This window comes from Amblyomma mixtum, chromosome 1, assembly GCF_055824585.1.
Source record: "Amblyomma mixtum isolate Tamu chromosome 1, ASM5582458v1, whole genome shotgun sequence".
NCBI classification, from domain to species: Eukaryota; Metazoa; Arthropoda; class Arachnida; order Ixodida; family Ixodidae; genus Amblyomma; species Amblyomma mixtum.
In genome coordinates this window covers 38,291,902-38,421,573 of record NC_143012.1, presented here as the reverse complement: position 1 = coordinate 38,421,573, position 129,672 = coordinate 38,291,902, and the positions used below count along the sequence as shown (strand labels likewise).

Here is a 129,672-nt window from a genome sequence, read left to right as displayed (position 1 = left end):
GCACACGCAAGCTGTGGCTTAAGGGTATGGCGTGGTAGCGTTAAAGGGTGAATGTGAATAAATGCGGAATTACTCATTCTCTGCTTTATACTCATAGTTTCCTGGGAGTCCTCATACCACTCCTGGCACAGTGGTGCAGCGGCTGAGCGATATGCAACTGCCCTGCAATGGCAGGTGCTTTCACCTGTGGGACTTCTGCGAGCCAGATTGACCTTCCCGGGCAACCTCTCGCGACAAGTCATTATACTTTAACTGTCACCAGCCACGGTGGTGAGTTTGCTCACAATCTGGTGGACAGGCTGCGATGACGCCTGAAGGTCAGGTGACCATGATAATTGCTAGGTAGTCTTCAGCTCAAGTTATTATTGTTTCAATCAGTGATAAGTTGACTACCTTGTCGTATCAGCTTACTTGCTGTGTTTGGAGAACAGCGGGCATTCATTCTGGTTGGATTGCCTTGTGTTTTCACCTAACCTATGTGATTCAGTTGAATTCAGTTGTGTTCACATTCGATTCAAGATCGCTATAACTGTAATAAAATCAGATACAAATCAAGAACGAAGTCACAAATGCCTCAAGTTTAGATGGTCTTGTCGCCAAAGGGGAAGACCAGCTCTCGCGACGTCGCTGTTTAATCTCCTTGAACCTGCCAGCATAACAGCGCAGAAGCAGGCTGTTGCTAGGTGATTAACGACGGATTGACCGCGGTCATGAGTTGTATCCGACTCTAGAGAAGGTCGGTCGCTGTCACTCTGTTCGGTGTTGAATCTACTTTGACGCCACAGCGTCGTGGCGAAGACTATCACTCAGTCGCTAGTTACCATGCATGTCAGAGAAAAGCGCCAATGAGCGATAGGATCCTGACGTGCAGCCCCGCGATGGCGAGATCATAAGACAGGGGACTCAAGGATCCTCATAAAAAGGCCAAGTTCTTAGGTTTAACTGTGGCTGAACGACTATAATTATAGTTTATCAGCCCTTGGACATCTCGCTAATTGCTCCACATGCTGTGGTGGTTACCCAGCCCTCAAAACAAGCGAGTTTTTGTAATGATAGGCACGCAATTTCAAACAGGCCCGAGGAGCGTTTTTTATCGGGAAGGAGGCTGTTCACTGCGGAAAAACACCACCTCTGGAACAAAGAAAGAGATAGATCATCCCTGACATGGCACGCCGGCGGTATTTCGATTCATCTCTGTCTAGGTTTTCCGATCCGATGTAGATATGATGACAAAAAAAAAATTGGCGGGGGCTTAGTTTTGGTTAAGCCTGGTAGGTTGCGAAAGCAAAAGCGCAGCGCCTCCAGCTGAAGGAACGCAGTGCGCCGCGTCTACAGGTCCCGCATGGCTACCGGCCGCCGCTGCGCGACGACTCAAAGCGTGGTCGCTAATTTTTTTTATATTTTGTTTTTGATGTTCTTGCGACTGAGAGAAAGAAAACACGATCTACAGCTGGTATGACGTCACAGCGGCAGTAGCGCCACAGGTGCGCAGCGCGGCGTAACTGCAGCCGGGCTATCCGAAGGAGCAAGTTGGTCGCCCATATTCACTCCGCTAAAGGTCAAACGTAACTGCGGCCGGGTCAGGCGAAGGCTTGAAAGTGCGAGTAGTATTGCTTTCGCAATAGAACACCCTTTTTGCGAAGTGAACGTCCGTTGTTACAACAGCGTTTGCCTGTGCACTTAACATATGTCGTTCGTCTTTTAGAAACTCTAATAACCAAGCATTCAATTCGGGAACATCAAATCTCTCACCTCTCCATTCCAATGACGCTTTTATGCCGAAGAAGCTGCCCATTTAACTCACATACCATGTTTTTAACCGCTACTAAAGCTCTCCCTGAAACATCAGGGCTCAATGGTTTTGGTATCCTGATGCTGCATACAAAGTCGAGGTTTTGAATCCCAGCCACGGCGGCCGGATTTCGACGGAGACAAAATGTAAATACGCCAGTGCGATGTGCGATGTGAGCGTAGCCCGATAACGAACACCATTTGGCCGAAATACATCCGAGCCCTCCATTACGACTATCCTCATAACTCATGGTTTCACCGCGGAACTTTAAATCCCGCAAACTAAACCAATTATTGCTGAAATACTTGGTACATACCGTGTGTTAAAGCGAACAATTTCAAAGATTTTCAATAATAGGCTTTTTGCTAAGCCTGTGAATCATCTTAGTAGTAAGCTGGTTATAAACTAATGTTTAATAAACAACTTTTAAACTACTAAAGTTAGGAGCCTGACTTCAATTAGAGATTTGTAGCCTGTTGTTAGTAGTAGCCACATCAGTTTTTAGAATTTCGAAAACGTGATTACCCTCGCCGCTGTAGCTCGACAAAATCTGGCTGCAACGTGAGAAAATACATGCACTTTAGAAAGCGTGCAGGCACAGAACCTTTCAAGTGCACGCAACAAGTCGAAAAAGACAAATTTTGACGACCCATAGCGCCAAGGGCGTCTTCGAAATTCTGAAAACTGATATTGGTATCGCTAACGACCGGCTGCCAGTCTACTAGTTAAGAAGTTAACTATTAAAAATGAGTTAACCAGCTTAATACTTAAGAAGATTCACAGGTTTCCTGGTGTCCGCCAACACTGGTAATACTATGCCGCAAAAGCCATATTTTTACCCAAAATGCCTGTTTTTGAAAATTTTTGAGAAAGTTCGCTAAAACATCCGGTATATTCAAGTTACGCATACGTCGCAATGTATGACGGTATAAATGGATACTAAGGTCAAATTCAACTTTGCCTGTATTGACTGATTACCGGAATCTAAGGACAGGACACTATTTTCACTGAATGCACAGCTTTTAAAGGAGAAATAAAAATGGAAGATGGGTGACGGCATCACCGATCAATTTCGGAAGTAAACTGCGGTGCTGCGACAGCTTTTTTTTTTGTGGATCCGAGAGGCTAGGCTCCACCGCTATCCACTTGCAGACGGGGATCACGGAGTACTTTTCAGTGCAGACGTCACGCGTTTGAATGCAATATCGGGGAAATTCTGAATTGTAACTTTCTCAACAATAAATGCCTCTTCCACTGCCGGAAAAACATCGAAGTAGTCGGAAAGGAGCAAAGAATCGAGTTTCACTAAACACGAAAATTTTGTCGAGTTGTCTCCACAGCCACTTTAATATTTCCGTATTTACATTTCTGATAATCATAACAGACCACGCAGGTTTCTGGCACCGCATCCATATATTTGCTAGTCGCTTGTTTTAGCCGATCACGTCGTTTAGAGCAGATGTAAGGATGGAAAAGAATGAAAGGTGTAGTGCATTGAAGAAGGAGCTCATAGATGGCGGTGGGAACTCTCGTCCACTGGTCCTTTGGCTGTTGCTGGTGCCTCCACCCATGCGCCTTCGCTCGCTTGTGTTTTCAGATTTAGGTCCTGCCTGCTTTTAGGTTCGCCACGGTTTCCGGACTGTGTCCATCTGAGTATTTATTTATTTTCAACAAACTGCAAGCGTCACGCCACACAGAAAGATGATGCAGGAAAGGGAGCTAAAATATGCGTACACTCTGGTACTCTGGAGGATATGAAGTAACAATAACAGCAACAAAAACTCTTACAATCATACAAAACATTAAAAGGAACTAAACGCAAGCAAGTCGAAATCGCGGCACTGACTCTCAGTCTAGGTTTGACAAGCCATCTAAAAAGGCCTAACATATTATCACGATGGTATGACATGAAAGTGCTTCCTGCAAAAAAAAAAAAAAAAAAAAAATTGCTCGAACTCTTTGTTCTGCCTCGGTGTGAGCAACTGACAGTCACAGCTTTAGCGAAAGGCTGAAGGTGAACTATACAAATTCCGGCGCCGTATTTGAGTTTTTGCTACCATGGCTTTTGCGCACTATGTTTGCGTCAAAGTCGGCTGCGCGCTGGGAGCGCTATTTGACAGCTATTCTCAGAAGCATCCATTTATCGGGATTTATACAAACCAAACTGTAAACACTGTGGCCAGCGAGCCAAATGCGATCACATCCTGTGGGATTGCAAAATAGAGCCACCTCCGGGTGATCTAGTTACCGCTCCTTCTCTCGAGCGGTGGGAGACCGTGCGGGCTAGTTTTGGCCCCAGGACGCAAATTTTGGCGGTGGAGTGGGCTGACAAAGTCGTCGAGGGCTATGTACTCTCGACCACTTAACACGACCTCTTAAAAAGTTCTTTCCGGCGAATAAAATGTTTTACAATCAAATAGAGTTTCTTCCCATTACCTAGAGGGAAAGACGTGAGCAAGAGCTCTTGCTCATGTCCTTGCTTATATACTCGCAATTTTTTTTTGCTTTTCAATATTACGTTTGGTCAATTGTTTAGGGGAATCCCCGAAGGTGGAGTAGATTTGTAATAAGGGAGTAATTACTCATTGACATACACCCAAGCGCAGCCTTACGGCTACTAAGGAAAGCTAAATAACTTTCTCAGAAACTTCGCAGTAAAAGAATAATTCGTCCTGGTCCGGGGTTCGAACCCGGGACCACCGCTTCACCGGAGCAGTCGCTCTACCAATTGAGCTAACCGGGACGGCAAGCTTATGGTAGGGCGAGAGCGAATTGATCAATAACTCGAAGTGGGAACAGTGTTGGTCAAATGTTTAGGGGAATCCCCCAAGGTGGAGTAGATTTGTATTAATGGAGTAATTACTCATTGACATCCACCCAAGCGCAGCCTTACGGCTGCTAAGGAAAGCTATACAGCTTTCTCATAAACTTCGCAGTTAAAGAAAAATTCGTCCTGGTCCGGGGTTCGAACCCGAGACCACCACTTCACCGGAGCAGTAGCTTTCCTTAGTAGCCGTAAGGCTGCGCTTGGGTGGATGTCAATGAGTAATTACTCCCTTATTACAAATCTACTCCACCTTGAGGAATTCCCCTAAACATTTGACCAATGTGTAAACTTAGAGACACGCACAAATGACGACACCATTGTTTCGAGTTATAGGCAACGACTGGTGTTTATTGCCGTAAGGCTGCTGCTTATCGAGCGAGTATATGTTACATAGGTTGGCAGATTAGAAGTCAGAAAAAGCTAGAATGAACAGTTTCTTTATACTCCCCCCGGAATGAGCTTCAGATCATTCGTGGGTAGTCTCCATGGGGTACAGCAACTGGATCGGTCTTCTTAGGATGGTACCACCAGGTAGGCGCACCATGCAGGCTCTAGTGTACCCATCCCGTCCGACGAGCACATCCACCACTTCTCCGGTTTTCCACAGCTGCCTTGGCAGATGAGGCTGGTGAACTAGCGCAAGAGTACCTTTCTTCAAGGCACTAGATGAGCTTGGCACAGCAAAATGAGCGGAGCGAAGACCTGTGAGGTACTCTTTCTGCCACTTGCGCCAGAAGTGATCAGCTAAACTTTGATGATATCGCCAGCGACGAGTTAGCTGACCCGGTGTTGATGTCGTTGACCCTGTGCTACAGCCCGGGGGCAAGGACGTTAAACGCTTTCCGACGAGAAAATGGGATGGAGTGAGAGGCTCCGGCTCGTGAGCCTCTGCGGATACGTAGGTTAGGGGTCTTGAATTGATCACGGCCTCGATTTCGGTCAAGACTGTAGCGAGCTCCTCGAAAGTGCAGAAGCTGCTGCCTAAAACCTTCTTCAGAGAAGTCTTCACTGAACGAACCATTCGCTCCCAGAATCCGCCCCACCAGGCGGCTCTCTCAACGATAAACTTCCATTTTATCTTGTGGTCTAAGAAATAACTTCGGATCTCTGTGCCACGCAGCGTTGTCCACAGCCGTTTCAGATCTCTCGAAGCGCGCTGAAACGTCTTAGCATTGTCCGAAAATATCACTCGGCAGACTCCTCTTCTGGAAATGAACCTCTTGAATGCCATCAGAAAATTGGGCGTAGACATGGCAGTCACGAGTTCTAGGTGCACTGCGCGGGTAACTGCACATGTGAAGATGACGATGTATGATTTCTTGTTGCCTTGATCCCTTGTGTTCAACGGCCCGGCGAAATCAATGCCTGTCACCTCGAATGGTGGAGCTTGGGTTACCCTTTCACGAGGTAAAGGGGCAACTGGCTCAGTGGCCGGGCGGCTGTTGAAACGGTTGCAAATCAAGCATTTCTTCAAGGTCCTTTTGACCATCTGTCTTCCCCGAACTATCCAAAACTGCTCCCTCAGCTCTGTGAGAGTCTCAAGTGCGCCTGCATGTAGAATGCGGCGATGGTTGGCGACTATTAAAAGTTTGGTGAAATGATGACCGGCAGGCAGGATTATTGGATGCGTAATGTTGTAGGAGAGGCCAGCATTACTCAAACGTCCCCCAACTCTTAGCACTCCGTCCTCATCGCAGTAAGGTTTCAGATCCCGCAACGGAGAGCTGCAGGGCAAGCGTGATGCGCGACGTACGCACCGCAGCTCCTCACCGAAGGCCTCTCGCTGCACCTGACTTATGAGACAAGTCTGTGCTTGGGCGACCTCTTCCGTGGTCAGATATCCACTACGTTTCTGGTGAGGGTTTCTTGAGTTGTGCAAGAATCACTGCATCCATGCAACAACACGAACAAGTTTAGAGAGGGAACTGTGCCGTTCCAGCGGCAAGACAGTTTCCTGTGTTGCTACGTTGTGTACTTGCACCGATCTTCTCTCCTCATCTGCTACGGCCATATCAACGTCAATTTCGTGCCTTGGCCAGGCGATGGGCGTTTCTCTGAGCCAAGTAGGTCCATTCCACCAAACGGTGTTAGGGCTTGTGGACTCACTCCTCGCGTCAGAAAGTCGGCAGGATTGTCTGCTCCGGGACAGTGATTCCAGGTTTCTGGATCCGTTCGCTGCTGAATTTCCAGCACCCGATTGGCCACAAAAGGCTTCCATTGTTGCGCTGACCCGCGAACCCAATGAAGCGCAATTGTAGAATCACTCCAGAGATGCCATTTGGCAACTGGTAGTTTCAGGGATTGCATCAAGTATTCCTTCAGTCCTGCGCCTATCAGCATTCCCATCAATTCCAATCTGGGAAGAGTGAGCTTCCTAATCGGTGCTACCCGCGATTTGGATAAGATCAGAGTCACGGCTGGGGCCTAGGTTCCCGAGGTACGCAAGTATGCAACGGCCCCGTAAGCCTTCGGACTAGCATCGGCGAAAATGTGAATATCGATGCTGCCGGCATTATGAAGTCCGTCATATCTTCTGGGTACGGTTACTTCAGTCAAGTGGTGGAGCTGTGAATGCCACTCCTTCCAAGATGACTGTACTTCTTCAGGTAGGGGTGCGTCCCACTCAACTCCCAACTCCCAGAGCTTTTGAAACATCAACTTGGCTGTAACAGTGACTGGGGAGATGAGCCCAAGGGGATCGTATATTCGAGCCGACGCCTGAAGAATAAAGCGTTTTGTGTTGCTGTTTTGGTTCAGCAGCTCCAATACGGCCTCCAACGAAAATCCCAAACAGTCCTCGTGCTTGTTCCAGACAAGTCCTAACACTCTCGACACACTTGCTGTCGGACATTCCACCTGGTCCCCGGCACCTCCTGTCCCGTCGTCGTCAACAGTTGGAGCAATTTCTTGGAATTCGAGTTCCATGTGCGGAGTGACATGCTCGATAGACTCAAAATTTCCAATGCCTCGTGGGAAAAGTCTTCTGCTTCTTGTTCAGAGTCTGCTCCAGTGATTAGATCATCTACGTAGAGGTTTTCTGCAATTATTGCCGTTGTCTTGGGATGAACACCTGTTGTCGCTAAGTGGTGACGCAAGGTAGCGGCTAGAAGAAACGGACTGCTCGTCGCTCCAAAGGGCACCCATGTCATTCTCCTGGTCTCTACGGGCGGCCTTGGGTCTTCTTCTGTCGGCATCTGTTCATACCATAAGAATCTCATCGCATCGCGGTCCTCACGACGGACTGCTATCTGCAGGAAAGCCTTTTCGATGTCGGCAGTAATGCCGATGCAATGAATTCTAAAATTTAACAAGATTTTCAGCAGATCAGGGTTCAAGTTAGGTCCAGCCTCCAGAACCTGATTTAGAGAGACACCTCCTGGCTCGCTGGATGATGCGTCAAAGACAACCCTGAGCTTGGTGGAAAGGCTGTCAGGCTTAAGAACTGCCCGATGCGGCATGTAATAAATTCTGTTTTCTGAGCTGCTGCCTTCCTCCTCTGGGTGTCGTTCGGCAAAACCTTGATGGAGGTACTGACGTATCGCAGCATCATATTCGTGCATCATTTCCTCGTCCCGCCTTAGCTTCTTTGTCAGGTTGTACAAACGCTTCTCTGCAACTGCCTTGTTATCGCCTAGGTTGAGTTTAACCTGCTTCCACGGTAAGGCGACTTCGTAGCGCCTGTCAAGAAGCTTGACAGATGAGGCAAATTCTTTGATGATGTCGTTGTCTTCGTTTTGCTGGGCAACAGGCTCAACTATGCCCATGCTCTCGAGCTCCCAAAACGACTTAAGGTCAGCTGAAAGGCACTGGGCCTCGTCACTCATGCTGGCCCGCAGCACAGCCACGGATGAACAGCTAGCGTAGGAACTACTGAAAGGAATAGGACCTTGCAATGTCCAGCCGAATTCCGTCTTCAGTGCCATTAATGAATCTTGCAGTTTTCGCACGTGGCCCGACGCGAGAGTCCAGTAATAATCAGAGCCAATAAGGATGCTGATGCCTTTTCTCGTCAGACGACCTGGTGTTACGGTTACATCTGCAAGCTCATTTATCTCTGCTTGAACTCCTTCGATGACCTTCTCGGGAAGAGTCAGCTGGTCAGAGCAGATCTCGGGTATCTCCAAAGCTTCGATAGAGTGTTGCTTTCGGTTGTACTGACTTCTCAGCCAAACGCGGACACGCTTCCGTTTATGCTTAATAAAGTTCGCGGCTACTCCAAAGGGGTAAATGGTGATGTCTTCTTCTCCCACAACCTCTAACTGGAGTTGGTGCGAGAGCTCTTCGGTCACAAAACTCCTCTGGCTACCGCCGTCAAGCAGGAGACGAGTTAAAGTGCTTCGTTGCGGTCCCTCTGCCCATACTTGGGTAGTCTGGAGCAGCACAGTGGGAGCCCTGTCGCTCTTCTTGCTTGTAGCTGAATGCAGTTCGGTTGCTGAGCTGTTAACTGGTTTCCACGCAGGGTCACACATTTGAGTTAAATGCCTTTTGCCACATATCTTGCACTTTACTCCTTTGTTGCGACATTGCTTCGACGTATGCCCTTTGAGAGAACAGCGAAAGCATCGGCCTGCCTGACGCAATGCCCTTTTCTTTTCTTCCAGAGAAAGCGAGGTCTGGCAGTCTTTGGTTACGTGATCTTTGGCGGCACAAAATGCACAGGGCTCATTCTGCTTTAGATCACTGGCGGAAAAGAGCGATGCCGCTGAAATCTTTGAAACTCTGGACTTTTCATTTTCGAATCGTGGTTTTTCCTTAATGTTCTTGCTTTCCCGATGACCAACCTGCACCGCCTTCTCCCTGCTCTTAACTTCCTCTTTTAGAAATTCTTGCAGACTTGCAATGTAAAGGATATCCTCTTGCTTTGCTGCTGAACAACGCTTGTGGTAATTCATTACAAGGTCACTTGTCAGCACTCTTAGCAACGCGGAGCTAAGCATTGCGCCGTAGCTGTCTGTTTTGACGCCAAGCGCCGTGAGAGCGGCTATGTTGCGCCGCATGTGGTCATAGAGTCGATGTAGGTCCCTTACCTCCTGCCCGCTTCGTACCGTCGGGAGGTCCAGCAGTTGGGTGAGGTGCTCCTGGATTAGCACATCTGTGCGTCCGAAGCGCTCCTTCAGAAGCTCGATGGCAGTGTTGTAATTGGCTCCTGTAGCCTGAATCCCGGCCAGCGCTGATGCAGCCCTCCCAGTGAGCGCTGACTGCAAATATAAGAACTTCTCGCCGTTGGAAGTGCATCGTTGCTGTGAATAGCTTGCTGGTACTGCTCCCAGAAGGGCTGCCACTCCGTGGCGGTGCCGCTGAATCGTTGCAGCTCGAGTTTCGGCAACCTGACCTTTGAGCCGGCACCGCTCGGTTACGGTCGCGAGGCGCCCGTGTAGCATCCGGTCCTGGACTGGCGTTCGCTGGCTGAGCTTCGGCATGTTGGCTGAGTTTTGCAGCGTAGGTGAAGATTCTGTCGTTGTACGCGATTGTACGCGTGAAGTTTTCCTCGGCTTCTTCATCAGGCACAAGTGGCTCGATAGCAGCGTCCACCTCGTTGAGCTGCATTTGAAGGGCGCTAAGCCTCGCTGACAGTATGTTCAGAGCCTTTTGGTCAGCATGCGCCTCTAAAGATGAATCCACTTCGGAAATCAGTTTTGTCACCTGGGATCTCAAAGCTCCTCGTTTCTTCTTCAGCCGTTCCATTTCAGCCTCGTTGTAGTGTCGGTCGTGGTCGTAGCGCCAAGCTTGGCTTCAGGTGTGGCGTCTCCAGGCCTCGTTTTAGAGCGTTGGGCGTGGCTTTCCTAGGCCTCGTTCCTGGAACCTTCAGTCCAAGGTGGTTTCACCTCCAAGGATCGTTGCGGTGATGGCCCAGAATTCGTTGTCCCGCCAAGACTTGATGACCTTGCTGTTTACGGATCGTTGCAGCTTCTTTAGTCCCGGGTTTCGGCACCATAAATTTGTGTAAACTTAGAGACGCGCACAAATGACGACACCATTGTTTCGAGTTATAAACAACGACTGGTGTTTATTGCCGTAAGGCTGCTCCTTATCGAGCGAGTATATGTTACATAGGTTGCCAGATTACAAGTCAGAAAAAGCTAGAATGAACAGTTTCTTTAACCAACATTGTTCCCACTTCGATTTATTGATCAATTCGCTCTCGCCCTACCATAAGCTTACCGTCCCGGTTAGCTCAATTGGTAGAGCGACTGCTCGGGTGAAGCGGTGGTCCCGGGTTTGAACACCGGACCAGGACGAATTTTTCTTTAACAGAGAAGTTTCTGAGAAAGCTGTATAGCTTTCCTTAGTAGCCGTAAGGCTGCGCTTGGGTGGATGTCAATGAGTAATTACTCCCTTATTACAACATCACGTTTATTGATGAAAACCATCGGAAGTAGTTGCGAACCGCAATTCAACACTCTTTTGTTTGTTTGTTTTTTTGCGTGCAACTTCCCACACCAACAAAGAATTTTAGGATTCGTCGACGAGCAGCGAATAAATCGACTGACGGCTGGAGTTAGACGGACGTTAACCTAGCTTGTTTACCATATGTACGGTACATAAAACTACGAAATAGCGCGCATTGTGCTTGCATAATATTTTATTTATTGCTTCATATTTGGTTATTTTATGGCAACATATTAAGCCATATTGAACTAAAAGAAGCCATATCACACAAAATACACGAGTGGCTGAAGTCGTTTTGGAGAAATCCATCTCGAAGACTATCATACGAGTGTTTTTGTGTGGTTTTCAAGTCACACTTTCGAATCCCATATTGCAGGCATTCGAAGCGAATGTAGATGGAAAAGCTCTCCTTCCTGCGGCGATTCTGTTCATGTGTCTTGTCTCGTTCTTGGTCTGTATGTGTTTGCGCTGTAGAACCACGATTATGAATTGGAAGCGATTAAGACAAACTTCGTTTTTTTTTGTAAAAAACAAAGGTGCCCTGAGTTTCTTGCATCCAGCCGTATTTAGCAAAAAAATCGCAAGCCGTATTTTTACCGCACTAAAAAAAAAACTGATCAAAAATGTTTTTACGTCCATGTGGAAGAGGTGCTACAACCTGTGCATCGTTACTTTAATAAAAAATGAGCTCGCAATTTAGAGATACGAGCTATTATGCTAAAATAATGATTAATTGCTTCTTTAAAATCTCATTAATTTGCTTTTGTCGCATTGAATGTTTACTGAGGGTGCGACATGGCGCATTAAACTAAAAATGAACCATTTGGTACTATGGAAGTATAGTAAGTTAAATTTCACTTTGTGCAATTAATGTGGTGTTAGCTCTTAAGCATAGATTATAAATTATCCTGCAAAATATGTTGCAAGAAAAGAACAGTAGCGCAACCAAGACGAACACAAGAGAGGACCACACAGGACTAACGCTTTAGAGCTAGTCCTGTGTGGTCCTTTTTTGTGTTCGTCTTGGTTGCGCTACTGTTCTTTTCTTACAACATGCACCATCTCGCCCAACAAAAAGTTCTTCTAAAATATGTTGCGAGTGTCTTGACGTAGACTTTGTTCCACAAAATTCGGTGTTATTTAATCAATTTTGGTTTTTTCCTGTGACGGCCATAATTAGGCTCATCATGGCATCATGAATCTCTTTGCAGGCTCGACGCATCGTGAGGTTATCGTGAAAGAGCTGGACGAAGAATGAGCTTTAATGTAGAGACACACTCCTCTTGCAAAAGGAGTGCAACGATTACTTCCGATATGACTGATCAGTTTCCTGGAGGACAGCTCTGTGAAACACTTTATGGATGCCTTAGCCGTGCCATAGCAGCTTGCCGAGTTGCGTTGCCCAACCTGAAATGTCGGCACACAGAAAACTTGAAAATAGATGATTTTCCCACAGCCTCTGTCACCATGCTCTTAGGAACTACTTCCCTTTAGTCCCCAGAGTGGCTGGTGATAACGCAAGCCATCCTGCGTGCGCGTGAAGAGTGATCCTTGCAACTCGATGCAATAAACAGGTCTTTTTCCAGGAATTCTTTAGCACTCTCAGTTATAAACATTTGCTAGGTAGAGTGGTACATCCACAGTGCCAGTCATTGGCCAATAGGTTATGTTGCATGTGCCAATTTTCGAAAGCAGGATACCAATGCTCGAAAGCTGGATGCCAGGGTTCGAAAGCTGGATGCCAGTGTTCGAAAGGTGGAAAGCCAGTCCGAGGCCTTCACTGGACCATGTCGCGGAACGAACGCCAGGCCTGCGTTGGCTGCTGGGTCGGCCGAACGTTGGTCCTAAACTGGCCGGAAAGTCCGCCCATTGTGTTAGTATGGTAGCACTCACCCTAAATGACAGTGTAGAACCATCGTTCATGCCAGTTTCTGCCAATGATAGCCCGACGTTCGTCCAATGCTGTTGTGCTGCCGGGGTGAGATGTTCCATTCCAGAAACGCAGTTCTCCGTGCGTGCGCGCATACGTGCTGCTTTCAGTGAAGAGCCGTCAAATGGTGCGCGCAGACGACTGTGGAGCGAACGTAGTGTGAAAAAGTCATAGTAGCGAAAATGCAGGAGCACACGACGCCAATAAAAGGGTTCAGTTTGCGGAAATGCCATTGAAAACCTCTCATAGTTTTCAAGCAACATTTTTTTAAAGCGTATTTCTTTCTAAATGTGTACACGAAATAGTTTCTGTAGTGTGCAAAACTTGGCCAATAGGAGAGCAAGCCATCTCTTATTTTGGGCAAACTTTGCATTTACGTTTTTCTGCTCGTTTGTTGCAATTTATACACAGGATATCGAATGTTAGCGCATTCTTGATTATCAAAAAACTTCTACTTTTCATCATTTTTGGTCAAACGTTATGGTCCTGCAGTCCGTAGCTCACCGGTCCATGCTGCTCTGAGCGCCAATGGTGGCTGAAGTGGTCTTGAGGAAGCTCCATGAAAACTCCCCAAAACAGGGCGCTTGCGTTCCCGCTAAGTAATAGTAAGGAACTCTATGCCTCGCGCTTATACCGGCGCGCAAACGACTTTGACACGAACGTAGCGTGCAATTGTATGTAGCGAAAATGTAACAGTCCTGCAACGCCCTCAGTGTGGATCCCAGATTGCGTCAAGGGCACGAAACGTACAGATGAATTAGATTTTATACACCTGCCACACAACACAGCCTCGGGCCTTCCTTTCTGAATAAACTCCTTCATATATGTGCCATTACTTTGTGCACAAGAACGCTGAACAATTCTCACATCTTAAGAAGTTATGTAAATTATCTTTTCTTCAGATTCCGTTCACTTTAAAACGCCTTATGTGATAAGTTGAGAAGAGATTGAAAAGAGGTGCTCGTTATGCATTAATGACGGAAGCCAACAGTCAGAGAAAACTAAGGAGCATAGGGGATGTCTTTTTTGACTTGTGATTTTTCACCAGTGGGAGATTAATAATAGCAGATGGAAAGACAACCGCATGTCGACGGTGGGATCCGAACCCACGACCTATGAATTTCGGACGAATGTGGCGCTGGTGAACACTATCTCAAGATTCGGTTGCACTGCTCATATACACCCCCGAAAGCAGATTATATTGCCGTCGCCGTACCTCAATTTGTGGAGCATCGAACGCGAAATTCAGAGGTCATGGGTTCGGATCTCACCGGCGGCATGAGGGTGTTTTTTTCTGCTTTGATTCTTCTCCCATCGATGGAAAAACACAAATAAAGAAAGACCTCCCCTATGCACCTTGGTTTCGGTGAGTGTTGACTTTCGTCACTTGAAGATAGTTTAAGGAACCTGAATTACTTTGTCTCGCAGAATCTGAAAAGCCTCATGCCACACAGTTTCGGAAATCATAAAACTTTAGAGTATATAGGTAGTTACGCACAGGATAAATGTGAGCGTAAAGCGTGTTTTTGCTTCTCACTAATGCTTTCTTTCGCTTGTCTAAATTGCTGCTACATAAATTTTCGCGGCGATATGTAAACAGCCAGAAATTAAAATAATAAACGCCAAGCAGGAAAATCACGAAGGCATTTATTTTTGCAGAAACAGCTAAAAGTGTTTCTTCTCGCGTGAGTCAGGCTCACCAAAGAGTGCACCGTTTTGTCGCATTCATCTTAGAACGTGCCGAACAGTTGAATATGGTGCTGAAGGCTTGCATGTTAGACATCGGCACATTGACTCTGAAGAAAAAAACACAGATATTAGATTTATTTCAAGGTGTTTATGACGTAATTTTATTGCCTTGTCTTCAGTTTATTAGAGCTGTTTATGTTTACACATTGTCTCTTAGTAAGCACTCATTAATCGACCCCTCATCTGTCTGACCTTGGCTCATTCCGTTTTCCTCACGTCATCGCACTGAATGTTCAACGTTCGTTAATTAATACTTCGTGCTTTAAGTCTCTTTGAAACTGTTTAAAAGTTTCTAACTATCACTATTAAGAAGCTACCACCAACTAAACATTACACCTTTCAGTCCTCGTACTGACTTATTCAAATACAATTTTTTTCCAAGCGCTATGAAATTTGGAACTTCCTTTCTAGGGAAACTCCTGTTCTGGCTTTGACATAATTTGTGGATTCTGAAATTTGGTGCCGACCTGTTCTCACTGTGCTTTCGTAGCACATATTTCGGGAATTGTTAGAACTTATTTGTGCGCGTTTATCTCCCCTCCCCCCGCTCGCTAATATCAGAGATACTATAGCCATGAACAAAAAATGAAATGACGGAAAAAATGGTCAAGAAACAAGCAGAGAAAGAAGGCTCATAGCTTATGGGCTTTAACGTCCCAAAGCGACTGAAGATATCAGGGACGCCGTAGTGGAGGGCTCTGGAAATTTTGACCACATGGGGTTCATCAACGTGCACGGACATCGCTTTGTGGATAGGAGCAAGGAAAGAAGTATAGAACATCTTCGTCAGACCCGGAAGTCATTTGAACAGCATATGAAGCTCTAAAAATTAAAGTTGTACCAAAGAGAAATCTGAACTCGACATTTTGCCTCGGGAACTCGATCTACACGTTCCGGATATTCTTAGAAATTTCGAATTATTCTAATGTGTGGCTGATTTCCCTAATCTAAATCGGATTAAACGTCCCGACTCCCGCCTTCTTTCGAACTCACCGCTGACGGTAGGAGGAGTCAACCAACCTTTCAGAGAGTCCCGTGGCGGCTTGCCGTTGTCATCGGCGGAGTGATACATAGGGATCGTCGAAAGGAAACAGCCCACGCGTATTTTTATTTACGTGCGCCTAATTTGCGGCTATGTACCCAGTTGAAAAATCCACCAGACTGTTCTGGTGTGTTCTGGTGTTAACACCAGGATTTCCTGGTGTGGCTGGTGTGGGCACCAGGCCAGCCTGGTGTGCACACCAGACCAGCCTGGTGGTGTCTGGTGTGCCCACCAGACCAGCCTGGTGGTGCTGGTGTGCACACCAGACCGGTGTGGTGGTGTCTGGTGTGCACACCAGACCGGTGTGGTGTTGTCTGATGTGCACACCAGACCGGTGTGGTGTTGTCTGATGTGCACACCAGACCGGTGTGGTGTTGTCTGATGTGCACACCAGACCGGTGTGGTGTTGTCTGATGTGCACACCAGACTGGTTTCATGTCGTCTGGTGTGCACACTAGACTGGTTTCATGTCGTCTGGTGTGCACGTACACTAGACTGGTTTCGAGTCATCTGGCGTATATGATCCAGCTCAAGCACACCAGACCTGTTGCTGTATTCATGTGCGGGAGCCGAGCGCCACCAAAAAGATCTGTTCGGTTCATTCTAGTTTGCATGATGTACCAGATACAATCTCAGGCACATGCCAGACATGTGGCCAAGGATTATTTCATGCACTGACCAACATGTAGGTTGGTTTGGTACTTACTGAGATTAATGAAAGATTTCTGTCCTGCTTAATTGCATAGTCCATTGTTGCAACTATGGGTGTTCATGTCTTCACACCACAGTCAAACCGTAAAAAAGTCCAAGGTAAATTCTGAGGTGCATTTGCATATCATACAGCATATAATTTAGTATTTATTACTATTACACTAAGGATGAATGGCAGTCTGTTTATTATGTGGACAAAAAAGGCACACTTTTTTAGCTTCCAGGTATAGCTAAATGCTCATATCAACCAGGACAACAAAAAATTTGTATCTGGTGTGACTATGAAAACATAAAGGCATGACAGCAGGTTGAACTAAAGCTTGAAAGAAATTAAAACACATTTATTCTCAAAATTCAGCATAGAACTCCTTCGTTTCAGAGTTGCAGTAGTGCCTTCGCGAAATGGGCATTTGGGAAAGTGCCCCTGAAAGCATCACAAAAGAACACCATCAATTCATTCCCCTGAATTGTAGCAATGTGGGGCCTTTCATACAGCCAGGCAGCTTCCACAGTGCTTACCAGTGCCTTTCACAGTGATCAAGGCAATGAAATTACTGGAATCAGAATGGTGATAAGGAGGTGGGCTTTTGTGCAGACACAATACTTGACGGGCAGGTGGGAAAGTACTGAAGTGCTGCCAGCTGCATTAAGCACAACAGCAAATGCCAGCTCAGTTGATAACAAATTTTGCAAGGGCATTTGAAGACAACTTCACACAGCACTGTGCATTTGCTCATCGACGCAATGCCAGAAACCATAAGGAACAGCAAGACAGGAACAGGCATGGCTGAGTTGGCAACAGTAAAAAGTGCTACACGGCAAAACAGCCGAAAACATCCTAAGCTCCCCTGTGCTATAGATTCTGCCTGTAAGAGCTTAATTTTCTGACTGACATGAGAGCTGTACATTGTTAAGAGATGAAGAGAATGTGAACTATCAAGTTTAAATGGCCAACGATTATTTCGTGCACTGACCAAACACCACCAATTGCATAGCTGCTAAAAGGAGCATTTTGCTACTAGTTTACTTGTTTTAACACCCGCTAGGTGAGATGCCCCAGACAACTTTTTCATCAACAGCCAAACAAAGTCTCAAGGTCAGCACATGTAGGTAAAAAAAACAAGCAAAAGACATTTTACATATCATTATATAAAGGGTCTTGGAAAACAATGCCCTTCCAAAGTTACATGCACTGAAAAAATTCCCCGCTGTACATTACCACTGAAGGCTATGGAAAGGTGCAAAGGAAGTGCAAATACACTGTAGAGAACATCTTCAGCATGAGTTGCTGTTTTTCATGACAATGCCTACTTCGAAGCATGAAGGACAAGAATCAAAAAACTCGTGCTGAGCAGCAGAGCAGTAAATAATGCACAAGACAGTACACCGCAACTTGACATTACTTAATAAGGCACAATATTATATAAAAAAGGGCTCATATCACAGGATACAATGTCAGTCAGGTTATCCAGCTGAAGTAAGCAAAGAATAAAAATAAATGGGTGCAGTTTTCACTGGATATAAACGAATGCATGAGAACTGCTTCAAAGAACTGTTCATGAACTCGGAACAGATTGAAAACACAGATAACAGTCCCTGATAAGTGTGTTCATTTAACAGAAATGAACACTTACAAAAAAGCTGGCTCATTCGGGTTGCTAAGTCATATATATAGGGATACATCTTGTAGAGAAATCATCAGCTAAACTGCATATACTGTGGGGCAAAGGCTTCTCCGAATACTAAGTTCCGAACCTCATGTGAAACACGGCACTGCAGGAGCATTCATGCTTTGGTTGGTCTGTCCAGCGGGCTCAATATTTAGGGCTACGTGTTCCCTTGATGGAGACAGTTGGCAAGTACGTATGTGAATTTTGTACTAAGCTGCCATTGAAGCATGTATGTGTTGACGTGTTGGCAAATGCAAAGAAAAACATGCCTATCGAAACATTTTCTTGCTGAACATGCACAAGACAGTGTACTGGATGCCACTGCCATGTGACAGTGAACATGCACAACAAACAAGACAGTGTGTTAATGATAATGCAACACGCATGCAACCTCAAACAACACTAACTAGATACCTTGCAATGTGCTGCCAAGTTTCATGACATTTTGAATTTTGTAAAACGCAATAGCAAGTTGCCACAATCATAAATGGAGATCAGTGAAAAAGTGGATGAGTGAAACTGCTATGAGTGAGATGTGCAACAGACTGGGCAAAGGGTATTTTGTCTATGTCGAAAAGATCAGCATCATCATTTTTGCATTTTTCACAAAGCTGTATTCGTGTCTCACATGCTGCATACATATCGTAAAACTGTGCTCAGAATGACATCGCTTTGAACCAGTTTTGACCACTGGTTTTGTAGAAAAAGAGAGGAACAGAGCTGTAGCAATCACTTCATAAAAAGACCTCAAATATGGTAAATATCCATACCGCAGTCTTTTGGATGTATAAGACGACTTGCTTGTACACTGAAACTTGCTTCAAGAAGTATTATGTTGCAGTTCACCGATGAAAAAAGCTCAAAAGCTGAAGAAGTTTAAATTTTTGTTTCCCTGCAAAAGTGGGCCGTGTCGAACTGTACGCCCGTGCTTGTAAAAACATAACACCAAGGAGGCCTAAAAGTTAAAAATATGCTGAATGGTTTGTTTCATAGCTCGGTAGTATCCAGCATGCAAAAATATGGTGCACAGGGGCGGCATTTTCCCATTTGACAGCATTTGAAGCAAGTGGGATACAAGTGTCTTACTCAAGAATATTTTCATGCTGTTCCCTCATGGTACTGAAAATGACTAATCACCTTCATGAAGATTAGGCATCTTCACTAAGAATGTGCTCTCTTGTTCCACAAGCACACAAGATGAAACAACGCTTTCTTTGCAAAGCATGCAGAGAGCGATGCCAAATGGAGGGTGCTCGATTCTGAACAAAAGGGCAGCTCAAACACTTCAGTAATCAATTCTTGACACAACAGCAAGATTTTGCTGTCAGCAGCAAACACCTTGAGAATTTTAACAAGTTTGCCGTTACTTGCTTCCAGGTAGCATGAACATGTTCTTTCTGCTTGTTGATAATGGGCGCTGTGTACAGTGAACCCCTTGACACGAGCTCTAAGGTACTCACTTACGCATGCCTCGGAACCAATGTTTTGCCTCAACAGTATTTGGATGGGTTCTTCATAGACACAAGGTGGCAAAGCTGCACCTAAGACACTAGATTTGTGCTGTTTAGAAATTTTACCTGAAATTAGCTCCTGCTGCTTTTTCAAAAATGGAGGAAGAGGTACCAGACGTTTCAAAGAATTTAGAACTCCATTCATAATGAATCTTTCTGATATTTGCCGAGGAACCCCTTTCGCAGCAGACACAAGCTTCAAGATGTCCCCGTTGCCCCCTTCAAATGGGAAGGTTGACGTGGCCCACAGTGGACCTGTCATCCTAACAGATTTCGCCAGATGTAGAAGTTGATGAACATTGAATGTTTGCGCACTTTCATCATAAAATATTTTCACTTCCTCCACAAACTGTTTCAGCAACCTTTCTGCAATAAAAGTGTCACTGCGTTCAACACTTTCTCTCAGCAGCATAAAAATGCCTTCTACCAGCAATGAAAAATGCCTAATATATCTATCTGGCAGAATGTTTTGAAGGCATGGCACACTGTAGTATAGCAACCAAAACTTCCATTCTGTGGCTTTCCAGAATGCCCTCTCTGAAATTGGCCTTGGCAGTCTCGAGAAGCTTATTGGTGGCCGTGCTTTCAATATACGCTGATTTAGCTCGGCAATTCTATTTCCTACATACCAAGGCTTCCCAGTTGCAGACAGCCAAAGCTCTGTCATTTGTGCAGTCACACCCTCCAGGACACAATGCATATAATCGGGAGGGAAGCCCCAGACCAAGTCCAATGTTCCTAGCTTCGTAACTGGAGATGGCCCCTTCACTCCATCGACAGAGCACTTTCTTGTAACTGCAAGGGACATGGCTGACAGCAGTGTCGTGGGACCTTTCAACCATGGCACCGCCTTCAAACGTGTACTTTACTGTGCCTACAACAAAAACACAACAAATCATTAAAATCAAAACTCACTTCATGCCGCACAGATCAAAGCAGTGCGGCATGAAGAACAGAGCAGAGCAGAGCAGAGCAGAGCAGGGCATGAAGAACAAGAACAGAGCAGAGCAGTGCGGCATGAAGAACAGAGCAGAGCTAACTGAACTTCAGCAGTACAGTCGCAGAAATAACCTTGAGTTAAAAGGCATCCCTACTACTGACAGCGAGTCACTGACAGGCATTGTCTCCGCTCTTGCCACGAAAGTTGGAGCAGAAATAACGGTGAACGATATTGACCTCGTGCATCGAGTGCCAACAAAAGACAGGAACAAATCGAATATCATCGTTAAGTTCAGGTCAAGTGATGCCCGTGATAAACTGCTCGAGTCGGCAAAAAAAACTCGCTTAATCACATCGGACCTTGGCATTTCTGGATCAACATCCGTGTTCGTAAACGAACATCTTTGCCCAGAGTATAAAGTGTTGCTTGCTAGGGCTATAGCGGCGAAGAAACTTCACAACTGGAAGTATGCATGGGTATCTCGTGGCCGGATCTTGGCGCGAAAAGCAGACAACTCGGACGTGATCCGAATTTCTACAGAGGCCGACCTCGGCCTTATAGTCTAGTTCACTCAAAATGCTGACTGTACGAACCACTCATAAATTTTTCACGTCAAATGAATCACGCACCATACTGCATTGCAATGTAAGGAGCATAGCTAGAAATTTTGACGGCCTTTGTACGTTTCTAGCAGAGCACAGCTTTCTTTACGATGTTATAGCCATTACGGAAACCTGGCTGATGCCCGGTGAAAGCTATAACATTCCCAATTATGTATTTCTATCCCGTCCCCGCATTTCGAACAATCGAGGAGGAGGGGTAGGTTTGTACATTAAAAAGACCCTTGTACACTGCGAATGTCCGTTTCTTAACGCATCCGTCAGTAGCAGTTCGGAATTTCTATTTGTTGAACTTGAAGGTGTCATGGTTGGTGTTGTTTATAGAGCCCCCCACGCAGATCGCAGTAAGTTTGTGAATGATCTTGAATCTGTTTTTATACACGTAACCGATATGAACAAAAAAGCAATCATCGTCGGCGATACTAATATTGATACTTTAGGTGCCAACCACAGTGAATACACTGACCTGTTATTTTCATATGGATTTACGAATCTTATCTCTACTCCGACCCGAATTGCAGGTTCCAGCTCGACATGCCTCGACCATGTTCTATGCAATTTCGTGCCATCTAATTATTTGGCTGGGGCATATGATACGGCAGTGGCAGATCACTTCGCGATTGCCTTCTTATACCGCGTAGACGATAGAGATAGCCGTAGAACTTCTGACAGCACGTGCGAACATAGGAAGAAAATTGACTATCAAAAATGCGCACTCAGGCTCTCTGAAATGAGCTTTGCAGACCTCGCCGATATGAATGCCAATGAACACTGCTGCAGCCTTGTCGATAGAATTAAAGCTGTGATAAATGATTGTAGTTTTACGCAGAAAAAAACGTACTATACACATCCAGTGTGCCCTTGGATGACAGCAGCTGTGCTAAACATGATAAAAACGCGCGATCACTGGCACACCAAAATGAAACAAAACAGAGGGAACGCATATTATAGTGCTCAGTATAAGATTCATAGAAATAAAGCTGTTGCTACCATGCGTGTACAGAAGAAGCTATATTTTAGTAACCAAATAAACGCATGCGCCGGCAATTCTAAGAAACTCTGGGCTACAGTGAACTCGATAATTCAGCCTACTTCATCAAACCGAATACTTCCTGACCTGGCCCTTTCCGCAGATAAACACCTGCTATCAGATCAGTTTAACGATCATTTCTGCTCAGTGGGTGCTGATTTACGTTTAAGTATGGGTCTCACAGACGAACCTTCTCTGCCTGAGTATCTTGAAAAGACCTTCGGTTTTATAGAAATAAGCAGTGACGAAGTAATGAGTGCACTTAATTCAATGGATGCCACTAAGGCCACGGGTCTCGATGGTATTCCGGTTTCCATAATTAAAAACAACAGTGGCGTCTTAGCTGCCACCTTAGCCTCTTTATTTAATAAAGCGTTTCTGTCCGGCATCTATCCTGATATTTTGAAGCTCGCCAAGGTAGTCCCTATCTACAAAAGTGGGAATCCTAATGAACTCGGAAACTATAGGCCGATCTCAATCCTTAGCTGTATCAACACTCTCTTCGAAAAACTATTGGCTAAAAGAATTACGCAATTCCTGACTAAAAATGCAATTCTGTCAACGTCCCAACATGGTTTTCAGAAATTTAGATCGACCACCACGGCTGTGCTTTCTATAACTGACTCAATCAATGAAGCACTCAATAATAACAATATTTCTGTTGGTGTATTCCTGGATATTAAGAAGGCATTCGACACTGTGGATCTCGATATTTTATGCAAGAAACTAGAACGATATGGGTTCAGAGGTGTATCACTCGATTTCTTTAGAAGCTATTTAACTGGGCGACGGCAGTGTGTTATTATTGACGAACACGCGTCAAGTTCGCGTTCTATTTCCGTAGGTGTTCCGCAGGGCTCAGTACTGGGGCCTATACTTTTTACACTCTACATAAACAACTTACCCGATTGCCTAATAAATACCCGTGCCATTATGTACGCCGACGATACCTCATTGTTGGTGACCGCTAACTCCGTTGAAACAGCCAAGCATATTTTAAACTCAGAACTTCAGAGAGTCAATAAATGGTTTTTAACAAATAGACTCACTTTGAACATAGGCAAGACTAAATATGTTATATTTGCATTCCCTTATAAAAAATACCAGAATACCTGCTCCGCAATATCGATAGGAGATAAAGAAATTGAAGAAGTTAAAACTATTCAGTACTTGGGTGTAACCTTAGACGCTGCATTAAACTGGAAACCGCATATCGAAAAATTGCGCAGCAAACTATCTTATGCATGTTTCGTTCTGGCCAAAGCTCGGCGACATTTCGAAATACACACACTAAAAACAATATACTTTAGCTTTTTCCAGTCCCAATTAACTTACTGTATAGAATCATGGGGGTTCACTTACATCACTTACATTGAGCCTGTTTTACGCCTGCAGAAGCGGGCACTGAGAATAATGACTTGCACAACACCGTATACGCCTTCTCGCCCTTTGTTTTTTAGACTCCAAATAATGCCGGCATTGCAGCTTCGAGATTTTCGCGTTGCACTACTTGTACTAAGAGTCCTCTCCGGCACCTCCCCCTTTCCTTTGAACACATTCCATAGAGCCCCAACTAACAGCCGTTCAGTAGCACAGGGAAGATTTCTGGTTCCTACATCTCGCAATGACTATGGCCAGCGCCGCTTCGAGTATCAAGGGGTAAAAACTTGGAATAAAATCCCCTGTGCAGTCTTTGCAACGTCTAATCCTTATATTTCACTGAAGACCTTTTTTCTGTCACAAATAATTACCTGATTTACAATGCAAATCGCTTTGTGATTGTTTCTTATTATTCTCTGTAGTGTCTATGTTGGGTTTGCCATTTATATGTCATTGAATAATCACTTCTAAGGCAACTGCGTTTATTTTGTATAAAGAATGCTGTTCCTGCCTTCGTGTTTTTTTGCACACTCTTCTATTTTTTTGTAGTGAGCCCTCTTGTATTTCTGTAATTTGAACCCTCTTGCTTGTACGCTTTTCATTTTTCCACCATTCTTATGTGTATTATTTTAGCATGCATGTAGAAAGCATTTGTCCTCACTAATATCTTTGCTTTTATTGCATGGATCCATAACTAGCCTTTGGCTAAGGATCCAGACAGTGATGTTATGTACTGTGCTGAAGAAATGATAATAAAAAGAATTGAATTGAATTGAATTGAGTAGTAAAGAACAAATGAAAATAATTAAAAACATGAATATAACACCGGCAAAGTATAAAACATCCAACTAGCCAAGTAGGCTGTTATTCCTTACTTTTACCGCTGGCAACCAATCTGCCATGTAAAACATATGCTGTATATCTGTGTCCTTCATAAGACTGAATGAAAGCAGGAGTCTCACCGTCAACTAAAGTTCCCTTGTTAAGACACCAAGTGCAGCCGTAGTACCCGTTGTACTGCTTTGCATTGAGCAAAGCAGCTCTGGCCGGTGAGTCGACACAACAGCACACAATTCTGACTGCAGACTCCACAACTTGATCAGCAAAGGTCCACATCAGGCTGCCAACCTCTTGGAACTTGTCCACAAAGGTTTTCATGAAGAGATGTGCAGGTGGATGCTCCTTGCCGAACCACACTGCTCCAACCAAAATATTCTTCCACCGCAGAGGAACGGGAAGCTCATTGAGGGCAACTTGTATTGGCCACACAGAACCTTTGCTTGACTTAAATACCGGTGCACCATCAGTATTCATCGTCAAAGTTAGGTCACTCCACTTCATTTTGTGGTCGCTGCGAACTTTCTTGTAGAGCAGGCCATCTGTGATATCGGTGAAAGCCTCTGGGCATGATGAAGCAAGCTGAAGCAGGTTGCTTCCAACTATTTTGCCCATGCGTTTCAGGAGCTGTTGCAGTTGTCGCTTCAAGTTAAGAGTGATGAAAAAGCTCCCCTTCTTCAAAACCTCTCCTAGGCTTGCAACTTCTGAACAAATTCGGCAACGCCAGTGGCTGGTACCATTGCCATCAATTAAGAACTGGCAAGTCGGGCAGAAGGCATGAATGCTCACCATTTTTGAATGCTGAAGCCTCCACAGTTTTCGAAAACCATATTTGGTTGAAGGAAAAACCTCTTCAGCAAAGAGGGCGTTCAGAAGCTTGAGCAAGCTGTCAACTTGTGTCCAGCTTAGCTGCCACAACAAATGATAATATCAGGAGCATGGCTTGCAGTCGAGTTGTGGACTGGCCAGGAAGAGTCGTCTTTGAGTTGGCTGCGATGAAATCAGAAAGATCATCATCTGGGTCGTCAGCTTCCGCATACACATCAGGGTCTCCCTGCTCAGCATTCTGGTTAAAAGAGGCAGCACTTCCTGCTTGTTCAGAGAGCTGAGGTAGTGGCAGCAGACATTCTTCACTCTCAGTTTGTTCGTCTGTAACCTCAGCGTCCCCTCTTGGTACCTCATTTACTGCAGCTAACTGCAAAGAATAAACAAAAGAGGAATGTATTATCAGACAGTGACGAAAGCCCGAGTGGCATGCTTTGGGAAATCTGGCCGATTAGTGGGTCAGCATCTTATCATGGCATGATGTGAGCCCAATTAATGCTGAATTGCTGCTCCATCCTCACACCACTTGTTCTTTACCCAGATTGAGCATTTGAGACTATTCCAGCTGACGAAATGGGAATGGATGTGAGAGGGCAGCAGTTGTAATTGCGTCCACTGCACACAACTCTGCCATTGGCTGTGATAAGATGCTGACCAAGTGACCGGCTCCAGCTCTCACAGTGCTATAAAGTGAGCTTCACACACTGACATGAGAAGATTTGTCTGAACCGGTGTTCTGCTGGACAAAGAGAGAGACCTGAGAGATCTGCTATGTTGAGGGCTCAGTGTTTTTACTTTTTGTCATTCTTACTGGTATGCACAGGAATTTTCCATAAAAATTACTACGGGCTTTAAAAAGTATCAGTGCAATCCGTGCTGCTCACAGATGATGTCAGAGCAGAATTGCATGCAAACTTCCCGGCATTTGTTGCATACTTAACCAAGTGTTGTCAGTAATCAGAGCTTTATTTCCTCGGATGTCTTTTATGCCATCGCCTAGGATGGTGAGAAATGACAGGTGGTGGCTAATGTACGACACGTAAACTCATGTTTGCCACATCTACATATAGTATGCCGATGTAGTCGACACCTCTCACACATTTATAGTGTTCAGTTGGAGTTCGTGTTTGACTGCATTTATGTTGATGAACTCTTCTATACGCAGCATTTTTCATTGGCGCCTGTGCTCAAGTCCCCAAATGATGGCGGCTACATCCAATTTGGCTGCTATTTGGCTGTATTTCAGCCTGGCTATGTTACAAAAGGCCCTAACAACGCAATATTTCGATCCACATTTCACCTCACCAGTCTCCTTCTGCTTCTGTTTCTTGTTTCTCTTAATTCGATGCTGCGGAGTGCTTTTTTTCCTGATCATTGTACACCCGCACTGCCTTGCTCTTCTGCCACAATCTTTGATGCGACAAACTTTTTTCCCATGGTTTCATTCATCACATTCATCATTTCCGTTTCCTAGCCCTGTTTCTCATTTCTGCATGCTGCGTTCTGCTATCAGCCGTCTGCATCCATCACAGACAATATTTTGGACGTTGATAGTCCATGTAAGCAATGTAAGCTCCGCCTTTTCAGGAACTCTCTTTAGATGCTTACCGCGCAGGTAAGAGCATGACCACTGCCTGCGGTGGGTGTAAGGACGCTAGGTTCTCGCGATTCCGCAAAAGAAAAAAATCTGACTTTAGCTTTCTCCCCCCCCCCCTTTCACAAAGAAAAAAAAGTGTGTGTGGTGGGGGGGGGGGGGGGGGGGCAAGTTGAAATACAGAATAAACGAATAGGTCCAAGTTATTCAAAAGGCAACGCTTCAAAGGAGCGCGGCACAGTCTAGCGAAGCAAATCTCCATTACGGTAATGCACGCACAACGCACAGCAGCAGCCGCGCCGTCATGATCCGTGCCGCCGGTGCTCGGCGTTTCGAGCTGTCCAGCTCCAGCACCCGTTTGCCCTTCTTTGCTGTCCCTACTTCACTCAACTTCTGCAGTGCCTTTTATTTCGCAGCGACCCGTACCTCTTTTCCGCATCCACACCCACAAATATGCACTTGCTCGCCCCGCGTTTTGCTTCAAAAATTCACTGAAAAGCGGGCTTCTCCTCACGGCTCGCAAGCCTAATGGCAAAGGTCGCTTTTGCAACATTGCACAGCTCGGAAAAAAAAAAAAACACTTGCGGATTCTTTATGAGTTCATGGAATGTAAAACTTTTCGCCGCAGAAAGTGAATGGGCCCTAGCATATGACGTAAACAAGTCGGTGAATTACCTGCGGTGCTTGAGACGTTGCAGCGGATTCCTTTTGCAGCCGGCTCCATGTCGTCTGCCGCGGAATTTTCAGTGATAGCGCATTTGGCTCCAAATAGGCGCGGTAGCGTTTTTTGGGAGGCATGTTGGAGCACCTCCTTTGCACGCTTGTAACAGGCTTGTACAAGTAGATGAGGCGTTGGCTTGTATAAGGTGCAAGAACGACACTGAAGACAGATGGAACGTACAACCAAGGAGGCGACTACAGACTGCGCGGGAAATTCCGCGCGCCCGCCTCTCCTTTCCTTTTTTTTTATAGCTTCAATGCGTGCCCGCCTCTCCCAGCAAGGCAAACGCTACAATCTAGCCAAAAAGAAAGTGGCGCTTACAAATAAGTTAACTTCTAGTCATTTGCAACATCTACAGATAACTCAATCTGTTTCAGAGCAACGCGCTAAAGCAGTCTCATCAGCATGCAATTTTTTGTTTGACAAGACTGCAGCGCCACACACACCATTACGTTGTCAAAACATCATGTAGATAGTTTGTTCCAACCGTTCCAACATCCTTTTTGTTCTATACTGCGCGACATTGGTGACTTGCTCCCGAGTGTGCATCAGTGCAATGGTGTTTTACATTTACGTGAAGTTTCTGCTTGACAACGTGAAAAAAGTCACTTCATCGGTTCTTGTGAAAAATTTCCACCCAAAGAGCACGGAAGATTTTGCGGCGGGAAATATCTATCAGGTCTATTGGGAGGGGGACGACAAAACAAAGGGCGGATACTACGACGCGGAAATCCTACAGATGACAGGTAAGAACACTTTTATTACTGTCTGAGTACTTTTGTAATTTCTACTTTGCGGCAGCTGTAGCTACCCGTGTATTTCCAGTGCCTTTAATGTACAGGGCGTTGATTGATATTGAATTAACTTCATTCAGCCTCTATGTATGTACCGCCGTGAGCACGCATAACACAGACGCTCGAGCGATTGTCTTTCACTGACGTTAGTGCCGCTGGGCGTCGGCCGCTGCGTCTGAGACAAAATTAAAGTGGAAGCAGGGCACGAGCTGTCTCCAACGTCCGCAAACATACCGTGCAGTATGGCCTTGGACTCTGCGCCCAGCGCTCAGAGGCTGTAATATCAGTGCAGGACGCGCAAGCGAACGTTCCTCCAAGCAACCACAGATATCCGTCGGACGTACGAGCTAGATCCGAACGTCCTTTGCCGAGATCGGACGTCCATCGGACGTACGCGAGCACAATCCGATTTCGGATATCCGTGTTCATACATCCGCCGGACGTACAGACAGTATCCGCTTTTGTCTATCCGCATTAGAGACAAGGTGTACGTCCGAGGGATGTACGGTGGAGTATACTCTCCGGATATGAGTATAGAGTTTTTTATAATTGTTCACACAGAAAAGTTGCGCCGTTCGAGTATGTATACTGTAGAGTTCGCTTTTTTAACCTAGAAAATTTTATTCGCGAAGGAAATTTTGTCAGTTTTATTGGCTAGTGTGCGAGAAATTGCGTTAATATCTGCATATCTGCTTTGGAGAAATTATTTCCATGAGCTACACGGTTTGACTTGAGGACTTTTGTAAATTCGCGCAATTCCCTAGTCATATACTTGCAGTGCAAGGGCCACTGCTGAACTAAATTTATTTAAGGGTAGGAGCGAGTGCTACACAAATTTACAGTAAATCAATTACTAATTTACATCTAGAAAACATATAAAAATCAGTAGCGGCATCGTGTCCGCCGTGGTAGCCACCCTAGCCGTGGTAAAACGCGATTGAAACCACTTGTAAATTCAAAACTCCCGTTTAACTCCGCTATCAACATCATCATAAATGCAGCTTGTAGTCAGCCCAATCCAATCCATCAGCCACAGAGTGCAGCGGCGTAATGGCGGCGTTGCTGGTTTGGTGCGAAGTGTGGTGCCCCTTTTGAGCTCTGCTACTAGAATGTGTGGCTTTTTTTAGTCTGCGGACGAAAGTGGTGTGTAACTTGAACAATTCGAAGGATGCGGCAAGTGCCTGAAGCCCTCCTGGAACGCTGGAATATCGTACTACACCGACTTCGGATGAAAGAAGGCCTAGTGTGATTGCCTACGGCATGTCCTACGGAGGTAAGTGCAGTACACTGCTTGGGAATTACTTTTATGACAGTGGAGCAGGATCTCTAACATTCTCTCGCGGAAGAGTTGGAGTTATGTTATGGCTATACTGTGGTGTGGGCTACGGATGGGTTGAGACTTGTTGAGAATGGGTTGAGAATACCAATAACAAAGTTGCCAAGCATTTTTGAATTTATCATGGTCTACTGAGATTTGGCGTGGTCTTGATTACTAACCTTTTTCTTTTCATTTTTTGCAGAAAGCTGTTCGCTTTTGCTTCATCATGGAAGTAGGAAGATGGATGTGCGCTCGAAGTTTTACGTCTTATTGAGGAGTTACACACTTCACATTAACTCAGTCCTGTGCTGATGTACAGTCACAATAAAATATTCTCGCTGTACTTTCAGTTGCTTTTTCATTTTATTGCCCCGCGGACACGAAGAAAGTATGCATGTGCCATATATGCAAACATCCGAGAAAGATCCGGGAACGGACGTCCGAAATCGATGTCCGTCTGGAACATCCGAAACGGACGGCCAACGGCCGGCCGATGGATAGCTGTGGTTGCTTTGTTAAGCGTGCTGACGGCGGTACAGCACTCGAATTTGCTTGTCAGGGCTATAGGAATGTGTTCTTGAGCTTTTCTGCCTTTCGTAACGCGCACCGCTGTTGTGCAGTTCTCACGTTCAACTTGCAGGTTTGCGAATTCCGTCCTGTTTGCAGCATGTTGCATGTTGATGGATGTAACGAAATTAATCTGGCAGTGTCCGGTAGATGGTAGAGTCGCCCAGCTGAAATTACCCCGGCACCTCCATCAACTGGGCCTCGTGAATACGTTTTTTTTTCTCACTGGCGCCCCTCCAGGCATTCTTCAGTTGTAGTAATGAACTGTCTTATGTACAAGTGATGAGTGGCTGGTCTTCCCAGGGTGAACCCGTTGCTTTTTTTTTTTGGGAGGGGGGGGGGGGGGGGGTGTATCACTTGGGACTAGTTCGGAAGCATAAAATGTATACTTCACTGCTCTTGGTTATAGCTCAGTTGATGACCATGTCCTAGCTACGTGTATTGAATATTAAACTGTGAAGACCTCTGTAGCCGAGAAAGCTGCCAAATGTGACAGAGGTTCTCACGCCACACTAGGTAGGAAGTGTCAATTCTGCATTGTTTCTTGAAAACTTGACATGAATGCGAAATTCTAGAGGCCCCCGTGTACTGTGCGGTCAGTGCACATTAAAGAACCCTAGGAGGTCGAAATTTCTGAAGCCGTTCACTGCGGTATCCCTCATAGCCTGAGTTCCTTTGGGACGTTGAACCCCCATAAACAAAAAAGCCTGGGGCTGCAGTTTCATATAGCAATGTTTGTTACTGCTGCTGAACAGTGGCGAAAATGATTCATTCTTAAAAAAAGGACAGACTACTCAATTGAGCAGCCAGTCTCTGATGAGTGTTGGGGGAATTCTGGCTGATGGCCAGATAGGCACTGTCAATTAAATAATTTAGAATAGAAGCTGCTGCAAAAGGCTTGGTGCAGGAAACATTATCTTGCATTTTATCATTACAATCAATGTATGGAAAATTGTGCGAACATACTCCTAAAAGAGATTTCTTCCCAGAATCCAAAGAAGAAATGGACCAACATATTTCTGGTCAGCGACATCGTGGCGCAGTCGCGCGCCCCGCAAAACGCCCAAGAGACCTGGCACGTGATAAAGTATGTATGCGCAATTGAAACCCGAACCTTGTAATGAAATGTGATGTTTAATAGGTTTTCAGTAACGTTGTGTCACATGCAAGCATTTCTGCAGTTTGTGTCCAAAGAAATTTAATTTTTTTTGTAATGTTAAAGACAATATGGGTGAATATGTGTTTTGACACTGTGTTAACTACTGCAGGTTCGAAACATCAAAAAGTTGCGGATGCTCGCGCAGCAGGCCGCAACGGACGACCTTAGCACGGAGGCAGCAGCAGAGAAAGAGGTGCAGAAGCTGAGAAAAGAAAATGAGGAGCTGCGCCAGCTGAACATCAAGCTGCAGCACCAGCTCTTGCGCTTCCTCTCAGCTGATGGTACACTCCTTATAAGGAGTTTTTTTTCCTGTATTTCCTGCTGGTCAAGCTTATTGATTAAATGTTTTCAGGTCACATAACCTGGAAAAATTTTTGGGTGGTTTAAGAAGGAAGTGTGTGTGTGTTGGGGTGGGAGGGGGGGAATAGCTTACGGCGCATATTGAAATCTGCGGACTGAAGAGCAACTTGCTCTCACTTTGAAGGATTTAACCTAGCCATGACTGCCGACAAATCTTTTTGTGTTACTCTTTTACTCTCTTCCCTTGCTTTAAAACACCATACCAATAATTGTTGTACCTGCTTCGGTGGCTGAGTGGTCAGGGCACTTGGCTGCTTAGCCAGGACACCTGTGTTCAATCCTGGCCGTGGTGGCGGCGTTTCGAAGGAGGCAGAACACAAAAAGGGTCCGTGTACTCTGCAACGTCTGCCCATTAAAAACCCCATGTGGTCAAAGTTATTCCGAAGCCCTCCACTGCGGTGTCCCTCATAGCCTGTGTGTCGCTTCGGGACATGGATTAATTGTAAATTGTGGCTAAGCCATAAATCACAATTTTTTATTTGTTCACAAAGTCAACACGCTAGTAGTTCACTCAGTCATGTTGGCTTGTTGAATAAGACCAAGCTTTCCATTAATGTCAGATTTAAAATTCATTACTTCAGGTGTTAGAAAAAAAATAATAAATACCTGACAAAGCCATATCTAAACATGCAGTTTCTTGTGGGACACGAACTGATAGATTTTTTGGCACAGCAGTGAGCCATGCCGCAAAAAATCCCAAGCTATGGGAAGGAATAACGGGGGATAAGGTTGTAGTGGAGCTTATTTTGGAGGCACTTTTCGCACAGATGCATCGCTGATTATGTTGGAATCAGTGTAACATCTACCACAAAACTGCGTCTAAACTTGAGTTGGGCATGAATCTGCAGTCGAATTGTCAACCAGCACATGCATGAGCGTGTATGAGGGCTGTTTGTGGAGTGCGAGGCGTTTACCATGGGAACAGGCACACAATATTATAAATATACGGGACATGTGCCTCGCGGCCCGCTCCTAACAAAGACTCAAGACTCGTCCTCTGTGGCTTCAACATTTCTCTTTGAAGCACTGAGGCGACCAACTTGCAATGCATTCTTGCAAAGAGCAGTAAACACAGGAGAGGACGCTGCAGCCAGGCAAGGGTTGTACTGCTCCACTCCGCACCGCTGAGGAGCGTTCTTTCAGTGTTGTAGTTTAGAGGCCTTGCACTGGATAAAGCATGAGTGCTCCACATTGTACTCTTGAGGGTAGCTTAAGTATTGTCTGTTTTCTGCCTCAATACATAAAAAAATTAGGCTGTGCTCAAATTTCGCATTACAAAAAACCATGATCGTTGGTGAAGTTATTTTCATTGGTCTACATCTGTGCGACCCTTTGCAGCACTGCCTGCTGCGTCTGCACCTTCCGCGGCCGTGGCGGCTGCATCTGCCAGTGCTGCTTTTGCCTCTGCTGCACCTGCCCATGCTGCATTTGCCTCTGCTGCATCTGCACCTGCGGCGTTTGCTTCTGTTCCACCTGCGACATTGGCACCTGCGGCATTGGCACCTGCGGCATTGGCACCTGCGGCATCAGCAGCTTCGTCACTGATGGCTGCTACATCGGCAGCTGCTACCTGGGCGCCTGCAATAGATGCCCCTTTGGCTGAGGTGTTCCCAGCTCCCTCCTCTCCACCTGCAGCCACCTCTGAGCCCCCACCGAGCCCCATTCCTGGAGCCCTGGTTCATGTGGAGTTCACAGAGGGTGGTTTGGGCAGCCAGGAGGAAGGCCCCACCAGGGAAGGCACACAAGTGTGCACAGTAGCAGAGGATGGGAGGGTATGGTTAAAGATACAGCTTAATAATATTTAATATTAGTAGTAACGTTAGCACTTAGTTGTTTCACATAATAGCGAAGGCGAGACAATGAAACTCTTGTGTCTTGTGCCACAGGCACTGGCAAGGTGGCAGAAGCAGAGTACATTCACAAGCAACAAACTTGCCGGGCAATTACTATTCAGGCAGCTTCATTCCTTCAGTGACAGCCATAACATTAAAGGTCCCCTGACCATGTTCAGAGATTACAAACAAACAAGTACTCTGGATAAATTGGGCCGCTAGTGGCAACATCTGTACATCGTTTTTTGGTGTTTTCTAGCTGATAAAAGCTCACATTTTGAATGAGAGTGGTCTCTGAGAATATAACGGGATGCATGCCAACTCAAATTTATATTGTGTGTTCCTCTAAATGATAGTGTAGGAATGCAACAGAAAACACACCTGTACTTCCATCTTTTCATGGCTTGCAGTGTATGTGTGCGTGCTTTGATAATACTGCACTTTTCAGTTGCTGGAACCAAAACAGAAGGCAGCGAAATTTCTTGATTGTGATAGCTATATCTCCAATATTAATTGGTCAATACAGAAAATTTTTGTGGGAGGGCATTCTTTGAAACAGGCCGGAAACCATTGAAGTCAAACAAAAATCCAACCAGATGGTGGTCAGGTGCACTCGGGTGCGACGAGAGCAGTGTGGAATGAAGCACAACTCTTGGTTTGGAATATTCGAGCTTAACAATAGACTTGCATGGGACCTGGGTATTGATTTAGGCAAGATGTGCGGTATATAGCTGGTTGTCTGCGAGTGTGAAAGCTTCGACAGCTAGTAAGAGGACACATTCTGAAAATATTTGGGGCTGTGAATTCCTCATGTTTGTTATTGGAAATCCGTGGGGGAGGCATTTGTGTTGCAGTGGACGTAACATGGCCAATTTTGATTACTGTAATTTCTTGGAAGTGCCTACCTTTTTCTTGTTTTGTTGTTTTATTACTTGGCCAGGGGCCGCAATATTGTCATGAGCTGAGGGCAGATAGGAAAGTGACGTAACCTTTTTTTTGTGCTGCATTAACTGCTATATTCCAACCAACACTGAACACAGATTGCCTTGAAGCAGCTGTTTTTATGGGCTGTATGGCTGTGTGTGTTTTTTCACATTATGAAGTGGTGTTGAAAGTAGTTTGGTTTGATTTCATGCAGGTTCATCTGGCCAATAGGGTCTATTTGGCCAAAGGGGTGTACGACCAATTGTTGACAGTGCCCAAGGACTCACACTTCGTGAAGCGAGCCGCGACTGCCATTTGGTCGACGGAAGGGCTCGCCAAGCGGAGTGTGACGGGCACACTGTCCAACCGCTTCGTCGCCCAAGGCGGAGAGAAGCCGCCTCAACAGCCCCTCACCCCCCACAAAGTTGATGCACTGAAAGGTGAATGCGGTCATCTTGCTCTCTGTTCTGTGATTTAACTGCAGTTTAACTCTCAAATTTATTAGTAAGCAGACTAAAGTTTTCACTCAATGTGCTCTGTGTCCGCAAAAATTGATTGCTGTTAGCTTTACACATTCTGTGTGACTGATATTGTGCTTCCACCTTCAGCCATGAAATTAAATATTTAAGTGTTTTTAAAAGAAAATAATGCCTGAAAGGTTTATTGTTCACAGTGGGAAAGCAATTGAGGAATTTTGATAGCAGATAATTTGACAGCTAGTGGAAGAAAGGACCATATGTTGTGGCATCATCACAACATCCCCACTGGATTGTGACAAAACTGCCCATCATGGCAGGTAGCAGTTAAATTAATGATTGGTTGTGAGAGGTGGCTGTTAAATAAAGAAAACTGTGAGCCGCATAGCTTAAATGTCCCCTCAATTTTTTTTTGTTTGTTTACAGCTGCATTCTAATGTACCGCAGCTAAATTAACTAGTGCGGAGATCCAAATGTGTGTCATTCTAACACTCATGGTGCATTTTCTTTTCTACGCAGTGTTTTTCACGCACTACGCATCAAGAAAGGGCTATGCAGAGGAGGACGTCGCCAAGGCCTCCAAGAACATTAGGATGTGGCTCTCACAAAAAGCCTGTGAGCTGCGGCGACAGAGGCCCCCGAAATAAACATCTTGCGTAAGCATAGAAAATTGCATGTTTCTTTATCCAAGAAGTGGCATGGGATTTTTTCCTATGCAACTTTCTCCATATAATGCACCATTACGTCTCACCATACATACCGAATGCAGCAGGGCACATGCCAGGCTCGTGATATGAGCCTGTATGCCTGCATGCATGGAAACGTCGTCTGGTGTCACGGCCTGGTGGATTTTTATGCCCATAAACATCAGCCCGGAAACACCAGCCCGGAGACACCAAACCGCATTTTCTGGTGTTAACACCAGGCACAACCTCGTGGGTTTCTCGGCCCCAGAAACACCAGCCCGGAAACACCAGCCCGTAAACACCAGCCCAGAAACACCAGCCCAGAAACACCAGCCCGGAAACACCAGCCCGGGAACACCAGCCCGGGAACACCAGCCCGGAAACACCAGCCCGGAAACACCAGCCCGGAAACACCAGAACCGTGTCTGAATTTCCACTCTGGTGTTAACACCACATACGGCCTGGTGGAATTTTCGATTGGGTAGCCTCTGACTGGATCTATTTATTCATGGAAACCTAAAAACACAAAATAAAAACGAAAGTGAAGCCGCCACGCGACTGCCTGAAAGGCACTCCGCGCTAGTTGACACCACCTACCCTCAGCGGTGAGTTAAAAAAAGAATAGGTGGGAGCCAGGACGGTTAATATGATTTAAATTACAAAAATAGGCCTCACAGGACAATAATTCGGAGTTTCTAAGCGTGCTAGGAACGTGTAGATCGAATTGCCGCGATAAAAAGATGAGTTCTGATTCCACTTTAGTGCACCTTTAACTCGGCTTGCAAGTAGAACTGCGTGAACGCCTTCAAACAGTTCACGTTTTTGGCAGATCCTGCTTTCTACTAAAAATAACGGGATCAAGAAAGACAGTTTTGGTTTATGAGGTTTAACGTTAAAAAGCGATCTCTCCCCTCTCGCATCGAACTGACTTCAAGGATCTCACTGAAGTTGGTCGATGCGAGATACAGCTCACTCAATAAAACGCCTTAAGAGTTATATCATAGGGCCCAGAAGCCAGTCAAGCATGTCGCAGCTCCTTCTTCTGATGCCCTCCGCCCACATTCACTGGAAATGAAAACTGATTGATGGCGATATTGATTGACCTATGATAAACCGGTGAGAGCTGTTACTACGCTGATCAACATGGAAATGAATGCAAAAAAAATCCGATAATATTTTCTGCCACACGCTGCGTTACTTTGAAGTGGCGCAGCTGGTTCTTACCTGTACTCGTCAGGGCTGTGTTCGTCGTACTGAATAAGCTGCCTGAGATACCCTGGCCGGATGTTGCTGCACCATACCTGCGCACATAGCGACGCCCATCGTTTATGCGCATCCTCGATATATCAGAAAGGAGGACTTGCGAAAGGGCACTGCTCGGAAAAGTGACGGAACGGGAATGCATGTACCATCGCGTTTGAGAGGAAGAACAGCTTTTTTCCGGACAGATGCTCCAGGCCAGGTAAGCGAGTGTCATTGTTTTCACATTCTCCTTCCAGTAGTCGTTCGTACGCCTGCAAATGAGATAATCGATTTATGTGAGATAGCTTTATACATGAGCAGCTGATTGCAGGCAATCACTGGCAGGGGAAAACACACACACACACACACACACACACACACACACACACACACACACACACACACACACACACACGCACGCACGCACGCGCACACACACGCACACGCACGCGCACGCGCGCGCGCGCGCGCATGCTTCTTATGGCTGGAGATATCAAGCCAACAGTGATGTAAACTAAACAAAACATAGGAGTATGCTTCTCTTTCTTTACTTTGTGTTGTTAACATATGGGGAATTAATAGCTTAAATATTTTTTATCCGAAAGATGAGTGACTAAAACGTTGAAGAAAACCAACCACCTGCGGCCGGAAGGATACTAACCCTCGACGTCCGAATTTCACGTACGTGGTCTACAGCATGCTGAAGTATTTTCTGCTTCCCTCGACCACCAACGCCACATACAGAAATACCCTGGCCGCGTTTCAATGTAGGCTAAACGCAAAAGGCTCCCGTGGGCAGTGCGATAGTGCACGTTAAAGATCCCCAGGTAGTCGAAATTATTTCGGAGATCTCCACTACGGCCCCTCTTTCTCTCTTTTTTCTTTCGCTCCCACCTTCCTCTCGTTCCTTACGGCGAGGTTCGGGTGTTCACCGAGATACCTGAGACATTTACTGCGTCGATTCCTTTGTTCAAAAACCAATTTCAACTACGTCATAAGAACAGAAAAATAAGATGGCTCTCAGCATTGTATATGAGTTGAAGGGAGCATTTTTTTTTCAGTTTCAATTATAACGTGGGAGGTCATAGTGCAACTTACTTTGAAGGCCATTCGAAGGCCGCCGTTGTCGGCTATATTTTCGCCCACTGTGTTTAGGCCATTAAGCTGCAGTGGGTGAGAAAAAAATGGATCTTTTAGTTCGTCAGGGCATTGTCTGGAACAACCTACGCATGCAAAAAGAGTGGCGGAAGGCGCGGGGCTACCTAATATCCTACCAATTAACGCAGTTTGGTTGGACGTAATATGGTATAATGCATAACAAATGTGAAATTCTAGAGAATCAGCCTGCGGTAATTATTTCACTCCATCTGGGCCAGACAATGTAGAGTTTAAGCCTACAGACTAAGCTTGTACTGAAAAATGTTGTAGCACCAAAGGTGCTGGGATAAGAACTATTTATGGACTTATGCTCTTAAATAATGAACAGAAGCTTGAATGCATATGCGCTTAGTGGACACACGCATCCCGTGTTTACTTGTGTACAGACATCAGATACCGCACATCGCAGGAAGCGGTTGTGGCGTGCTGTGTTATTCTCCAGTCTAGAGACCTTATTTCTTCAGGTTAGTTGTCTGTAAGCCGATAACAAAACCAGAGGCATGGGTTTGCGTGCATCCCCGTGTGCTTCGTTTCTGTGTCCCGCCCTTTGCGCAGTTTATGTTGGCGAATGTCGTATACCAAATAGCTCCCACCGCACTCTTCTGCATGTCTCCCTTCAGAATGCATGTGCAGTGTAGGTCATGAACGTTCAGAGACAGCAGACGTTGCGAACTCTCACCGACATGTTGGCCACTTTATCAAAGATGTTTCCGTACTGGTCTTCGAAGCACTCAGCTTTCTTCTCGAAATGGGTGCGGGTAGTGTTTGTCCACCACTGTTTCAGTGCACCCTCAGCGTCGAACTGGCTCCCTGCAGGTGTGGGTAACAAATCTCAAATGATCATAACTGAATTTACTTCGAATACATAGTGGACATCTTTGCTGTGTGTTTCGCTTAGAATCACATGTCAGATTCAGGTCAAACCCTTTATTCGACACCTTTACCATACCGTTTACCGTGTTACCATTACTGTTACCGAAGTACCGGGAGGCCGCCCACCGCCGGAGAGCACGCACTGATTGATTCCAATGTCAGGCAAGTGCGCAGCTGGCGGGTACCTGGCGCCATCTGGCGACGTCGAGGTGATTTGCGCACGCGAATTGGCTGCGCACGGGTTTCGGTACTCCGGAACCGGTAACGGTAACACGATACATGGCATGCTAAAGGTGTCTATTAACAGCCTTGGTATACTAAATGAACACCATTGGTATATGTTTTAAAGGAAGTGTTGACCTGTCGGTAACCTCGGTGTATGAATGAAGGTATGTATGTACGGATTACTCTTGTTACGCCTTTTTTTTCTGTACTCCCCCCCTACAATAATGCCCGTTGGGCGCTGTACATACTGTAAATAAATAAACAAAAATAAAATACTAAATTTAACAAAACTTCTGTTTGGGCTAGATGGTGCATAACTTTTTTTTAAAATGAATTTAAGCGCACAAGAACACGCACACAAAAAGAGGAAACACACAGGACAGATGCTAAACTCATCTGATTTATTCGCACGCGAGAGCAAATATTGACACAGCTTAGAAGTGGACGAAGAAGAAGTGCTCCGCCATCTCGCTTGTGACGAGGAAGAAGAAGTGCTTCGCCTTCTTGCTGGTGACCGCTCGGCAGACTGGAACAGTTCTTGTGTATGTAACGGTGTGCCGTGTAATATTCGTGAGAAATCTGGTGGAGGTGCGGGGTACGCTTCCAGACCCGCGAAGGTTACCGACCAATACGGATCTCACCCCAGTTCACCACCGCCGCGGCCGCCGCCTCCGTGGAGCGTCCCTTGAATTCGGACTCCTTCCGGCTGCAACCAGGGCGATGCACCTTCGTTCTTCGGAGGCACCAGCTGCCATGGAAACTGAGACCACGCTCCCGGCGCACATCCTCTGTCATCAGCCACGAACACCCCCGTCGTTTCACGGCGACGTGTTCGAGGACGCCGAGGATTGGCTCGAGATCTTCGAACGTGTTGCCCATTACAACGGCTGGAGTGACAACCGTAAGCTCCACAATGTCTATTTTGCACTTGAAGAATCGGCTCGGACATGGTTCGAAAACCATGAAGCTTCGTTTACGTCCTGGGAAGCTTTCTGCCGCAATCTTAAAGCCACTTTTCCGAATGCAGACCTTCGAGAGCGAGCAGAAGCTGAGTTACACTCGCGCAACCAGCGCCACAACGAGAGTGTACGCATGTACTACGAGGACATGACCCGCCTTTTTAAGCGCGCGGATCCCAACATGACGGAAGACAAGAAGCTTCGCCACCTCATGCGGGATGTCAAGCAAGAGCTCTTCGCAGGACTCGTGCGCAGCCCACCAAGCACTGTGGCAGAGTTCCTCACCGAGGCGGCAACTATGGAGAAGACGCTGGAACAGCGAGCCCGCCAGTACAATCGCGACGTAAACACCTTCGGGCCTGATCCCATCTCCATGCCTCCAGGTATCGACGCGGCCTTTCTACGCGAGCTGGTCCGATCTGTCGTCAGAGAGGAACTGCAGGCCTTCCGTACGCCGTCCGAGACGCCATCTTTCACGCCACTGAGCGAAGTCGTCCGGGACGAGGTGCGCCTGGCAGCACAACAGCACCAGATTTCCAAGGTTCCTCGCCAGCATGATGCAAGGCCCACGTATGCGTCCGTCCTGCGCCAGGCCCCTGGGTACGACGTCACTGCCGCGACTCCAGGAGTGCTCTCGTCGAGCTCCCCTCGTGGTGACGCTCCGCCAGCCTATCAGCGACCGCGAAAGAGTGGAGTGTGGCGTGCCTTGGATCGTCGGCCCCTCTGCTATCACTGTGGCGAGGCGGGTCACCTCTACAGGGCGTGCCCATACCGCCGCGTGGGCCTGCGTGGTTTCGCGCCGGACGACCCGTGCCCTCAGAACGGGGAACGACCGCAGGAGATAGCATTCCATCTGTCGTCGCGCCAGAACCACATCACGTCAGGCCACCAGGAGGCTCGATCACCGTCGCCGAGACGCTACCGTTCTCCAAGCCCCCGTCAAGCGGCAGGCTACTCCGGACGCCGTTCTCCCAGTACACACCGGGAAAACTGATTCCAGCGGCCTCCGGAGGCAAGGCCGCTGATGCCGGGACTTGTGAAGATCCTCCTGCGCCACTACCACGCGACGATGTTTCTCCGGGAGCGAGTAGCGACAGCATCCGACGCGCTACCTCCGATTTGTGCGTCAAAATTGACGGAATCGACGTGACCGCTTTACTGGATACTAGTGCCGACTATTCTGTCATGTGCCTGGCCCTTGCCTTACAACTGAAGAAAGTATTGACGGGGTGGTCGGGGCCTAGCATTCGCACGGCTGGGGGTCACCTGATTGTCCCCGCCGGCAGGTGCACAGCTCGTGTCGATATCCGTGGTTTTGTGTACGTCGGCGAATTTGTAGTCCTCCGTGAGTGTTCGAGGGACTTGATCCTCGGTCTCGACTTTCTCCACACGAACGGTGCTGTCATAGACCTCCACGAAGCACGGGTCACGTTCTCGACTAAACGGGCCGTGGCGCGCTCTGACACAGACGACTCACGCTTCACTGCTCTGCGACTTGTTGACGACGACGTAATGGTGCCACCCCGGTCCAGTGTGCTAGTTCTCGTAAGGAACGATTTATTCCACGACTACGAAGGTGTCGCTGATAGCCACGTACCCCTGCTGCTCGAGAAGGGAGTAGCCGTCGCTCGCGGGCTCGTCCAACTACAAGACGGTTGTGCTAGTGTGCTCCTTACAAATTTTGCCAACGAGTTGCAGCACCTCGCCAAGGGCACGGCTGTCGCCTTCCTGCATGACTTTGCCGTGGTGCCTCAAGTGTGCGCCCTGGAGACAAGCCCTCAAGACCAGGCTCCACCCTGTCCTGTCCTTCCGTCCGTCAGAATCAATCCGGATTTGGCGCCTGAGCAGAAGGCTCTCCTCTCGGCGCTTATAACCGACTTCGCGGATTGTTTTACCACAAGCTCCAGGGTCGGTCGTACGCCTGTCGCAAAGCATCGCATCATCACCGACGAGACTACACCACCCGTATGCCAGCGCCCATACCGCGTTTCTTCGACGGAACGCGAAGCCATTAAAAGGCAAGTGGACGAAATGCTCGCCGGCGATGTCATTCAACCGTCGACAAGCCCATGGGCATCACCGGTGGTCCTCGTGAAAAAGAAAGATAATACCTTGAGATTTTGTGTCGATTGCCGCAAACTGAACAACGTGACCAAAAAGGACGTTTACCCGCTCCCCAGGATTGATGATGCACTCGACAGACTACTTGATGCCAGGTTCTTTTCCTCCTTAGATCTCAAAAGCGGCTACTGGCAGATAGAGGTGAACGAGCGAGACCGCGAGAAAACTGCTTTTGTGACGCCTGATGGTCTATACGAATTTAAGGTGCTCCCGTTTGGACTGTGCTCAGCGCCGGACACTTTCCAGCGCATGATGGACACGGTCTTGTCTGGGCTCAAGTGGCAGACGTGTCTCGTATACCTGGACGATGTCGTCATTTTCTCGCCCACCTTCGAGCAACACTTGGAGCGGCTGCGCACAGTGCTCCGGGCGCTCCAATGTGCGCAACTTACGATCAAGCCTGAGAAATGCTATTTCGGTTTTGAGGAGCTTCGTTTCGTCGGCCATGTTGTCAGGGCGCGCGGTGTTCTCCCAGATCCCGACAAGACCGCTGCTGTCTCCAGTTTCCCGCATCCCACTGACAAAAAGGCTCTTCGACGTTTTTTGGGACTGTGCTCTTACTATCGACGATTCGTCCAAGATTTCTCCAGAATAGCTGAACCCTTAACAGCGCTGACCAGAGACGACACCCCCTTCTTGTGGGGAAGCGACCAAGAGGATGCTTTCATGGAGCTCCGCCACCGCCTGCAACGTCCACCGATACTCGCCCATTTCGATGACGCCGCAGCAACCGACACACACACTGATGCTGGCAACGTAGGCCTTGGGGCGGTCCTGGTACAGTGGCAGGATGGCGCCGGACGAGTCATCGCTTGCGCAAGCCGTACACTTTCGCGCTCGGAATGCAACTATTCAACGACTGAGAAAGAATGTCTTGCGATAGTCTGGCCCATCAGTAAGTTCCGCCCATACCTATACGCAAGACCCTTTCGCGTTGTCAGCGATCACCACTCGTTGTGCTGGCTGGCCAGCCTAAAAGATCCATCCGGGCGGTTGGCGAGGTGGAGCCTCCGTTTGCAGGAGTACGACGTAAAGGTCGTGTACAAGTCGGGGCGGAAGCACCAAGATTCGGATTGTTTATCACGCGCGCCAGTGGACCTGGCTTACCCGGGAATCACTGAAGACTTCTCTTTCCTTGGTGCTGTTAGCGCAACCGATATGGCGCAGCTTCAAAGGGAGGACACAGAGTTAACGCCGCTCATCGCGTACCTGGAAGGCTGTGGTGGTCCCCGCGTTCCTCGTGTTTTTCTTCGTGGGCTCAAATCTTTCACTCTGCAGAACGGCGTCCTCTACAAGCGCAACTTTGAGAGCAACACCGCAACATTTCTGCTCGTAGTCCCGTCCCAGTTGCGACCTGTTATCTTGAGCGCTTGCCACTACGAACCATCTACCGGTCACCTGGGGGTCAGTCGTACCTTAGCGAGGATTCGGCAGAGGTACTACTGGCCCAGATTACTTCCATCAGTGAGGACATACGTCAAAACTTGTCGCGACTGCCAACGCCGTAAGTCTCCTCCCTTCAAACCCGCAGGATTTCTTCATCCCATAGCGCCTCTGAAGACGCCTTTCCAACAAGTGGGAATGGACCTACTCGGCCCTTTCCCGAAGTCATCCACTGGAAAACGTTGGATTGCTGTCGCGACGGATTATTTGATGCGGTACGCTGAGACAACGGCGCTTGCAAACGGAACTGCTGTCGCAGTAGCTACGTTTTTTGTACACATCGTGCTGCGTCATGGGGCTCCGGCGGTTATCATTACTGACCGTGGAGCTGCTTTCACGGCCCGCTTGACTCAGGCAGTCCTAGATCTGACCCACACCAGCCATAGGCGTACAACAGCGTACCACCCACAGACAAATGGTTTGGTGGAGCGCCTTAACAGAACCCTGACCGACATGCTCTCCATGTATGTGGATCTGCAGCATAAAACATGGGACCAAATTCTCCCATACGTAACGTTCGCTTACAATACGGCCCTGCAGGAGACAACGCGGCTCACGCCCTTCCAGCTTGTCTTCGGTCGTCCAGTTATTACTTCTTTGGATGCCATGTTACCCGTCGACCCTCAGTGTGACCTAGAGCCAGATCTTGACGTCGCCACTTTCGTTCAGTGGGCTGAAGAAGCACGTTAACTGGCCAGGCAGCGAATACACCGTCAACAGCACGTCGACGCTGACCGCTACAATCTCGGATGGCGATTTGTTACGTACGAACCAGGCGACCATGTGTGGGTTTGGACACCAGTTCGTCGCCGTGGGTTGTCAGAAAAATTACTGCGCCGATACTTCGGACCTTACCGAGTTCTCCGCCGCATTAGCGACGTGACGTACGAAGTTTCACCGACAACCCCAGGCCGCCCATCGCGCAGACCACCGCATCCGGATGTTGTGCACGTCGTTCGTATGAAGCCGTACCACGACCGTCCTGCTGATTGTACTTGACGCTGAGTGCCGCCGGTTCTGTGTCGTGATAGCTGTGTTTAACTTTCCGTGTCCAACCCATTTTCCCCTCTATGAAAGCGGCCCGCATCGAGGCGATGCTGCAGAGGAGGGAGCAATGATACAGCTTAGAAGTGGACGAAGAAGAAGTGCTCCGCCATCTCGCTTGTGACGAGGAAGAAGAAGTGCTTCGCCTTCTTGCTGGTGACCGCTCTGCAGACTAGAACAGTTCTCGTGTATCTAACGGTGTGCCGTGTAATATTCGTGACAATATATACATAAAAGGAGACATGCGCATGTCTGCCATTATGCATATATTTGCTTTCTTGCCTGCGAATAAATCAGAAGAAGTGAGCGCCTGTCCTGTGTGTTTCCTCTTCTTGTGTGCGTGTTTTTTTGCGCTTAAATTTATTTCAAAAAAAAGGTATAGTAAAGGTGTCTGTTAACAGCAGTGTTATGTTTTGTTATGTTTGTTGTCATGGCAAACGTGTTAATACGCCTCGGTGATTCACTGAATGAGATCTAGGCAAATTTAATTAGGCGCCAGGCACAACTCAGCATAATATGCCTCATTGCTAATGGATAGAGAGCAATTTTTCTTTTTACTTCAAGTTCCAATCGACAATCCATTAATACGACGTACTTGACGATGACTTTTCATCAAATAAAAGAAGCACGTGAGGACGTTCTTAGAGAAGTTTTTTATACCACTCACCTGTGTCGTCAAAGCCGTGTGTCATTTCGTGCCCAACCACCGAGCCGATGGCTCCAAAGTTGAGTGACCTGTGGGTGAAATTAGGGTACCCCGCATATAAGCGTCACCATTTACTGATGTCTATCTTCAGGGCACCCAGTCCATGATTTTGAGTCTTTCATGATGGAAGCATTCCACGGCTTATCGGCAAATACACCCGGCGTCGGCATTAACCAGCAGTAGTGGTCTCCAAAATCTTAGATGACGTCACTGCGGTATCATAGAGGAACAAAATTTCTTTCCAATGTTCTCGAATTGAACCGAGAACTTTCAGACTGCGAGGCGAGCACGCAACCCTTCGACCCCGAAACCGCGTTGCTTCTTGGTGAAGAAAGGTGAACCTAGTATATGCGTTGCCTTACGACACTGTGCTAGTGAGTACGTGTGCCATTAAAAAGGGGAAGAAAGAAAGAGATTTCTGTCGTGTCAACAGAACCTTCTGTTTCGACAACACAACGTTATGATGAGGGTACACAAGCTCTGCAGTGACGACAAAAGACAGACGACACGCTATAGACAACACAAAGTTCTGTTGCGACAACAGAAGCTCTGTAGTAACGACAGAAGACAGAAGACATGCTACAGGGTAGCCTGCAACGACAACAGAACTTTCTACTGTGCGACAGAAATGCAACACTTGTGTTGCAATAAATGAAACGATGAGCGCAGCAAATTGCAACCATGAGCGTTCGCTTCATCGCTTATATTTGTAAATTGTGTCATCTAAAATTAATCAATGTTCTGCTTTGAAATGAAGAGAATGAATGGTTAGGTCCTGTGTAGGGTAGCTTCTAGTGTTATTTCGTTCCGCCAAGCTCCATGTTTTATAACTAATCGGCAATAATTATCATGAATAACCGCGCGAACTTGGACGAGGACTGAAGGAAGACACATAGACGGGCGCTGTCTATGTGTCTTCCTTCGTGTCTTCCTTCAGTCCTGGTCGAAGTTCGTGCTGTTATTCAGGAAAATGTCGGTCCAACTCGCCGAAGCATCCGCTTTAACGGCGATAATTCAAATTGTAAATATAGCTTTTAAAGAAAAGGGAAGTCGTTCAGCGCCACGAAAACGGTGCACCATGTGCTCGATGAGGTAGCCTTAGCGTATACCTAAAGACTCCGGAGAAAGATTTTTTCTTGCTGCAGTTTTGCACTTGTTGAACACAATACAGCGGTAAAATGCGCGGTTGAAACTTCAAATGAAGACATTTTGTTAGCATGCAGTCGTTGCCACAGTCACTGCGCTGTTAAGGGTGATAAATTATATTTAGTTTCAGCAGAATAGCATGACCTTTTGTTATAGAGCGCAGGCCGAGTCTAAAGGTTATTAACACTTGAAAGAATCCTGTGACTTACCGCGGCAGTCCGTGCTGGTAGAAGACGCCTTGAAGAATTCCTGAAGGGTACACTGCAAGGTGAATGGTGAAAATTTCTTATTTCTCTACTTCATTTTGGGCCTTTTGTCTGCCTTTCCTTCCAGTTTGTAGCAGCTGCTTTTGGCTCTTACATGAAGTGTAAAAAACACAAGGAGATCTATTCCCACTAAACGTTGGGAATGTGACAGTATTCGAAGCCGTTGATGCCTTTTCCGGAAGTGATTAGTGGGGCTCGAGGGGCCAAGACTGCTCTTCCATACCTGATGTCATCAGACCGGAGATTTTCCATGGTCTGTAGGGAAGTGGCGTCACCTACAGATAAACACATCAGCAGCTGCTAATGCTATTATCGTATTGCTAACACACAAAGAAATTAGGTGCCACTGTGAATTTTTTAATCGAATGTTTATAATCGAACAAGGGGAGAACGTGGGGAGCTGATGAGGTCACGATCAACGAATTTAATACAAATTCTTTCACAGTAACTTACATGCGATCCTTCAAGATGCTGAGATGGCACGACCCACCGGCTGTCGTTTTCTCAAGTTTTAGTACGGCGGATGGGATCTAACTAAGAATGTTTTTTGAAGAGAATCGGCTCCATCCCCCCGCCCCCCCCCCCAAAAAAAAAAATAAGTTTGAGGAAAGGAAATTTTATTTACTTTACTTATACATACTGCAGCCTCTAGAGAGGCTATCACAGGAGTGGGGTAGAATACAAAGAAAGAATACAAAGAAGTAAAGAAAGCAATCATGCAACATTAGGAGCAGGCGTGTAAGAACTCTTTTAATGGTAAAGAACGGATGCTGCCTGCTAAGGAATTTCAAACTTCACTGGTACGATTGAAAAGCTGCACATAAAGTTAGTGCAGGCTTAAAAGGGCCAAATGTCAAATGTTTAGGACACGGTGGTTCTTTGTAGGTGAAGGTTTTCAAAATGCTAGATAATTATCTAGCGAAGAAAAATGAGGTGTATTGACTAAGTGTACATGAATGTAAGGCACTCATGACGCAGTAACTGTCTTAATTCTTGGTGGACACCTCAACCGCGCCGTGAGAGAAAGGTAGAAGGGGAAGAGAAATGTGGTACAGTAGGTATGAAGTACTGAGAGTCATTTGGAAAGAAATAATGGTGCCAGGACTCGCTTATGGGAATCCGGTTTTGTGCTTAAGGGCAGCAGTTCAGTCGGGGCTAGAAATAAATCATCGAGCTGCTGACAGATTGGCATTAGGTGCAAACGATCACATCACTAATGAGGCATATCAGGGGAACATGAGATATGGATCATCAGAAGCACAGGAAGTCCAGAGTAAGCTATTATAGAAAGAATACTTGAGGAAATTAGATGATAACAGGTGGGCAACTATACTTGAGTAGAAGAAGCGTTCACTCACAATGGTGGAAACGGACTTACTAAGCAGTAAGTATGAAGGAAACCAGGACGGAGGTATAGAGAGCTTTAAATGACAGTGAAAAAACAAAGATGATCAGCACTAGATTAACCGAATGGAAAGAAAGCGCTCTCTAGTCCCTCATAGAAAATGTAAAAGGGAAATCAAGAGGGAATGTTTCAGTGACAACTCAATAGGCGGAGCACTACACTTTTAAGCGAGATCAGGGCATCATAGAACACGACGCTACAAGAATAAATTTAGCCAAGAAGATGACACATATGCAGGGAGTAGTAAATCCATACAAACAATTGAACATAGGTATTTTACTAGAATGTACAGTATCCATCCACATATCGATATAGGCACAGACGCTGTCTCTGAGACCCCAGGCTTTTAGAGTGAACGAATGTAATGTGACTGAATCTGCGGTAGACGTCAGGAAAAAGCGATCGGAAGATTGTTGGCTCAAAAGCAGGGGAGGTGACGTAAAGATAGAAAGTCAAGATTACAAACTGGACAAACTTACAAGACAATAAAATATGTATGCATCGAAATACGGCAAATTTATAGATAATACCCTGAAACTTTATAGTTTGCTGAGAGAAACGTATAAAAAAAAGAAATACCCAGCATGGTGGTACCATTCACCAGCCCGTTTCAAAGGGGATGTTTCTAATATCAATACATGCATGGAAACGCAAAGAGCTATCCTACAGGTGTCGCTGCAAAACGTTACATGTTCTTACCCATTTCGTTGTTGGTTGCGTCGTAAAAGGCGTTCACGACAGCAGGTCCGACGATCCAACTGCGGTGAGAAAGGAAACCAAGTATTACGGGATGCAAAAATAACAGCAAAAAAGAGAGGCCAAATGTGCGCGGCATCACTTTAGACGTGTTATTCAGTGCGCTATAAGGGACGAAAGTGCCCAGAGCACGTATCGCCCTCTGAAATAGGGAGCCTGCGTGTACCACCTGTCGCTGCGTCATCTGTGTCTGTGATGTGTCGCTGCGAGATTTGGTGGCTAGACACTGTAGTATCGAAACTGCACGTGGTGTGCTCATCTGTGTGTGTCCGAATTCTTCGCGCGAAGCAATGCTGGGGCAGTCCGCAGCGGCGCGCTTCTACACATAATTATCTACTATTTTGGCCCTGTTATCGCTAGCGATATCGAACACACGCGCAAGCCGCATTGCCATGGTACAGGGCTATCAATGCGCTGTGATTTACAGACCAAGCCTCTGTGTGTAAATTCGATATGAGCGTGGTTGTTTACACTAGCGAAATTCATAGGAGGAACCGTTTTTTCTCTGGGATGTTGTTGGTGGCATCTTACAGGATAGCGGTTCACACCTTGAGAAACAAAATAAAAAAGGCTTTTGTGGGGAAAAAAATGGCGCCGTAATTGTGTCACATCTCGGTGGACGCACGAACCGCGACTTAATTGAAGGGAGGAAGGTTGGAGTGAAAGAAGAGAGAAAGGAGTGCGGTAGTGGAGGGATCCTGAATAATTTCCACCACCTGGGGATCTTTAATATACACTGGCATCGCTAAGCACACGGTCGCCTTTCCGCGAGTGCGCTAACCACTGAGCCACCATGAGGCACACTGATTTCTAGAGTCGTTCTGCAGGTTGCTTCTTGGTCAAGGTGCAAGGAAATCAAGTAAGAGGCTCCAGGACCAGCAGATGCGTGAAATGGAAATGCTAGGCACACTCATGACCGCCGAGAGTCGGCCCACCAGGCGGCGCGCGGATGCAATTCACCCAGTGCTTGCGCGTCCCGGATACGTCTGCCCCCGACAGTACTTGAGTTAGGGCTAGCTTTATTGCCTGCACGTAAACCCGGCACGCACTTAACCCCGTGGAAATCAATGGTTAGATTAATTGACAAGGTGTCACGTTAAGCAAAAAGGTTTGATTATTGTTTTAATTCACTGTGCTTGGGTGGACCGGATGTGTTTTCTCTGTGATCAGGCAAAGGAATCTTGTGTGAGAAGGAAGGTAAGCACTTACTCGTCCTTGTCGTACGGCAGTCGCAGCTTGAGCATTTCCCGCCTCCATTTGTTACGCACTATCCACACCAGAATTTGCGCGAATGAACAATTTTGATCTAGCTGGGGTACCTGCAGAAAGAAGAAGTCTTATGCTCTTTACAGTCAGGAAAAAATGGTTTTGTTCTGCGTATTGGAGTTTTGCAATTAAATAACATAAAGAAGCTCCAAAGGAACGACGGCCTACAAAAACGTGCTTTGAGATTATGATGTAAATGAAACGATCTTGCCTAATACACGGGGACAAAATGAAGCATTAGAGTATTGATAAAACGGGAATTATCATTTTAATTGGGGAGTGGTAACCGAATAAAACAAGCTGAGCCGACGTTCTGTGGTGTACAGCTTAGGTTTTGCACGCGTATACCGTAACGAAGCCACATCTTGGCAAAATAACCCTTATATCAATTAATATGTTGTTGAGTTTATTTTGCTTTCTGACTCTCAAAAGTGTTCGTCAAAATAGTTCTGGTTCATCTTCTTTTCAGTGCTTATTCGGATGTAAACATTGTATAAGTAGAAAAATATAAGATGCCTTTGGAGCGGCGATGAAAAGCTTTCAGTTGTTACTAGACAGATCTCGAGCGTTTAGAATTTTTTGGTCGAAGCCAGCTCCGCTACCCGAAGGCGACTCCAATGCTTGTTCAGCATCATTGATCACAGAAGAACCACGCAGTGGTCCGGTGGACGGGGGGGGGGGGGGGGGGGGGGTATTGTGTAGCGTCTCTCAGGATATCTTAGATGGACGCCTTAGTACCAGGGCGCTAGGGCATTTAGTAAGATCCCTGCACTACGCAGCGGCGTTACGCATGCGGCGTATACCTCCCACTTTTATCTGGACTTAGTCCCGGAGCCCTACAGGGGACTTACAGGATCTTCCATTGCCCGTGACGCACCTCATGGAGGCGCTGGGAGGTTGTCCACAGACCACATACTTCAAGTAAATGAAGTCAAAGGAGGAGCGCTCACTGATTCCCTTCGTCTTGGAGTCTGTTCTCTGCTGCCCTGTTCAGATTCACCTTACTGAAAGCGGGAATGGGTATTGAGATTCACCTTCAACTTCGTACACAGTCTTGGGTCGCAACGGGCTGTAGAGAATCTTTGGCTACGTCGTGCACAATTTTGCTGCTCCTGTCATCGCACTGCCTCCCAGCCTCTGGATTACTGGGGTAGTACGGCACTTCCCCCAACATAAGTGCACTCGTCTGGAACATGTGGCATCGCATGATTGAACTACTAGAGTTCAGGGTCCCTCCAACACTGGGTTGCACAGGGTTACTAATTACTGCGACACCTTCAAAACGTTTAGAGGAGTGATATCCTTTTTTATTTCAGGATACAATGGAACCCAATTCACAGATCACAGCATCCATTCAGTGCCAGTTTAGCCAACGGCTAGCCACTGCCCCGCTGTATTCCCGATGCATTTCATGACAAGCCCGCTGCATATGTAAAAGCAGCGCTGTACGCAAAGCGATATTTTCGGAACAGTATTGTGCACAAGTCTGCTAATGCATAGTATGACATATCCACTCTCAAGCTAATGATGGCGATGTCCTCACGCTTAATGGCACATACCCACAGCAGGGGATCAGACAGGGTGCATAACGGATCCTCTGGCCTCAACGTAAACAGCTTCGACGGATGAGTCTCTCTGGTTTGGTTTGTAATGCAGAAGGACATTAAAGAGACCCAAAGGTTTTTTTTAAAAAAACAAAATATAAGCATTCAGTCACCCTTGAACACCCTTGAAGAAGGATCTGAGCTGCTCCCGAAATGTTGGGATTTCTTTAAATGCGAAGGCACTACTTCACTAGCACTCCTGAAAAAGCCGAAAATGTAAACGAAGTGCCGGAAAACTAGGCATCTCACTTGAGACACTCTCACATGCTGTCACAGTAGGCGATATGGTGTAAATGGACCCCATACTCACGTATTGGTAAAGTTGCTCCAGATAAGTAGTGTTGTACAGCCATTCCGGGTATCCAATTTTTGTTGCCATTTTCGCCAGCTAGAAAACGAAAAAGGCAATGCATTCATGCGCTTAATAGTCAGAACTGCATGTTTTGCTGCTATGTTTGCAGAACTTCACGGGAAAGTAGTATGCAAACTGTAGTTTTCAGCCAACCACCTATATTGAGCTTTCTGCTAGCGGGAATTTAGATGTGTCAGTAGAATTGAACGCCATAGTTTGCTTTTCCTTTGCCAGATTTTAGATGTGTCAGCAAAATTTTGGGTCAGAGATCCCATTAGCGCTAACATGGGTGAGTGAGCCTTGACTCTGCCATTACGAAAATAGTCTAAAGACTTTCTATACATTTCTTATAGACTACATTGCCTTCATATAGATTTTTCTTTTTGTCTGTTGACAGTTTATAAACTATCTATAGACAAGTCTACTAAATTTGTAAGGACGTAAATCCGTAGGCAGTCTATAGATTGTCTGTATGATTTTAAATTGCGGTAGACAAGTCTATGGTACTTGTGTTTGGAAAGGTTATAGATTTTGCTGACTAAGGTCTCTGTACAGTCAATAAACTGCCCAAATAACTTTTTGTTTGCGTTGTGTAATTAATAAAGGGTCAAGAAAAGGTGGATGAAACCCACTTTTCGAAATCTGGCAAAAAAAAGGTTGGCACAGCACCTTATCCTCTGCTGCGTTTCTCGTTTCATTGTCCATCCATTCAGCCTCTTGCAATGTCTCGTTGAAGACTTCTACGAGCCGCTTGGCAAGGTTTTCGACCTGAAAGGGAAAAGTGTAAACGCATCGGAGGGTAGTATGGTCTGCAGTTATAACTGGAAAGACGGACGTTATTCTTCGCAGACGTTGTATAAACGTTTGCTGCATCGTTTTAACACAAACACGGAAGTTGTTGCTTCGACGCATACACGCTTTAACTTTTATTTTCCATGTAAGATTTTTGCACAAGGTAAAAGTCAACGGCATTTGTTTCTTCGCCGTGTAGTGCAGCACATGTCAATCAATCAATCAATCAATCAATCAATCAATCAATCAATCAATCAATCAATCAATCAATCAATCAATCAATCAATCAATCAATCAATCAATCAATCAATCGGTCAATCAATCAAACAATCAATTCATATACAAAAAGCGGATGACGAGAAAAAAGCAGCTGCCTGACGGTCCTCACCACCCCTACAACTCAGCAGCAGACACAAGGCAAAAATAGAACAAAACAAAAAGCCGCTGTAGATTTTCCTACGAATATAATTGCGCTTAGATGTGCCCTATTCACAGAAACACAGGTAACCACATAACCGCACATGTTTCACCTTGTGAGTAATACGTACAGAAGAAATAAAAGCTATCCCAGACAGTGGCACAATACAAGTTGGCATGCACGCATCTCCAGTCACAATAGCGTAGAATTATGTACAAATTTCTTGCGGATGGCAGTCAGGGACATATTAGTTAGTAGATCATGTAATGAGGTATACAGAAAACTATGTACAGTAGAGGTTAACATATAAAACCCGCTGTTTGTTTTGCACTTCATTAACACAATTAATTGTCTCCTAATGGGGTGTGATGTGTGGTGATATGTAAATGGCACAATTTGGGAAAAAAACAGATGTTCTTGTCGCGTTTTTTTTATACAAACACTTCTTAATCTCTAAATGTGCGTAATGTAAGCAGAACTTGTGTCTCGATCCTCTTAGACGTTTTTATCTTAAAGTGTGTCTTAAGTGCTCCACTCTACAGCTGATAAGCAAAACCCATTGCTTTGTTACTTTTGCCAAATACGGGGCATTTCCAAGTGTAATATAAGTCATTCCACTATACCCAACAATTCTGGTCAAAAGTATCTTTGAGTGGAAAACCGCTTATGAGCGCAGTTTTTTCATATAATGCGAGATTTCACTATAACAATAAATATATCGGCAGATCACCCGGCGGCGATCTTGCATTTTTTTCTATTAACGTTTTTACTATCTTCAAAAGCCTACCCCAATAGTTTTTTGTGGCAGCTTTAACTCTTCAGTGCAATCGATAGAAACACTTTACAAGAAAGATTTTGCTACATGTCAGAGGGTTGGACCCTTACCTTAAATAATTCCATGAATGTACCTTACAATTTTCCAATTTTCAAAATTTTTGACCGAGAATAGTGGATATGACTTTTGTTCAGAGGGTCAATAACTAAGTTTTGTTAATTGTTGGCCTAGGTCGCACCTAATTTTTCTATTACCAACCTCAAACATCTCTTCCCCCTCTCCTATCTCTGTTCTGGAGCTTGGTAGTTACTAGGATGGCATAAAAGAAACAGACTTTCACTGTGCGAACCTTATTCCTCCCCAGGAAGCTGGCAATACATGATCCCCTGCGATAGGAAATTATTTCTGTTGGCGCCACAATTTGTTAATGCGAAGGCATTAGAAGGCTATGTGGCGTCATCAAAACTTGTCCGCAAGATTGTGAAGTCCAGTAAAGATATATGTGCGAAAGTTTGATCGTGTTAGATAGTGCGTAGTGAGGTTTTGCTGTCAGAAAATTTGATTCATGAGTAGCAATTACTTAATTAATTATATCTGAAAATACACTTGGATGTCGAATAGCCACGGTCGTCTCTACAGTACATGGGCGTCAGTATAGCCACGGACCGCGACATAGTATGCGGACCTTTTGGTTTCGCATTGCTCTAATGAGGGTCACCGCAGTGAGGTCCAAGTTCTTTCTCCTTTGATTTGAATGTGTTAACAACGAATTGTGCGAGGGACTAGCATTCGAGGGTATCTCCAGTTACCTCTTCTTTTGCTTCTTTGCTGAATTTGTGCTGTACGTAGAGATGGCCGACAATCTCGGGCATCATGTTGTTCACGGTAGCAACGCACTTTTCCCACCTCGGACTGTCGGCGACGACCCCCAACTTGGCTTTCGAGAGCTCGAAGGAAGCATTTCGAAATTCTTTAGATGCTTGCGCTGCCCATGCCATAATGACTTGCAGGCCGGCGTAGTTGTACAACGTCTTTCTGGAAAAAAAATTGGAAGGAGGCCGCTGCGTTTAGGGCAGAGAATAATGCAAGCATCCCTGTAGCGCACAAACATTTCAAGCTTTATATTTATGGCAGCGTTCAAGCGACAGGGCATATTACTGTGTGTGAGATCTACTGATTATTTTATTTCAATGCGAAAGATGGTACAGAAAATCACAGCGATTACAAGTAAAATAGGCTGACGTCATAAACTGGCCGTATGACGCACACAGCCATCCGAGCACCACAATTTCAATCATATACATGTTTGTTCGTCTGTATATACCCCCACTGGCCGACCACAATGTGGAGCCAGTTTTCTCGACTACATTCGCATCGAAATTGTGAGCAGCCGTTTGTCATACAGCGTTCCCGGTAGTGTCATACGATTCTTGTTGCATATAGCCAACATGTATTATAGTCAATTTAGACGCCAGCTTGTGACAGGGATTCGAACCGATGACATACGCACCTTAAATATGCCTTCCCAGACTACCTCTTCTGATCCAAAAGACGCTGGTTCGATCCAGGGAGCGGCGGTCGAATTGCGATGGAGAATTCCTAGAGGCCTGTGTACTGTACGATGACAGTGCACGTTAAAGGGCAACTGCAGTACTTTTTGAGAATTTCGCGAAATTCAAGGATTCAAATCTATGTAGGCTGTAGGCAAAGCATGCCTAGTGCTTTTGCTCTAGTATTTAAAAAAATGACGTAATCGATATTTGATTTTTGTGCTCCTCCTCAATACACCAGAGGAGTGCAGTGAAACTCAGCGTGATATCAAGGAAGGTATGATTTAAAATTACCGCTATCGTCAGCCACACCGTGCCCTGACGCGTTAGACGCTGCGAAACAACTCTCGGCGGGGTTTGCCTTCAGTGGCGTTGTTTTTTTTTCCTTCAAAGCAGGCGTTTGTTCGTTGGAAATGTACCGATACCTTCGATGACGTCATCGTGGGCCCCCCACTTGGCGTTGTGCGCTGCGGAGAAGCTTGAAGAGAGTCCGGATTTCAATCAGCGATTACTTTTCTATTTCAAGTGCTAACCCAAAAAGACTTCGCATGCTTTACCTGCAAGTTTCACACATTTGACCCTCATAAGATCGTTGATGTTTAAAACATATGCAGTTTGCCTTTAAAGAACCCCAGGTGGTAGAAATTTCCGGAGCCCTTCACCGCGGCGTCCCTTATAGCCTGAGTCACTTTGAGACGTTATACACCCATGAGCCATCTTCCCTTAAAGGGACTACGAAACAAATTTATTGATATTATGTAAAGATAGGCAATCCATCACTCGTCACTCCAGCGCAAGAATTTTTGAGCTAGCATCAATAACAACGAAGTTATAGGCGATTAAAAATCACCCTCCTCCTCTCCCCCCTCAACTCGTACGCGCGGGGCACCATAAAAAAATAAAGAAAACAGCTCCGGGACTGGGATCCGCCCATGAAAACGTCATTCGCTGACGTTCGGTTTACAACTTCCGGTTGTCGCACTCGCGAGGAGCAGCGTGCGTCGGCAGCGTCTCTCCGGTCTCGGCGCTTTCTTGGATTGCGGCGCGCGTCGGGTTTCTTTGCTAGTTGGCAGAATGGACCCGGACCTGTTCCCGGCTCACACAATGTTTTATTTTTTTGTGCGCTGGTTCGGCCGTCACACTGATGCTGCCAAGTCTTGGTGTGAAACACCGTGCATATACTGAGCCTAGCTCTCGAATGATGTTGGACACCCGGCTGCGGGATCGCAAAATCGCGCCGCCTGACTTAGAACACAAGGAACATACGGTATTACGGTCGTAAAACGGACGGGAGAGTCAAAGAAGGTCGGGACCGAGTCTGCATGTCGAAGCAGCAGCCGAATGTGAACAGCAGCAGTACGTAGCCGTCAGGCCAAGGCCCTCCGCGACAGCTAACGCTTCGAATTCGTCCTGTGCCCTAAGTAAATGCGGCACCTTTTTTTAAGTTCTCGTAGATAAAATTGTCTTCCATCGCAGATCATATCGTGTAAACGTCCATACCGATCGCTGTAAGCTGGAAACTCACCTTCCCGGCGGGAAGAAACAGTGTCGGCAGCGACTTCGGTCGAAGCTTCAGGTGCTTGACATTCATGCCTGACTATCGAACGAGCGCTGGATTATAGTAGTAAGCGTCAGGTGCGAAGTGTCGACCGCAAACGCGGAGTCTTCGGCGTGCGTGCGACGCTGGCAGTCCGATGCGCTCCATCCAGGCTGCTCGCTCACGCACGTCTCTAGGAGTAACATGCCTGAGTTCAACACCTCGCCAGTCACTGGGTTTGCAGCCGACGACACAGCAAGGCGTATTCATCTTGGGCGGTCGAAAAAGGCACTGCTAGTGGCTCCCGAACTCGCGACAGAAAGAGGCGGCAGAGGTAAATTAAAACCATATGCGCGAAGGCAATGCCCTCGCTCGCGCTTGCCCCAGGGGGTCGCGCGGCAGCTCGAGCAGACGATTTTCACCGCTACCGGAAGTGTGCCCGTGACGTCGAAGCTGCCGCGGCTCTAGCGAATGACAGCGTGTGGTGGCCTGCCGACGTCATGGGACTAGTGACGTCTATCTTCCCGGTTTTGGTTTCAGAATTGCTCCCTACGAAGACACCAAGCGGCCCGCGAATTTTGAAAAACACGGTTTTTAAAAATTCATAATAAATTGCCGGCTGAGTTCCGAAGACTCATACTTGGTGTCAATGCTTCTGAGCATCACTTCTAACATTTACAAGCGGCTTTTAATTCTTTTCATGGTCCCTTTAACGTACCCTGGAGGTGTCAACCGAGATGTGAGACAGTTACTGCGCATTTCATTTCCTAAATAAAGGGCGCCACCGTCTGGAAGATGTTGAAATAACGAGCATTAGCAGATGGCACTGTGATCTCGGGGTGGTAGCAGACCCCACTAAATCTCGAAACATGATGAGTAGTTGCTGCCACAGATGGCGCTGTGATCTTAGGGTGGTAGTAGACCCCACTAAATCTCGAAACGTGATGAATAGTTGTAGCCACAGATGGCGCTGTGATCTTAGGGTGGTAGTAGACCCCACTAAATCTCGAAACATGATGAGTAGTTGCTGCCACAGATGGCGCTGTGATCTTAGGGTGGTAGTAGACCCCACTAAATCTCGGAACATGATGAGTAGTTGTTGCCGCAGATGGCGCTGTGATCTTAGGGTGGTAGCAGACCCCACTAAATTTCGAAACATGATGAGTAGTTTTTGCCACAGATGGCGCTGTGATCTCAGCGTGGTAGCAGACCCCACTAAATCTCGAAACATTATGAGTAGTTGCCGCTACAGATGGCGCTGTGATCTTAGGGTGGTAGCATACCCCAGTAAATCTCGAAACATGATGAGTAGTAGCTGCCACAGATGGCGCTGTGATCTAAGGATGGTAGCAGACCCCACTAAATCTCGAAACATGATGAGTAGTTGCTGCCACAGATGGCGCTGTGATCTTAGGGTGGTAGCAGACCCCACTAAATCTCGAAACATGATGAGTAGTTGCTGCCGCAGATGGCGCTGTGATCTTAGGATGGTAGCAGACCCCACTAAATCTCGAAACATGATGAGTAGTTGCTGCCACAGATGGCGCTGTGATCTTAGGGTGGTAGCAGACCCCACTAAATCTCGAAACCTGATGAGCAGTTGTTGCCACAGATGTCACTGTGATCTTAGGGTGGTAGCAAACCTCACTAAAACTCGAAACATGATGAGTAGTTGCTGCCACAGATGGCGCTGTGATCTTAGGGTGGTAGCAGACCCCACTAAATCTCGAAACATGATCAGTAGTTGTTGCCACAGATGGCGCTGTGATCTTAGGATGGTAGCAGACCCCACTAAATCTCGAAACATGATGAGTAGTTGCTGCCACAGATGGCGGTGTGATCTTAGGGTGGTAGCAGACCCCACTAAATCTCGAAACATGATTAGTAGTTGCTGCCACAGATGGCGCTGTGATCTTAGGGTGGTAGCAGACCCCACTAAATCTCGAAACATGATAAGTAGTTGCTGCCACAGATGGCGCTGTGATCTCAGGGTGGTAGTAGACCCCCCTACATCTCGAAACATGGTGAGTAGTTGTTGCCACAGATGGGGCTGTGATCTTAGGGTGGTAGCAGATTCCACTAAATCTCGAAACATGATGAGTAGTTGCTGCCACAGATGGCGCTGTGATCTTAAGGTGGTAGCAGACCCCACAAAATCTCGAAACGTGAGAAGAGCTAACGCTCTTAAAACCAATCTGCCTATTTAAATTGTGACACAACCATTAGTCGTACACCGTTGCCGCTGGTGGCATGCGATTTATCCTTGCATATAGCATATGTCTCTTAGGTTGGAGGCTACCTAGACAGGTATTCAAATTGAGTGTCCGAGGGTTTCACTCGGACCTTTGTGGATTCAGCGTCTGTGGAATTAGCGTTCGGAGACGCGTCTTCGCTTCATTTCTCAGTGCGCAATGTGCGTCGAGGTCGAACGCTAACGATGACGCACTATTGCTATCGCCTTCGCAGCACTTATTGAGTCTGAAATGCCCTCTGAGTTTTCTTTTTTTATGAGTGGTAGTGTATACAACTTCACCAAACATGTTGCGCATACATGTACTCATATGAATGCAGTAAGTAATAGCTATCGTCCTTCATTTCTACCCGCCGCGGTGGGTCAGTGGTTGCGGCGCTAAGCTGCTGACCCGAAAGACCCGGGTTCGATTTCGGCCGCTGCGGTCGAATTTCGATGGAGGCGAAATTCTAGAGGCCCGTGTACTGTGCGATGTCAGCGCACGTTAAAGAACCCCAGGTGGTCGAAATTTTCGGAGTCCTTCACTACGGCGTCCCTCATAGTCTAAGCCGCTTTCTTCATTTCTAACCGCTCTCCATTTAACCTTTCTCGTTTATATCTACTTCCCTTTCCTCTAGTACGTAATAGCAAACCGGAGTGTTGTTGTAGTTGAAAGCGGAAGCCCACGAATTGAGTGACTAGCAGCCCGGAACCAATAAACTGCTTCGAGGCATCAAACAGTGCAGATAGCTCTGGTCAGCAGGCGTTCTGTACGTCTGTCTTTTCTGTTTTGAACACAGTGAAAGCCACGAGTGTTTGAATGGGCTTCTGTTTCGTTTTTGTTTTGCATACACTATTAAACACGAGTTTGCTGTTGTCGACCAGTTACATACAGGCCATGGCGCTGCTTACCGATGCCTTGGGACGCCACTGTGAGCAAGGCATCACTGCAGCATCCACAAGTGACGCGGATGACCAGTTCTTTAAAACCGACAGGGCGCGACTACATGATGCTCCGAACGATAAACTTCACCGTCAGATAAAAAGCGGTCAGCAATTATGTGATTTCTGAGTCGTGCCCAAAGGGGAAAAGTTTTACGCGTACAGGGGTGGGTTTGATATATTCTGCGTTAGCATAGTGGCTATTCAGCACGACCAAGGATACGTTTTTATAAGAGGGGCAAATTTTCGACACCCACGTTCCAGGTCTTGTGGTCGGCGAAGACTACCATGCCGGAAATGGTCTAGTTAAGGTGTTACGTTTGGTTGCTGGTCTGCGGATGGTACGCAGTCGTGTTGCGATGGTATGTGTGAATGTAGTGCAAAAGGGCTTCCGTCAATTCAGTCGCCAACCCTGTTCTCCTGTCCGTGGTTGGCACGCTGTGCCAATTGGACGTGTTCGACGAAACATTTGCAGCTTCGGCTGCAGTGTAGTCAAGTCCGGCAAGGCTTTCGCTTCTGCGTAATGGGTCAGGCAGTTTGTGGCCACTATTATTCGTTCTTTCCAGAAGTAAACATTCGGAAGGGGTCGAGTAGGCCCACACCGATCTGATGCAAAGGAATTGGTGCCACGCGGCTAAGAAGTCGTGCAGGCTAGGTGAGTGGGGTTTTCTGTTGCTGACTGTCTCGGCTGGTTCTCGCGTAATATGTGACGTGAACGGATAGCCGTGGTCACTCATATATTTCTTGAATTCGATAATGGTCGCGAGTAAACTCGAGATGGCCAGCTATTCCGAGTTACACGTGGATTAGGTTTTTCTAATCACATTCTTTTTTCAGTGGCAAAAATTTTTTCGAATACTCTCTCAATGTTATAATAAAATGCTTCTGCAGCTTCTCGACGTTATAATATTGTGACATCATAACAGGGCAGATTCCAAGTATTCAATGTGCGGAGAAAATATTCTTCCTTCTTAATAGCATCGAAAAAAGTTAATTTTTTCTACTTACGGGTCGGCACATTCAAGAAAGACATTTAGCCTTTCGTAGTAGTTCAGTGCGTACAATTCAACTGTCTCGTTCTCATTGAGAGTGATATTTGCTTTCGAAAATTCCTTCCTTAGTGAACTGAGAAGTGGCACCTGTCGAAATAATGCAAATAAACGGAGAAATCTTAACATTTCAGCCACCACAGGCAATGCGCTGCTGGCAAGAAAGCGCCTTCGCATGCTGCATAAGTTTCCGTGACAGGCGTGCTAAGGTGGGAGGTTGCAGACCTTTACGTGCTCAAAGTGCAGTGGAGGCTAGTTTTCCATGAAATCATATGAAGACAAACTTATTGCACAGCTGAGAACAAACATGAGGAATACGCGAGCTTTGAATTCTCAGTTCTCAAGAGATGTCTGCGTTGGTCACTTTTACGACTCAGGCATTGGAATACTCTTGCGAGGCACGAATTGTTTGTTCGGGAAAGGTCGCGATCTGGAACGCGCAGTTCTATTACGTTCGGAACTGAAAGCGATGAGGCATGCTGCAAGCCTATAAAATGTCCTCTTTCATAATAAAATACAGAACAGCTGATAGCGACGTACATATAGATCGTCGATGACTGCCAAGTACGAGTCCGTGTCACTACCACCGCGCTCTTTTGTGGCCACAAGTTCACACACAAAGGAAGTGAACAGTGTGCTCCTGATGCCATCGTGTACGTTGCTGGGTGCTTCGCAGCGGGCGTTCCTTCAGTAAAATTCTTGCCAACACCCCATTGCCGCCGCTCGTACATATAGGGTGTTTCACATAACTAGGTTTGGTTTATCTGTTTATCGGATTTCAACGTCCCGAAGCAACTCAGGCTAATTTCAACTAAGCGGAGGGAAACCGGTGTTATATTGCATTTCGTCGTCTGGCGCTCCTCAGAGTGTTTTTAAATTTCGCTTTTAGTTAGTAATCTATTATTGATCGTGCAAAATGTTTAATATATATATATATATATATATATATATATATATCTTCCCCGGACTTTCAGTAAATACTGGAAAAAATCGACCATGCCACGAAAAACTGGGTCGGTAGTTTCTTAGCTCTCTCAGCAACGCACTTGACCCTAAAGTGAATATTAAACATTTTGCATGTATATATATATATATATATATATATATATATATATATATATATATATGTGTGTGTGTGTGTGTGTGTGTGTGTGTGTGTATATATATATTTATATATATATATATATTGTAAGGATAAAGAAGAAGATGCGTCCGATGATTTAAAGAGGAAGACGAGGTGGCAGTGCTCTCGCAAGTTTTTCCAGCGCTACGCTTGTGTTTGCTTCGCCGAGCTGATCCCGGACTGTTGCCGTCGCCTTCCCGTCGCCCCAGTACCTCGTAATATACCCCGCGTTATAATATATATGCAGACAAATAAGGGGGAGTCGCACCACCCCTTATTCTTTGTTTTTATGTTTTTTTTCTACTACTTTGTGTTTCTCCCTCACCTGTTCTGTGCCCACCCCTATAAAAGGGGAAACATCAGCAAAGACAAATAACTCTTGAAGAATATCGGACTGCCGATGGAAGCGTCGAGTAAAGTAAATATGCTTCCTTTAACAAAGCGTATACTTCGCTATATACTCCTTTAAGCAGTGAAGTTCTTCATGCTCCCGCAACCTGTATATATATAACGTGATTGCGCGCTTGCGCTACTGTATGCATGCCAGTAGTAAAGGTACTTATCGAACATACCTCTTGTCACCCGCTTGCCGGTGGCGCAGTACACTCTAAACACAAAATGCTTAAAAAGGAAGGAGGGTGTCCTCTAGTGCCCTCCCTTTACGGGGCTGTGTATGCTGACCAAGCTCTAAGATAGATTTCAATCACTAAAAATACGATATACTTAAGGTTGGCAACAGCGACAAAGTTCCTCTTCAAAACCATGGAAGTTCTAGCAGTTATGAAGATTTGGACCAAGGTTTTAATCTCCTCCATTTGCTTACCTCAGGACCACCGCTTCCGCGTTTAAAAGCCTCCTTCCATTGCTAACCGAATCAAGTTGCTATGCTTTGCAGTGGGAATACACTTTGTTGCTGTGAATAAGCATTCCGTACTTTTAGTGATCGAAATCTACTTCGCAAATTGGACCGCATATCCTACCCCTAAAAAAGAGTGCGTTATAAGAGAGCTCACTCCCCTCTTACTCCTATTTGCCTTATATCTGTGTACAATGTAGAAACTGGATCTCTCAATAGAATCATCGACTGCGGTGACACATAATAGCTCACGTGAGTGAAATTCTCCTGGAGCTCCCCGATGGTGGTTCTGTTGTAAATTTTCATGAGGTCTCGCCTTTCTTCGGGAGGATCGGTCAGCTGGAAAGAACGGATGTAAAATCTTGTTACAAAAACATGTATGCTCGATGCTTATAAGCGGCAACAATATTACGCTGGAAATTTCTTGTGTATATATTTGGCGTATACAAAATAAAATGGCCTCAGGGTAGGGCGCATGCCTCGAGCGCAACGTAACATTGTTGGTAACGAAGGAGAATGCGCAAAATGTCACGTGAATGTTTACACTCTCACATATGTCAACCTTAATTTATATTACTATCAACAGACGTGTCTGTCGTGTGTTCCGCTAAATTCATTTCGAATTCATGAAATGCGTACCTCTGACTGCTTGCAGCGGTTGGTTGTAGTTCGTGTCTTGGACAGACAGATGCGGAACGAAGTGCGCGAGGCTTAGCAAGAGGCCGCATCCTTCGCAATGTGCAATTTCAGCGTCGCAAAGTGTTGGCTTCAGAGACATGCGTCGGAACAGAAGTGGCCGCTAGAGCGTATAAGTGCAAAAATTTGGACTAACTACATTTGAATTGCTACCTCTAAGCGATTTCAGAAAATGGTTGCATCGTTTGAAGGTAAAAACGACAGCGGGAAGGGAAATGCTGTGCCGCCTTCAAAAACGAACTGGTATGCTCAGATATGCCGATGAACACGCAGATGTCGCGCGAACTCCTTACAAAAATGACTTTTGAGCTTCAGTTGACACCTTGTTGAGCTCTTGTTGAATCAACTGGAAACCAACATGAATCCAATGTATGTTCAGCCTACTGAACATCTGGTAAACAAAACTTTTGTTGAAGGTAGTCAACACATTAATTGTTGAGTAATTTCTGTTGAATTTATGTTGAATCGAGTGTCGTGGCCTCTTTGTCTAAGCCTAACGAAATGAAATTAGTTCGACTTGTATCGTGTAAACAAAACCTTGTTCATTATACGTATTAAGAACGCATGCAGCACTAGTTAAGACTCGCATAAGCCGCTCAAAGTCATTTTCTTGCATAGAAAAAAGTGCTAGTGGTGCAATATGCTTTTTGAGGCATGCCTAATTTGGAGGATTTGTATTCGTGCTCATATAAAGAGCGGCTAATTAGCGCATTATTTCTGTTTATGAACGAATCAAAGTCTTCAACTTAACAAAACATCGCATGGGAAGTTGATTACTTCTACTACACATAAAATAAATAAATATTAATACTAATTAGTCACATAACTTTGCTGATCGGCAGGCCACCACCTGCACATATCCGGACACTACTGTGTAGGAGTATATAGGGGTGAAGCTGAGATGGCCTTTAAGATGGAAAAGTTATGTACTCTAGCTGAGTCAGTTCATGCTATAGCCTCGTGTGCTATTCTGTTCCATTCTCTTTATCGGATGGTTGTATAAGGCGAAAGTGTATGTATTTATGTATGTATGCATTCATTTTAACCACATGAGTGTTTGTGCGTATGTGTGGAGCACTACACGACTGGGGATGTCAGCGTCACGTTAACGTCTAGGCCGGGAGGTCGGGTCAGCGCCCTGATAGAAGGGGAGGTTGGTTGCTGGTTTGTCCGTGTAGAACTCAATCACCTGAAAACGACTTCGGCGGCTGATCCCGACCGCATTTCGAATAAAATGCTTAGGAACCTAGACGATGCACTCATTCATGCTCTTACGGACTATCTTCAAGAATGTTGGGCCAGCTTTATCATCCCTCAGGAGCGGAAATGCGCGAATCTAGTCCTCTTCCCCAAGCCGGGCAAACCACCAACCTTGGCCAACCTCCGGCCCATCCCTCCCACGTCCTGGGTTGGGAAGCTGATGGAACACATTATACCACACCAGACTTTTAAGATACCTCGAAGACAACCATCTACTACAAGACGCATTTTTCGGCTTCCGCCCTCATTTAGCGGCCACGCACATTATGCTTCTTCTCCATTATGAGGTGGTCATGAAACGTATACTAGATACGAAAGTCAGCGTCGGCCTCGATGTTGCCAAGGCATTCGACAACGTCCTCCGCGATCCTTCAACAACTTCAGGCTCTCGGTGTCGGTCATCGCACGTATGCGTACGTCCGAGATTTCCTCTCCGACCGCATAGTACAATTAAACGCCGGCATAGGAGATCCTTCCATCATCTCTCCGGGAAACCGTGGCACGCCCGAGGGCTCCGTGCTTTCGCCGATGCTTTTGAACGTTGCACTAATAGGCCTTCCAAAGCTACTCGCCGACATCCCTCACCTGCACCACCGCATTTATGCTGACGACCTCACACTTTGGATCACGCACGGCAGTGACGGCCAGATAGAAGAGACTCTGCAGACCGCAATCAAACGGATCGGAGATTACCTCATGAAAGTTGGCCTCACCTGCTCGGCGACAAAGTCAGAGTATGTAATCATCCCGTCCCCGGGACGACGCCCTCCAAAGATACATCCTGAGATGAACCTCCAGATGCAAGGCAACCAGATCCCTGGTACAGATCACATCAGGATTTTGGGCTTACACTTACAAGCCAACGGTAGCAACAACAGATTGGATGCCTCCTTAAGCGAGTTTCCAGTGAGCATCGTGGTATGCGAGATTCCAACCTCCTGCGCCTCGTTCAAGCCTTCATCTGCTCCCGCATCACCAACTCGGCCCCCTACCTACGTCTCACTCGTGCCGAAAGCGAACGGCTAGAGGCGTCACTACGAAAAGCGTACAAGACGGCCCTGGGTCTTCCCATGTCCATAAGCTCATGGCTCTCGGAATCTCCAATACAGTGAGCGAACTTATCGAAGCAACCCTCACTGCCCAATACGAGCGGCTCTCACTCACACACGCTGGCCGAGCGGTACTGCAGCAAGTTGGGATCTCCCTGCCGAGAGCGGCCCCAAGTTATGCTGAACTTACCCCGGAATATCGCCTAAATCACCGCATCCCTCCCATTCCCAAACGGATGCACCCGGAACACCATGCCCAGAGACGGGCCGACCGTGCACGTCAATTCGAGAAACGCTTCAGCGGACGTGCGGACGGCACGTATACGGACGCCTCTTACTATCCCTCGAAGCCAGCGACGGTGGCGGTAGCTTTCGCCCCTCACCGCAGCTGGTACACAGCCTGCAGCATTCACAATGCTGAAACAGCCACTGCAGCAGAGGAGGTTGCCATTGCGCTAGCGCTAGCCGCCCCTAATACCAAAGTCGTCATCAGTGATTCTCAACAGGCTATCCGCAACTACGATGCTGGCCGTATCTCTTGCCAGGCGTTACACATTCTCCTTTCTACTGCACCCTCTTCCAACTCTCGCTTACTTCTTTGGGCTCCAGCCCACGAGTCGCTCAGCGGAAACGCCCAGGCGCACACTCTCGCCCGAGATCTCAGCTGCCGAGCCGAGTGTATGATCAGCCTCCCTGCTTTCTCTGGCACTAATATCTCACGCGCTTCTCTACTCACCACCTACACGGACATACTCCAGCACTACCGGCTCGAAAGATGTTTCTATCCTTTCGCACACCGTGCTCTAACAAGACGCGAGGCCGTCCAATGGCGCAAACTACAAACTGGCAGTTTTCCAAACACCCTCTTATACAGCAGGATCTTTCTGCAGCAGATAGACCCCTTGTGCGAACACTGCTCAACTCCGGCCACTCTCATATGCACGGTGTGGACTTGTTCACGTTCCAAAACAAACAACTCAAACACCCCAGAGACATGGGAGTCTCTCCTGCGTACTTCTGAGCCAGCAGACAAACGCCGGCTCATCCGGTGCGCGGTGGAGGCCGCGACATCCCAAGGAATCCCCGCCGACCTCCTCTAAGCCAGCGCAACCGGTCCTTGGACTGGTCCCCTGTTTCTGGGTGTAATAAAAGAGATTACCACCATCACGTCACGTTAATGAGAAATTTGAGCGATAAACGTGAATATACCGCCGAAAATGACATCGGTAGTTGGTCCATCCGGCGCAGTACAAATGTATTCCTACGATTTTTATTTTACCACAGCCAAGATTGAGAATCACGTGTTTATACACCCCAGTGATTTCAACATGAATTCGACATAAAAGCAATGCAGAAAGTCTGTGGAGAATGCTCAACTCTAGCACGGTGGCCACATTTCGGTTAGGTTCAAACTCGGCCTCAATTATTCACCAACACTAGGGCATCCTGGACCCCACACAAATTCAACATGGCATGTTGATTCTGCTGATGAGAACTCCAACGCTGTCGCAAGAAGCATTTTTGTAAGGGACTGCCTACGTTTAAAAGAAAAACTAAATAAATAAATCTAACTAACCAGCGTGAACCCACAGCTAATTAACTAACAGGATGACTGACTTACTAAGTAAATAAATGTGTTAAATGCACAGTTACTAAGGTATGCTCGTCTTATCCTGAACAAAAAGAAGGTTCTTCGGTTCTCACATTGGCCAACTGTCCTTCGAAGTTCACAAGCGTGTCAGAAATATCCTTTAGCTTATCTTCATTGAGGTTGGGTTCCATAAAACTCACTGCGCTTTGGATGAGTTTCTTGTACGCATCAATTATTTCCTTGTTCTCTTCTTCCTCTGGATGTATCAGCTCGTTTCTGCCCACTGTTTTGAATTCTATCTGATCGAGCTGAAAACAGAGCAATCATACGTTAGTTTGCGAGTGCAATCAGCCGGGTATCGTGCAGTTTCTTTAAATACATTCAGGATTAGAAGCCTGATTGAGGGAAAAAAATGCGTCATTGCTGACATAATTCTCAGGACCGTAAGTAACGTCACTATACCGGAATCGACGGCACCAGACCGTGTATGACAACTATAAGTTTCGATGTATCTTCTTTTAGTCCGCGTGGTTACCTCTAGACACTTTCGAGGAAGCATCTAACAACGATCTAGATGAGCCGAAACGATGTCCAGTTGTGGGCAGGCAGACGCACAAAGGACCGCAAACACAGCCTTGAAGCAGTGACACAAACCTCGATATAAAGGCACCAACACATGAGGTAATAAGGTTCTCTCACATCATGAATGACAGTTTACCAATATCCCTCAAGAGTGAAATGAACAGCACCCATTATCTTACCGCTACTCACCAATGGGGCAGAAACATGGAGGCCAACCAACAGGGTACAGCTTAAAGGTGCACTGAAGAGGAATCTGAACTTGTCTTCTTGCCGCGGGAACTCGATCTACACGTTCCGAGCTTTCTTAGAAGCTTCGCTTTATTGCTTTGTGTGGCCGATTTCCCCAATTAAATCGAATTAACGTCCGGCTCCCGCCTTTCTTTTTTAATTTTCCCTCGTACGGTGGGCGGAGTCGACCAACGCGTGGAGCGCCTTTCACCCAGTCCCGTGGCGGCTTGCCGCTCTGCCATCGGCGGAGTAATACGTAGTAGTCCGTAGTAGCAAATAGTCCGCGCGTATTTTTATTTCTGCGGGCTTACTTTGCGGCTATATTATCTGCGAATGAAACTATTTATTTACGGGAAGCCTAAAAACAAAATAAAGCGAAAGCAAAGCCTCCACGGGACTGGGTGAAAGGCGCTCCACGCGTTTCGACTCCGCCCACCGTAAGAGGGAGAATTAAAAAAAAGACGGGAGCCGGGCGTTAATTCGATTTAATTGGGTAAATCGGCCACACATGGCAATAAGTCACTGTTTCTAAGAATGCTAGGAACGTGTAGATCAAGTTCCCGCGGCAAAAAGACAAGTTCAGAATCCTCTTCAGTGCACCTTTAAGTTACGGACAACGAAGCGAGCTATGAAAAAAAAATAGGTTTAACATTAAGAGACCGGAACATGGCCGTGTGTGTGAGGGAAGAAACGTGGTTTAATCGCGTCCTAGTCGAAATCAAGAGGAAGAAACGAGCTTGGGCAGGGCATGTAATGCGAAGGAAAGATAACCGCTGGACCTTAAAGGTAACGCAGCGGATTCCAAGAAAAGGCAAGCGCAGCAGGGTGCGGCAGAAAGTTAGTTGGGCGGATGAGATTAAGAAGTTTGCGGGGGTACGGTCGCCACAACTGGCAAAGGACAGGGTTAATTGGATAGAAATGGTAGAGGACTTGGCCCTGCGGTGGGCGTAGTCAGGCTCACAATGATGATGAATGTAATTACATCTCCCAGTGAATATTTTCCTTCGTGAACTGTCGAGGTTAGAAGGTTTGCAATTATGAGGAAAAGGCTGGAGGCTAAGTGCGACTGAAGACACAGCTACAGTCTAAACATGAATAAACCGAGGATAAGGCCAAATTATGGTCGTCAAGCACTGTCTTTTCAAGTTATCAGAATTCTCAATAGAAGAGATATAAATATTAATAACAGTATTAATTACAGTAAAAGAAGGGAGCTCTTCTCTGTAGCGATGTCAGATATAGCAATGGCTAAAATTTCTCATGCAAGCATGTTGTAGTCCATTTTTTTTCTTTACAGTTACTGATTCTGTGTTCGCATCTCTGTACTCTTGTTTGTGCTTATATGCCTTGTTTTTCAGTAGGCTAGAATAAGCCTTAATAAGAACTCTGTTATTTGATGTAGTGTTTCATGTATGTCTTGGTCTTTCTTTCTTGTTTATATACTCATCGTACATTTATGATGCAAATTTTTGTCAAGCGCTTCTGTCTTTTTTTGCTGAGTGTGTATGTATTTTCCTCTGTATGTATTTTCTTCCGTATGTATTTTCCTCTGTATAACGCTAACTTTCGTGCCTACTTTTCTTTGATTTTATTTTTTTCTTCCTTATCAACGATACTTTTTTTGTACCGGCCCACCGGACTTTTATAATTTGTAATTTGTATGTTTGTTTGTCATGTAGTAGGCGGCTGAGGCCCTGTCAGGCAACATTGTGCCTTTAGCCTCAGCCCCTTCTTAGGCAAACGTCTAAGCAACAAATAAAAATAAAGAAATACACCTTTATGAGGGTAACAAGGAAGTAAGCTGTCCTGCGCTAGATGTGTGCGCTAGAGGACAACTTTACTCCATTTTTACTTCTTTCTGTTCAGAGTCTAGGCCTAAAACGGCCTTGCTGTTGGTTGAGCCATGTCAATATTGTGTCATTAGAACGCGGATATTCAGGAATGAATGTAGAATTGGTTTCGAAGTGCAGTTGACTTCGTATTAAGCTGAAAATGAAAGACAAGATGACTGCCACGCTCCCCCTCAAAGCTATCTTGCATGTCAATGCTGCTTTCCATTTACGGCCATTTGGGTAAAACTGCGACCTTTGCCTCAGTTGTCGGCTTTTAAATTTGGCCCGCAGCCATAGACGACCGCATGAAGTTTTCTTTGCGAGTCCGTTTCTTTCAGGAAAGAGAGGAAAAAAATAAAAAGAGCTGTTATATGTTGACCTCGGTTCTTGAGGCAGCTTGCTTACCCCAATGACGTTAGAATTGAGTTTCATGACATCTCTGTCAACATTAACGGAAAGCACGGTGAAGATTGTAGTCTTGTTCAACACCTCGGTACAATTTGCGAACATTATCTCGGTGTCTTTGGTTATCGGCCAGTGAGGGAGGCCAGACAAGTTCATTATTGCTCTCATCACATCGGGCTGGTCTCCTAGCTCTGGAACAGCTGAAAAAACAAAGTGCATGCACATATGTAGACACGGATGCATTAATAGATACGCGCTGCGTATACAGCCCTGGACAAGTTAACTTGAAACGTTCGCGCGGCAATCTGAAAGTACTGGTGGCGCCGTGCAGCTAAAGGAACATGAAACGATGAGATAAGAAACGGCAGGGCAGAAAAACTAATCTATGCGGCAAGGTGCTCGAGCGGTTTCAGCTCTTATACCTTTTATGATGCTTTTTCTTTGTTTAGTTTCGTTTTGCAAACGTGCCTTCACGAACGCTCTCAACGCTTGGTCAGTTCAAAACGAGAGAAGGTGACTCTGGTGCCGGTGTTTATTTGGATAGTAACTTTATTTCAATAGTAAATAAATTGTATGGTCGAGGTTTAATGCAACGAACCGGAACAACTAGAGCCGCGGCGAAAACAGTCCGAGGTCGGTTAGGTGAAGCACAGACAAGCGCGGCGATAGCCATTCTGACGTCATGGATAGCGAACTGACGTCACTGATGATGTCAGTGCGCTATTTTTTAATGTTCAAAGCTATGCATCCCACGTGATGGGAGCCAAGGCACCTAGAACCGCTTGTTATCGAATAGCTGGTAATGAATGCCGCTGGAACGAATGTTCATATTCGAATTGATAAAATAATTAAATAATTTAAGTAAACAAATTATGCTTGAGTTTGTGATCTCACGGCTGCGCCCGTGGACCGAATGAAAAACAACTGGTATTTTAGTCATGCTTCCTGTCCTTCTGGGCACTCTAGATTTGCTTACTCTGGATTTACAAACGTTATCGATGGCGGTCGAGAATTGGCTGCAGGGAGCTCAAAGGAAAATTAAATAACGTTGTCACGGTAGGGGATACATTGTAGTAACTGAAAGTCGCTTAGAGAGTCCTTTACCCTGAAGTGTACTGAACTCGGCTGATGATGATGTCTCTCCGCCTTGTTTTTCAGTAACCGTTAGGTGGCAGAAATCTTCCCTCACACCATCCGCGGCTAACTCGGCCATTGAATACTCTTTTGCGTAACAATGTTGTGTTCGTTTTTTTACCGAAGCGAAAAGGGGCTGGAGTTCAAATAAGCAAATAACTGTTTAAAAAATTACACACAGAAAATTATTGGAAAATAAGAACAGCCAGACCGTAAACAAAAGAGAACTGCGAGACCATAAACAAAAAGACCAATAGGATCGATTGCCCATCCTATTCGTCCCCCATTTATCTTGCGTCCTCGTCTTGACTGGCGCTCTTGTTTTTTTCTTCTCCAGCAATAAATAAGCAATTACCTTAACAGTGTACTCGGCAAAAAACACAAAAAAAATGGGCTTGCTAGGTTATGTTTGATATTATGGAAAACTCACGTACCCATGCAGGCGTTGTAGGCAACAGCAGCCTTGTCTGTAATGTTCTGGCACTCGTAAACCACGGTCATGTTTTCAAGTATGCCTGAACGGGTGGGGGAAAAAGAGTGACGCCATATTACCAGACGAATGGACAGGGCATAAATCCCTTACCTAGGCTGCGGAAGCTTCTAATGACACTGCATACATAACAGACAATTAGGGCAAGCTAGTGGGCACGCATGTGATAGGAAACAAGCTTCAAGTCGCGATCGCCATTGAGCCCGTACCCAGAAATTTCGGAAAAGAGCATTTTCAAACCGAAAGCCTGACTAGCTTAGCGGCGCCGATTTCGCCTTGTCTGTACGAGAGGATAACCACAGGGCTACCCGCCTCGACGACGGCGGAAATGGTTCTCGGCGGCGGCTTCACCCAGTCGGACGAGTCGTAGTTGTGTTTCCGGGTCGGAGCTCAGTAGTAAGACCTCCCATTGGTCTGTGGACTTTATGTGTCCTCTATCCCGTGGGGCATGAGGACACTCTCATAATTTGTGTTAAAAGCTGGCCCTAAGTTCGCAGTCTGCGCATTTTTTCTGAAAACTGCCGTCGGCACCTAAGCCTCCAGAGGGCCGGTTTTGGAAATGTATATCCTTGTAACCGGCGTAAGCTGATGCCTTGGTATGTGGTCAAGGATCTAAAGGTTAAGGAAGTCTAACCCTTGGGCTATCTCATTACTACGCAGGGATGGATGTGCTGGTGTGCAGACTAGCGTAATTTTTCGGTCTATTACACGACGGCTTAGAATTGTATTCGTCAGAGGGGAGACCCGACCACTGCTGAAATTTTAGTATGGCAACTTTGGAGTCACTGATGATGTATAGTATCTCGCTTATGCGCCTACACAAGCCAGTACTATGGCAGCTTCCTCCGCAGTCTCAGGGTTACCTGAGAGTGTAGAGGCACTTATTTTTAGGAGTTCTTTATTATGGACGACCGCGAGGGCCATCATGTTCTTACCAAACTCAGCAGCATCCACGTAGACCACGTTCTCGTCTTTGCTGGAGTGGAAGCATTTGTCAAGCGCTTCTTCTGCCCGTTTGGCCCGGCGCACGGAGTGATGAATAGGATGCATATTCCTGGGTAGTTGTCGTACAATCATATTGTTCTGAACTTCTTCGAAAAAGTCGACTTCGGCGGTTCTTCTGTGGTCTCGACTCAGATGGAGTTTGTTCAGAATGGCCCTGGCGGTTGTGGTCCCGGCTAAGCGTTCGATTTGTGACGTTCTTGCTGCTTCCGTAATTTCTTCCAGGGTATTGTTCATGCCTAGCTCTAGGAGGCGGTTAGTAGATGTACGGATGGGCAACGCTAGAGTTTGGCTCGTGCGCTGCCTGATAATTAAATCTAATTTTTTTCCTATTCTGCTAATTTATGATCAAGGAAGGGGGCTGCATACGAGATACGGCTAACTACGAAGGCTCGTGCCAGTCGTAGGAGATTATGCTCTTTCATGCCGCGTCTCCTCTTGGTAATACGCTGTATGATGCGCATCGTTTGTTGTGCGCAGTTCTCCATCTTAGTTACTGCATCACCGTTATACCCGTTGCTTTGTATAATAATGCATAGAATTCTGATTTTTTCAACCTGAAGGATCTCCACCCCTTGCGCTTGGAATTTCATGTTAGGGATGGTTCTGTTTGTCTCTGGTTAAGACGTCGATAAAAAAGTTCAGAATTCAGCGGGTGGCATTGCAAGCCCCTGTTGAGGACATAGTTCTCGACCTCGTTTATGGGCGCCTGTAGAGCACTTTCGATGTGTGCGGCGCTTCCACAAGTCATCCACATGGTGATGTCTTCCGCATACATGCAGAAGTTCAGGCCATCTATCCCCTCCGCCTCACCGGTAGCCGTATCATGGGCACGTTGAAGAGAACGGGAGAAAATACCGAGCCCTGCGGTTTGTCTATGCTGCCCAAGTGTACGCCTTGAGACTGACTTTTACCAAACTGGATGCGCTCTATCCTGCCCGAGAGGAAATTTTCAATGTAGTTGTATGTGCGCCCCCCGAAAGGCATCCGTGTGCTTTGCGATGTACCGTAAGGGCGCGTTAAAGATCTCCAGGTGGCCAAAATTATTCCGGAGAGCACCGCTTTCTGTCTTCCATCTTTCACTCCTACTTCCTCCCTTCCTTTATGGCGCGGTTGAGGTGTCCACCGAGATATGCGAGACACATACTATTTCGTGTTCAGAAAAGAAAAAGTTTTTTTTTTCTTTTCTGAACACAATGTCACACCAACTAGCCCAGCAAAAGGTACTGTTAAACATACTATTTCCTTTCCTGAAAAATCAGTTTACCAATTTTTAGACCAGCTGAGTAGCCAGGTGACGTACCACGTGAGTCGCAGCAACTGCAGCTGTGAATTCCGCCGTCGCCGCGGCACCTGCGCGTTGCCTATCAATTGTTTCTCTTTGGGATGGGTGCCTGCCCACTCCGGGAATCCCGGAAACGAGGCCGCCAACGCTTTAGCCCGAGCTTCTCTCAACCGGGCACCGGCGGCCTCCGACCTGGGGTTCTCGCGGGAGCGCATGCACTCATTCAGTGAAATGACACAGGCCTGCAAAGCCGAGCGTCGGCTCTACCCCCCACCTCATCCTTCCCTCGACAATTGCCATCAGACACTTTGGAGGCGGCTCCAAACACGCACTTTGCCCTCCCCTTATATACGCTCGCGATATCACCGAGTCCACACGAACCCTTCCTGTACCCTCTGCCACCACCCCAAAGCCACTCTCGACCATATTCTTTTCCTCTGCCCGGCGGATCCTCCCCCGCGGGGCCTGGAGCACCTTACCACTTGGGAGGCTTGGGAGACCCTACTGCGCTCCGAGGACCCGGCCAAGCAAGCCATCGCCACCGGCCGGGCTGCCAGCGTCATGAGCCTCCGGGACATGAACGTTTGAGTGCAGTGGGGCCGTGCGGGGGCCCAAGAACCGACGTGTCCAAAACTCCCTTGTTACAAATAAAGTTTTCATCATCATCATCATCATTCTCTTTGGGCGAATCGAGTTAGCCGGAGCCGACGTCTTCGAGAGTGGGTACTCGCCGACGTCGGGCCGAGTCTGATCATCCGGTCGACATTGCCAACCGTGCGAGGGATTTAACAATCGATAGGGAGCTTAAACGCTCTAAACGGCCAGCCGAAAATGATGAAGAGAAGGAGTTTCGAAAGAAAAGTAAAGGTGCATAACTGGTCCGCTAGGACAGTGCACACAGTCGCGCTAAGCTACGTGGCGGTAGTGACAGATGTGCGGTGCATGCGTTGACACTGACAACGTTGTGGCAGAAATGCTGCACTAAAACCATAGGTCGTCGGCGTTCATTGGCGTTAGCGTTTACAACGTTCTAGACTCCGAAGATTTTTGAGGAATGAAAGGGCGCATTACTGGCTGCCTGCGTCAGTGGACGCCTCAGTCGCCCTAAGCTACGCGTCGGTAGTGACAGATAGGCGCTGCATGCGTTGTCACTGACAACGTTGTGGCATTAACGCAGCACTGAAGCCATAGGTCGTCGGCATTCATTGGCGTTAGCGTTTACAACGTTCTAGACTCCGAAGATTTTTGAGGAAGGGAAGGGCGCATAACTGGCTCCCTGCGTCAGTGGACGCATCAATCGCGCTAAGCTACGCGGGGGTGACAGATGTGCGCTACATAGATAGATAGATCTTTATTTAGACAACAAGGTCTCGGATACAGGGGCAAAAGGCAGATGCACTCTGCCTGACGGGGCCCAAGCACCCGACACAATGCTCAGGACAAGCGGCAAAAGAAGCAAGAGCTTCATACACTCTCATTACAAAAACAAAAAATAATTATACAAGGTAAAAGTAGGAGGAAGTCGCATACTTTTGCAATGACATAATTAAAGTAAATATTTACAAGGCACATCACAACAAGAAAAACACGAGAATTCACAGAGTTGACGGAAAAACAGGGACATCAAGAATTTCTGCGTGAACAACCCTTTAATCATTCGGGCGAGAAAGGAGGTAAGCTTTAGCATTTCTTTTGAAGGACTTTTGGGAAACAGATTTCTGAATAATTTCTATGGCCTGTGTATGTTTATTTAGAAGACTGGGAATTAAATATGAAAGCATTTCGGTTCCATAGTTAGTCCTTACGAATGGTACTTTGTAACTGACGTGTCTTAATTTATAAGGCGCGTCACTACTAGAGTTTAATTGAACATATTTAGTGGGATGATGTTTGAAATCGTTAAACACATAAGAAAACAGTTTCAACTCAAATAATTCATTGACTTTTAGAATAGAATGCTTAGAGAAGTACAAACCTGTATGATCATTGTATGCAAGGTTTTCGACATATCGTATTGCTTTTTTCTGTAATGTTATCAGCCTCGTGAGGTTAGTTTTCGTTGTAGATCCCCAAACAAGTAAACAATAATGAAGATGTGATTGAATTAGGGTATAATATAACTGCCACTTCAGCCATTTCGGAACAAGGTCTCGAAGTTTATATAATACACATAATGACCTTGATATGCTGGCATGAATCTTATTAATATGCAGGGTCCAACTCAAGTGTTCTTCAAAGATTATGCCTAAAAATTTGTAGGAAGAAACACTCTCAATTACGCTATTTTTGAATGTAAGATTAATTTCACTGTTATCAGGCTTGTTACGTGCCTTAAATACAATAAGCTTTGTTTTATTAACATTTAACTCTAGTTTATTTATATTCAACCATAAAGACAATTCTTGTAACCATGCATTTGCCTCAGTCTGAATATTACTAAGATTCATGCCAGAAAAAAATACACTGGTATCATCTGCATATAAAATTATTGTGGGAGTTCGAGGGATGGCTATTATATCATTGATATAAAGAATGAAAAATATTGGACCCAAAATAGACCCTTGTGGAACACCGTATATTAATTGACCAGGTTGTGATTGATGACCATTCAAACATGTATACTGCACGCGACCGGAAAGATAAGTACGGATCAGACTTAAGGCAACTCCTCGAATGCCATAAAATGCCATGCGTTGTCACTGACAACGTTGTGGCATTAACGCAGCACTGAAGCCATAGGTCGTCGGCATTCATTGGCGTTAGCGTTTACAACGTTCTAGACTTCGAAGATTTTTGAATAAGGGAAGGGCGCATAACTGGCTCCCTGCGTCAGTGGACGCCTCAATCGCGCTAAGCTACGCGGGGGTGACAGATGTGCGCTACATGCGTTGTCACTGACAACGTTGTGGCATTAACGCAGCACTGAAGCCATAGGTCGTCGGCATTCATTGGCGTTAGCGTTTACAACGTTCTAGACTCCGAAGATTTTTGAGGAAGGGAAGGGCGCATAACTGGCTCCCTGCGTCAGTGGACGCCTCAATCGCGCTAAGCTACGCGGGGGTGACAGATGTGCGCTACATGCGTTGTCACTGACAACGTTGTGGCATTAACGCAGCACTGAAGCCATAGGTCGTCGGCATTCATTGGCGTTAGCGTTTACAACGTTCTAGACTCCGAAGATTTTTGAGGAAGGGAAGGGCGCATAACTGGCTCCCTGCGTCAGTGGACGCCTCAATCGCGCTAAGCTACGCGGGGGTGACAGATGTGCGCTACATGCGTTGTCACTGACAACGTTGTGGCATTAACGCAGCACTGAAGCCATAGGTCGTCGGCATTCATTGGCGTTAGCGTTTACAACGTTCTAGACTCCGAAGATTTTTGAGGAAGGGAAGGGCGCATAACTGGCTCCCTGCGTCAGTGGACGCCTCAATCGCGCAAGCTACGCGGGGGTGACAGATGTGCGCTACATGCGTTGTCACTGACAACGTTGTGGCATTAACGCAGCACTGAAGCCATAGGTCGACGGCATTCATTGGCGTTAGCGTTTACAACGTTCTAGACTCCGAAGATTTTTGAGGAAGGGAAGGGCGCATAACTGGCTCCCTGCGTCAGTGGACGCATCAATCGCGCTACAAGATTCGAGCCACAAGATTCATACATTCGTGCTATTCATATAATGTCAGCATATCAGCACTAAAAGCAGAGGCAGGATTAACATCCCTGGCTTGTAGGCGTCGTATTACTAGTATGTGCTTGTTTCACAAATTTTATTTCAGCTCACTTCGTCGTCCTCCCTACATCAATCCGCCGGCACGCATTTCCCTCCGCATTGGTCATCTCCTTCAAGCAGCCCGGCCATGTACGCGTACAACTACATTTGCATCGTCATTCTTTCCACGCTCAGCCAAGGACTGGAACAGCCTTCCACACGACATCGCCGCAATCACCTGCCCATCAACATTTGCGAACTGTTTAACTGCTACCTTTAACAGCGAATAATATTTGTATCTTACGTTATTTCTTTGTTTATTTAATCTGATTTTTCAATGTAACCCACCCCTTATGTAGTACCCCCAATCCTGGGGGCCTTTAAGGTAATAAAGTGAAGTGAAGTGAAGTAATATAGTGACAGATGTGCGCTACATGCGTTGTCACTGAGAACGTTGTGGCATTAACGCAGCACTGAAGCCATAGGTCGTCGGCATTCATTGGCGTCAGCGTTGACAACGTTCTAGACTCCGAAGATTTTTGAGAAAGGGAAGGGCGCATAACTGGCTCCCTGCGTCAGTGGACGCCTCAGTCGCGCTAAGCTACGCAGGGGTAGTGACAGGTGTGCGCTGCTTGCGTTGTCACTGAGAACGTTGTGGCATTAACGCGGCACTGAAGCCATAGGTCATCGGCGTTCGTTGGGTGGGCATCCTCTCGCGATCAACCATTAATTCAAGTTTGAAGCCTCGAAGTGAGGGAAAAAAAACGGAAGCAAAGGCTCAAAACACATTTAATTAGTTTCTTCCAAATTGAATCGTCGCTGGTGGACGAATCTTTAGTTTTGCTTGAAAAACAAGGCGCGCTCGCGTGCAATGAAGCGGATAGGACGTGTCTTACTTTTAAGCGTCTCCTGCAGTTGATCATCCTGCATTTCGGAAGTACCCGTCGAAGACTTGCTCTCTGATATATTGTGCCCTTTTATCCAACCGCCGCAAGCGTAGGAATAGAAATTCTCGCACGGGTCAACGCATTCGTCGATGGACTCGTAGATAAGCTTTGCTGGAATCAATCAATCAATCAATCAATCAATCAATCAATCAATCAATCAATCAATCAATCAATCAAAAGCGCCTATTTTTTCTATTTCCTGTTCTTAACGGAGTACGCTTCACATAAAACTTTCCTCACCACTCTGCTTTCGTCTTGGGCGTATAGACTGAATATATGCAGTCGTCACGGCTCGTTCTGGAAAAACTGGACTGGAAGAATGCCGCGTTTGATTTCACTCGCTTTTAACGAACCATGTGGTGTTGTAATGGCTAAGATAACTGCAGAGGTTTTATATGCGCAGTGTGTACATAATATATGCGCATTATGAGATAAGCCGAAAACACGGGTTTATGCAGGCAAGATTTTGTGCAGTTACTATGTATTTACATTCCCTTCACATCACTCTATCCGCTGGTACAGAGAAAATGAATATGCGTCCCACGGCTGCAGATAAAAGCTAAGCTTCATGAACAGATTATCAAGTTTGGGATAAGTCGTATGAGCTCTCGAGTAGCACCGGACGTACGAAACATACTAGTGTGCGAAAAAAAAAATACTGCAGTTCACAAAGACGATGACTTCCGAGTGAAGGAAGAGAGATGAAGAAAGTGAGCAGGAAACATAATCCTTCGCATTAGTAAACGGGGCAATAAAGTGAAGCACCAACTGCAGCCTGATACGCCAATAACCTACGCGCCGTGTCTTTTAGTTGTTTAGCTCCAAGCTAGGGCGTACACAAACACAACCTAGACAGTTGAGTGACTTTCACCGAATGTTGCATATTTTGCATACGGTGGCGGATTGCGTTAATATGTTTTTCGAAGCTAAAATCAAAGCAAAATAAAATGACTTAAGGCGCACAGAACCCTCGCTTCGTTCAATGCTGTCGACGATGATTTCAATGTTTTATAACCTCAACATTTACACAGCCAACCTTTAGCACTTTTCTCGTGGATTTTAGTTGTCAAGTGCGGCCTCGATTGAGGTGTCCGAGCAGAAATCGCCCCGGGGAGCCCGTAGGGTTGCTTTCTAACAACGTAAAGGGGTGGGGTGGTTGGTTCATATGACCAACGGTGAGAAGTTAGGGCGCATCAGATGAATGGACGTAGCACGACGTCGTGCTGTGTGTTCCCTGTTCTGATCCCTCATCTTCTATCGCTGTTTGCCCCCGGCACATTTTCGAGCATACCGCTAGAACAAGAAGTGAAACAAATTTGGACACTATTCACGATTTCAGCATTTCAGGACACACTTTTTCGAGGAATTCATTCTTGGACATCAAGGTGAAGCAGAAGAAAGACGCACCCCTCTCAATAACTGGAGCGGCACCGAAAAGGATTATGTGGGGTTGGAATTAAGCGGAGCCTTCTTAATGCATTTAATGGTGACAGGACCAGGGCGTCAGCCCGAATAATCGAAAATTTTAAGTGATATCGAATGAACAATAGTTCCATCCTTAGTCCTAGCCTGAGGTATCCTTGCTCTGTTAAGACGGGCATCACTTCTAAGTATTTAGAGCGGCTTTGACAGGTACCAATTAGCGCAGTTCTGAATAACATCTGCAAAAGCTTATCTATGAGCTGCAGCACCAGGCCTCAAAGGGGCGCTGAAGACAAACTGAAGTGGTCCTGTTTTGGTTGATTAGCACTTTCTAACAAAGGCGCCAGATTTCATTCAAAATGGCGCCTTCATAAACTAGAAAAGGTCACAAAATAAATACCGATGTCGCCACTATCGTTAGTTTACGCAAGGGAGCTGCGGTGCCACAAAGCAGTTCCTTTGTTAGTGCGGATCCGTGAGGCTTCGTTACCCGGCTGCATTCATTTTGAAACGGGGATCACGGGGCCCTTTTAGATCTAGACGACACGAGTTTGTATCGACTGAAGGAACAGCATTCTAAATGCAATTTTCTGAGATTTTGTGGCTAGACAAACATCAGGATGAGGTGAAAGATCCAGAGAATCGACTTTTACTAAGAAGTGGTCAGTGTTCTTCAAAGTGCAGTGAGCATTTAAATGAAGTAGTCAGTAGTGAAATAAAAAGAAAGCCCCGAATACGTTACCTCGTTGCTGGCACACCTCGGTATCACACACTGTGTAGTTTCCTAGAAAAAGATGTAAGAAAGGAAATTTCTGATGAGATGTAATAAATTAGAACGAACTGTCAATCTCTATGGACATTATTGCAAATGTGGCAGTTAAATGTTCTTTCTTTAATGTAGGCGAAGGTAGTGGGGGAGCCTACAGCTTCATATCACTAAATGTAAATATCAATACCGCCTTGCAACTGTACACGCCTCTTACAGTGATCGAAGGGGCGCATAGTCGATTATTTACATTCCTCTAATGAGTTCACCTTTCATGGCAATTAGGGATGGATGAAGAGGAAGGTACACTCTTTTAATGAGTTCAAGAGAATTGAAGCGTACGCCAGGAGAGCCGCCACGACATTAGTCCCCTGACTTATGCCACTGCATCCCTTATGACGTCAGTCTCCGTTGGAAAGCCAGAGGACGAGTTTGAGCTCCGCTGATGAGGAATTGTACTTTTCTGAATGAGACTATCTCACTGTAGAACACCGGTAACTGTGTAGCAGGCGTTCGTATGTGACATTTGCATATTTTCCTGTAGAAGAGAGCGGTTTCCTACAGTTCTGGCGGGCCTGCTCCCATAACAACAATCAGTCACAATGATTTGACGCACACACAGTGTTCGCTGCGGTGTCTGCGAAGATCTGAAAAAAAAAAAACAGGAGATTTCATTCCGCGCTCTCGGCTCGGCAGCACTATCGTTGCTTGCGAGAGCGTCTGGTGATATTATTACAAGTGTTTTGTATAAAGGTCGAAAACAGTTCACGCTCCATTCCACGAAGAAAATTGGCGACAGCCGTGCTAGTCTGTACCAGCTCCCCTCCTCCCCTCTCCTGCACATATTATGCGCTCGTTCCTAGCCCCACGTGACCACATAAGATCCATTGCTATAACGTAAGAGCTGTCTGTTGGAGTGAAAATGGACGACGAACGAGCAATAAACCCAAGAGAGAGGCTTTCATTCAAGTTGCACCGCAAAACATTTAGTTCTCTTAGAAAAACACTCACAGCTGGAGTTGCCGACAGAAATAGCTCTACATGTTCAGTTGTCAGAGGACATTTGTGGACGTATACACGTTTCGAGGGCTAATGGAATATGTCGCTTTCTGAGCTTTGCTGAAATGCATTCATTTACACGTGCGATAAAATCGTTGTTCCTGAGAGAAACATGTAATTACATGGCTGATCTTCGAACCACAGCATAGCCAAGGAGAAAAATCATCGTGAGCATAACTTGGTTCGTAAATTTAGTAAAGTGAAGAGAAAAAAACACAGTAGCTTGCCTTTTGTTTCTAGGATTTCCGCTGGCGCTGAAGCTACGAAGGTTGCCCACGTTGATAGGAACGCCACTACGGCGAAGTTTGTGGCCGGCATAACCTCTAATAAGAATATGGACGAAAAATAAACGAAAGTAAAGTATGAACACGCAGAAGAAATGCAGAGGTGCGACTACATGCATGTCTTCCTTTTGCGGGTTAAAATATCATAGCGCTGTTGTGTTTCTGCAAAGATAACCTTTTTTAGGGCAGCGGGACACATGTGTCCCACTTACTTCAAATGTCAGAAGATAGAGAATGGTTTTCATCTTTCGCTATTAAGTCTGCTAGGTGTTCCGTGTTTTTAAAACTGCGGGTGCACAGTCCTTGAGGAGAACAAGAACAACAATACGAGACGCGTCCGTCATGGTTCGCTCACTGGCTTAGGGAATGAAGAGGAGCCATCGTGGCAATCTATGACGAAGGAAAAAGCAGCTGGTTGTAATAGCAGCCTTGAGAGGATGCCCACTAGATGGTGCGATAAGGCCCACGATATTCTTTGTAGAATTTCGACGGCAATTCCGCTGTTGAGGATGGGATTCAGAGCACAAATAGTCGTCCAATAGAGTAACGTCCAATAGAGTAACGTGTAGCGTCTTTGTTTTGTCGTGGCGATGCTTTGTCCACCTTGAGATTCTGAGCTAAAAGAATGGGCCAACTGACGACAAGCTTTGGTATGCAATAGAGTAGTTAGATTCAGCTTTGGATAGCACCCGACTCGCATTCGCAACGACGTATTCTACAAAAACATGTTTCTGCTGTGCCAGTGTAACTGTGAGGCCGACGCCACTAGCACCCGTATATACCTCGGTGGGTGATGTGTGGCCATAGTGTCGGAGTATTGACGGCGCAATCACAAGGCAACGCGTTCAGCGAACGCTGCTTCGCATTCGGCAGACCAAGCAGACAGATAGATGGTGCTCCCAAGAAGCTTCGTCAGGGGCGCAGTGATCCCCGCGGAATTACGGACGAAGCGCTGAAAATGGTAACACGGAGCTAAGAAGTTTCCAAGTTGCTTGATCGAAGTCGGTTTTGAAAACTACACAACAGCATCGAGCTTGACCGTGTCATGGAAATGGCTTCACTTAGAGACAATGTGGGCCAAGGCTGTCAGCTGCCTGGCTTTGAAGTGGCACTTCTTCGATCCAGCTGCAGGCCGGCGTCGGTCAGTCAAGCCGAAAATTGTAGGTGCGTGAGTTTGGTGGTGAAATCGCCGGAAAAAGACAACGATACTGTCTAGGTAGTACTGACACATGCGCCACTTGAGCTTGATTAAGATGTTTTGCATTGTCCATTCGAAAGTTGTTGAAGCTTTGCACTGGCCGAATGGTATTGCATTGAACCCACAAAGGCCGTCGGCGGTAACTGATGTCGTCTTCTCTCGGTCAGAGGCGTCCATCGGCACCTGCCAGTAGCCAGACTTTAAGCCAAAGGACACAAACCACGCTGTGCGTTGGAGAAAATCAACAGTCTTGTCGGTACGGAGGAGAGGCTGATTGGCCCTGTGTGTAACATTGTTCAGGCGGTGCTAATCGACATATAATCAGGTAAAACAATCTTCTTACCAGTGCCCACGGAGAACACCAACAGCTCTGAGGGGGACGTACGAGGCCACGGTGCAGAATGTTCTCAACTTGCTCACTAATCACGGAGCCCAGAAGAAATGGCCGCTGCCGGAAAGGTGCGCGAGAACCGGTCTCAGTGCGACGGGGGACAGTTGACGTGTGGCCTAAAGGCATCTGGGGAGTTGCACACGGTGGGTCGGTGGAAGGTTGTCGTCGGCCAACGGATTAGGCGCGGAATCTGTATGCCCAGCATTCACTTAGAGATTTTAGGTAGTTTCGCGAACATCGGGGTTGGAGAGCAAGTAAGAAGGTGGAATGGGGACAAGTAACCAACCACGCAAAAGGGTAAGTGGATGCGGGGACGGATGGTAAATCAGCATCTTAGAAGGACTTCCAGAGAATTCCACCTCAGCGCGGGCGCAGTCAGTCCCGCATTAAGTTGCGGCAAGAGTTCCAACTCCAGACGCACGTCATGGGAACAAAACGGCAGGACCTTGAGCTGAACAGTGTTTAAAATGGCGTCAGATGACGACGGCCCGCGCAGCGCATGCAGTCAGAGGTGGAGTTCCGTTTTAACCGCCAGTGCGGAGCGAGTGACCGGTAAATGCCGTCATTTTGCGTAAAGAGCGGAATGCTTTAATGAATCACGGAAACCGCGGCAGCCGTGTGGACAAACGCGTACATTGGCAGTCCTTCGGCGGTGACTTGTATGATGTTGTGGTGGGAAAGACGACACTTTGAACTTATCGAAGGCCGGCAGTTCGTGCCTACGGAACTCCGGAAGTTGGTTTTACTCGACAACGAAGATAGGAAACGGCGCGCGGGTGGCAGCGAGGAGCAGAGAAGGAGAGGAGAACGACATATCGCATGCGGACGCTGAGTGGCTGCCGACTCATTACGAGGCGAGTATGAACCAGGTGAGAGCAAGAGATGACTCACCCTCACGAAGGACGGTCCATCGTCAGAAATCGTGGGATGAATTAACGAAGATAATCGTACAAGTTGCGACCATCTTATTCTGCAAGTTTTCCCTGACACGCACACAGACATACACACGCACAAGCACACACCCACCCACCCACACACACACACACACAACACACACACACACACACACACACACACACACACACACACCCAAACACAAACAGACACACAAACAAACACAAACACACACACACACAAACACACAAACACACACGCACACACACATGCACACACACACACACAAACACACACACACACACGCACATGCACACACACGCGCACGTACCCACGCACGCACAGAGGTCGCATGATGTGCACTTTCAATGCTGATTAAGATACCCTGGGTTCCTGAAATTGATCTGGCACCCTCCTCACTACGGCGTCTCTAATTTCCCTCAAGCTGCTTCGCGCCGTTGCACCCCACAAAAGAATGCAGCTGGGTCGGCCGTCTCTTTTATCTTGGTAGTGGCTAAAAGGCAACAGACTAACCCATCGCTGATGACTTTGAAGCATAAAGTTATGAAAGGCATGCTCTTGCAAACTAAGCATTCACACATAACTGCAGCGAAAGGACAACATTCAGATTAGAAAGACGCACCTACGAACGAATGCTGCACCCACGGCTGGTGCAACAAGACACGCTGAATGCAAAGCCTGAGCCTCGAATGCGCTCACAGAACACACTAAGAAAGACACGTGGCAAAGGCGAACTTATAACGGACCGTAAGAAATATCTCGCGGCTGTGAAAGGGTCCAATCGCCAGATATGTACAAGAAAATGAAAGCATCTCCTACGCATTTATTGCCCGGTAATAACCCCTCAAAGAAATGCGCGAGCGACGTGGATCGGAATTTGACCTTTTCTCTGCCGCAAGACGTCCCTTACGGTTCATGTGAGCTCTAGGTTTGCCTTTGGCATATGCCTTTGTTACTGTGTTATGTTCCCGCATGGGCGGCACAGTGTTGTTGTTCAACATGAAAGCAAGAGAAGCAGCTAAACAGCGCATGATTGCCTCGCTTGGGAGGATAGAAAAAGAATGAAAATAAAAAGCGCGCATGCACAAAGGCAAGCTATTTTAAAAGAAAAAAAAACGTGAACAAATTATAGCAGGCACGCAAGCTGCGCCTTAAGGTTATGGCGTTATAGCGTTAAAGGGTTAATGTCAAAATATGCGCAATTAGCCATTCTCTGCTCTACACTCATAGATCCCTGGGAGTCATCATACCACTCCTGGCGTAGTGGTGCACCGGTTAAGAGATATGCCACTGCCCCGCGATGGCAGACGCTGCCATCGGTGGTGCTTAATTGTGCGACCCAGATTGCTCTTCCCGATCAGCCTCCCGCGACCAGTCATTATAATGTAACTGTCGCCAACCACGGTGGTCAGTCTGCTCACAATCTGGCGGACAGGGTGCGATGACGCCTCAAGGTCAGGTGACTATCACAATTGGTACGTAGTCTTCAGCTGAAGTTATTATTGTTTCAATCCGTGATAAGTTGGCTACCTTGTTGTATAAGTTTACTTGCTGTGTTTGGAGAACAGCGGGACGGACGGTGGGCATTCATTCTAGTTGGATTGCCTTGTGTTTTCACCCAACCTGTGTGATTCAGTTGATTGCAGTTGTGTTCAGATTCGCTTCGAAATCGCTGCACCTGTAATAAAATCAGATACAGCTCAAGAACGAAGTGACGAATGCCTCAAGTTTAGAAGGCTCTGTTGCCAAAGGGCCCGACCACTTCTCGCGACGTCGCTGTTTAATCTCCTTGAGCCTCCTTGAGCCTGAGAAACTGGCTGCTGCAAGGTGATCAACCACGGGTTAACGGTTTAACGACAACGTTACAATAATCGATCGACGCCTTTGGCTGGAGGGCGCCCCTTAAGGAAAAACTGGAGCTTTGGTCTGGAGTTGTATGGGATTGTAGAGAAGGTTGGCCGCTTTCACTGTATTCGACGTTGCATCTACTCTGAGGACACAGCGTCTTGGCGAAGACCGCCTGTCACTCAGACACTCGTTACCATTAATGGCAGTGGAAAGCGCCCATGGGCGATAGGATCCTGACGTGCAACCCCGCGGTGGCGAGATGACGAGACACGGACTCAAGGATCCTCATAAAAAGGCCGAGTTCGTAGGTTTCACAGTACCTGAATGACTATAACTATAGTTTATCGGCCCTTGGACATCTCGCTAATTCCTCCAAATGCTGAGGTGGTTCCCCAGCCCCCGAACACAAGAGAGTTTTTTGTAAAGATAGGCACGCAATTTCAAGGAGGCACGAGAAGCGTTCTTTATCGGGAAGCAGGCTGATGAGTGGCGAAACACACCACCTCTGGAACAAAGAAAGCGATAGATCATCCCAGACATCGCACGCCGGCGGTATTTCGATTCACCTCTGTCTAGGTTTTACGATCAAGTGGAGATTCGATGATAAAAAAAAGAACACCCCTTTTGCGAAGTGAACTCCAGTTGTTACAACAGCGCTTGACGTATGCACTTATCATGTGTTCGTCGTCTCTTAGAAAGTCTCAGAACAAAGCATTAAATCCAAGCACATCAAATCGCTCACGTCTCCATCCCAAATGACGCTATTTTGCCGAGGAAGCTGCCCTTTTAACTGACATACCATATTTTTACCCACTACTAGAAGCTCTCCCCAAAACATCAGTGCACAATGCTTTTGGTATGCTGCTGCTGCTGACAAGGTCGAGGAATTGAATCCCAGGCACTGGGGCCGCATTTCGAGGGAGACAATATGTAAATACGCCCGTGTGGTGTGCGATGTGAGCGTAGCACGTTAGCGAACACCATTTGGCCGAATTACATTCGGGCCCTCTATTACGTCTCTCCTCATAACCCACGGTTTAACTCCAAAATGTTAAATCCCGCAAACGAAACCAATTATCGCTGATATACGTAGTACATACCAGGTGTTACAGCAAACTATTCCAAAAATTTTCACTAATAGGCTTTTCGGGGTAAAAATATCGCTTTTGCGGCATAGTATTACCAGTGTTGGTGGACACCAGAAAGCTGGCCGGTCGTCTTAAGTAGTAGCCTGGTAAAGTATTGTTCAATAATTAATAAGTTAACTACTAAAATTAGGCGCCTAGTTTCAATTAGAGATTTGTAGCCTGTTGTTACTAATAGCGACATCAGTTTCTAGAATTTCGAAAACGTGATTAACCTCGCCGCTGTGGCTTGACAATGTTGAGCTGCAAAGTGGGAAAATACATGCGCTTTTGAAAGCATGCAGGCAGAGCAACCTTTCCAGGGCACGTAACAATTCGGAAAAGACAAACTTTGTCGACGCATAGCGCGAAGGGCGTTTTCGAAATACGGAAAACTGGTATAAGTGTCGCTAAAGATGGGTTATAAATCTCTAACTGCAACTATGCGCTTAAATCTACTAGTTAAAAAGTTAATTATTAAAAATTAGTTAACAGTTTACTACTTAAGAAGATTTAGCAGTTTTCTGGTGTCCGCCATGACTCGTAATGCAGTGCCGCAAAAGCCATATTTTTACCCTAAAATGCGTATTGTTGAAAATTTTCGAAAATGTTTGCTAAAACACCCGGTATGTTCAAGTTTCCGATGCGTAACATTATAATGACGGTTTAAAGAGATACTAAGGTCAAAGTCAACTTTGCCTGTATTGACTGATTACCGGAATCTAACGACTAAAACACTACATTCGCAGAAAACCATGTCTTTATAAGCTTTAAAAGAATGGTTTGGTTGGTGTATGGGGTTTAACGTCCCAAAGCGACTGAGGCTATGAGAGGCGCCGTAGTGAAGGGCTCCGGAAATTTCGACCACCTGGGGTTCTTTAACGTGCACTGACATCGCACAGTACACGGGCCGGTCCTCTAGAATTTCTGCCCGAAAGAAATTCGACCGCCGCGGCCGGGGTCGAACTCGCGTCTTTCGGGACAGCAGCCGAGTACCATAACCACTGAGCCACCGCGGTGGCAAGCTTTAAAAGGAGAAATGAAAATTAAAGAGGGGTGTCGGGATCACCAACCAATCTCGCTAGTAAACTTCGGTGCTGCGACAGCTTCCCGCGGATGTGATTGTGAATTGAATTAATAAGAGCCTAGCGATGACTGGGAAGATGGGTAAGCGACTATTTTTTATATGATGAGACACTAACTAGAAAGGTGAGTAAGCAACTGTTTAATATGTTATGACTCACTAACTAGAAATATCTGTAAGCAAATATTGAATATGTCATGGGACACTAACTAGAAATAGCTGGAAACAACTATTCAAAATGCTATTACACACTAACTAGAAAGATCGGTAAGCAACTATGTAATATGTTACCCTTTTAGTACGGTGCTTACCTTGCTGTTTGCGCATATTAGAATGTTTCGACGAGAACTTCTTCTCCAGCCTTACCCACTGATTGTTGTGGCGACTTTGTTGAAAAGTAGAAGGCCTGCGCTTGAAGTTTTTGAGATGCTATTTGTGGAGAACGCAGAAACATCGGCGGGGTTATGAAATAATCTTTCGGAGGCGGCGTTGGAAGAATCCCATCGCTCATAAAGTCGTTCCTGTATTCTGAGAAGACAGCGTGTTCTAAACAATACAATATTAATCTTTGTCACGTGGCCCACAAGCTGAGAATGTAAGAGTCGTGCCAGGCCAGTGGAAGCAGTGAACAGCTGAATCTCTGGGCGGGATCTCGGGATGGTTGGATTCTCCTGTAGCATTTCTGACGCTCTGAGAGTGTAGATGTAAAGGAGGTAAGTATGCAGCGTGATTTGCAGAGGGCGTGATACTCTCTATCAAGAAGCACACGTTGGTGGTGTGGTTAAGAAATAAATATAACTACAGATGTGCGATTATTCGACCGTGTCAAATTCAGACCGAACATCATTCATTTATTATTCATGTTCCATTCGACGGCTGAAATTATCTTGCGCATTTTGAATATCCGGAATAAAACGAATGTTCAACACAAGTTGTATGTCCGAGAGCGAAACCAATCACATCAGCTCTTTTATTGGTGAGCAATGCTCGGTGAGATTCACCGACAGTGACGCAGCAACATGGCGGCTCCATTTACCGTCCTGTCACCGTGTGTTTGTATTATTTGCTACTTTTTACAAGGTATAGTTTTAGATTACGCCATGGGACATTTTTAGATTTGCATCGGATACGATTGGATTTCCTGTTACTGCGAAAATACTTTATAAGAATTGAATCCGGGCCATTTGTGACTACGACGAGATATTTATTGTGTTCTTGTGAAGAAATATTATTTCAAGTCTGTGGTATTACTGATTAGAATCATGTCTTTTAGCGCTAAGGCTCACTGAACCATCATTCCGAAGTGCTACCCACTCCATCATGTGAATGTAAAAAATGACATTGTGAGTTAATCCGTCTGCGGTTCACTATTCGATGTTCGAAGATGCCAATAAATAGATCTGATTTGTGCCTTTTTTAAACACCCTATCTACTATCTATCCGTAGCCATACTATCTAGCTTAGCCATGGCGGCTAAGGATCCAGATGATTACTCAGCACTTTCCGTTTTACTTTTGTGAAATAAACATTCTGATTTTGACCTTCTAATGCTGTTTAAAAAAATTTCATATTTGTTTTCTTGCATCGTCTAAAAAGTTGCTGAACAAAAAATTAAGAAATATTAAAACTTTGCAACTCTTTATGTTAATCATGGACAATTTCTCGGAAATGTTTCTGACATCTGCCTGGTTTATTTTTCTTTCCAGATCGCTGTCACTTAGTTGTGCATCGCCGGTGTATAAACTTCAGCGCAAGAAAATAAGGAAAATAGGCAATAAGCTAAAGATCAGAAACACGGGAGATCAGAATGTTGATCCACAGTGGCGGTCCTAAGAGGTGGGGAGGGGAGGTGGAAGGGTGGCGGTGGGGGTGGTCGCCTGCACCTAAAGCCTTTGCATACCTTCCCGAACGTCCGTTTTCGGGCTTTGTACGCTCACCGTGTTAGCGACTGTCTTATTTCACACAATTCCACGTTTTACAGGTCGGTAATTGTAGAAGTACAATGCTTAGTGATTGTCAGGGTATCGTGGTCCTGCCGTGCCTCCAACGTTGTCTTTCCTTGGCGCCGGTGCGGCGACGACGGCGGCGGAGGGGCCATTCACCTGCTTTCGAGGTTGCCAGCAATCTCGTCGGGGCGGCAAAATGCCACCCATTCATGATATCCCACTATGGGACACAGCGACGCCATCGAGGAGATCTTCCCTTCTGTTGGCTTTACAAGGGGCGTCGGCAGGCGTCTTGTCGGAGGTGACCGGCGGTGGAACAAAGCCCCTTCCGCGAACTTAGTTGTGAAGGCCGCTAACCCCGGTCGTGAAATGCCAGGGCAGGTGCTTTGACCTTCCTGAACAAGCAGTGGCGGGATATCTTAGCCGACGACCTGTTTTCCCATGGTATCGAAATTCATTCGCCAGCTAGAAACACAAGATCACCATTGCCACCAGCGGAGATGACCCTCGCCATCGGGAAATTTGGGAGAAGGTTACAGTGACACCTTGAGCAGTGGACGGCTTTGACCGCGCGTGTCCACTGATTCGGCAGCGACAAATGAACTGCATTTCCCCATCTAGGAAGCTGGAGAACACGGACGCTGCTTAAGGGGTGTAATTGATCCACAAGCAGCTCTGATCTCATCTGACTACTTTATAGAACATTGGTTTCCAGGACACTGTGCTAGTTATCGCACATCAAGGTAACGATATGATTTTACAGATTCTAAAGGTAAATTATTTACTACGTACATAGGACGTGAAGTGTTAGAGCGGAAACTACGCATTGGTTTATACTTTTAATGTTAAGGTCCATTTGCCATGTACGGCATGTCTGCCATTCGGACCGTCTACCACTTGGTCGCTCGTTGTCATGCATGGCAGAGAAAACCGCCCATGGGCGATGGGATCCTGACGTGCAACCCCGCTATGGCGAGATGATGAGACACGGACTCAAGGATCCTCATAAAAAGGCCCAGTTCGTAGGTTTCACGGTGCCGGAAAGACTTTAACTATATTTTATCAGCCCTTGGACATCTCGCAAATTCCTCCAAATTCTGTGGTGGTTCCTGAGCGCCCGGAAACAAGAGAGGTTTTCGAAAGACAGGCACTCCATTTGAAAGAAGCACGAGAAGCGTTCTTTATCGGGAAGGAGGCTGATCTGTGGGCGAAAACACCGCCTCTGGAACAAAGAAAGAGATAGATCATCCCAGACATGGCATGCCGGCGGTGTCTCGATTCATCTCTGTCTACGTTTTACGATCGGATGAATATCTGATGATAAAAAAAGAACATCCCTTTCGCGAAGTGAACGCCAGTTGTTACAACAGCGCTTGACGTATGCACTTATCATGCGCCCTTTGCCTCTTAGAAACTCTAATAACAATGTTTTCAATCAGAACATTTCAAATCGCGCACCCCTACATTCCAATGACTGTAGTATGCCGAAGAAGCTGTCCTTTTAACTAACATACCATGTTTCGAACCGCTACTAAAAGCTCGCCCGAAACATCAGTGCTGAATGATTTTGGTATCCTGCTACCGCTGACAAGGTCGAGGGATTGAATCCCAGCCACGGCGGCCGCATTTCGATAGTGACAAAATGTAAATACGTCCGTGTGATGTGCGATGTTAGTGTAGCAGGTTAATGAGCACCATTTGGCCGAAATACATTCGAGCCCTCCATTGCGACTACCTCATAACCCAGAAGCCATCCAAAACGGCACAACGTATTATGCCGACGATAGGGCCTGAAAGAGCTTCATGCATAAAACCAAAAAATTGCTCGAACTCTTTGTTCTGCCTCGGCGCGAACAACTGACAGTCAGAGCTTTAGCGGAAGGCTGAAGGTGAACTATACGAATACCGGCGCCGTATCTGAAAAATGACTTTTTTCGCGATTCATTCTTTTGCTTCTTCACCATTGGTGAGACCCGCCTCCAATAGTGGGACTGTCCTATGACATTGTTCGCCTAGCTGTAAGTCCTGACGTCACAAGCAACTACTTGCAATGATAGAAGAGCCAAAAGAGAAATCGGGAAACGAATCGTTACAAATTACTGACCCTGAAAAGTGATTGTGAACTGAAATAACAAGAGCTGGGCGATGACGCATTAACTAGAAAGATCGGCAAGCGAGGATTTTGTAGCGAGAGCTACACTACGCCAGCCGCTTCGCGAGGTCAGCGTAGCTGTGCGCTGAGCCGTGGCACCACGCTCCGCCAGCTGTGCGCATGCGCGGAGTGACGTCAGAGCACGTCGCTGGTGTGCGCGCCGCTCGCCTCGCTGCGTTGGTAGAGGTCAGTTCCGAGGGTGATTTGTCTTCTCTCTCTACTACAATGGGTTCCATGCCGCCGTCGAGGCGCCAAAAAATAATGCAAAAAAAGACATTGCTTGATAATCAAGAATGCCCTAACATTCAAAATCCTGTCTATAAATTGCAACAAACGAGCAGAAAATCGTGTAAATGCAAAGTTTGCCTAAATAAGTTATGGCTTGCTATCTATTGGCCAAGTGTGGCATACTATACGAAAACTAATATTTCGTGCTTAACAGGCAGACTTTTAAAAAGAAATATGTTTAAAAAAAATATTGTTGCTCAAACAATTCCAGAGGTTTTTTAATATCATTCCGGAAAAAAGAAATCGTTTATTGGCGTCGTGTGTTGTTGCGTTCCCGCAACTATGGCTTTTGCGCACTATGTTTGCCTCAAAGTCGTCTGGGCGCGGGGCGCGCCATTTGACATATCTTCTTTGAAGCAGCCATTTATCCGGATCTATACAACCCAAACTGTAAACACTGTGACCAGTGAGCAAACTATGATCACATAATGTCGGACTGCAAAATAGAGTCACCTGCGGGTGATCTAGTTACCGCTCCTTCTCTCGAGCGGTGGGAGACCGCGCTGGCTAGCTCTGACCCCAGAACAAAAGTTTTGCCGGTGGAGTGGGCAGACAAAGTCGTCGAGGGCTATGTACTCTCGACCACTTAACACGACCTCCTGCCAAGCTCTTTCCGGCGAATGAAATGTTTTTCAATCAAGTACATTTTCTTACTATTACCTACAGGGAAAGACGTGAGCAAGAGTTATATAGCTCTTGCTCATGTCGTTGCTTATATACTAGCATTTTTTTTTGCTTTCGAACATCACCTTTATTGATGAAAAGTATCCCAAATAGTTGCGAACCGCAATTCAACACGCTTTTGTTTGTTTTTGTTTTTTTTTGCGTGCAACTTCCACACCAACAAAAAATTTGAGGATTCGTTGACGACCGGCGAATAAATCGACTGACAGCTGGTGTTAGATGCACGTTAACTTAGCTTGTTTACCACATGTAGGGTACATAAAACTATGAAAGAGCGCGCATTCTGCTTGCATAATATTTTATTTATTGCTTTATATCTTTGTTATTTTATGGTCCCATTTCAAGCCATCTTGAACTAACAGAAGCCTTATCACACAAAATATGCCAGTGTCTGAAGCTTTTTGAAGAAATCCATCTCGAAGCTCCACGTTATTTCACTTCAAAGTTTTCGGGCGCCGAACATGATGCTTTTCCTACGGCTTTGTAACAATACTTTGACGCTTCCGTGTTTCCCATGCCCTTGTTTCTTTTTTACTTGCAAACTTGCAGGCGAAATAGAAAATACAAAATTTCTGATTAAAGCTTTTTCCCGAAGTTGTCTCTCAATGAAGAAAGGGCATTACTCTGGACTATCAGACGAGTGTTTTTGTGCAGTTTTCAAGACGCAGTTTCGAATCCCATACTGCATGCATTCGAAGTGAATGTAGACAGAGATGCTCTCGTTCCTGCGGCGCTTCTGTTTGTGTGTCTTGTCTCTTTCTTGGTCTGTGTGTGTTTGCGCTGTAAAACCACCATTATGAATTGGAAGCGACTAAGGTGAACTGTTAGATTTCTTTATAAAAACAAACGTTCCCTGTGTTTCTTGCGTTCAGCGTTATTCGCAAAAATGTCGCGAGCCGTATTTTTCACCCCAATAAAAAAATACTGATAAAAATTTTGTTGACATCCATGTGGAAGAAATGCATGAACCTGTGCATCTTTACTTTAATAAAAAATGAGCTCGCAATTGAGAGATACGAGTTATTATGTTAAATATTACATTAATTCGCTATATTGAAATCCTATTATTTGCTTTTGTCGCATTGAATTTGTCTGCTGGGGTTGCGACAGGCGCATTAAGCTAAAAATGAATCATTTGACAAGGTTAGTGACTTAAATTCCCCGTTGTGAAAGTAATGTGGTGTTAGTTCTTAAGCATAAATTATAGATTATCCTGCAAAATACGCTGCGAATGTCTTCACACCGTCTCTTTCACAAAATTCGGTGTTATTTCATCATTTTTAGTTTTGTCTTGTGACGGCCATAATTACGCTCATCATGACATCTTGCATCTTTTTGCAGGCTCAACGCATCGTGAGGGCATCGTGGAAGAGCTGGACTAAGAATGAGTTTGAATGCAGTGCCACAGACCTCTTGCAAAAGGAGTGCAACGATTACTTCCGATATGAATGATCACTTCCCCGGAGGACAGCTCCGTGAAACACTTTATGGATGCCTGAGCTGTGCCACTGCAGCTTGCCGAGCTGCATTTCCAACCCGAAATATCGGCACTAAGAAAACTTGAAAATAAATGATTTTCCCACAGCCTCTGTCACCATGCTCTTAGGCCCTCGTTTCCTTTATTCCCCAGGGTGGTTGGCGGTAGCGCAAGCCATCCTGAGTGCGCTTGAAGCGTGATCCTTGTAACTCGATGCAATAAACGATTTTTTTTTCCGAGAATTCTTTAGCACTCTCATTTATGAATATTTGCTAGGCAGAGTGGTACATCCAAAGTGCTGGTCATTAGTCAGTGGGTTATGTTGCATGTGCCAATTTTTGAGAGCGGGATACCGATGTTCGAAAGCTGGAAAGCCAGTCCGAGGCCTTCACTGTCCCGTGTCGCAAAACGAACGCCAGGCCTGCGTTGGCTGCTCGATCGGCCAAATGTTGATCCTAAACTGGCCTGAAAATCCGCTCAATGTGTCAATATGGTAGCGTTCTGCCTAAATGCCTGTGTAGAACCATCGTTCATGCCAGTTTCTGCCGGTGATAACCCGACGTTCGTCCAATGCTGTTGTGCTGCCTGGGTGATATGTTCCATTCCAAAAACACTGCTCTGTGCGTGCGGGCATAGGTGCTGCTTCAGTAAAGAACCGTCAGATGGCGTACGCAGACGACTTTGTAGCGAGCCTAGTGTGCAAAAGCCATAGTAGCGAAAATGCAACAGCACACGACGCCAATAAAATGTTTCTGTTTTCGAAAATGCCATTAAAAACCTCTTATAGTGTTTAAGCAACTTTTCTTTTTGAACACGCATTTCTTTTTAAAAGTGCACCTGTTAAGCAAGCAATATTAGTATCTGTAGTGTGCAACATTTGGCCAATAGGAGAGCAAGCCATCTCTTATTTTGGGCAAATTTTGCATTTAGGGTTTTTCTGCTCGTTTGTTGCAATATATAGACAGGATATTGAATGTTAGGGCATTCGTAATTTTCAAACAGCTTCTATTTTTGCATTATTTTTTGGCAAAAAGGTGTGGTTCTGCAGTCGGTAGCTCACCGGCCCACGATGTTTAGAGCGCCATGATGGCTGAAGTGGTCTTGAGCGAGCTCTGTGCAAACTCCCATAGACGGGGCGCTAGCTTTCCCTCTAGGTAATAGTAAGGAACTGTATGCCCTGCCCTATACCCGCGCGCAGACGACTATGGAGCGAACGTAGTGTGCAAAAGCCATAGTAGCGAAAATGTAACAGTTCTGCAATGTCCTCTGTGTGGATCCCAGATGGTTTCAAGAGCACGACACGTGTGAGAGCACGATAGTGCACGAAACAGCACGAATGTGGGAGACTAATAGAAGCAGAAGAGAACCACATGCCGCCGGTGGGATCCGAACCCACTAACTCCGAATTTCCGATGAAAGGTGGCGCTAGTGACCACTCTTTCAAGATTCAGTTACAGTACACATATACACTCCCGAAAGCAGATTACATTGCCGTCGCCGTACCTCAATTATGAGAGCGCCTCAATTATCAGAGTTCGTAGGTACCGAACCCACCGGCGGCATGTGGTTGTTTTTTCTTTTGATTTTATTAATCTCTCTTTGATGAAAAGTCACAAATTAAAAAAAGACATCCCTTATGCTTCTTGGTTTCAGTGACTGTTGACTTCCGTCATCTGATGATAGTTTAAGAAATCTGAATTACATTTTCATGCAGAATCTGTAAAGCTTCATGCCACACAGTTTTGTAAATAATAAAACTTTTCATTACGTAGGTAGTTATGCCCTGGATAAATGTGCGCGTCAAGCGTGTTTTTGCTTCGGACGAATGCTTTCTTCTGTTTGTCTAAATTGGTGCCACATAATTTTCCGCGGCGATATGTAAACAGCCACAGATGAAAGTAATCAACGCCAAGCAGGAAAATCACGAAGGCATTTATTTTATCAGAAACAGCTAAAAGTGTTTCTTCCTGTGTGAGTCAGGCTCACCAAAGAATGCACCGTTGTGTCGCGTTCATCTTAGAATCAGCAGAGCAGTTGAATATGGTGCTGAAGGCTTGCATGTTAGACATCGGCACGTTGACTCTGAAGAAAAAAAAAGATATTAGATTTCCTTCAAGGGATTTGTGGCGTAATTGTATTGCGTTGTATTTAGTTTATTAGACCTGTTTATGTTTGCACATTCTCTCTGAATAAGCACTCATTAATCGACCCCTCATCTGTCTGACCTTGGGCTCACTCTGTTTTCCTTACGTCATCGCACTGAATGTGGAAAGTCCGTTAATTAACCCTTAGTGATTTAAGCCACTTTGCAACTGTTTAAAATTTTCTAACCATCACTATTAAGAAGCTATCATCAACTGAACAATACACCGCTCGGTCCTCATACTGACTTGTTCAAATCCAGTTTTTTTCCCATGTGCTATACACGTTTAGAACTTCATTTCAAATCAACTCATGTTCTGGCTTTGAAATAATTTTTGGATTCTGAGATCTGGTGCCGACCTCCTTTTACTGCGCTCTAGTAGTACATTTTTGGGGAATGTTTGAACTTATTTCTGCACAATTATCTCACCTCCCCCTGCTCGCTATCATCAGAGATATAGTGGCCATGAACAAAAAATAAATGACGGAAAAAATGCTCCAGAAGCAAGCAGAGAAGGAAGGCTTATGGCTTATATAGGGTTTTATGTCCCAAAGCGAGCCAGGCTCTGAGGGACGCCGTAGTGAAGGGCTCCAGAAATTTCGACCACTTGGTGTTCATGAACGTGCACTGACATCGATTTATAAATGGGAGCACAGAAAGCAGTATTTAACGTCTTCGCCGGCCACGGAAGCCGTTTGAACAGCGTATGAAGCTATAAAAATTAAATTTCCACTAGAGAGGAATCTCAGCTCTTCATTTTACCGCGGGAACTCAATCTACACGTTGCAAGCATACTTAGAAACATCGAATTATTGTCCTGTGCGACCAATTTCCTTAAGTTAAATCGAATTAAAAGTCCCATCTCCCGCCTTTTTTCTAACTCACCGCTGATGGTAGGCGGAGTCAACCAACCATTCAGCCAGTCCCGTGGCGGCTTACCGTTCTCGTCGGCAAGAGTCCACGCGTGTTTTTATTTCCGTGGGCCTAATTTGTAGCAATGTGTCCTCTAACTGGGCTTATTTATTCACGGAAACCTAATAAACAAAATTAAAGTGAAAGCGAAGCCGCCACGTGACTGCCTGAAAGGAACTCCGCGCTAGATTACTCCACCTACCCTCAACGGAGAGTTCAAAAAAAAAAGAAGAGGTGGTGGCCAAGACGGTTAATCTTATTTAAATCACAGAAATCGGCCGCACAAGACAATAATTCGGAGTTTCTAAGAGTGCTCGGAACGTGTATATCGAATTCCCGCGATAAAAATACGAGTTTCGATTCCTCTATAGTGCACCTTTCACTGGGCTTGCAAGTGGAACGGTCTTCAAACAGCTCACATTTTTAGCAGAATCTGCTTTCTACTAAAAATAACGGGATTAAGAAAGACAGGTTTGGTTTATGATGTTTAACGTTCCAAAGGGCTCGCCCCATTGACGCATCGAACTGGCTTCAGTGATGTCACTGAACTTTGTCCCAGAATACGAGATACAGCTCACTCCGTAAAACGCCCTAGGAGTTATATAATAGGGACTAGAAGCCAGTCTAGCTTGTCGCAGCTCCTTCTTCAGATGCGCTCCGCCTACATTCGCTAGAAATGAAAAGTGATTGATGGCGATGTCGATTGAGGAGTGATAAATCGGTGAGAGCTGTTAGTATAGGCTGCTCAACATGGAAATGAATGCAAAAGGTTTCAGATAATTTGATGTCCCACACACCGCGTTAATTTGAAGCGGCGCAGCCGGTTCTTACCTGTACTCGGCAGGGCTGTGTGTGTCGTCCTCGATCAGCTGCCTGAGATACTCTGGCCGGGCGTTACTGCACCATACCTGCGCACATAGCCAAGCCCATAATTCGTGCATATCTTCGAACCAACAAACAGATGACGTAATGATGCGAAAGGGCACTGCTCGGAAAAGTGACGGAACAAGAATGCATGTACCATCGCGTTTGAGAGGAAGAACAGCTTTTCTCCGGACATGTGCTCCAGGCCAGGTAAGCGAGTGTCATTGTTTTCACATTCGCCTTCCAGTAGTCTGTTGTACGCCTGCAAAATGAGATAAATGTTTTATGTGAAAAAGCTTTGTACATGTCCAGCTGACTGCAGGCAATCACTGGCAAGGGAACACAGACACGCACACACGCGCGCATGAACAATAGGATTCGAGATATAACAGCCCTATAAACCAACGAAAGCATAGGAGAATGTTTACATATGGGCAATTAATAGCTTAAATATTTATTATCCGAAAGATGAGTGACTGAAACGCTGAAAACCAACCACGTGCTGCCGGAGGGATACTAACCCTCGACGTCCGAATTTCACGTACGTGGTCTGGAGCATGCTGGAGTATTTTCTACTTCCCGCAACCACTAACGCCACATACAGAGATACTATGGCCGCGTTTCGATTTAGGCGAAATGCAGAACGCTCCCGTGTGCTGTGCGATGTCAGTGCACTTAAAGATCCCCACGTATTCGAAATTATTCAGGAGACCTCCACTACAGCCCCTCTTTCTCTTTTTCTTCTTTCACTCCCACGTTCCTCCCTTTGTTTACGGCGCGGTTCGTATGTCCACCGAGATACGTAAGACAGTTACTGCGTCATTTCCTTTCTTCAGAAACCAATTTCAATTATCGCATAAGAACAGAAATTAAGATGGTCGGCAGCATTGTATACCAGTCGAATGGATCTTTTTTTTTCATTTACACTTATAATGTGGGACGTCATAGTGAAACTTACCTCGAAGGCCATTCGAAGGCCGCCGTTGTCTGCTATATTTTCGCCAAGTGTGTTTAGGCCATTAAGCTGCATGGGGTGAGAAAAAAAAATGGATCCCTTACGTCTTCTGGGCATTGAATGGAACAACCTACGCAAGCAAAGAGTTGCGGAAAGGGCGCGGCTACTTAAAATCCTACCATTTAATGCAGTCTGGTTGGACATAAGGTGGCTTCATGCATAACAAACGTGAAAGTGAGAGAATCAGCCTGAGGTAATTATTCCACCACATCTGGGCCAGACAATAAAGAGTTTAAACCTACAGTCTAAGCTTGTACTGTAAAATGTTGTAGCACCAATCATGCTGAGAGAAAAACAATTTATGGAGTTATGCTCTTACACAATGAAAAGAAGCTTGAACGCATATGCGCTTAGTGGACGCACACATCCCGTGTTTACTTGTGTACAGATATCAGATATCGGAAGTTACAGAAAGCGGTAGTGGCGTGCTTTGTTATTGTCTAGTTTAGAGCCCTTATTTCTTTAGGTTAGTTGTTTGTAACGCGATACCAAAACGAGAGGCATGGGTTCGCGTGCAGCCGCGTGTGCTTCGTTTCTGAGTCCTGTCCTTTGCGCAGTTTATGTTGGCGAATGTCGTATACCACCTAGTCCCCACCGCACTCTTCTGCATGCCTCCCTTCAGAATGCATGTGCAGTGTAGGTCATGAACGTGCAGGGACAGCAAACGTTGCGAACGCTCACCGACATGTTGGCCGCTTGATCAGTGATGTTTCCGTACTGGTCTTCGAAGCACTCAGTTTTTTCCTCAAAATGGGTGCGCGTAGAGTCTGTCCACCACTCTTTAAGTGCACCCTCAGCGTTGAACTGGCTTCCTTCAGGGACGGGCGGCAAATAAGCATAAGTAGCAGCTCTTGACGTTAACGAAGCTCGAATGATCATGATTGAGATTACTTCGAATACATAGTGAACATCTTTGCTTTGTGTTTCGCTTAAAATCACGTGTCAGGTTTAGGTAAGACCCTTGATTAGACACCTTTTGAATACCATGTACCGTGTTACCATTACTGTTACCAAAGTACCGGGATGCCGCCCACCGCCATAGAGCACGCGCTGATTGGTCCGAATGCTGCAGGCACGCGCGCAGCTGCCGGGTACCTGGCGCCATCTGGCGCCATCAAGGCGATTTGCGCATATGCATTGGCTGCGCGCGGGCTCCGGTACTCTGGTACCGGTAACGGTAACACGATATACGATATGCTAAATGTGTCTATTAACAGCTTTAGTATGAAAAAGTGCGTGTTAAAAGCACTGAATCCGCGTAGGCACAGTATGAGATGGCTACAGTAAACGTGATTGCAGAAGGCTTCTTATGTTTTTATATCAAACGTCATGATATGCCTCGGAGATTCACTGAATGGCATCTAGACAAATTTAATTAGACGACAGGCATAACTGAGGATAATGTGCACCATTGCTAATAAATGGAGAGCTGCTTTTCTTTTTGCTTCCAGTTCCAATCGACAATCCATTGATATGGCTTACTTCACGACGACTTTTCATCAAATAAGATAAGTACGTAAGAAAGTTCTCAGTGGACTTTCTCATACGACTCACCCGTGTCGTCAAAGCCGTGTGTCATTTCGTGGCCAACAATCATGCCGATGGCTCCAAAGTTGAGTGACCTGTGGGTGAAATTAGGGTACCCTTCATATAAGCATCACCATTTACTGACATCTATCTTAAGACCACCTAGTCCATGATTTTGAAAGTGTTTCACTGCGAAAGCATTACACGGCTTATCGGCAACGAAACACGGCGTCGGCGTTGACCAGCAGTAGTGGTCTCCAAAATCTTAGATGACGTCACTGCGGTATCATAGAAGAACAAAATTTCATCCAAATGTGCTCGAATTGAACCCAGAACTGAGAGGCTGCGAAGCGAGCACCCAACCCTTTGATACGGAAGCCGCGTTGCTTCTTGGTGAACAAAGGGGAAACTAGTATATGCGTTGCCTTACGACAGTATGCTAGTGAGTACTTCTGGCATTAGAAAGGGGGATAAAAACTGTTGCTCAACAGAAGTTGATGCGACACAGAAATCTGTGTAGCGCTGCAGAGATTTCTGTCGTGTGAACAGAACCTGCGGCTGCCACAACACAACGTTCTGTAGAGGCTACACAAGCTCTGTAGTGACGACAAAAGGCATAAGGCATGGTACAGGCAACAGAACGTTCTGTTGAGGTCACACAAGCTCTGTAGTGACGACGAACGACAGAAGACACACTACAGACAACAGAACGTTCTGTGCGACTACAGAAACTTTGTAGTGACGGCAGAAGACAGAAGACGCGCTACAGGTTGGTATGTTGCGACAACAGAACTTTCTACCGCGCCACAAAAATGAAGCAGTTCTGTTCCACCAAATGAAACGACGAGCGCAGCAAAATGCAACCATGAGCGTTTGCTTCATGCGCATACTTGTAAATTGTGTCAGCTAAAATGAATCAATATTCTGAATTGAAATGAGGTGAATGAATAGTTAAAAGCTATGTAATGTAGCGGCTAGTATTTTTTCGTTCCGCCAAGCTCCATCTTTGATAACTAATCGGCAATAATTAAAATTGTAAATATAGCTTTAAACAATAGGAAAGTCGTTCAGCGCCACGAGAATGGTGCACATGTACACGATGAGGTAGCCTTAACGTATACCTAAAGTCTCTGGAGAAAAATTGTTTTTCTTCTGGCAGCCTTGCACTTGTTGAACACACTACTGAGCTGAAATTTACAGTTGCCAATTCCAAATGAGCACATTTTGTTATCATGCAATCGTTGCCACAGTCACTGCGCTGTTGAGGGTGATAAATCTGGATTTGAGCAGAATAGCGGGACCTTTTCTTAGAGAGCGTAAGCTGAGTCTAAAGGTAGTTAACACTTGAAAGAATCCTGTGTCTCACCGCGGCAGTCCGTGCTGGTAGAAGACGCCTTGGAGAATTCCTGAAGGGTACACTGCAAGGTGAATGGTGCAAATGTCTTATTATTGCGAAAGCAATATTGCTAACACTTTTCTGCCGTCGGCGGAGGTCGTTCCTTCACTGTCACGTGACACAACCACGTGACAGAGTGACGTCACGACCAGAGGAGAGCAGGGTAAGCAGGGGCCCCAATTCGTCTCTTCGGCCGTAGTCGTTCCTTCGCTCGGCGCGGCGGCTACCACGTAACGGCCTCCTCGGCCCGCCGCGTGAGGGCGCTCGTTAGGAGAGGATACACGGGGCGCCGCAGGTGCGCTCCGCTTAGTCAAGTCTGAGGAGCTGTACAAGGCGTCGCTGGAGCGACGTGCTGCACGCAAACGCCGGCGCCGTTCCGAGGAGACAGAGGAAGAAAGAGAAAGGCAAGAGCGGTTGGCTAAGCAACGCGCCTATGCCGTAGAATGGCGAGCCCAGCGGCGTTCTACAAGTTCTCTTTCTTTCAGTCGCAACAACAAGGCATCCTGCCGAACGGCTGGCGGCGTTCCTCCCTTCCTTTACGGTGCGGTTAGGGTGTCCACCGAGATGACAGAGAATTACTGCGCCATTTCCTTTCCTCAAAAAGCCGGTAGCCACACGTGACCTGTAGACGGCGCACTGCGTTCCTTCAGTTGGAGGCGCTGCGCGCTTTCGCAACTTACCAGGCTTAACCAAAGCTAAGCCCCCGCCAATTTTTTCTCTGGTTCATTGTGGGCCGTTTGTCTGCCTTTCCTTCCAGTATGCAGCAGCTGATCTTGGCTCTTATATGAAGGGCAAAAAACACAAGGACATCTAATCCCATTATATGTTGGCAATGCGGCAGTATTAGAAGCCGTTGATGCCTTTGAAGGAAGTGATTAGTGGGGTTTGGGAGGACAAGGCTGCTCTTCCATGCCTGATGTCATCAGACCGGAGATTTCCCATTGGCTGTAGGGAAGTGACGTCACTTACAGGTAAAAGCATCAGCAGCTGCTAATGCTATCGTATTGCTAACGCAGAAAGAAATTAGATGACACTGTGAATTTTTTAATCGAATGTTTGTAATCGAACGAGGGGAGGACGTGAAGAGCTGCTGAGGTTACGATCAGTAAATTTAATGTAAATCCTATAGGCCGCCGCGGTGGCTCAGTGGCTATGGTGCTCGGCTGCTGGCCCGAAAGACGCGGGTTCGATCCCGGCCGCGGCGGTTGAATTTCTTTGGAGGAGAAATTCGAGGCCCGTGTACTGTGCGATGTTAGTGCACGTTAAAGAACCCCAGGCGGTCGAAATTTCCGGAGCCCTCCACTACGGCGTCTCTCATAGCCTTAGTCGCTTTGGGACGTTAAACCCGATAAACCAACCTAATGTAAATCCTTTCTCAGTAACCCCGCTGCGAATTTTCAAGATGCTGAGATGGCACGACCCGATGGCACGACCCACTGGCCGTCGTTTTCTCAAGGATGAGTACGGCGGATGAGGGGAGCGTTCTTTGAAGAGCATCGGATCCATCCCCCCAAAAAAATTGGGTTTACGGATGGAAATTTTTTTTTTACTTATATATACCGGAGCCACTAGAGAGGCTATTACAGAAGTGGGATAGAATGCAAGAAAACAAAAATATAAGGAAGAATACAAAAAGTAAAGAAAGCAATCATACAACATTAGGAACAGGCATGCAAGAATTCTTTCAATGATAATGAACGGATGTTACCTGCTATGAAATTCCAAACTATATTGGTATGAGGGATAAACCTGTAGTTAAAGAAGTTAGTGCGGGCACAAAACGGGGAATGCTCAGGACTTGGCGGTTCTGTGTACATGAAGGATTTGAAAATTTCAGGTAATTATCTGGCGAAGAAAAATGAAGTGAATTGTACATAAATTTGAGGCATTAATCACGCAGTAACTGTATCAATTCTTGGTGGACACGTCAACCGCATCGCGAGAGAAATGTGGAAGGCGGAGCGAAAAACGGTGCAATAGATATGAAGTACTGAGAGTCTTTTGGAAAAGAATAATGGTGCAAGGGCTTACTTTTAGGAAACCGATTTCGTGCCTACGGGCAGCATTTCAGTCGGGGCTAGAAATAAATCAGCGAGTTGCTGACAGATTAACATTAGGTGCCCACGATCAGGCCACTAATGAGGCAGTGGACGTGAGATATGCATCCTTAGAAGCACGGGAAGTTCAGAGTAAACTATTGTAGAAGGAATGGCTGAGGAAACTGGACGATAACAGGTGGGCAACTGAGGTATTTAAATACCTGCTTAGAAAGAGCGTTTACTCACAGTGGTGGAAAAGGAATAAGAAACTAAACAGTAACTACGAAGGAAACCAGGGCGGAGGTATAGAGAGCTTTAAATGGCAGGTAAAAAACAGAGAGGGACCGAACTGGATCAACCGAATGGAAAGAAAGCACGCTCTAGTTCTCCATAGAAAATGGAAAAGCCAAATCAAGAAGGAATCTTTGAATGACAACTCAATAGGCAGAGCCCTATACTTTTAAGCGAGATCAGGGCGTCTTGGAACGCGACGCTTCAAGAATAAGTTTGACTAAGAACAGGACGCATATGCAGGGAGTGGTAAATCCGTAGAAACAACTGAACATATGTATTTTTAGTATCTATCCATATTTCGATACAGGCACAGCCGCTGTCCCTGAGATCGAAGGCTTTAGGGTCAGAGAATGTAATTTGACATAATCTGTGGTAGACGTCAGCACAAAGCGATCGGAAGATTGTTGGCTCAAAAGCATGCAGGGAGGTGACGTAAAGATACCAGTTCAAGATTAAAACTGGCAAAACTTAGAAAGCACTAAAATTTGCATGCAGGAAAGATGGCAAATTTATAGAAAATACCGTTAAACTTGATAGGTTGGTGAGAGAAAGATATATATAAAAAACATAAATATCAAACATGGTGGCACAATTCCCCATCCCCTTTCAAAGGGGACGTTCCCAATATCTATACATGCTTGAAAATGCAAGCAGGTATCCTGCAGGTGTCGCTATAAAACCTTACGCGTTCTTACCCATTTCGTTGTTAGTTGGGTTGTAAAAGGCGTTCACGACAGCAGGTCCGACGATCCAACTGCGGTGAGAAAGAAAAGCAAGCATTTCGGAATGCAAAAAAAAACAGCAAAAAAAGAGACGCCAAAAGAAGAAGTGTGCGCGGCGTCACTTTACACGTGTTATTCAGTGCACTATCGGGGACGGAAGTGCCCAGAGCGCACACCGCCCGCTGAAATAGGGGGCCTACATGTACCGCCTGTCGCTGAGTCTTCGGTGTCTGTGATGTGTCGCTGCGACATCCGGTGGCTCGACACTGTACTATCCAAACTGCACCTGGTGCGCTCATCTGTGTGTGTCCGAATTGTTCACAAGGAGCAGTACTGCGCCAGCCCGCAGCGGCGCGCTGCTAAACATAATGATCTCTTGCGGCGCTGTTATCGCTAGCGATATCGGACACACGCGGAAGCCGCCTTGCCATTCTACAGGGTTATCATTGCTCTATGATTTACAAACAAAGCCTCTTTGTTAATTTTCGCTAAGTGCGTGGTTGTTTACTCTTGCGAAATTCAAGGGAGGAACCGTTTTCTGTCTGGGATGTTTTTGGCGAGGTCTTACAGAACAGCGGCTCACACCTTGAGAAACAAAAATAAAGGTTTGTGTGGTAAAAAAATGGCGCCATAATTCTCTCACATCTCGGTGGACACGCGAACCGCGCCGTAAGGGAACGGAGGAAGGTTGGAGTGAAAGAAGAAAGAGAGAAAGAAGAGCCGTAGTGGAGGGATCTTGAATCATTTCGACCACCTGGGTATCTAGCGTGCAGTGACATCGTACCGCACACGGTCGTTTTTTTTTGCATTTCGCCTCCATCAAAACGCGGCCACCGCGGCCGGGTTCGAACCCGAGTGCCCTAACCACTGAACCACCCTGAGGCACACTGATTTTTAGACTCGTCCTGTGGGTGGCTTCGCGCTCTAGGTGCAAGGAAATCAAACAAGAAGCCTCGAGACCAGCACGCGAGCGAAATGGAAACGCTACGCACAGTCATGATCGCAGAGTGTCGGCCCACCAGGCGGCGCCCGGATGGAATTCACCCAGTGCTTGTGCGTCCCGGATACTTCTGCCCCCGACAACCCGGCACTTAACACTGTGCCAATCAAAGATTAGATTAATTGACAAGGCGTCACGTTAAGCAAAAAGTTTTGATTATTGTTTTAATTCACTGCTCTTGGGTGACCAGATGTGTTTTCTGTGTGAGCAGACTAAGGAATCTTGTGCGAGAAGGAGAATAAATACTTACTCGTCCTTGTCGTACGGCAGTCGCAGCTTGAGCATTTCCCGCGTCCATTTGTTATTCCCTATCCACGCCAGAATTTGCGCGAAAGAACAATTTTGATCAAGCTGGGGCACCTGCAGAACGAAGAAGTCTGTTGTTATGCACAGTCAGGAAAATACGTGTTAGTTCTGCATATTGGAGTCTTGCAATTAAAACATAATCAAGAAGGTGCAAAGGAACGACGCCCGAAAAAAGATGATGGAAATCAAAGCATCTTGCATAATACACGATCACAGAATGAAGCATTGGAATACTGATGAAACGGGGATTATCATTTGAATTGGGGGCTTATGGCATAAAACAAGCTGAAGCGACGTTCTGTGGTTTATTTTGAGTTTCTTTGCATCACTGTGACACTCTCTAAACATTCGTCATCACCCTGGTGATCATCCGCAACTCCACGAACAAACCCAAGAAACCATATTTGCCTCACACAGTCACAATCAGTTCTGCCTGCCGGAGGGGGTTGGAGGGCGGCTCAGCACTTCGAAGAGCAACCCCCGCAGCTTTGCCACGCGGTGACGATGTCCTGGCGCTGGGTTTTTAGTCCCCGTACCTTGCCGACCCGTGGAGCGCAACACCAGGGCTCACATACATCAGCCGCTAGCCAGCTCACCTATCCGAGGGCGACTCTATCCATTTTTTTTTTCTCGGGACACGCGCCGAGCGTTCAGCAGGTGCGCATCGGCTCTGCCGATTCTCGGCTGGAGCCCCGGATTTTTTCCACCCAGGGCCAACAACACCTGCACCACCGTGCTCCGGAAGTCACAGGGGATCGGCGGATATCTTTTTTTCCGAGGTGAGATCCCCTTTTACAAATCCTGGCAAAGCGAAGTTTCGACCACGCTGGACGGCGCCGCTAGGCCTGACAGCGGCGCCGACGCCCGGCGCGGCGGAGCCCCTGCTCTGCGATAATATGGCCTTCCAACAAGACACCAGCCAGGGATATGACCCGGAGGCGATGGCGTGGACCACCGTTCATCCCCAGAACCTGGGTGAGACAACAGCAGCAAGCTTCAAGAGCGCCGCGCTCGCTGCCGCGGTAGCTCGCCAAGCGCAGGGCCGTGCCCTAAAAGCGGCGTCCGTCGACGCGGCCACCCCTGCCGCTCCCGCCGCTGGCGCCAGCTGCGACAACTCCGCTCAACGCACAGCGGGCCGGCCTCTTACGACCTGGAGGCCGCAGCCATTACCAAAACCGACACCCGAAGACTTCGTGGTAGTCCTCAAGCCGCGAACTCGAGTATCATTGCAAGAGGTATTCGAGGAGAACGGATACGGGCGGGCGTTCATAGCCTACCTCGGACCGGACTGCTCGCAATTTTTCACAATTCTTCCGGTACGCGACCAAAATTTAATTCTAATTTACACTTCAAAAGCTGAAATTGCAGATAAAATTATCGGGGACTTCGAGATAAATCTGCAAAATAAGAAAATTCAACTTACAGGCCACCTAAGGCAAGATGGTGGTAACGTCTGTTACGGCGTGGTAACAGTACGAAATACAGACACAGCGGAATCCCTCCGCTCAAGTCTCGAGTGGCGCCATGGCGAGATTCTGGAGATACGCAAATTCGGCAAGTCAAACAAGGCGCGAATAACATTTTCCGGAAAGCTGAAGCCGCGCTACGTACATTACGAGTGCGTGCTCATCCAAGTCCGTGAATGCCAGCGCACCATCCCGGGCTGCGGTCACTGCGGTGTTGTCGGTCACCGTATGGACGCCTGCCCCGGCCCAAGACCGGACAAATGTGGTGTGTGCGGCCAAGAAGCCGAGTTCGTTGAGGGGGTGCGGGTCTCTCACGAGTGCGTTCCAAAATGCTCTCTGTGCGGCGGAGCCCATACCACGGGGGCCCGCGGGTGCGTTGCAAAGTATCGAACCCCCCAGCCCCTGCGCCCGGAGCAGGGACCGACGCACAAGAAGGGCCGCCGTAAACGCCGGAAACGGCGGCCCCGCCAAGCCAAGGACAAGGGAGCCAACAAGCCCCCGAGCAAGCCAGGCGGTCCGTCTACCGGCAAGCCAGGCGGTACATCTACCGGCAAGCCAGGCGTTCCATCTACCGGCAAGCCAGGCGGTCCATCTCCCGGAAAGCCAGGCGGTCCATCTACCGACAAGCCGGAGTTGCCTAAGGCAGTACCACCGCCACCCCAAGCCGACGTGGAGAAACGAACGAGCACCCCCCCACCAGGTTCTTCGCGGACATGGGCGCAAGCCGTCATCCAGGGATCCCAGGTGAGCAGCAAGGGCAGGGCAGCCCCTCCTCATACCCCCTTTCCAAACCGCCGTCAAAAACGGCCGAGCAATCCCAAATTTCCGCCCTCAAAGAGGAAATCGCTAACCTACAGAAGCGTCTTGCCCTCACTGAGGCGCGCCAAAATTTTCCAACCCAGAGGCCCACTCCCCCCGCGGTGGAGGAGATGGATAGCGACACACCGCCTAACGCGCAGACTGCAACCGCGCAGTCTGCGCTTGAGGCGAGGGTTAGCGCACTGGAGGCCCAGATGAACTCCGCATTCTCCGCCTTAGAAATGCAAATCGCAACCACCATCAAGGCGGCTCTACACAAAATTCCTACCATTATAGCCGCACATATGACGAAACAAACTCTAACTACCAGGCGCTCCGGCCAACTCAAGCGTATAAGGAGCCCCAATATTAAGGCTGGTAGACCAAAAGTCGCACATGAGGAACAGGAGCCCGCCCTCAACCTGCCCAGCGTGACGCAACCTGCTGTCATTGGGGCACCCGGCTCAGAGGCGGGCCCCTTCCTAGTAAGCATAAATTCTAATCATAATCATGGCGGACATTCATAAACCGCGATGGTACTCACGCAGCAATTCGGCCCCTGTCCAAATTTTACAGTGGAACTGCAGAGGTTTCAAGGCCCGTACTAAGCGGGCCGACCTACGGCTTTTCATAACAACGTTCCCCAGTCCTCCTGCTGTAGTGGCCCTCCAAGAGCCGGGGGACGCAGCCACCCTCACAAATTACTCAGTGTATCAGCAGGAGGCGCAGAGCTGCCTCTGCGTACATAAAAATTATACGGCCTCCCCTGTGGACCTGGATTACAAGGCGATTTTCTCGTATGCGATGGTGACGATCCTTCCGCTACGCAAACAGGACCCCCCATTACACGTACTCAACGTTTACAGCTCTCCCAAACTTCCAAACGTCACATTTGCAGACTTATTCAGTCGGGCGTTAAAGGTGGCGAACAGGGACCCCCTCATAATCGTTGGGGACTTTAATGCCCCCAGCCCCATATGGGGATACATACGTGAAGAAAAACGAGGACGCAAGCTGGCGGAACTTGCGTCAACGTTGGGCCTTACTCTTCACACGGACCCTGCACAACCCACTCGCATTGGGAACTCCGTGGCACGCGACACGTGCCCAGATCTCACCTTTAACAAAAATATTAGATATGCAGAATGGCACAACACCGAGGAAACCCTGGGTAGCGACCACTGCATTCTTGCGACCACAATCCGCACCAAACCCCTTACAAGACCTCACACTAAAGCAACCCTTCCAGACTGGACCAAATTCAGATCCAACTACACTAACCCTACCCCTATAGCGGATCAAGGTTACACTACCTGGCCACAACACCTCATCTGCCAACTCAAAGATACCGAACACCTCGTTCAGCTCTCAGAGGCGAACCCGGCGGTGGACAACCACCTCCTTCACCTCTGGGAGGCCCGGCACAGCTTCGTCCGCCGATGGCGCCGGCAGAAGTACAATCGGCAACTCAAAATCCGCATCGCGGAACTCACCCAACAAGCGGCAGAGTATGCGGCCCAACTCGCCGACTCGAACTAGGTAGACCGATGCAACACCGCTGCTCGGCAAATGTCGAGCCGGAGCACGTGGCGCCTTTTCCGCGCCCTCATTGATCCGACCCAAACCCGCACCGAAACACAAAAACATCTTCAACGAGCAATTCACACCTTCAACGGAGACACAGCCAAACTGGCTGACGCGCTCCGCGACAAATATCTGTACACAGACCAGGATTCGCGTGGTTCGGCGTACTCTTATGCAGGTTCTCAGAAAGCAGAGATGGATCGAACGTTCCAGCTTCACGACCTTAAAGCGGCCCTGGCCAAAATGAAACGAGGGACAGCCCCGGGCAGGGACAAGGTAACTGTGAAACTTCTCGCTAACCGACCCGAACCGGCCTACGAGCGGCTGCTCGAATACTTCAATGCCATCTGGACGGGAGGTACGCCTCTCCCAGTGGATTGGAAGACGGCTCTCGTCACATTCATACCCAAACCAGGAAAACCTCTCAACACTGACAACCTCCGGCCCATATCTCTCACTTCTTGTGTGGGGAAGTTGATTGAGACCATGGTCCGTGACAGACTATCCACCTACCTAGAAACGCACAACGCCTTTGCAGACACCATGTACGAGTTCCGCCCACACCGGTCCGCACAAGATGTGCTGCTGCAACTTCATAGAGAGATTCTTGATCCCGTCGAGCACCCTAGCGATGACAAGGTGGTCCTCGCATTGGACTTGCGGGGGGCTTTCGACAATGTTACTCATGATATCATCCTCTCCCACCTGTCCCAAGTGAACTGTGGATACAACACATTCCAATACATCAAGCAATTCCTCACAGATCGGCAAACATATATATCCGACTCCAAGACAGTGAACATGGCCCGTACCAACTTGGTACGCCTGGGACTCCACAGGGAGCAGTCCTCTCGCCTCTTCTCTTCAATCTGGCCATGATGAAGCTCCCTACCCTTCTGGGTGAGGTCCCGGGTGTGCAGCATGCCCTGTACGCGGACGACATCACCCTCTGGGCAACACACGGTTCGGTTGGAGAAATCGAGGCCAACCTGCAGCAAGCGGCGGCTATTGTGGACGATTATGCACACCGCTGCGGCCTTGAGTGCTACCCGAACAAATCGGAATTCGTGCACATACGTCCCAATCCAAGGTGCACAACCAAAATTGCCCTCTCCCTGCTTAGTGGCCCGATACCTGAACACGATGAAATCAGAGTATTGGGACTCTACATACAAAAGAACCGCAAGATTGATACCACGCTGAAGAAACTCCGCAAGGTGGGGGATCAGGTGGGCCGTATGGTCCGCCGGATATCAAACAAACGAGGGGGGTTGCGATGCAAAGACGCCCTGCGGCTGGCGAATGCATTCGTAACCAGTCGAATCCTGTATTCGGCACCGTACCTCCTACCTGCGCAAATGCGATGAGAACGCTTTCGAAGTGATTCTCCGAAAAATCTATAAGAGAGCTCTCGACCTCCCAATTGCAACATCCAACCAACGTCTCCTCGGCCTGGGGATGACGAACACCTTTGGGGAGCTGCGCGAGGCTCATCTCAGCAATCAATACTTGCGGTTAAGCAAAACACGTGCGGGTAGCCGCCTACTGACCCGCCTCCACATCAATTACACAACCCAAGAGGACAAGCGGGTATCTATGCCCGAGGCCTGGTGCTTCGCACTAAAGGTTCGCCCCCTCCCCAATAACATGACAAAAGATGCCCATGATGGCCGCCGCCTCGCGCGAGCGGAGGCAATTTCCAAGCAGTACGGTGCTCGACCAGGGGTATTTTACACGGACGCGGCAGGACCACACCATGGGGGTTGGTACACGGCTGCCGTTGTCCACCAAAACAACCCAGTTCAGGGCCTCACCTTCCGTGCCCCCAAAATTACATTCACGGAGTAAGTTGCTATCGCACTTGCAGCTGCGGATCCAGCGTCCCGAGTCATTATCACCGACTCAATTGAAGCTTGCCGCAATTTTGAACAGGGCCAAATTCCAGATCGTGCGTTCAAAATTTTACACAGTTGTGAGTACCGGGATTTCCCAACCCGGCGCACCATCATCTGGGCCCCAGCACATGCGGGGATAGAGGGAAATAAGGTAGCGGACACTACCGCCCGCGCGCTTAACCACCGGGCATCGCCTCTCTCGCCGCCTGATCCGGCTACTGATTTTAATCCGGCTATTACTTTTCGGGAGATCTCTCTCCTGTATCAAAACGCTCACGGCCGATACCCACCCCCCTGTAAAGGCCTCAAGAAGGCGGAGGAGCGTTGGCTACTTCGCCTCTACACCAACACGGTACTGTGCCCGCCAGTGCTAAAACATTTCAATTCGGCCTTTTCGGGCGAGTGTCCACATCGTGGGGAAGTGTTTGCGGACACGTATCACATGGTGCGGGCATGCCCTGCCAATCCTGCTTTCCCACCCCACCCCCACCCCACCCGAGAGGACTGGGAGGCTGCCCTGCTCGGCTGCTCAACTCTCCAGGACCAACGAGCCCTGGTGACAAGAGCCCGGGCCGCCGCGGAGGCCACATGGGTCCCGGACTAGGGATCCCTCCCAGTGATTTTGAGGGCCGGGCTCTTGAGGCACGGTCCAAGCAATACCTCTGTATATAGTATAAATAAATGTTTTACACCACCACCCTATCGCTTGTTCAGCGTCTTTGATCCCAGAAGAGCCGCGCAGGGTTCTGGGGGGTGGGGGTGTGTAGCGTCTCTCATGCTATCTTAGATGGCCGCCCCAGGGTGCTAGAGCACTTAGTAAGACCCCTGCACTCCGCAGCAGCGTTACGCATGAGGCGTATACTTCCCCCTTTTAGCCGGACTTAGTCCCGGAGCCTTACAGGGTGCTTACAGGATCTTCCATTGCCCGTGGCGCACCTCATGGAGGCGCTGGGATGTTGTCCACATGCCACATGCTCGAACTAAGTGGAGTTAAAGGAGGAGCGCTTACTAATTCCCGTCGTCTTGGAGTCTGTGTTCTCCGCTGTCCATTTGAGATTCTCCTTGCCGACAGCGGGAATCGGTATCGAGATTCACCTTCAATTTCGTACGTAGTCTTGGGCCGCAACGGGTCCTACAGAATCCTTAGCTACATCGTGCACAAGCTTGCTGCTCCTGTCATCACACTGCCTCCCAGCCGCTGGGTTACTGGGGTAGGGCACTTCTCCCAACATAAGTGCACAAGTCTAGAACATGTGGCATCGCATGAATGAACGACTAGACTTCAGGGTCCCTCAAACACTGGGTCGCACAAAGTTACTAATGCCTGCGACAATTTCAAAAAGTTTAGAGGAATGATATTCTCTTTTTTTATTTCAGGATACAATGGAAGTTAATTCACAGATTTCAGCATCCATTCAGTGGAAGTTTAGCCAACGGCTAGCCCCTGCGCCGGTGTATTCCCGATGTATTTCATGACCCGCCAGCTGCATATATAAAAGTAGTGCTGAGCGCCAAGCGATATTTTCGCATGATTATTGTGCATAACTCTCCTAAAGCATAGTATGACATATCCGCGCTCAAGCTAATGATGGCGATGTCCTCACGCTTAATGGCATGAGTCTGTCTGGTTTGGCTTGTATTGTAGAAGGGCACTAACGACAACCAAAGGTTTTTTGAAAGCAGAAGAAATCTATGCCTTCAGTAACCCTTGATGAAGAAACTGAGCTGCTTCGGAAACGTTGCGATTTCTTTTAAATTGAAAGCACTACTTCATTAGCAGTCCGGAAAAAGCCGATGGGTCTCTGAATCCTTGACCTTCGACCCTTGACCTTTGAGCCTTGATTCGTGTCCTTTGTGGTGAAATGACTTGGATACGATGTGGATAGGACCAGGTGACATGGTACGAGAGTTTAACGCAAAATGCTTTGAAGGACAATGTAATGAAATTTGTAGGCAAGAGTCAAGCTAATTTGAAAACGATTGCTTTCTCACGTCACACTCGTTTTAACGGCGCTGAAACTCTGTCATTTTTTCAGCCCTCAGTTGGTTTATAGTCTCCTACATCGTGCTCTAGCCTTCATGCTGTTTTTCTCTATTTGTGCGGCCATAACTTTCTAACAGTTCTGCGCTTACGCCATCGCTTATCGCGCTTAATTAAAGTTACATGTTTGGACAAAGCGTACTCCGCGGCCGTTACAATAGCTCAAGGTACGAGGTGAGGCAAAGATGGCGACCGGTATTCGTTCAAATGTAAATGAAGTGCAGTAATGCGAAGTATCTCACTTGAGACACTCTGAAATGCTGTCACAGCCGACGATAAAGCGTAAATAGACGCAATACTCACGTATTGGTAAAGTTGCTCCAGATAAGTGGTGTTGTGCTGCCATTCAGGGTATCCAATTTTTCTTCCCATTTTCGCAAGCTGGAAAACGAAACAGGCAATTCATTCACGCTCTTCAGAGTCAGAACTGCATGTTTTGCTGCTAAGTTTGTTGAAACTGATCGCAGAGCGTTTCGGGAAAGTATTGAGTACACTGTAGGTTTCAGCCAACCATCTATACGGAGCTTTTTGCTAGCGGGCCTTTAGTTGCGTCAGTAGAATTTAGCGTCATAGCTTGGTTTCATTAGCCAGATTTTAGATGCGTCAGCAAAATTTTGGGCCAGAGGTCTCATTAGCGCTAACATGGGAGTGTGAACTTTGAATCTGCCATTATGAAAATGGTCCAAAGACTTCCTATACATTTCTTGTAGACTCTATTGCCTTCATATAGATTTTTACTTGTGTGTTGACAGTTTATAAACTCTCTATAGACAAGTCTACAAAAATTGTAAGGCTATAAATCTGTAGGCAGTCTATAGACTGTCTGTATGATTTTTAGGAAGGTTATTGATTTTGCTGTCTAAAGTCTATGTACAGTCAATAAACTGCCCAAATAAATTTTTGTTTGGGTTGTGTGATTAATAAAGGGTCAACGAAAGGTGGATAAACAACATTTTTCGAAATCTGGCAAAAAAAGGTTGGCACAGCACCTTATCCTCTGCTGCGTTTCTCGTTTCATTGTCCATCCATTCAGCATTTTGCAACGTCTCGTTAAAGACTACTACAAGCCGCTTGGCAAGGTCTTCAACCTGAAAGGGAAAAGTGTAAATGCATTGGAATGTAGTAAGCTCTGCTGTTATAACTGGAAAGACGGACGTTATTCTTCATAGACGTCGTAGAAACGTTTGCTGCATCTTCGTGACACAAACACGTAAGTTGCTCCTTCGACGCATACAGGTTTTAACTTTTATTTTGCATGTACCATCTTTGCAAAAGTTAACAGGCAATGGGGTTTGTTACTTCCCCATCTAGTTCGGCACGTGTCAATCAATCAATCAATCAATCAATCAATCAATCAATCAATCAATCAATCAATCAATCAATCAATCAATCAATCAATCAATCAATCCAGTTTGTATACAAAAAGGGGGTGACCAGAAAAAAAGTAGCTGCTTAACAGACCTCAACACGCCTACAAGTCAGCAGCAGGCACAAGGCAAAAGAGAACAAAACAAAAAGCCGTTGTAGAAATTCCTACGAATATACTTGCGCTTAGATGAGCCCTATATGTAGAAACACACATAATCACATAATCGCACATGTTTCACATAATTGTGAGCAATACGTACTGAAAAAATAAAAGCTGTAACATAAAGTGGCACAGTACAAGTCGACATGCGTGCATCTCCAATCAGAATAGCGTAGAATGCTGCACAAAATTTCTTGCGGATGGCTGTCGGGGACATATTAGTTAGTTGGTCACGTGATGAGGTATTTAGAAAGCTGAGTACAGTAGAGCTTAACGTAGAAGACCCGCTGTTTGCTTTACACTTAAGTAACACAAAATAATTTTGTCTCCTGATGTCGTATGATAAGTGCCGATATTTAAATGGTACAATTTGAGAAAGAAATGAATTTTTTTTCACATTATTTTTACAGCAACACTTCCTACGCTATAAATTTGTGTAAGCTAAGCAGAACCTGAGACGTGAACTTCCTAGACGCTTTTGTGTTGCGCTGTGTTTTAAGGGCTCCACTCTACGGCTGATAAGCAAAACACATTGCTTTGTTATTTTTTGCAGAGACGGTGCATTTGCACGTGCAACACAAAGATTTCACGCTTTTAATTGTACCCTACCCAATAATTCTGGGAAAAAGTATTTTTGAGCGGGAAGCCGTTTATGAACGCAATTTTTTCATGGAATGCAAGATTTCACTATACAAGATTTCATGTAATTCAAGATTTCACTATAGAAGATCAACAGGCGGCAGTCTTGCATTTGTTTTTCTACTAACGTTTTTACTATCGTCTAAGCGTTCCCCAATGGTTTCTTTGCGGCAGCCTTAACTCTTCGATGCGATCGATGGAAACACTTTAAAAGAAAGATTTTTCTACATATCAGAAAAATGGACCATTACCTTCAATATTTCCATAATAGTATCTTACAATTTTCTAATATTCAGAATTTTTGTACAAGAATGTTGGACATAACTCTAATTCTCAGTGTCAACAACTAAGTAAGTTTTGTTAGTTACTGGCCTAGGTCACCACTAATTTTTCTATTAACAAGCTCAAACATCTCTTCACCCTCTCCCCTGTATCTCTCTTCTAGACCTCAGTAGTTACCAGGATGGCATAAAAGCAGTGTTGTCGGTAACGCGTTACAAGTAACGGCATTACCGGTAACGCGTTACTTTTTCTATAACTTAATAACGTACTTTTTGCCATTTCTGAACTGTAACGCGTAACGTACTTACATTAACATTTTCCGGTAACGTGAGTTGTCACGTTACTAGTTACTTTTTATTTCAATTGTCGCCCTCCGCCTCTCTTTCAGAAAAAAAAAACGCCGAAAATGATGTTGCAAATAAAGAAAATCTACAAGTGCTCTCGACGACCCTCGTTGCGGCTCGGATGCATGCCAGAAAGCACCTGCTCTAAAAAAAAGAGCACGAACACGCATTCACACACTTGTCTTCACCCCCAAACCACTCACACACACACAACTCTCTAAAGATTGGAAGCATGCTGAGCCACCAATGGACCGTTTGCAGAAATCAATTTCTTCGTAACCTTGTTTTCCAACCAAAAGTTCCCTTTCACAGGCGACACTCTCGCATTCTTTGTGGAAGCAGTTCCTTCTTCTGAGTAAACTCAAAAATTTCGCCACACGTCAAAAGAGTACAATGGTGCAGCACAGAAAAGGGGATTGCAGTCAACCGGCTGTAGCACCGAAGTAGAGGAGAAAGAAGGAAATGGGCATTTGTTCCTGTGCCGGCAGTAGCGAACTACCTCATACCATAGTATGCTCATACTAAACTTTCTAAAAATTTCCTGCTCAACAACACTGTCGCTCCAACTTTCTCCCTTCATAGTCATACCCCCCCCCCCTCCTTTTCCTGCCTAGACTCTGTTGCAGACAGAGTGCGACCATCCGGAGTTTTCATTCGCTTGAAGAATATGAGCGTGTTGTAAAGGTTTGAGATCTTTTGGTTGGAAAACAAGCCTTCCAGAGAAGACGAGTTACAGGTTACAGTTATAGCGAAGACGCACTGATTAAAATTTATGGTCATGGAGTAACGGCAAAGTAACGTGCGATACTTTTTTTCGGTAACGGTAGCGCGTTATCTTTTTTTTGTGGGTAACGTAGGGCGGTAATGCGTTCTTTTTTTTAGCGTAACGAGTAACGTATTTGGTTACTTTTTTTTTGGTAACCCCTACAACACTGCATAAAAGAAACAGATTTCCACTCTGCCAACATTCTTCCACCCCAGGAAGCTGGTAATACATGACCCCTGTCCTAGAAATTTATTTCTGTTGGCGCCACAATTTATTAAAGCGAAAGCATTAGATGTCTCTGTCGCGTTATCAAACCTTGGCCGTATGATTGTCTCCTCCAGTGAAGATAAATGTGCAAAAGTTTGATTGTGTCAGATAGTGCGTGATGAGATCTTGCTGTGGGAAAATATTACACGAATATTACACTTGGACGTCAAAATAACCATGGACGTCGTTATAGTACACGGACGTCAGAATAGCCATGGACGTCGCAGTATGTGGACGTTTTGCTTTCGCACTGCTCCAATGCTGGCCGCCGCAGCGATCTCAGTTTTTGCTCCTTTGATTTGAATGGGTTAAGAACGTATTGAGCGAGGGACTAGCACTCGAGGGTCTCTCCGGTTACCTCTTCTTTCGCTTCTTTGCTGAACTTGTGCTGTACTTAGAGATGGCCGACAATCTCGGGCATCCCGTTGTTAACGGCATCAACGCACTCTTCCCACCTCGGACTGTCGGCGACGACCCCCGAAGTCGCTTGCGCGAGCTCGAAGGAAGCATTTCGAAATTGTTCAGATGTTTGCGCTGCCCATGCCTTCATGACTTGCAGGCCGGCGTAGTTGTACAACGTCTGTCTGGAAAGAAAAATGCAAGCAGGCCGCTGCGTTTAGGGCAGATAATAATTCAAGCATCAATGTGGAGCGCGAACATTTCAAGCTTTGTATTTAGGATAGCGTTCAAACGACAGGGCATATTACTGTATGTGAGATGTACCGATTATTTTATTTTAATGCGAAAGATGGTACAGAAAATCCCAGTGATGACCAGAAAATAAGGCTGACGTCATAAACCGGCCCTATGACGCACACAGCAAGCCGAGCACCAACATTTGAATCACATACATGTTTGTTTGTCTGTATATAACCCCTTATGGTCGAAAACAATGTGGCGCCGGTTTTCCCGACTACATTCGCACCGAATTTGTGAGCAGCGGTTTGTCATACAGCGTTCCTGGTGGTGTCATATGATTGTTGTTGCATACAGCCAACATGTGCTATAGTCAATTTGGAGGCATGCTTGCGACAGGGATTCGAACCGATCACATACGCACCTTAAATTGTATGCTTTCCCAGGCTACCAGTTCTGACCCAAAAGACGTTAGTTCGGTCCCGGCAGCGGCGGTTGAATTTCGATGGAGGCGAAATTCTATAGGCCCGTGTACTGTGCGATGTCGGTGCACGTTAAAGAACCACAGGTAGTTGAAATTTCCGGAGCTCTTCACTGCGGCGTCCCTCATAGCCTGAGTCGCTTTGGGACGTTAAGCCCCATAAACCATACACCATCTTCCTTTAAGGCAACCTTCAGGGTTTCACCGAGATGTGAGACAGTTACTGCGCATTTCCTTCCCTCAAAGAAAAAAGGGCGCCACCGTCTGGAAGACGTTGAAGTAACGTGCGTTAGAAGATGGCGCTGTGATCTCAGGGTGGTAGTAGACCCCCCGAAATCTCGAAATGTTATGAGTAGTTGCTGTCACAGATGGCGCTGCGATCTTAGGGTGGTAGCAGACCCCACGAAATCTCGAAACGTGATAAGAGCTAACTCTCTTAAAACCAATTTTTGTATTTAAATTGTGACGGAACCATTAATCGTACACCGTTGCAGCTGGTGTCATGCGATTTATCCTTGCACATAGTATACATCTCTTAGTCAGGTTGGAGGCTACCTCGAGACAGGCATTCAAATCGAGTGTCGGAGTGTTTCACTCGGACCTATGAGGATTCAGGGTCTGTGGATTTAGCGTTCGGAGACCCGTCTTCGTTTCATTTCTCAGTGCGCAACCTGCGTTGAGGTCGAACGCTAACGATGACGCACTAATGCTGTCGCATTAGCATCACGTAAGGAGTCTGAAGTGCTCTCCGATTTTTTTTTTTTTATGAGTGGTAGCGTATGCAATTTCACAAAACGTGTTGCATATACTTGTACTCATATGAATACAGTATGTAACAGCTGACCTCCTCTATTTCTACCCACCGCGGTGGCTCAGTGGTTACGGCGCTAGGCTGCTGGCCCGAAAGACTCGGGTTCGCTTCCGACCGCGGCGGCCGATCGAAATTTTAGAGGCCTGTGTACTGTGCGATATCAGTGTGCGTTAAAGAACCCCAGGTGGTCGAAATTTTCGGAGCCCTTCACTACGGCGTCCCTCATAGCCTCAGTCGCTTCCTTCATTTCTAACTGCTCTCCATTTAACCTTTCTCGTTTATATTTACTTCCCTTTCCTCGAGTACGTAACAGCAAACCGGAGTGTTGTAGTTAGAAGTGGAAGCCGACGAAATGAATGACTAACAGCCCGGAACCAATAAACTGCTTCGAGGCTTCAAACAGTGCAGATAGCTCAGGTCAGCAGGTGTTTAGTAGGTCTGTCTTTTCAGTTTTGAACACAGTGAAAGGCACGAGTGTTTGAATGGGCTTCTGTTCCGTTTTTGTTTGCATACACTCTTAAACACGAGTTTGCTGTTGTCGACCAGTTACATACCAGGCCACGGCGCTGCTTACTGATGCCTTGAGACGCCACTTTGATCAAGACATCACTGCAGCATCCACAAGTGACGCGGATGACCAGTCCTTTATAATCGACAGGGCGCGGCTACATGATGCTCCGAACGATAAACTTCACCGCCAGATAAAAAGCGGTCAGCAATTACGTGATTTCTGAGTCGTACCCAGGGGGGAAAAACGTTTTACGCGTACAGCAGTGGGTTTGCCTTATTCTGCATCAGCATAGTGGCTATTCAATACGACCAAGGACGTATTCTTAGAAGGGGGCGAAATTTTTGGCACCCATGTTCCAGGTCTTATAGTCAGCGTTGACGCAGACGGTAAGCATGCCGTAAATGGTCTAGTTAAGGTGTTACGCTTAGTTGCTGGTCTGCGGATGATACGCAGTCGTCCTTAGACGGTATGTGTGAATGTAGTGCGAAACGGATTGGGTCAATTCAGCCGTAACCACTGTTCCCCTGTCCGTGATTAGCACGCCATGTCAGTCCGACGTGTTCGACGAAACATTTTACAGCTTCGGCTGCAGTAGAGTCTAGTCCGGCTAGGCTTTCGTTTCTGCGTAATGAGTCAGGTAGTCGGTCGCCACTATTATTCTTTTTTTTTCCCCAGAAGTAAGCATTCGGGAGGGGTCGAGTAGGCCCACACCGATCTGATGCAAAGACATTGGTGCCGTGCGGCTCAGTAGGGCAGGGCAGGTGAGTGGGGTTTCCTGTTGCTGACTGTCTCGGCAGGTTCTCACGTAATGTGTGACGTGAACGAATAGCCGTGGCCACTAATATATCTCTTGAATTCCAAGGAGGGTGCGAGTAATCCCGAGATGGCAAGCTGCATCGAGTTACACATGGATTAGGGTTTTCTGCCACTTTTTTTTTCCAGTGGTAAAAATTGTTTCGAATGCTCTCTCAATGTGAGGAAATATTTCTGAAGGCTCTAAACGTTATAATCTTGTGACAATATATCAATGGCGGATTTCAATTATAGTCAATGTGCGGAGGGAAAAAAATGTTCCGGTCTTCATATCGAAAAAATAAACTCATTTTTTTTTCTACTTACGGGTCGGCAGTTTCAAGAAAATCATTTAGCCTGTCGTAGTAGTTCAGTGCGTACATTTGAACTGTCTCGTTCTCATTTAGAGTGATATTTGCTTCGGAAAATTCTTTCCTGAGTAAACTGAGAAGTGGCACCTGTCGAAATAATAGAAATAAACGGAGAATTCGAAACATTTCAGCCGCCACAGGCAATGCACTGGTGGCAAGAAAGCGCCTTCGCATGCTGCGTAAGTTTTCGTGGCAGGCGTGCTTAGGCGTGAGGTTCAGCGCTTTATGTGCTGAAAGTGCAGTGGAGGCTAGTATTGTAGGAAATTATACGAACACAAAACTGATTGCAAAGCTGAGATCAAACATGAGGAGTATGAGAGCTTCGAATTCTCAGTTCTCAAGAGATGTCTCTGTTGGCCACTTTTACGACTTGGTCATTGGCATACTCTTGCGAGGCGCGAATTGTTTGTTCAGGAAAGGTCGCGATCTGGAACCGGCAGTTCTATTACATTCGTAACTGAACGCGATGGCGCTTACTGCATACCTATAGAATGTCCTCTGTCATAATCAAATGGAGAACAGCAGATGGCGACGTATATTTCGATCCTCGATGACTGCCAAGTATGAGTCCTTATCATTACCACCGCGCTCTTTTGTGGCCACAAGTTCACACACAAAAGAAGAGAACAGTGTGCTCCTGACGGAATCGTAAGTACACGTTGCTGTAAGCTTTGTAGCGGGCATTATTTCAGTAAAATAACACGCCATTGCCGCTGCTCGAACATACAGGCTCTTTCACGTAGCTTCAACCAACCTGAGGGAAATCGATGACATATTGTTTTTGTCACCTGGAGATCCTCAGAGTATTTTTGAAAATTCGCTTAATCAGTTAATTAGCTAATATTGGTTATGCAAAATGTTCACTTTAGGGTCCAGCGCATTCCAGCAAGTTGTAGAGAGAGCTAAGAAACTATCGATCGAGATATATATATATATATACATATATATATATATATATATATAGGTTGCGAAAGCGTGAAGTACTAGACTGCTTTTAAGAATATATAGCGAAGTATACGCTTCGTTAAAGGAAACATATTTATTCAACTCGACGTTTCGATCGGAAGACCGACCTTCTTCAGGAGTGATTTTACATTGTGAAGGCATCCCCTTTTATAGGGGCGGGCACAGAACAGGAAAGTGGGAAACACAAAGCACATAGCAGAAAAATACGCATAAAAAATTATTAGAGGCAGTGCGATCCACACACACATACACCAAAAAAAAAAAAAAGAAGAGTGCGAGGAACAGGTACTCAATCAGAAAATACAAAGTCCAGATGCGGCCTCTGCGCAGGCCGCATCTGGACGTTGTATTTTCTGACTGAGTACCTGTTCCTCGCACTCTTCTATATTTTTTTTTTGGTGTATGTGTGTGTGGATCGCACTGCCTCTAATAATTTTTTATTCGTATTTTTCTGCTATGTGCTTTGTGTTTCCCACTTTCCTGTTCTGTGCCCGCCCCTATAAAAGGGGATGCCTTCACAATGTAAAATCACTCCTGAAGAAGGTCGGTCTTCCGATCGAAACGTCGAGTTGAATAAATATGTTTCCTTTAACGAAGCGTATACTTCGCTATATATGTATATATGTATATATATATATATATATATATATATATAAAAGAAGCCAACAGCAACAGAAACCAAGGAACAGAGGGGTTTTATATATATTTATTTATTTTGTGGTGTTCATCAATGGAGAATATTACTGGATATGTTGTCGCTTAAAGATAATTGATTAGAAAAGCGGAAGTAACAACAATCACATGCCGCGTGGTAGGAACCGAACCTGCGACCTCCGAATTACGCGTCTGGTGCTCTACCGCTGGGTTACAGTGGCGGCTGTCTGATCTTCTGCTTTAGGGGGGAGCTATGTTTACAAGTGACCTAACCTAGACAGTGTTCATCAGCGCCACCCACGTTCGCAAGCGGCGGACGTCGTGGGTTCGGTTCCCACCAGCGGCATGTGGTTGTTTTTCTTCTGGTTTTCTAATCAATTATCTTTAAGCGATAACATATCCAGTCATATTCTCCATTGATCAACACCCCAAAATAAATCAGTATAAATATAATCACCTGTGTTCCTTGGTTTCTGTGGCTCTTGGCTTCTATATATATAGCGCAAGTGCGCGATTTGCATGCCAGTGGTAAAGGTTCTTATCGAACCTGCTCTTGAGACCTGCTTCCTCGGTGGCGCAGTACTCTAAACACGAAAGGAGTAAAGAGGGAGGGCTGTTCTCTAGCGCACTTCCTTTACGGGGCAGGGTACCCTGCACAAGCCCTGGGGTAGATTTCAGTCACTAAAAACACGAAACACTTATGACTGGCAACAGAGAGAAAGTCCCTCCTAAAAACAATCGAAGTTCAAGCAGCTACGAAGATTTTAACCGAGATTTCAATCTCCTATTTGCTATTTGCTAACCTCAGGTCCTCCGCTGCCGCTTCTAACAGCCCGTTCCCATTGCTAACTGCATCAAGTTACTATGATTTGGAGATGGAATGCACCCTCCGTTGCCACGAGTGAGCATTCCGTATATTTAGTGGTCGAAACATACTCCGGAACTTGGCCGGAATACTCTTCCCTTAAAAAGGAGTGCGTTATAGGACAGCTTAGTCGCTTTTTACTACTATTTGTCTTATATCTGTTTAGAGTGTGCAAACAGCACCCCTGTATATAACCATCGACTGGGGTGTCACATAATTGCTCACATGACTGAAATTCTCCTGCAGCTCCCCGATGGTAGTTCTGATGTAAATTTCCAGGAGGTCTCGCCTTTCTTCAGGAGGATCCGTCAGCTGCAAACAGATTATATGAAACATTGTTACGAATACATTTATTCTCAATGCCTATAGGCGTCAGTCATATTACGCTGGATATTTCTTGGGTATGGTACTACATTTGCGCTAACCAAATTAAATGGCCCCGGGGTATGGCGCATGCGCAGAACGCAACGTATCTTTATAGGTCACGAATTAGCATACGCAAAGCGTCACGTGACTGTCTACGCTCTGACTTATGTCCATCTTGGATTACATTACTATCAACAGACGTGTCTGCCATGTGTTCCGCTAAATTCATTTCAAATTCATAGAACGCGTATTTCTGACTGCTTCTAGCGGTTGGTTGTAGTTCGTGTCTTGTACAGAGAGATGCGGAATGAAATGCGCCTCGCTTAGCAATAGGGTCGCATCCTTCGCAACGCGCAATTTCGGGGTCCCAAAGTGTTCGCTTCAGTGACATGCGTCGGAACAGAAGTGGTCGCTAGAGTGTACAAGTGCAAGAATTTGGACTAACTACAGTTGAATTGCTACCTCTAAGCTATTTCAGAAAATGCTTGCATCGTTTGAAGGTAAAAAAAGACAGCGGGAAGGGAACTGCGGTGCCGCCTTCGAAAATGAACTCGCATGCTCAGATATGCCGATGAACATGCAAATGTCGCACGAACTGCCTACATTTAAATGGGAAATAAATAAATAAAGCTAACCAACCAGCCTTAATCAACACTGAACTAACAGGTTGACTGACTCACTAACTAAATAAATATGTTAAAGTGCACTGTTACGAAGGTATGTTCGTCTTATCGTGAACAAAAACAAGGGCGTTTGGTTCTCACATTGGCCAACTGTCCTTCGAATTCCACAAGCGTGTCAGAGATATCATCTAGCTCATCATCAGTCAGGTTGGGTTCCATAAAACTCAGTGCGCTTTTGATGAGTTTCACGTAGGCATCAATTATGTCCTCGTTGTCTTCTTCCTCTGGTTGTATCAGCTCGTATCTGCCCACTGTGCTGAATCCTATCTGATCGAGCTGAAAAGACAGTAATCGTACGTTAGTTAGCGTGCAATGAGAAGTAGAATCGGCCGGGGCATGTTTAGTTGTGTAAAAAAAAATGTATTGAGCATCAGAATCCTGATCGAGGAAAAAAATGCGTCAATGGTCATATAATTCTCAGGACCGTAAGTGACGTCACAATACTTTAATCGACGGCACCAGACCGGGTATGACAACTATACGTTTCAATGTATCTTCATTTCGTCCGCGTGGTTACCTCTAGACACTTTCGACGAAGCATCTAACAACAAGCTATGTGACCCGAAATGATGTCTAGTTGTGTGCAGGTAGGCGCATAAGGGACCGCAAACACAGCCTTGAAGGAGTGACACAAACCTCGACCTAAAGGTATCAACAACTTCTAACACCATCGCGTTGCCAACACATGACGTTATTAGGTTCTCTCATATTAAGAATGACATTTTAACAATATCCCTGAAGAGAAAAGTATACAACAGCTGGATCTTGCTGGTACCCACCTATGGGGCAGAAACTTGGAGGCTAACGGACAGGGTTAAGCTTAAGTTAAGGACAACGCAGCGAGCTATGAAAAAATTATGATAGGTCTAAGATTAAGAGACCGGAAGAGTGCAGCGCAGGGGAGGGAAGAAACGCTGTTTAATCACGTCCTAGTCGAAATCAAAGGAAGAATTGAGCTTGGGCAGGGCATGTGAGGCTTAGGCAAGATAACCGCTTGTCCTTAAAGGCAACGGAGTGGATTACAAGAGAAGACAAGCGTAGCAAGGAGCGGCAGAAAGTTAGGTGGGCGGATGAGATTAAGAAATTTGTGGAGATAGGGTGACCGCGACTGGCAAAGGACAGGGTTAATTGTAGAGAAAAGGGAGAGGCTTTTGCCTTGCAGTGGGCGTAGTCAGGCTGATAATGATGATGAATGTAATTAGGTGTACCACCGAATTTTTCGCTTCCTGAACTGTCGAGGTTACAAGGTTTGCAACTGTGAGGAAAAGGCTGGTGACTAGATGTAGCTGAAGACACAGCTACAGTATAAACACGAATACACGTATATGAGAGAAAAAGGAACTCAGCTGTCCTGCGCTAGAGGTGTGTGCTAGAGAACAAGTTTAATCCCTTTTTACTCTTTTCTGTTTAGAGTGTAGGAAAATGGCTTTGCTGTCTGTTGAATCATGCCAATTTTGTGTCGGGAAAAGATTCTTATGCTAGAAATGAAAATAGAATTGGTTTTGAAGTGCAGTTGACTGCGTTTTAAGTTTGTAATGAAAGCCAAGGCGGCTGCCACGCTCCCCCTCAGAGCTATCTTGCATGTCAATGCTGGTTTCCATTTACGCACATTTGGGAAAACTGCGACCTTTGCCTAAGTTGTCTGCTTTTAAATTCGACCCGCAACCCCAGACGACCACATGCCGCTCTCTTTGCGAGTCCGTTTCTTTCAGGAAAGAAAATAAATATAAAGAGAGCTGTTATATGTTGACCTCAATTCTTTAGGCAGGCTGCTTACCGCAATGATGTTAGAATTGAGGTTCTTGATATCTCTGCCGACTTTAACGGAAAACACGGTGAAGATTCCCGTCTGGTTCAGCACTTCGGTGCAATTTTTGAACATCATCTCGGTCTCGTCGGCTATCGGCCAGTGAGTGAATCCAGACATGTTCATTATTGCCCTCATCACATCGGGCTGGTCTCCTAACTCCGGAACAGCTGAAAAAAAAGTGCATGTACACACGTACACACGCATGCATTAATAGATAAGAAGATTTGAACCAAAAAAATCTTAGACGGAAGTCCGTCTGGTTGGTTTCTTCAGATGGTTGAGAGAGGCACCACCTCGCTGCTGCTGGCACACTTTAGTCACCCCTGAAGAAGGGACCAAGTTGGTCCCGAAACGTTGGGGAATATTAATATAATGGTTGGCGTCAGTTTCCTCTCAACCAACGATAACGAGATAAGAAACGGCCGTGAAGAAAAGCTAATCCCTGCGGCAAAATCCGCGGGTGGTTTCAACTCTCATACCTTTTTATCATGCTTTTTCTTTCTTTAGCTTCGTTTTGCAAATGTGTC

At 46.4% G+C, this 129,672-nt stretch overlaps 3 protein-coding genes and 1 pseudogene across 3 annotated transcripts; 1 reads left to right on the top strand and 3 right to left on the bottom strand.

Annotated features, from left to right (window-relative positions):
- Nucleotides 1-14,634: 14,634 nt before the first annotated feature.
- On the bottom strand, nucleotides 14,635-90,190 carry LOC149366068 (neprilysin-1-like). The gene is made up of 21 exons (XM_089548178.1): nucleotides 90,136-90,190; nucleotides 83,208-83,303; nucleotides 81,898-81,939; nucleotides 79,683-79,844; nucleotides 72,735-72,815; nucleotides 71,167-71,366; nucleotides 68,233-68,427; nucleotides 63,776-63,862; nucleotides 61,504-61,634; nucleotides 55,046-55,271; nucleotides 52,921-53,019; nucleotides 52,210-52,287; nucleotides 50,239-50,348; nucleotides 48,973-49,031; nucleotides 46,812-46,863; nucleotides 45,418-45,485; nucleotides 38,765-38,895; nucleotides 38,026-38,091; nucleotides 37,095-37,199; nucleotides 36,910-36,986; nucleotides 14,635-14,735 (listed from the first exon to the last, which is right to left on the bottom strand). Exons 1-21 carry the CDS (start codon nucleotides 90,149-90,151, stop codon nucleotides 14,636-14,638), a joined length of 2,181 nt encoding a protein of 726 aa, XP_089404304.1. The 5' UTR covers nucleotides 90,152-90,190; the 3' UTR covers nucleotide 14,635.
- On the bottom strand, nucleotides 24,461-27,941 carry LOC149366070 (uncharacterized). The gene is made up of 2 exons (XM_089548215.1): nucleotides 27,524-27,941; nucleotides 24,461-25,624 (listed from the first exon to the last, which is right to left on the bottom strand). The coding sequence occupies exons 1-2, from the start codon at nucleotides 27,644-27,646 to the stop codon at nucleotides 25,319-25,321; spliced, it is 429 nt and encodes a 142-aa protein (XP_089404341.1). The 5' UTR covers nucleotides 27,647-27,941; the 3' UTR covers nucleotides 24,461-25,318.
- LOC149366069 (uncharacterized) lies at nucleotides 28,538-33,525 on the top strand (annotated as a pseudogene).
- An 8,163-nt stretch (nucleotides 90,191-98,353) lies between the features above and the next one.
- Nucleotides 98,354-107,275, bottom strand: LOC149366067 (membrane metallo-endopeptidase-like 1). Its single transcript, XM_089548192.1, has 8 exons — nucleotides 107,257-107,275; nucleotides 104,199-104,250; nucleotides 102,860-102,927; nucleotides 101,987-102,117; nucleotides 101,249-101,314; nucleotides 100,448-100,552; nucleotides 100,258-100,334; nucleotides 98,354-98,453 (listed from the first exon to the last, which is right to left on the bottom strand). Exons 1-8 carry the CDS (start codon nucleotides 107,258-107,260, stop codon nucleotides 98,354-98,356), a joined length of 603 nt encoding a protein of 200 aa, XP_089404318.1. The 5' UTR covers nucleotides 107,261-107,275.
- Nucleotides 107,276-129,672: the final 22,397 nt, after the last annotated feature.

Coding starts and splice junctions, on each gene's coding strand:
- LOC149366070 (XM_089548215.1), bottom strand. CDS start 27,646: ATGCCTCCCAAAAAACGCTACCGCGCCTATTTGGAGCCAAATGCGCTA. Junction 25,625..27,523: donor CAACGTCTCAAGCACCGCAG/GTAATTCACCGA, acceptor TATTCTTTGCAG/TTAGCTGCAGTAAATGAGGT.
- LOC149366068 (XM_089548178.1), bottom strand. Junction 79,845..81,897: donor CGAGGTGTGCCAGCAACGAG/GTAACGTATTCG, acceptor GATTGATTCCAG/CAAAGCTTATCTACGAGTCC. Junction 45,486..46,811: donor TACCAGCACGGACTGCCGCG/GTAAGTCACAGG, acceptor TTTCACCCACAG/GTCACTCAACTTTGGAGCCA.
- LOC149366067 (XM_089548192.1), bottom strand. Junction 102,928..104,198: donor TACCAGCACGGACTGCCGCG/GTGAGACACAGG, acceptor TTTCACCCACAG/GTCACTCAACTTTGGAGCCA. Junction 101,315..101,986: donor ATCAAGCGGCCAACATGTCG/GTGAGCGTTCGC, acceptor CACCCCATGCAG/CTTAATGGCCTAAACACACT.